Source organism: Abrus precatorius, unplaced genomic scaffold (genome assembly GCF_003935025.1).
Source record: "Abrus precatorius isolate BTA unplaced genomic scaffold, Abrus_2018 Scaffold7, whole genome shotgun sequence".
Classification (NCBI taxonomy): Eukaryota; Viridiplantae; Streptophyta; class Magnoliopsida; order Fabales; family Fabaceae; genus Abrus; species Abrus precatorius.
This window is the reverse complement of record NW_020874417.1, coordinates 25,661,959-25,806,137: the sequence shown is the minus strand read 5'-3', so window position 1 is coordinate 25,806,137 and position 144,179 is coordinate 25,661,959. Positions and strand designations below refer to the sequence as shown.

Below are 144,179 nucleotides of genomic sequence, written 5' to 3'. Positions count from 1 at the left end.
TGCTATGGGGGGACATTCAGGTTTCTTTGAAACCTATAAAAGAATCTCTGAAGTTGTGTATTGGGAAGGCATGAGGAAAGACATCCACCATCACGTAGCTACTTGTGAGACATGCCAAACGAATAAATATCAAGCTCTATCACCAACAGGACTTCTTCAACCACTGCTTATACCAACTCAAGTGTGGGCTGATATATCCATAGACTTCATTGAAAGGCTTCCCAAGGCTCAAGGCAAAAATGTCATCTTAGTAGTGGTTAATAGATTGACTAAATACGCTCATTTCATTGCACTTAGCCATCCCTTTACTGCCAAAGAGGTTGCTGAAATTTTTATCACGAAAGTAGTTAAATTGCACGGGTTCCCCTCTTATATTGTATCGGATCGTGACAAAATATTCTTAAGCCACTTTTGGTCAGAATTATTCAAGTTGGCTGGCACTAAACTCAAGTTTAGCTCTGCGTACCATCCCCAAACAGATGGTCAAACCGGTGCTTAGAGACTTATCTGAGGTGCCTCACTGGAACTAAACCTAAGCAGTGGCCTAAGTGGTTGAGTTGGGCTGAGTTCTGGTTTAACACCAACTACAACAGCTCTCCAAAATTGACTCCTTGCAAAGCATTGTATGGCTGCGACCCACCCTATCTTTTGAAAGGAGCCACTATTCCATCAACTATGGAAGAGGTGAACGTGATGACCTATGACAGGGGCAAAATGTTACATGATCTTAAAGGAAATTTGGTCAAAGTCTAGAATCAAATGAAGAAGTATGTTGACCGGTGCCCAATATCCTTAGCTATTGGCAATTGGGTGTATCTCAAGTTACAGCCATATAGGCTATGGTCATTGGCTCGAACAACGAATGAGAAGCTGAGTTTGCGTTTTTATGGTCCTTATCAGATTACCAAACAAATTGGAGCAGTTGCTTTTCAGTTAGCCCTTCCACTAGAGAGTAAAATCCACCCTGTGTTTCATGTTTCTTTACTCAAGAAGGCCCTCTCCCCCTAAGCAAACCCTCAACCTTTACCACCTATGTTGTCAGAAGAGTTGGAATTGCAGGTAACACCAACTGCTGTGAAAGCAGTATGTAACACTTCTCACAGGACTGTCAAAGTGCTTATTTAGTGGACTGACATATCAGAGTTTGAAGCCACTTAGGAACAAGTGGAAACCATCATGCAGCAATTTCCTTCTTTTCACATTGAGGACAAGGTTACTCTTTTGGGGGAGAGTATTGTTAGGCCTCTTATAAGTAAACACTATAAGAAGAGAGTCAAGACTTAGATTTTTTAATAGGATTGAATTATCTTAGTTATTTTAATTAGTGAGGGCAAGCGTGGGCAATCGTAACTGCCTCTAAGCAATTACGAGCAGAATAAAAATAGGAAAAAAGGTAGGAAGGAGAACAGACAGTTTTTGAGTGGATTTGGAAAGAGAGAGACCAGGCTCTCGAACATCTTGGAAGAAAGTCTTTTTACTCAATCCGTTTTGCTCAATTTTCTATGTAACTTAGTTTTTTTACTTAATCTGTTTTGCTCAATTTCTTATGTAACTTTTAATTTCCTATCAGTTCAATTGAATACGATTCAGTCTTTATTCTCACACCAGTTGGTGTCCATCAAAGTGCTATGGGGTTCTGGCTATAAATTGCATTGTCCAATTACAGGTGGGTGGATTGTTGGAGACTAGATGGGTTTTTCTGCTCGCAGTTCGGTTTGCAGTTTCACATGCATCGAATCATAATCTGGAATTTATATCTTGAATGGAGGTTTTAGGAAGTAGCATTTCGGTCAGTGAAGATAACGTATTGTATTGCTTACCAAATCATGTGCATGTTATGAGGAGTACAGAGTCGATTCTTTCTTTTAGTTTGATTTAAACATTAACATTGTCTTGAACGTTCACTATGTGCTAGTTTGCACTTAGCAGTATATCCGAAAAGCAGAGTTTATTGGAAACTCCCCCCAACCATTTTATTTTATGCTTGATATAATCCTAACTCTTACCTTATTCATCTGGTAAGAGAGAAAATAAATTATCGAGTAAATAATTTAATCATTTTGTTAAAATTATTTGACAAGATTTTTAATTTTTTAATTTATCTTATATTAGTAGGTCTATTTTTTTTTAATCTCTAAGCTACTCAGTAAGCGTAAATGTTTTATTTATTATACTTAGAATTTTTATATAGATAAAATGATATTAGTGAAAAAATAAAAATTAATATTATCTTGAATGTTTACGTAAACAAATACCTAAGAATAAATTTCTTCTTTCTCTAGGTAGATAAATCGAAATGCAAGTAGTATATTTTTCCCTATTGCCGCTGAATAGTTGCATGTATCACCAGGTATGTCCTATTGACAGGTCTAGTCCTGCAGAGTGAGCAGAGATAGGAATGGTTCCATTGTTTTCAGGCTACAGCAGTTCCTTATTTTAGTCCTCTGTTCCATGCAGCAATCAGGATGTGTAATATGTTACCAGATCTCAACACGTTTTTTGGTTGTTTGATGGGTTTTGTACATGATGTGAGGAATGCGTTGGGGCTTCTGCTTAGATTATCAGTATTCACTTTCGCTAATGCAACCACTGTATTATATTAGACGTGGGTTGTTCACGGGAGATGTACAACAAAATCTGTGTTAAATATGTCCAAGCAGGTGCCGACGAAAATACATAAATGGAAAGTGGTGAAGAAAACAGGTTTAAGAGGATAAAAACTTAAGTGTGGCCGACAATCTTCATAACTCTTGTCAAAGTGAAAATGAAAGCACGTCTAAGAATGTCCACATAAAAAAAGTAATCAGAAGCTTGATAGTAAAATAAAGTAAAAAAGAAAATATACAGCTTATTTAAATATTTATTAAATTATTTTTAAACGATAATTTATGTTAAAATAAGCTAATAACTTATATTGTATCAGTAAGTTTATTAAAAAATTAAAAAAATTGAAAAATTATAATTTATTTTTATAGATTGTTCATAATCATAAGTTATTAATAAACTTTCCTAAATAGTTCTTTAAAAATCAGAAAAAAAAAGTAATATTTAGTCAGGAATAAACCTCACTATCTTTCCATATTATGTTTTTCAACTTAAGCCTCGATGTGATGTGCATAGCATCTTATATATCTGTAGTTAAAAGAGGAGAGACTGAACTTTCAGAAATTCTAGCTCAGATATAGTTGACATCTTTTATATGAACGAGAAGGAGCCATAACTTTCTAAAAGTTGTAGATCGAATATGATGTATACAAGTATTGTCGAATAAAGAATCTAAAACAATTATATAAAATTAACAACGTATTATTATTATTTTAAAAATAAAATATTTGTTTGATATATATATTCATATACTTATAGATGATATATTAATATCTTATTGCTTTTATGTAACTTATACAGACTGTACAAGAAAAAAAAAATTATGCCTCCATGCAACTAATTGATGAAGTGTTTCCATCAAATTAAAACCATGCTATCATTTACAACCAAAACTATTATGTTGTTACATACTATTTTGCATGGATTTTTATTATTATGCAATTTTGAAACGTGTAACTAAATGATTATTTAAGAGTTTGGCAAAGATACTTATTATAAGGAATTAATAAATGGTATATTTTATTAAAAATCATGTTAAAATGTATTAAAAAGTATATTTTTAAACAAAATATATTTTTTTTAATTTCTTAATATCCCAATACCCAATTACATTGATTAAGAATTTTTCTTATTTTAACTAGCACTAGGTTCAGAGAGATTTTCACATAATAGGAAATTGATGGCATTGTCAATCAAATGTGATGGTGTTATCCACTCTAGCCTTTAACTCTAGAGAGTAGACAGCACAGAATAGAGACAAGAGGGGTCACTCTCTTGGTGGTCTCTGATTTCAAAGGAAACACTTGTCCTTGTCCTTCCCCTTCCCCTTAACGCAAAGAGTCTGCAAAACTAGTAATGTAGTTTAGTTTTCGGGAAACAAATAAAATTCACTCTCCATCACCAACCTCTTGTCAAGATGCATGCTTCTGCTCATGCTCATGGGCTCATCATCTCTCTCATTCTTTTGTCCATTTTATTAGCCAATGTGCATGTGAGTCTTCTCTCCTTTTCCTTAAAATACAAATGAATTTTGTCGAATTTATAGCTCAATTTTCATAATTAGGAGGCAAATGGGGGTGCAGTTTCCATGCGTATGATGATGAATGAGAGGAGGAGGAAGTTGGGAGTCTTTCAGATATGTGCACTATGCACCTGCTGTGGTGGAGCCAAAGGGCTCTGCTTGCCCTCTCCCTGTTGCTATGCCATCAATTGCAACATTCCCAATAGACCTTTTGGCTTCTGTTCCTTCACCCCTAGGACTTGTAATTGCTTTGAATGCCATCTTTAATTATTCTGTTGCAGCTTCTCTGGTGTCCATTCCGAATGTCAAGTCATGACTTTTGGGCTTAATCATAATTTTTCACCTTGGTCTGTGTATTATTCTCTCTTTTCTGAAGTCTTTCATGATACTAATACCAGCTCTTCTATGATGTTAAATTAATAAGGGATGAATATCGCACACCTGTATTGATAAATTTGTGAGGCTGAGGCCTTTGGTTGTAGGCTTTGGTTTAGAGAGTTGCATCTGAATCATGCATCTTGAGAAGTGTGTTTGGGAATCTTTCTGACCTCATATCAGCAACAACCCATGTGCTATTGTAAGGATAATTGAAGGATCCAATGATGGGTTGTGTCTGTTTTATCCTCTTACTTAAAAATTTTGGTAAGCTAGCTTGTTTATTTCATCTATGCTGATTTTTAAGACTCTGTATGGGGTCACTCTCTGCAGCACATACGATAAAGTAGTAACAATCTCTTAAGATTTTCTGTGAGGTCTCGTTAATGACTCTCTTAAAGATATCCGTGGGTGGATGTGGATCAATATGTAAATTCAACTATTTCTTAGTTCATTATTGGCTTTACAATTATAATTAAAATAAACTTTTATACTGTGTAATGATTAGAGGGCTACAAAATATTGTGTTAAGATCCTCAAATAAATAAACAATTAAGTTTCATTTTAACTTGTGGAAAACAAAATATATAAGGAAGGAAGCTCAGTTTAATATGTATTTGTTACTGACGTGTGGAATCAAGTAATCATCCAAATTGAAACATGAGCAGATAACATAAATACTAGAAAATTTAATAAAATCACTCATCATTAACTGTCTTCAAATGCACTTGGCATCAGTTTCTTTTCTCAAATAAAAATTAAAAAAAATGACTATAAAATGCTTACTCAAGAAAAACAAAATCAAGAGTCTACGTATCTAACTTCTCTCTCATCATATCTACCCCATTTTCATTTTATTTACCTTCAAAGCTGATCGAATAAAAGGGAAAAAAATTTCACTAAATGCACTAGCTTGTCAAGATAAAACTTTATTTCAGGGGTCCTGTTGTACTTGAGATCCTCTAAGCTTTCTCCGTACCCATGATCAACACTTGCTGTCAGATGCATTTGCTCCTCTTTACATAAATGACATGTCTTTTTTGGTACAAAATTTACATGTAACTTAGTCTATCACTCCAATTCCTGCACTGGCTATTGAAATGGATCGACCCAACATTCATCCTCCTCAACTGCCTTTTCCCAACGTTTTCTAAAAATGTCTAATTCCCGGTAAGAAAGTCTCCTCACCTGCATAGCCCCCAAAATAATGTTAGTAACAAGAAGAAAATTATATATAATTAAGATAAGGCAATACACTTATAAAATAGCAATCACTAATTGTTTGGCTGAAGTTTTTCTCATGCAAGAATCTCAAATACACTATCCCATATGTCATCTATCAATCTGAATCTAAATGGCCCAGGTTATTAGTCCTTGAATCCTTTCATTGAAGGTGACGAGGGTCTAATGAAAATTGCAATATTTGAGCGTAATATACTAAACCAGTCACTCAAGGGACTTTTCTATCCAACAAACAGAACGTAAGTATTAGCCCATCTAGAAACACAAGTTATTCAATGAATATGATTAGTACCAGACTATGATTCTGAATTGGGCTGGATGAGTAATTATGAAACAAGAAAATGGAACATTCAGTGACATAAATTCAGAAATCATAACAACCTAGTAACTTACATCAACTCTATGATCCTTTTCCTGAGATTGTACCTGCAAGTCACAGATAAGTCTCAGTTTTATGGCAGAAAGCAGATAGAATGAAACACACGTTTCAGATAAAAAGCATGCTAATGCTAACAAATTTTAATCTTAAAGAATTAAGGCACGCATTTCTTCTTAGTTAAACTCTTAAAAATGCCACTTTTCTCACCGTAGTATTATCTATGCCTCCAAGGGTGGGACGATTGTAGTGGATAATGTATTCAGCATCCACAACCCCAACATTTTTTAGTCGATCACCCTGTTCATCAGAAATAACAACAGAACAAAATTTAAATATAATTCCACGAATACTATTAGTGTTGTCCAATCAAAATTTACATTTCATCCAGATAATCATCACCAGTTTTAGTTACCTAGATGAAAACAATAGTTACCTTGATGAAATTTTGATTTTAATTGGAGAAATGTACCAACAACATCTATGATGTATTTAAAAACAGGAAATCGCGAAATTGAACCAAAAGGTAGCTTAACTTGCCTGAGCACAGTAGCCAAGTTGCATGTCTAGACCCCATGCATGGATCAAGTCACTCTATAAAACAAAACCATAGATGGTGAATAAATATGTAATCTTAACCTTTATAGAGAAATGCTTCTAGTAATGCTCCACAGCAGCATTAATCGGGGAGAGTGGTGTACCTGGATCATATACCAAACACAACGCCATGCAGCTCTTGAAAAAACAGGAGCCATCATTTCTATCCACCTGAAACAAATTAGTTCACCTTTCTTCAACTGCGTAAAATGAAGGGAAATCCACATTAAATTTGTTATTAGCACAAGATTTTCTTACCCGGTACAAGGAGGAGCAGTGCTGCTTGCATCACAGCCTTTTCCATCATTACTAGCTTTATATGTCCTTCTGCAAGCACAAAAACCAAAAGCAGGCACAACATATTCGTGAGTATAAGCATCTGCTTTAAGGAACACTTACCTGGTAACAACTATTATTCTAAGTAAAACATGTCTTTTCTCTCTTTCTTTTAATTTTTTCAATAAATGCTCATTAATACATATTGAGGTGATTTTAGCTCAGATTAGGTGTAATATGGGATTACAAGTTGGTAACTACCTAAACCATAAAACCATAAGCAAACCTTAGTTGCTATCAGAAACAGGCAAGGTAAGATGGACTTCCTTCAAAGTGTATCAATAATTCGGTCGTATATAATTAAGTCAAATTCCAAGGATTTGTGAGTCACATTATAGCAGAGTCTGTTCTAAAGAAGTACTTGTTGCAATAGTGAAAACTGCCAATGGTACGCCATGGTCTAACTAATGATATAATAGGACCAACATAGTGTTGAGAACATGAAAAAGGGTATACGGGTGAACCTGTGCACTTTGGACCTCCTCCCACGTGCAGTAATCTGATGATGCACTTCTGATTTCTTAGGATCCAATGCTGGTTGAGATATCTCCAGCCCTTCCTTTTTTATGATAGAAACGTACCTGAAAATCATTTAAGAAGAAATATGGTAAAAACCATATGAGGCAGGATATGAATATAAACTTTTTATTGCCCATTTGAATTGAATTTCAAGTGTATCAAACTATATAATTGTAACATGTAATTAACAAAAATTAAGAAGGTACATCATATTCTGAACATACTTATCTGGGTGGAAATGCTCAACTCCTAGGTCCTCATCCCAAAGGAAAATATAATCATATGCTGCAACTATGTCGGGGTGCAAGAAACGCTTCGCAAACCACCTAATCATTAAAAAAATGTCAAGGACAAAACATACTTGGGATAACTGGTTAATTAAAATATGGATCACCTAGTCACCTATACACATACCATTTGCCTTGACCGATTGCCGACACATGAATGACACGACTACTCCACTCATAATCCTTCCATCCGTCAACAACACCATCATAGTGAAAGAGCATCACAGTGAAATGACTTGCCAGAAACTGCGATGTAGTGTAGAAAGGAGGTCATCACCCATGGACAACATAGAGTAATTGCAATGAACAATTTGTACAAAACTCGTTAAAGCACCTTTTTGACCATTCTGTTCACAAGATCCTCCTGCTTTATCCCAACAGCCATCGCAAGAAAATAGGTTGATGATGCATTTACCTTAACCTATTCAAATTCAGGCAAGTTAGCGCACACACCAGAATCAGAGAAAAATAAACACGGCCATTTGTCAAGAGAAGATCAATTAAAGAGACCACATAGGCTACATCAATAACAACAACAACAACAACAAAAATAGTCCTATTTCACTGGGTAAGACTAGCTACATGAATCAGACAACAAATAACTTCCTACATTAATAAAAAAAAAATTATCTACAAGCAGAGGGTAAACTTACTTCTACTCTTTGTCTACCCTTCCTAGGCATGGGAGGATCCCACAAAGGTTTCATTTCCAAACTGGAAGTACTGGAGACTATGCCTGCAGGTAATGCCTCACTTCCATTAGGCCTGCACTGATTCTACTAAACAAGATAAACAAATATTAGCACGAAAGTTGAGCATATGAAACAGTATAAGATTAAGGAAAGCATGCACAGTCAGAGAATGAACCTTGCATTTATCAATTGTCACATTCTGATCTACGTGCACACTCTGGCTTAACAGTTTCTCCTGTATGAGATTTGGAAGAACATGAATTATAGTTTATCAAAGTCAAACTCATTGGTCTATCAATTTGAAAAAATTATTTTTCTATTTATAATATATACCTCTTTGTAGCCTTGTGAGAAGAACGAACTTATGAAAAATACAACAACACAAATTAAAGAAGCGGCTGGGAGGATCGCATAAAGACAAGATTTTCTACTCTTTGATTCAGCAGCCACAAATACCTGGTTCAACATAAGAGAATGTAAGGTTAGAAAAAAGCAATACACAATATTGTAATAGAATTGAAAAGCGTTGTAATTTCTTTTCCATAAAAATTGTGACTTCTTTTTCATTCTTAATTCCTTAGACAACAAAATAGAGACCGAAAAAATTGAAAGGAAAAAGAAGAGCATATTTCTGAAACGAAATAAGAACAGAAGAAAAGCATGAATTGAAGCAACAAACTAGAAAGATATGAAATAGAACAAAGGAACGAAAGGGTACTCGAGAAGGTGATTTCATGTCCGGCATTGAAAAGCAGAGAACAAAGGGCTATTGTGTTGTTTGTGCATCAAAATCAAAACCAAAGTTCAAAGAAAAAGTGTTTATTAGCAACAAGCAATTGGCAATTTTGAAAAAGAAAAATTTATGGAGAAGATGGTGATCGTGAATATGATAGTGATCGTATTGGTAATTCATTCAAATTCGTTTAAGGTATGGATAAGTACCATTCCTTTAATTTTCAGATCAGATAATATAGTTAGTTGACGTAAGGAGCGGGAACCGAACAACGCGGTGCCACAAACAAACAAAATATTATCAAACATAAAATTCATCAAATGTTCCTTTTCCTTTTTTTGTTTATAATGAAAAATTTAAGGTTGTTACAAATACAGATTGTCCTTAATAAAACACACACTCAGACAAACGACCCTTTCTCGGCCTTTTGTCTTGTGACTCAGACTCAGTCCACTTTCCACTGAATTTCTAATACCTATTCTTTGAGTGGAGTAAATAGCATTTCAAAATTAATTCAATGACGTAACCTTCATTAGTGTGAGTATTACGTAATATTAATTTCATTCAACTCAAAATATTATTTCTCTTGCTATATACAACTTCTCCCATTGGCACAATATCACGTGCTTAAATTTCAAGCCATTGACTAAAAAGTAAAACCACAATCTATAGCATTTAAGAAAGACAAGCACAAATGCATAATGGCCATATTTGTGTTTCTCTCCATTTGGTTTTTGACTTTTTCTTTTCTTTTCTTTTCTTTTTTTGCAGAATTATAGCTGCCCCTTCTTCATCCACCAAAGAAAATTGGCCTGTTCAAATTGATTTTATAATTACAATAAATTAAAAACAATACCGTGATTTTGGTAAATCAAATCATAAATGAGTCTTTGAAAACTCGAGATCTAGATGCAAAAGCTCAAGCAATTATAATTAATTTCACGATATATTGATTAATTTTTTATATTAAATTATAATCTTCGCTGTTATAAAGAAAATAATACTTCCTTATTAAAAATTACCATTTTATTATAATTTACTTAAACAGTTTTCAAAAAGCATTCGAAACAAAAGATCTCACATTTTTAAAATATTTTTTTTTAAAATAAATACAAGAAATTATATAACATAATAAGTTACAAAAAATATTTCTTAAAAAAATCGTTTAAGATAACTTTTAAAAATATTTTAATATATAAAATTAAATAACGGTATTTTTTTTCAATCTTTATTCTCACTGATCTTTTTCTAAATGTTATCTCATTTAATATACTATCACTTCCCTCTCTCCACACACCCTTTCGTTCATCTTGTTAATACTTTGACAGAAATAAAAAAATAAAATAATATTATAGTATTATGAAATATCATTGAACAATATTAATAAGATTTTTCCCAAAAATAATAAAAATTTAAAGATATTATTACAACATCGTACTATTTTAAAATATCGTAATGATAAAAAAATTTAACAAAAAAATTTAATAAAACTTAACAGACAGTAATATAACATTTTTTTTCTAGAAAAAGGACTTCACCGTCCAAAAACAAGAGGGACTCTACAAAGGGCCTAGAGATCCACCGGCCACTTTATAACATAATTTATTTCGTTATTATTTTACTTTTTAATTACAGCTAATTCGTTATTTTTTATTATTATTATTATTATTATTATTATTATTATTATGACTTTATCCTTTTTTAACAATAAATTGATTTAGTTTTTTATTATTATAATGGAAAATATTTACATAATTTTATTTTATATTAAAATCAAGTTTTTAGTATTAAAATTTTCTTATCCATTTACATTTCAAATTCACAAATTTTATCTATAATTATTTATTTCTGTCACAACTGCAGTCACGACGGGACGGCGATGACAAGAAGTCGCTACCAAAGTTTATTAAAGAAAACATTGAAAATTTTTTTTAATTAAAATAAAATATTCGAAACTAGATTTGGGCTCGGGAATCATTTACGTTTAAGGAAGGTATTAGCACCTTTCGACGTCCATTGGTTTAAAACAGATACCTTCCAATTAATTGTGCAAAATTTTATTTTAACTCTAAAAACATTTATTTCACTCGATAAGATTATGGACTTTAAAAAATGTAAATGTGTCGATAAGATTTCAAGCTTTAATAAAAAATTAAAGATACAGTTCGCTACTGAGCTTTGGTAGAACAATAAAGAAGTCAATCAAGGCCTACAAAATGAGGTATGTATAAGGCTCATAAGATGATTCAAACATGCAAGAGTATAAGATGAGAATAAAACATAGGCATGTGAGATAATAAGAAGCCTTGCGGGATCCAACTAGAATAAGAGTAAAGTTTATGAGATATATGAGGCATAAGTGATGGAATGATTATATGGACCTTTAAGAAAAATTGGTATGAGTGCCTCTGAAATATGAAGCATGAGACTTGTGAATTGCAACAAGCACAACATTCTTTGATGCACAAAATACATGAAGCTTATGATTAAGTACATGTATTGGCTTAGGCCTCAGGGATGTATGAACACGGGTACTTGTAAGATGAATGGGCAGTATAGCTTTTAAAACAAACTAACATAAAAGCCTACAAGGTAAAATAGGCATTATGCCTAAGATTACAATAGGCACTAAGTCCTTGGAGACGAAGCGCACATAGAGACTTATGAGAAAAACTTGCATGAGGGCTTCGTTGGTAAGCAAGTAAGAATAGACGCGCTAACCTATGAGGTACAATGAGCTTAGGAGTTCATATGCATAAAACCTATGTAGGCACGAAGGCTTGCACAATAGGCAAGAGATATATTTTTGAAAGCAACAAGTATGAAAGCCTACAAAGTGGGTAGGTAAAAGTCTATCGAAGGCCACAAGCATAGAGACCTATAAGAAAACACGTAGAAACCGATGAGATGAAATTACGTGAGGGATTAGTTGGTAAGTGAGGGAGGCCTGTAAGAAAAAGCGTGCTAACCTATGAGGTACAATAAGCTTACGCGTTCATAAACATAAAGGTCAAAGGAATGTAATAAGCATAGAACCTATATAGGCACGAAGGCTTACACGATAGACAAGAAATGGATTTTTGAAAGTAACAAGCATGAAAGCCTATAAGGTGGGTAGGTAAGAGTCTATTAGATGCCACGAGCATAGAGACCTATTAGATTAAGAAAGCACGAGAACCTATGAGGTCTATGTAGAAGCATAAAGTTTGTAAAATAGAGAAGGTCTAGATACCTATGGATTAAAGTAAGCATGAGGATTTAACATTAGAGCCTAACAAGTGCAGGCATGATGGCTTATGAGATACAACAAACATGAAGCTATGAGGTAAGTACGTGCAAAAGTTTATGAGATGTAACAAGCATGAAAGTCTATGAAAAAGCACGATATCTTATGAGACATAATAGGTATGAGGGCCTATGAGGTGAGTAGATGTGAGACATATTAAGTGGCGTAAACACCAAAACTATTAGAACAAGCACGCTAACCTATGATGTGTGCAATCTTAGGAGTGCATATGCACAAAAGCCTAATTAGGCATAGGTCCTAGGTATGTGCAAAAGGGCCTATAAGAGAAGGTATGGACTTATGAAAGTAGAAAGCATGAAAGCCTATAGAGTGTGTAAGTGCAAAAACTTGTAAGATGAAGAAGGCATGAGAACCTATGAGATAAAGCAAGTACAAGGGCTTTGAAATTAACTGACTTCAGAGTATGCAAGAGGAGATAGACTCATGGGCCTGTGGAATAAGATAGCCATAAGACCTATGAAATAGATAGGTATAGAAGTATGTGAGATGAAGAACGTACAAGAACCTATAAGAAGAAGCAAGTATAAGAGCTTGAGATTAATTGATATCAGAGCTAATAAGATAAGATAAGCACATGGAACCTATCCAAGATGAAGAATGTACCAAAATTTATGCAAAGAAGCATGCATAAAAGCTTGAGATTAACTGACATCAAAGCTCATAAAATGAGATAAGCTTATAAGCCTGTAAAATGAGATAGCCATGAGACCTATGAGATGAGTAGGTACAAAAGTATGTGAGATGAATAATACATGAGAATCAATTAGAAGAAGCAAGCACAAGCGCTTGAGATTAGTTGACATTGTAGCTCATGAGATGAGATAGGCTCATAGGCCCGTGAAGTGATATAATCATGGGATCTATGAAATGGATATGTATAGAAGTGTTTGTGATGAATAATACGTAAGAACCTACGAGAAGAAGCAAGTACAAAAGTTTAATATTAGTTAACATCAATGCACATGGGCCAGTGCAATGAGATAGTCTTGGGACCTATGAGATTGGTATGTATATAAGTGTGAGAAATGAAGAATGTACAAGAACTTATAAGAAAAAGAAAAAATAAAAGCTTGAGGTTAGTTGACATCAGAGCTCATAAGATGAGATAGATACATGGACTTGTGAAGTGAGATAGTCATAGGATCTATGAAATAGGTATATACAAAAGTGTATGAGAAGAAAAGTGCATAGGAACCTAATAGAAGAAGCAAGTACAGAAGCTTGGGATTAGTTAATATCAGAGCTAACAAGATAAGATAGACACATGGACCTGCAAAATGAGATAGGCTTGGGACCTATGAGATGGGTATGTACTGAAGTTTGTGATATAAAGCACAAGAACCTATAAGGAGAAGCAAGCACCACAGTTTGATATTAGTTGTCATCATTAATGCATGAACCTATGAAACATGATACCCATAGATTTATGAGATGGGTATGTAAAGAAATCTGTGAGATAAAGAATGCACAAAATTCTATGAGAAAAAGCAAACATAGGGGCTTGAGATTAGTTGTCATCATAGCTAATAAGATGAGATAGGCACATGAGGTCGTGAAATGGAAAAGCTGTGGGACCTATGAGATATGTAGGTACAGAAGTCTGTGAGATAGAGAATGCATAATAATTTATGAGAAGAAGCAAGTACCAGAGTTTTAAAATTAGTTAACATCAGAGCTTATAAGATGAGATAGACTTATAGACCCTTAAAATGAGATAGGCATGGGACTTATGGAATGGAGTAGGCAAATGGTCCTTCGTGGTGAATAAATATAGGCATAACAAGCTTAAGAGGCTTTGAGGTGAGTAGCAACTAGAGCTATTAAGAAGTAATAAGCACAAGATACTATGGAATGAAATAGACACAAAAACCTTTCAAAGGTTAAAAAAAGAGTTATGAGATGGAACCAATAAGACGATCTTTGAACTAGGAATAAATGGTGTCCTTAATAGGAAGTGAGCACAAGGACTTGAACAACAAGAAATCTTATGATGTGCAATAAGTGTGAGTTTATGAAATGAATGTTTATCATATGCAACAAGCATAATAAAGATAAAATTATGAATGGCTGAGAGATCAAGATTATCCAAGCACTATGAAAGACAATTCTAATTGAATTAATTGATGCATGATAATGTCAATGATGCAAGATGTCAAGATGATGTAAAATGTAAAGAATGTAAAATGAATATTAACAAATTATTTTTATTTTGAAATAGTTTGAAACATATCATCTTTACAAAGTCATGCACCGTATGAATCAAATATGAGAAATCAAGATTATGTTAGAAAATGATGCAAAACAAGGTATTTTCATTTTTCAAATAGTTTGAAGCCTATCATCCTTACAAAGTCACGCTCCTTATGAATCAAATATGAAGAAGGACTCATGATTTTTTTTTGCTTGACTTGTGACTAGATGATTGGCTAACGTGCTTTCGGATTAGCTTCTACTAATATTCTGTGAGCTAAAATGATGATATGCTTATGTTGTATTTATTGAGAACCCAATGAACTTTCTATGACTCAAGACAAATCAAAATAATTGCAATGTTCTTTTTTTTTTTTGTGGACACATGTTTACCTTTAATATATGTTTATCAAAATGTAAAATAAATTAATGGTAAAACAAAGAAAATCAACAATTTATTTAAGAGAGAGATGAAAAACATTGCAAAGAGGGTAATGTATAGCGGGTGAGAATGAAATGCATATAGTTTGAAGTGGATAGAATTAAAATGAATGACTACAATGATACTGGAGTAATGTTTTTTTGAACAATGCTAGTTGCACATGTTAATAATATTGACCACTCATTAACAAGCTTAGAAGTAGGTTAACCAAGCTTGAAGCCTTGTTAATTATCCAGTTTGAAGTCAAGCACTTCAATTGGCTCTCTTTTGCCTCAGTTTGCATTCATGTCATTTCATTCTTTTATCTCAAAATTATTAATTACCCCATTTTGAAAAGCTTGGAACATCATTTATCTCAATTTAGGGTTTGACACTTATCGATTGCCCCTATTTGAATATATCATGCCAATTGTCCCCGATTAAGGATTTCAACATATCCATTGATCCAATTTAAGCTTTTATCATGCTTTTCATTTATGATCCATTTCGGTAACTTTTTTTATTTCATGAAACCCTTTTTTTTACTTTTCTTTTTCTTTTTTCTTTTTGATAAATCTAGCAGTCAAGTCTCTCTTTTTTTCTTTTGCGCTGACTTTTGCCTAGGTTGCTCTTTTAAGTTTTCAACCTAGCGGACATCCTTTTTTTTTTATTTGCATTTAAGATCCTTTTTGGTAACCTTTTTTTGTTTTTATTTCATGAAACCTTTTTTTCTTTTTCTTTTTTGATATTTTTCAAATCTAACAATCGAATCTTTCCCTTTTTTTTCCATCCTTTTTTTTGTTTTTTTTTTTTTGCATCTTTATTTTTCTTTTTAAAGAGATCCTAACTATCATATCTAGGAGAAGTAAAGTCTAATGAGGAAATCCTTGTGGCATAATGTATTCAATCTTTTGATGTCCAAGTGGGGTCTAATTTATAAGTATGATCATATTTTTATTTTCAAACTTGTTTCCATTTGTACTCTTAAAAAGAAGGTTTTGTCATCTTTCGTAAGGAAAATTATTTTAATTCCACAAAAAGCTGCCCTATTGCACTTATTCTTCTTTGATTTCTTCTTTGATCCAAACCTTTTTTTTTTCTCCCAAAATATTGCCCCAATTGCAATCTAATATTTGTGACCGTTCATTACAACGATATTCATATATCAAGATAAAGCTTCCAAATATATGCATTTTTCGCATTTGCTTGAATAATAAGACAGTCAAAGTTACTTGATATGATACTACAATTATTGCATTATTTAGGATAAAAAGTATGGATAGTGAACTTAAAACGAAAGATAATAGGTAAGAAAATAAAGTTCAAAATGTACAAAAAGGAAACATGTTAGTTCAAATTCCAAAAAAAAAAAAAGGGATACCCTAAAGCCTTAGGTAAAGCATTAGAATTATTGCAAAATTATTTTGAAGAATTAAAAATCAAAGGAAGATTTATGGTTTCTCAATTGTTAAATTTTTATTTGGCAAACAAGCATAGAAAAATGTCTTCTTTAGGACATGACATTCCATCTTAGGACTCAGTTCAAATTAATGAAGTAAAGCTGAATAGGCATTGCCGAGATATCTAAAAAGAATCAATTTATTTTATTTCTTGAGAGATTGTTGTTGCTTTAAAATCTTGGTCATTTTTACCTTGGGTTGGTTGATATCCCTCTTCATCTCTTGGTTATGGTATTCTAACTCATTGATCATGTCCAATTAGGAACGTTCAATGTAAGAATGTAAGATTTGAAATTGATTTATATATATATATATTTACAAAAGATAGGAATTTGTGGTGAAAAGACTTATATGTTTATTTTTTATTTAAAGAAGTTCCCTAAATTCTAACACTAAAAGTATGCTTCCTCTTAGGTCAGAAAGTGGTCGACTCTCATTCTAAAGGAGCATTCACTCATCAGTAGATGAGGTCTATCTACTAGCAATGTGTAGAACATCATATATTTTCAATCAAAAGACTATTGTTCATCAATGGATATTGTTTAAATCAAACTCAATAATGAGTAAATATAATCTTGATATTTCTCATTTCCTAGTATAACATTGAAAAACTTTAAATATTTTTACTCTAAAAGTAATTTCTTTAAAAATAATTAGAAATAAGAAAAATGCAACTTAGTATGCTTCTAAAATGTAATATAAATATACATTATTTTGAAAAATGAACATATGGATAAATGCATGAATTATTTTTAAAAAAGTGAATGCATTAATGACTTTGAAATATGTGAATGGAGGGATCATCATTTTTTTTGTTTTACAAGTGAATGCATAAATAATTTTTTTTTTAGTATATGCGAATGATGGAATCATTTTTTTGTTTTACAAGTGAATGCATGAATCATTTTTTTTGTATATGCGAATGTAGAATTATTTTTTTATATGCGAATGCATGAATTATTTTTAAATGTGAATGCGTTTTTTTTGTATATGCGAATGTTTGGATCATTTTTTTTATGCGAATTCATGAATCATTTTTTTTTTGTATATGTGAACGCATGAATCATTTTTTATATGTGAATGCATTAATTTTTTTTTTATATATGAATGCATGAATCATTTTTATATGTGAATGAATGAATATATTTTTTTTGTATATACGAATTCATGAATATTTTATTTTTGTATGGATAAATTCTTTTTGTATATGCGAATGGATAAATATATTTTTTTGTATAGACGAATTCATGAATATTTTATTTTTGTATGAATCAATTTTTTTTGTATATGCGAATGCATGAATCATTTTTTTTTGTACAAAACGTGTACGACGAATAATTATGAATGATTTTAAACAAATGAAGGAACAGGATAAATTTTATAAAGAAAATATATTTTATTTTAATTTTTCTACATTTCTATGGTAAAAACTCTAATTTTTAGAGTTCACTATGTCCTTTTGTTAGTGCATGGTTTCATGGATAGATATAGATTCCTATGGTCTTGTATAGCTCCCAGATTGCCCCTATTAAATAATAAGGACCTAGCTCATGACTTAGTCATAAGTAGGGACGTGTCCTCTCAATATGAGTAAGTCAATGTACTAGTAACAATCTGAGTGGTAGCTCAACAACTACCAAGTGAGCATAAAGCCCCCCAATAATAGCTGTTAAGACACTTTCTACTCCTAGGCTCGCATAGGCTTGGGTATAAAGCCCAAATGTGTGTGAGATAAGTGTTAGTGATGTGTGTGTATAGAGCATACAAGTTTTTACCCTATTCATTATCTATCTAACATAGACTAACAAATACCGAAAAATGTACAAAAGTCATCTACCCTAAGATTCACAATGTAGCAAGAGAAATAATAGTAACAAGATATTTACAAAAATAAACTGAACAATAAATAAAATAAAAGGAATACACAAACAAAATGATGAGTGAAATAAAAAAAGATTAAAACTTTTCCACACTTAATTAGATTAGGTTTGACTCTTAAAAATATCCCCAGTGGAGTCGCCATCTGTCGCAACCGGTGACACGACGGGACGGCGATAACAAGGAGTCGCCACCAAAGTTTATTAAAGAAAACATTCAAATTTTTTTTAATTAAAATAAAATATTCGAAACCAGATTTGGGCTCGGGAGTCATTTACGTATAAGGAATGTATTAGCACCTTACGACGTCCGTTGGTTAAAACAGTTACCTTCTAATTAATTGTGCAAAATTTTATTTTAACTCTAAAAACATTTATTTCACTCTAAAAGAAACTAATTATTTTTTTTTTTTTTGCTATTTTCAAATTTGTTATTATTATATTTTTAGATTTATTTCTAATTTTAACTAATTTTTTGAGAGATTTTAATTTTATTTTTTTAAATGAGGAAATACAATAAAAATTATTTGAATTAAAGGAATGGATTATTTATAAAAATATTATTCTTTTTTTTATTTTTTGTATTAAAGAAATATATAGTAAAAAAACTTATCTTAACACTTTATTTTTTATTTTTTATTTTTTATTTTCTATTTTCTATTTTCTATTTTTTAAAATAAAATAAAATTTTCATTTTTTTTATTTTTATAAAAAAAATGTGCTAGAAATTAATCTTAGTTTAAAACAATTTTAAAAATATTTTGAACCTAAAAAAAAAAAAAATTAGACTCGATAGGTCAGGTTCTCACTCCTACGTATCCTCCGTGTGTAACGTAGGAATCAAAGCTACCACATAGTTCTTTTTCAAAAATTGTATTTTGGATAAGTTTTAAAGCTTTTCTGTCTTTTTTATTTTTTTGAAAAACTTGATTTTACTTTATTATGTTTTTTAAGTAAATCCACTCCTGCACAGGGTTCAAGTTAGCATACGGCTACTCAATAAACTCTTACGATCTAAGCAACGTTAAAGGTGAATCCTTCACTCTATCAAAATTACTTAGCCGTTGCGTGGATTCAAAAGACTCCGTTTTTTTTAATAATGAAAAATTGATGTACCTTTTAATGTGAAATTTTTGCACGCAAAAAAGAAACAAACGAGAGACATACAGAACAAATAAACAAATACAAGAGCAAAAAAAAATGATGAGGAATTAAGTTTTTTTTTAAGGTTAGAATATGCAAGGAAACTAGGGTTTTTAGAATTTATGAAAAGAAAGAATTTTTAAGATTTAGAAAAATTAAATTTTTATAATTTGCAAAATTGTTAAGGTTGAAAAAAATGGTTTGTGACCTTGCAAAAAATTGAATGATTTTGGGTTAGAAAAACAAATATTCTTTTTAGGGTTTGCAAAAAAAAAACATTAGTTAGAAAAAAATAGTTTATTGTTAGGATTTGCAAAAGGGTAATACTTAGATTTAGTTAAAAAAATTAATTTTTATGAATTTAGATTTTTTATTTTTTAGGGTTTGACTGAGTGAGAAGTAATTTAGGATTAGAAAAATTATTAGAATTTATAAAAAAATAAAAAAATGAAATTTTATTAAATTTTCTCTTTCTATTTATTTATTACACTTGCAAAAAAGGTTAAATCATGAAGAAGAAGAAGAGAGGAACGTATAAAAAAAATAAACAAAGAAGGAGAATATTTAATAAATATAGGAAGGATGAGAAATGAATAAAGAAGAAGGATTTTTATTAGATAAAAAGCGAAAAAAAATTTATTAGACAAAGAGAGGATAAGAAACAAACCAAAGAATAAAATGAAGAACACTTACTTAATGAAAGTTTTTCTTTTTCCTCTCATGGTTGGATCTCTCCTTCTTCAATTTGTTCTCTGTAAACGATCTCGAGACATGTTTTAAAATTTTTGCGCTGCTAGATAGAGTTATCTCAGATCTCATGTCCTTCTTTTACTCTTTGTTTCCTAGGCTCTCTCTAGAATTCTCTCTCAAAGAGGTCTCATAAAAGTAAAAAGTATCCACCTCCAAAGTCCCCTCCTTTGAAGACCTAAGCTTTCTATTTATAGGCATTTTCTAAAACCCTAGATCCTAATAAAGGCTCCCTTATTTTTCGATGATCAGTAATCAGTTTTTTTTTTCTTTTTTATCTATTTTCCTAAAAATCTACTAATTAATTTGACTATTTCTAAATCTGATTTACATTTAAAAATTAAAAATTTAAATTTAAATTTTAAATTAGTTTTTTTTATCTATTTTCTTAACTTCTTAAAAAAAGAAATTATTATATTTAAATTTTTATTTTAAAGTTTACCCGAATAAAATTGGGTATTCACAATTTCTTTTCTCATATCTTAATTCTTTACAGTATAAATTCATATTTCATTATATGTTGTTACTTAAATTAAGAAATATACCAAATATATACTAATGAATCCATTATCATCTGCCAATGAAAGCAAATTAACCTTTTATCTGTAATTATTTATTTTCTTATCTTTTTTCTTAATTATTTATGGTATAAAATTATATATTTTTATTTTTTATTTAAATTATTTAAAAATTCAGTCTAACTCACTCTTATAATATAACTTATAGAAGGACTAAGCATTTAGTTTGTGAAGTTTGCAAGACTAAACAAATTGAATAAATTTTTGCTATCACATGAGAAAATTAGACTTAATTTATTTCCAAAAATTAGTTCATAAAAAAATATTTGTTCAAGCTTTATAATAAGTATTTTGCTAATATTTTTAACAAATGAGATACATTTTAACATAAATTAATAATTATACATACCATAATGTACCTAATGATTAATCTATTATATATCATCTATTAATTAAGGCAAGTTATTATTTTTAATATTTTGTTTATCAAAATCACAAGTATCACAACTGGAAATAATTTTTTCAAGATTAATAGAATTATTATAGATAATAATTTTTAAAAATATTTAACATAATTATATTCATTAAAATTCAAAATCACTTGTTAAATTGAAATAACCTACATTTGAATAATAGTTTATTTTTTCAGACTTAAGATCTACATAAAATAGTTGAAGTAATTATAACTATCAATCATAATGCAATGCATTTCATAACATATTAGTTTAATCTTTTAAATACTTCCATAATATCTATTCTTATATAATAAATATAATATATTAAAATATCAACGAATAAAACACATACTTTTATTTACTCTTGCATTTTCATTGAAAGTTACCAATATTTTTCATAATTCATAATCATTTTTGTATTTATTTATTTAAGTAATTATTCAAATATTTATCTCCCATTTATTTTCTTAGTAAATATATTATTTATCTATATATATTAGACTAGAAACGTTTTAAAGTGATGTATTTTAAAAAAACAATATATATATATATATATTAATTTATTCTTTTTAAATTTAAAACTTAAATTATTATAGATAAATAGTATTTTTAAAAATATATTTTAATTGTGTTTATGTTTGTATTATATTTTTATGTGTGATATACAAAATTTTTATAATTTCATTTTAAAATTTGTACTTTTTAATTTTGAATAATGGTGGCATGACCCTTCTAATTGTTAACACGAAATCGTATTTCGCTTAATGTTTGTGGTTTCATTTGTCTCTTTCACTCTCAAATATGCTTCTTAATTTATTCGTTGATGATACATAAGGCCTGACTTGGTTTATGCTTGACTTGATATGATTTTTTTAATAAACAAACAAAGTCTTAACTTTTTTTAAAGTCTATTTAAGTAAGCAAACTAAACTTGAGCTATTTACAAAATCTGTTAAGTCTGACAGACTGGTCTATATATATATAATTTAAAAATAAAACTATTAAAATATGTTTAAGTAATAAAGTTATTTAATAATATATTTTTTATATTCTTAATTCTATTATTATTAAATTAATATATTATGTTATAATTTTTTAATTTATAATTATAATAAATAAAAATTATATACAAATTAAAAATATTTATACATGATTATATTTATTAAATAATAATTAATTTAATAATAAATTATTATATATATTACATTTAAATAAGTTAAAGAGTGATTAAGTTTTTGAACAAAAACAAAATGTAATCAAAATTAAATTAAATAAAATTAAAAAATAATATAATAATTTCATATTAATACATTTTTATATTATTAATTTTTTTATTATTAATATTTAATTATTATATTTAATTTTTTATAATAAATAAAAATTATTTAAATATGAATTATATTTTATTCAAAACTAAAATTTTATAAAAAATGATAGAAAAATAAAAAAATTAATATACAAATATATATATATATATATATATATAAATAGGACTATATAGTAAATAATATAAATAATATAATTTTAAATAAATTATATTTAATAATATATATTTTTTGTAACATACTAAGTGTTTTATTTTTATTAGTATAAATTTTTTAAGTAAAGTATCTATAAAAAAAAATTTAGATACCAGATTCACAGTGTATAGTCACATACCTAAATACAAATATGTCAAATTTTAAATAATTATTTTTGATAAATTTGACATAGATATAGATAGTTTTTTCTTAAAAGGTATAGTTTTTAATATATATTTAAAATTTAATAATTAATAAATATTTACATAAAAAATTATAAATAAAAAATTATATTAATAAATAATTATTTATCAATTTATATATTATATATAAATATATATTTTAATATATTATATCAGTAATATTTTTTATATAATATTAATATTATATTGTAGTTAATTTTACATATACTTGTTAATTTAAAATAAAAAATTAATGAAACAAATATAATTAAATATTTATATAATTAATTTTTAATTTAATAGTTATTGTCATATTATATTTTATATATATATATATATAATTTTTTTGATCATATAATCAAATATAATTAAATATAATTTATTTATATTTAAAATATAATTAAGTATATATTTTTTTATTAAGATAAAAGTTTAGAAATATATGTTATTGTAATTTAAATATAAATTTTATTGATTCTTACTATGTTACTTTTGTACATTCATAAATTTTATAATATAAATATTTTTTATCTACAATTTTTATAATGATAATATTTATTTAATTTTTTAAATATAATAATTTTCTTTTAGCTGATTCAATAAATTTTATGAGTGTTATTTTTTGTTATCAATTTTATATGTTTATTGTGATTTTATTTATTGAATATAAAATGTCTTTACACAAACAAAATATAATTATCATAAAAATTAATTAAAATCTTTAATACTTTAATAATTTTATAAAATTAAATTAAGAAAAATAAAAATATAAAAATTTTATGATATAAAAATATTTATAGTTAATGCTCAAATAATAATTTAAAAATTATCTATAAAATTATATAAAAATTGTTACAATTATTTAATAATTATCAGTAACGCATAAAAATTTAAAAAATATGTAAAATAATTTAATAATAAAATAATTATATTTTTATTAATATTATTTAATAACAACAATCATTATAAATATTAAGAAAAGATAAAATTTGTAGACCAATAAAATTGCTTCTTTTTTTTTGTAGCAGACTTTGTTAACAGACTTCAGGCCAGGTCAGACTGAAAATAAAGTCTTTAACAGGTAACAGGCTAGTCTCAAGCCTAATAATTATGTTATAGGCTGGGTCTGCTTAGAATAAAAGTCTAGTCTAACTTGTTTTCATCCCTTTGACACAGACTAATGAGTAAGTGAGAAACAGATGCGTTAGATACACACACACACACACACATATATATATATATATATATATATATATATATATATATATATTCTTTCATTCTTATTTTTCAAAATATCATTTTAAAAAATTAATATATTATTAGATAAAATAAATTTATAAGAATCAAACATCATTTATCAAAGAAAATACAATAAAAAAATATAAGTTATACATGTATCTTATCAATTATCACTTTAAAAAATAAACCTAAAATTACGTATTATATATAATTAACTTTCAACCTGATCTATTTTTCCCCAAAAATCAAATTTGAGATCAATAATTTAGTTGTACAAAAATTTGTATAATTATAACAATTGTTATTGAAGATAATATTTAAGAGTTGAGTAAATGAGTTTTAATAATGTACTTACTGTTGAGAGTTGTTTAAAAGATTGTTCGATAAAATAATATATACATAGTACTTTTACATGATGTATAAAATTAGTTAGAAATGTAAAATTATTTTTAGTGTATCATATAACATGTAACATTTACGGTACATTATACGAATCTTAGAATTTATCATTCCCACAAATTTAATGACAAGAGAGACATACCTTTGTCCATTAAGTCCAATGAGAGTAAATCTTTTGTTCCTTGTACTCAATCTATCTCTTTGCCAATTTTGGTACTTTCTTTCTCACACGTTTGATGGTTAACGATGAGAGACCTTCCTGGCAGAGACAGAACCCCTTTATATATTTTGTTCAACCTCCATCAAGTTGATAACAATAAGTAACTTCCCATAATAACCAATAAGCCCTTTTATAGGCCCATAATGATATTTCATATGAGTCACATTATTTAATTAATTAATTTATTTTCCCAACATTCTCCCACTTGACTCATGTGATGCCATAACATTTCATGATTTAATAATTACATAAATCATAATGCGCATTAAAAGACCTTGAATAAATTGGTTATGTCATTAATCATAATTAAAGATACAGAAATAATAAGAGTCATGGCGGTTACATGTCATTTAATCAACATGTTCCCTTCCATGTACTACTATATTATTCTTCTCTTTAATATGACTTTAAAATGAGAAGTCTATAATGGGTTCAAACATAAGGTCATTTTCATTAACAATAACATGATTTGTTTTCCACATCATAGTTTTCATGCATATACATAAAGGTAGAAAACAGAAATTTCAGAAACTTGTACTTTAATGAGCTCAGAATGTCAAATAGGCATTACTAATAACATTAATATTCAATATTCACTAGTAAACATAATGTCCATATTCTTTACATGGCCAGCAAATATCTTGGGCGGTAACCCTTTTGTTAAAGGGTCAGCTATCATAAGATCAATGCTAACATGTTCTATTGACACTCTATGTTTCTGAACTTCTTCTTTAACGGCTAAGTATTTCAATTCCATATGCTTAGCACCTTTGCAATACTTGTCATTTTTAGAAAAGAAGACAGCTGCAGAATTATCACAATAAATTTTCAGCGGCTTGACAATACTGTCAACTATTCCAAGTCCTGAAATAAAATTTCGCAACCAATTAGCCTTAACTGTGGCCTCAAAGCATGCCACAAATTCAGCCTCCATGGTGGATGCAACAATGACTGACTACTTCGCACTTTTCTATGAAATCGCTCCTCCGGCTAAAAGATACACATAACCAAATGTAGACTTTCTTGTATCCATACAACCAGCAAAGTCTGAATCTGTGTATCCAATCACCTCAAGATGATCAGATATCCTATAAGTAAGCATGTGATTCTTTGTTCCTTGCAAGTATCTTAAGACTTTCTTTGCAGCTTTCCAATGATCCAATCCTAGATTACTCTGGTATCTACCAAGCATACCAACTACAAAGCTAATATCTGGCCTCGTACAAGTTTGAGCATACATTAAACTCCCAACAACAGATGCATAAGGGATATTTTCCATCTATTTCCGTTCCAGATCATTCTTTGGACATTGTGTGAGACTAAATTTGTCTCCTTTTTGTATTGGAACGGGAGATGCTGAACACTTATCTATTCTGAATCTCTCTAAAACTTTGTCAATATATGCTTTCTAAGATAAGCCTAACATTCCTTGTGATCTATCACAGAATATTTCTATTCCTATCACATAGTCTGCCTCACCCATATCTTTCATTTCAAAGTTGTTAGAGAGAAACTTTTTAGTCTTACTTAATAGACCAAGATCATTAGTTGCAAGCAAAATGTCATCAACATACAGAATCAGAAATATAAATTTGCTCCTACTGACCTTCAGATATATACACCGATCAACAGTGTTTTCTTTAAATCCAAAAGACATAATAGTATCATTAAATTTAAGATACCATTGCTGGGAAGCCTGTTTAAGTCTGTATATTGATTTCTTAAGTTTACACACCATGTGTTCCTTTCCTTCTTCAATGAACCCCACTGGTTGGTCCATATAAACATCCTATTCTAAATTTCCATTCAGAAAGGCAGTTTTAACATCCATTTGATGCAACTCCAGATCATAATGAGCTACTAGAGCCATGAAAATTCTGAAAGAATCTTTCCTAGAAACTAGAGAAAAAGTTTCCTTGTAGTCAATGCCATCTTTTTGAGTAAAACCTTTGGCAACAAGTCGAGCCTTGTAACGTTCGATATTGCCATGAGAGTCACGTTTAAGACCCATTTATATCCAATATGGGTAATTGAAATAAAGTTCATCACTAATTTTAGAATTAAATAAAATTACAGACTTGATCACTTTGGTGATTAACAAATCTATCATACATTTAATCACAAAATTATAAGCATTCGTAAAACAATTCACATTTTTTATACATAATTTGCATTACTTTCAGAACAATTATATATATATATATATATATATATATATATATATATATATAAACATATAATGATGAAATCGAAACCGTGCCCAAAAGTTACACATTATGTAGGCAATTCTCTTTATCCACGTTCAGAAGACAGTATATACATATATATAAAGAATAGGCATCCAAATCCAATTGGCCAATATATATATAATAAACATTAAGTCCCGACGGCTTCCATTGGAACCTTCACTCTATTCCCTATGAAGACAAACTTCTCATTTGGGTTTATGGTTCGGGTTGAAAGGAATCCCTACATCATATTAGAAACATGAGTTGTACATCCAGAATCAATCCACCAAGTATTATGGAGAACTTCAGTTAAATTTGATTCAAAACATACATAAGCATTATGCTCACCTTTCTTTTCGAACCAAGCTTTACGTTTTGGACAATCCTTCTGGAAATGTCCAGACTTCCCACAAAAATGACATTTGTCATTTTTCTTCTGGATTTTAGTAGAGGACTCACCAATCTTTAATTGTCCACTTCCCTTTCCATGTTTCTTATCAGCTTTCTTTTTAGCTCCCTGATTATTCACATAATGAATGAAGTGATTTCCTTGATTCTTAAGTCTAGTTTCCTCTTGAACTAACATACTGTACAATTCATGCACATTCCATTTGTCTTTTATGGTATTATAGTTCATTTGGAAAGGACCATACTTAGACGGTAATGAGTTCAAAATGAACTGCATAAGGAAACTCTCATCCACTTCCATTCCAAGAGATTTAAGTCTTGCTGCAATATTTGTCATTTCAATGACATGTTGATACATAGTACGAGAACCATCAAACTTCATAGTGGTTAAAGTACTCATTAATATCCCAACAAGAGACTTATCAGCAGTTTGGGAGCGCTCTTCCACATTTTTCATAAATTGTGTTGCAACATCAGTTTTAGGAAGAACTGATTTGATGTTACTTGCTGCACTCATTCACATAAACATCAGGCTAAGTCTGTTCAACCTTTCCCAAGCCTTAAAATGGGCTTTCTCTTCATTACTACTAGTAGCCGTAATATCAGTAGGTTTTTCAACTTGAAGAGCCAAATCAAGATCCAAAACACCTAAGTGAAAGTTCGTTCCAATCAGAGAAATTCAACCTATTAAAGACCGGAACAGACGTAGCAAGCGAGTGTAAAGATACAGGAACAAATACTACAATTAACACATGCCTAACATTAACATTTTGAGTCATAAATTAAACATATAATACAAATTCAAACAACAAACAATCATTCTATGCATATCAATGTTCTCCTTTGGGTGATACATTAATACACAAAACATAATGATGCTAGTAATATTAACATTACTTGGTAAGATTTATGCATTAATTAGAAACACTTATTATCTTTGGATATATAAATAAAGCTAATAATGCATACTGATTACCAACGCTTATACCCATTAATTATAAGAACAACTAATCAACCTTTGGGTGATTCATAAATGTCTTATAAAATGAATTTTAATTAACCCATAAACAAATTATTTACAATTTAGCATCCATCTTATGGGTAATTGAAATGAAGTTCATCACTAATTTTATAATTAAATAAAATTACAGACTTGATCACTTTGGTGATTAACAAATCTATCATACATTTAATCCCAAAATTATAAGCATTCGTAAAATAATTCATATTTTTTATACATAATTTGCATTACTTTCAGAACAATTCTATATATATATATATATATAAAAAACATATAATGATGAAATCGAAAGTCGTGCCCAAAAGTTACACATTATGTAGGCAATTCTCTTTATCCATGTTCAGAAGGCAGTATATACATATATATAAAGAATAGGCATCCAAATCAAATTGACCAATGTATATATATATATATGAAACAAGCATACAATTACGCAATGTCAGACATGAACAATAATGCTTCTATATATTCAACATGAAATAACAATGCGAGAGTCAATCACGTCGCAGCGAAATTGTAATTCACAATGTCAAACACCAAATTGAAATCAAATTGAAATTGACATTCATGAGTATAGCGAAAAATAATGTAATGCGGTTCTTACCAAAATTTAATTTGAAATTTACATGACGAGAAGACATCCAACTACAGGGAAAGTATTCAGGATGTGATTTTATATGAATTTAATGTTTCTAATTGAAACACATAGCACAAATTCACTCATAGCATGGGCAACTAGGGTTCATAAAATTGGGAAAATTCATTTACGGAGAATCACAAATTCAATAATCTCTGCTCTAATACCACATGTAAAATTATTTATAGTGCATCATATAACATGTAACATTTACGGTACATCATACGGATCTTATAATTTATCATTCTCACAAATTCAATGACAAGAGAGACATACCTTTGTCCATTAAGTCCAATGAGAGTAAATCTTTTGTTCCTTGTACTCAATCTATCTCTTTGCCAATTTTGGTACTTTCTTTCTCACACGCTTGATGGTTAACAATGAGAAGCCTTCTTGGCAGAGACAGAACCCTTTTATATATTTTATTCAACCTCTATCAAGTTGATAACCGTAAGTAACTTCCCATAATAATCAATAAACCCTTTTATAGGCCCATGATGATATTTCATATGAGTCACATTATTTAATTAATTAATTTATTTTCCCAACAAGAAAGTCATAACAACATTATTTAGAGTTAATAAATAATTTTTTATAACCTATGGTACAACTTTTTTTAACTTGTTTTAATTATAAATTTTACTTTAATTCTTATAATATTTTTATGTGTAAGAAATAAAATAAAATTTATGTTATATATAAATATCATAATGAAAAAAATTATTACATATAAGAATTAAAATAAAAATAACAAGGATAGTTTAATTTTTTTTATTTGAGAAATTTTTTATAAACTTTTTATATAAAAAATAAAATAAAATATCACACAGTGATCACAATGATATTTAAATTTAATATAAATGACAAGTTAGAAAAATAAAAAAGCATATATTTTAGTTTCTAAATAAATTGTTTTTAAAACTCTGATTGCTAAGGCTTTTCGTATAAAGATAAAGGGATTTGACTGAAATTTTATTTATAATTCCAATTACAATTCATGTATATAAAAATGATTTTAAGAGAACATAACATGCACTACATACAGTTTATTTAAAATTAATAAATAAAAATAATAAAAATTTTGTTTGGTGCACATAAAAAAGGTATACATCAGCACCTGAAGTCATGAAGGCCAAGAATTCATTAGTATTTAAAAAAGAAAAAAGATTTAGTATTTGTGACACAAGAGATGGAAATAAGAGCGGGCTTGGTTTTTTAATATTCTTCCTTGCTGGATTGGCCCAGAGATAGAGATAAGGGTGGCCCATAGTCTTGTTCCATTCTCCGTCATTATCTTTTTTTTTTTTTTTATCTGATATAATTTAAATTCGACTTAAATTGTGCATTGAGTATGTATGTTATTCAAAATTTTTTACATGTATAAAAACTCAAAATCTTGATTAAATGGTATCAAGCCACCAACCTTCATTGGTTTTGTCATTATCTTTTTTTTTTCATTATTCAGTTTATTTTTATTTATATAACAACAAGATTTTAATTTTTTTTAATAAAAAATAGAATTAAAAGAATTTATTATAATTTGATCTTTTAATTTTATTTATCTTACTTTTGTTTCTTAAGCTTTTATAAACTAATCAATTTTCTTCATTTTAAATTAGTTAAATTTGGCTACTTTCATTAATTTATATTAATTTAAAAAGTTTAAATTATCATATTTTACTTAAAATATTTATAAATCAAATTAATTACATAATTTTAAACCTTTGTCGATTAAAAATTCATTAATCAAAATATGTAATTTTATATAAAAATAATTTCAGAATTTTAGAAAAATAAATGAAAAACAATATTTTCATAAATTTAAAAATGAAAATTCAATTTCATTAAAAATTTTAATAACATAAATTTATGAATTCAAACTAGTAAAAATAATTAAAACTACAGTTAAACCGTATATTTAAGTTGACATATATTTATTTATATTGCAAATAAGAATGTAAAGAAGGAGATTTTACCTAATTTGAGAATGTAATTGGTTTTCTTATTTTTTTTATCAACTATTAATTAAATTTTTTAAAAATATTTTATAATTTTAAAGTTAAAATATTCCAAAAATGACTTATTTTATATTATTTTTCTACAATAATAATTTTTAATATAAATACAGACTGATACTTTTACAATATTAATCAAACATTTAAATTTTTAAAAATTTATAAAAAAATATAATAATATATTTTTATTACAATTTTGAATATATTATCTCGTAATTTTTGGAAAAAAAAAACTTTTTATTTGCGAGTAATTAGCAAGATTCTGTTTTTAATTATAAAATAAAAGAGTTTATTGAATAATGTGGTGGAGTATAAACCCTCGAGTCGACAGTGAAGGGTGGAAGAAAAGAAGAGTGGAATTACACTGCAGAAGCAATAGCAAAGCCTTAACCGGGAGATATCAGAGAGAGGCTAAGGTACCTTTTTTTCTTCCTCTCCCGTCGTTTTATTTCGAAACGGATTAAATTTTAGGATCGCTTCGTGTTTTTACGAGTGGAATATTTCTGGTTACCGTATTGATAATTGGGAATAAGATTCGTTTATCTTTTCGGCGACGAGGAAAACAAAATTATGAAAAAAAAATAAATCATTGAGCTGAACCTGAGTTCATTTCTTTGTTCGCAGGTTGCTTCGTAGAAACTGGAATCATGTCTTGGTGCACCATTGAGTCCGATCCCGGTATGCTTAGTGAATGGTTTCTGTTTTCGACATGAATACGTGGTTAGAGTTGTGGCTAGGGTTAGGGCTCACAGTGTCTTTTTTATGTATAAATTTTGATGGTGCATTGTTTTAGACTTAAATTTTACTGTTTTTTTGGGACTCAGGTGTATTTACAGAACTTATTCAGCAAATGCAAGTGAAAGGCGTACAGGTATTTTTGTTGGATATATGTCTTTTTTTTTTTTTTCCGCTCATAGTTTTGACTTTTGAGCTTGGTGTAGGATGTTGATTTTTGTTTCTACTCTAGGACTTTTTGTTTCGCTAAGCATGCATTTTGGATAAAGAATTTAAAGGAAGTAATATATTTTATAAGTGGGTTTAAAATGATTTTGTTTAAAATTCCAGTTTGGATATCCAACAAACGAATTTTTAAAATTCGGAGTATTTTCATTGGGTAATTTTTGTAACTAATAAAAATGGATTTGAAGTTCCACCTTCAGAGAAGGGAATTTGAAAATTCTTTGTATGCTTCATACTAGGAAGCATGAAGAGTAGAAAATGAAATATTATAACATGAAAGGGGAAAGGGCTTCTCCTTCCCTCTACATCCCCGTAGGAATAGCTTTTACCTTGGTGAAGGTGTTTCTGTTCCTGACCATGTACTGAAGCCTGAACATATATTGGTTACTATTTCTTGCCACTCCAGAGCACTCTTTGGATCCAATCTTGGTCTGTCTCAACCTGACTTGAAAACTATCAGAGAAGTATTGATTTTAATTGTTCAACTGACAAATCTGCATATTTTTCAATTTAATGACCAAAGAAATTGTTTAATCTTGTCATTCAAAATAAATCTGGTAAATACCAGGGCCCAGCAAAATCATTTTTTTTTCATTCTGGTTTCAGTAAGAATTTTTTCTGTGCATGCTAACCTCATGCCTAGACATGTCTTGGCAGGTTGAGGAGCTGTATTCATTGGACCTTGACTCTCTCAACAGTCTTAGGTTGGTGTACTATCTCAGCTTGTCTTGAACTTCTAATGACAGTCATAGGTCATGACAATTAAAGTGTGAACAATTGCCTTCTCTCTGTTTTTGTGGGGATTTCATCCTCAATTTCAGGCCTGTTTATGGGTTGATTTTTCTTTTCAAATGGCGTCCAGGAGAAAAGGATGATCGTGTTGTAATCAAAGATCCCAACCCTAACTTGTTTTTTGCTAGCCAGGTTATTTTTTAATAATTAAAAGTCAATATCCTAATTTGCTTTTCACTTTATGTTTTTACTGATCTAGCAATCCATTTGTAGGTAATTAATAATGCTTGTGCAACCCAAGCGATCTTGTCTATTCTAATGAATTCACCAGATATTGACATCGGTCCAGAGTTGACTAAATTGAAAGAATTTACCAAGAACTTTCCTCCTGAACTCAAAGGTTTGGCTATCAATAATAGTGATGCCATACGTGCAGCACATAATAGCTTTGCAAGGCCAGAACCTTTTGTTCCTGAAGAGCAAAAGGTTGCTGGCAAAGATGATGATGTTTATCATTTTATAAGCTATCTACCTGTTGATGGGGTACTATACGAACTGGATGGATTAAAGGAGGGTCCTATCAGCCTTGGTCAGTGTTCTGGTGGGCAAGGTGATTTGGAATGGCTGAAGATGGTGCAGCCTGTGATCCAGGAGCGCATTGATAGGTATTCCCAAAGTGAGATAAGATTTAATCTCCTGGCAGTCATCAAGAACAGAAAAGAGATGTATACTGCTGAACTGAAGGAACTTCAGAAGAGGAGGGAGCGTATTTTGCAGCAGCTGGCAGCATCAAAGTCAGATAGACTGGTGGACAATAGCAATTTTGAGGTACTGAACAATTCTCTCTCTGAAGTAAATGCTGGGATTGAAGCTGCTACTGAGAAGATCTTAATGGAGGAAGAAAAATTCAAAAAGTGGAGAACAGAAAATATTCGTAGAAAACACAACTACATACCATTTTTGTTTAACTTTCTAAAGATTCTTGCTGAGAAGAAGCAGTTGAAGCCCCTCATTGAGAAGGCTAAGCAGAAAACAAGCAGCCCTAGGTGAAGAATGTTGTCAGTTTATAGAACCTTTTGTGTGGATTACCCCCCAGATATGGGTATTCCCATATGTATCACGTTGCACCTAGATGTTTTTTTAGCTGTCTATTTAGTATTGATGCACAAGCTTCTTCTGATCTGAGGTTTACTTTGTTTGGGAAAGATTCATGAGTTCTCTTTACTAGTGAATCTGGATTTAATAATATACTTTGCTAGGAGATGAATTTAATTAATCTTAAAAGCAATCGTTGCACCCCCCCCCCCTCCCTCTCTCCCCTTGGTTTCTCTTCCTGCAGGTGAAAGGAGAGAGCGTGAAATGTATACTGTTAACTCCTCGTTCATATAAGTTGAACAAAAGCTAGTGATATTAAGTACCTCTGAATAAATCGTGAAATGATTAAAAAAATTGTTTTGGAAAAGTTGATGACGACTCTGGGCTTACTGATTTTATTTCATGTGGGAATTATTGGGGGTCTAGTTTGGATACACTCGTAAGTAAGCACATAAGAGAAAATAAAATAAGGACATTAAATGAATAAAATTTACTCAGAGGTATGCTAGCATTAATTTACAGAGCACTGAATGGTCTGATCTCTTGATTCTCTTTAGAACAGAAGCAATGGACCCAGCATCTTTCTGTTTTTGGTTGCAGGCAACTCGATTGTTGATTCCCTTTTGGACGCATCATATCATCTCTTGTTATTTATGATCTGTTCCTGGCCAGCGTGGAACGTGCCTGATGCTTTTAGATTTACAAGCATATGTTTGAGTGAAACCATTTGATTTCAAGAAGAGAACGTACAAGAATTGTACGCCATTCTACGCTGTACCAACCTTGCTCTTTTATTAGCAGTATTTGGAATTTTGTGGTCGGTGTGTCTTCGAGTTTTTACTATGACTAAATTTATATTTTCACTAAAACTTGGCAATCCATAAGTATTTTTGAGAAAAAAAATACTTGATTTGATCATCATTGCTTCCAAAAATATTTATCCGTTGTCTTAAAAAAATAAAAAATTACATTTACTTTACTGAATGTAAAGAGAGTATCATGAACAATCCTAATAATATAAATAACAAATTTTAAAAGAAAGAGGCGTTGCTTTTTTTACAATAATTTATTTAAACGAGAATTTTAAAAAAATCGTAAGAGAATAACAAAAATGTTTCCGACAGTGAAAATGGAACGCGAATTAATCTCTTTGATTATGTTTAATATTTAATAGAAATTAAAACCACGAAGTTAACATTTGTTTATGGGAAGATAAAGAATTAAAAAGGCACGGTAAAGCAAAGGGAGTCCTTGCTAGTGTCTTGGTTCGGGACAGGAATCCAATTTCTCCTCCAGAGTATTGTGTTATATTGTATTGTATGGTATTGGCGCGGAGTGAAGAGTAAACCAGATCCTCAAACGTATCAGCAGTAATAGTTATAGGTATAATATATTTATATAGGTAGCGTGGTTAATCACTGATCAGATCAGCGTTGTGATCGTGGATCGAAAGAATGTTAAAATTCTTGAAAGAAGTGGTGGGTGGATCTGGAACGGGCCTCAAAGATCTCCCATACAACATCGGCGAACCTTACCCTTCTGCTTGGGGCTCTTGGCTTCATTGTCGCGGCACTTCCAAGGTAACTCACTCTTTCTTCTTCTTCTTATTGGTAAACACCTAATTCCCAACTACATAAAAACATTAATGTGTATGTCAATGTTAGCTTCAATTTGGAATTAGACCTTACTAATTTGACGTTAATATGGTTTTGGTTTCAGGATGATGGTTCTCCGGTGTCAATATTTTCTCTATCTGGGACCAATGCTCAGGACGGACATTTAGCTGCGGGTCGTAATGGTGTCAAGCGTTTACGCACTGTAGGTTTAATTTATTTCATGTTGCTGCGTGATTTCAACTTTTTTGGATTATTTTTCTTTTTAATGGTGCACTTTTTCAGGTTAGGCATCCAAATATTTTGTCGTTTCTTCACAGCACGGAGATTGAAACCTTTGATGCCGGTTCTCCTAAGGTTACAATTTATATTGTGACTGAACCTGTTATGCCGCTGTCGGACAAGATTAGGGAGTTGGGTCTCGAAGGTACACAAAGGTATCGGTGGAGTTCCTGCTTCATATCATGTATTTCTGCTGCTAAAGCATTCTATTTTAGTTCACTGGATTCAATAATTTATCTTGTAGTCTTTCATTGTACAATATTTCAATTGTAATGTTGTTTTATGGAAATTATGCAGCATGCTAAGTCAAGTATTGATTGGTTTATGAATCGAGTTGGTAGTATTCACTTGTTATATTTCACTCCTTATTGGGGTTGTAGGGATGAATATTATGCTTGGGGGCTGCATCAAATAGCAAAAGCTGTGAGCTTCTTAAATAACGATTGTAAACTTGTGAGTATACCCGAGCCAAAGATGATTTTATGCTCACCAGATGCTTTCTCAGTATTTTCTTGACTAACTTCGTATGTTTCAGGTTCATGGTAATGTTTGTTTGGCTAGTGTTGTTGTCACACAAACTTTGGACTGGAAACTCCATGCTTTTGATGTTCTATCCGAGTTTGATGGGAGTAGTGAAACTTCCTCTGGGCAAATGCTGGTAAGTTAGTGTTTGGAAATTGGGTGCAGTACCTTTTCTTGTCAGCTTTAGCGTTTCACATTGAATTTTTATTTTACCTTTTTTGTAAAGTTTGGATGTTAGCAACTCATCCTAGTAAAGTAATCCCTCTGCATACTTTAAAGTTTATTGGTATGACATTAAAAGGTCATGACTTTTTAACTCTCTGGCAGACTGAAGTGTGAATCTTGTTCTAAAGTTCTGCCATGCGTTGCTTCACTTCACTGGTCTTTTTTAGCATTTGAGCATCCATTTTTATAATGTGTCAATGGAAAAATTGAGTGACGTTTTATTGATGCTCTCTTGGAAGGGGTTTTCTTTCTTTTTTTTTGGGGGTGGGGGGGTGGGGGGGGGTGCATCTTGCAAGAATTTGATCAGGCCTTTTCATTGTTTATAAAAGTAAAAAATCTCAAATAGTGAAATCTAATCTATGTTCCTCATATTTTCCATTCAGCAATATGCATGGCTTGTTGGATCACAATACAAACCAATGGAGCTTGCAAAATCTGACTGGCCTGCAATTAAGAAGTCACCTCCATGGGCCATTGATTCTTGGGGCATGGGTATGTTATTTTCAGTTCCTATGATTAGGTGGAATGGAACAAAGGAATATTCTGGTATTGTTGCATTTTCACTTGCTTGTTGATGGTGACATTTAATGTCCTCTTATTGTCTGGCCTAGTCAATGTGATTGTATAATGTGAAACACAACTTATATTTTAGAACTGATTCTTGTTTATAAATGGTTGCTTCCATAAAAAGAAACAAATAAATTTTATAATTTGTTGAAATTACATTCTTTTTCTTACTACTGAAGATATAAAAACCAATATTGAAAATTGCCCAAAACATTGTTCACTTTTGCGAGTGTTGGTCCTTGAATTAGTATCGAAGTTTCTATGATAAAGTGATTAGGAATTCAACCCTTCACTGCCACCCCTTCTTCTAAATAAAGTTGAATTTCAGCATAGGTAGATTGAGCCTGTATGATATCTATGTTTCAGGCCCAAAGGGCTTATTTATGAGGAGGTATGTTAGTGATATAAAAACAAGTCTTGAACCATCACCTAACAACTTGAGCTTTTTGGAGAATTGTCCTTTACACTTGCTTACATAATGAAGTACAATGAATGAAAATCCATTTTGTTTTTGGGGCTTGGTTATGTTTCTACTTGCCCTTTTTGCTAAGAAGGGATCATAAATATCATGTTAGTTCTTAAGGAGAAAGGAAAGAGCTATAAATAAAATATCTTTAATCCTTAAAACTAGTAAGATGGTTGAAAAACAGTTAAGGTGATTTACAAATGTGCAAAGATGGTCACTCTAGACACTTGTGATAAAGGTTGATTGTATGGTTTTTAGTTCTATGAATAAGAGTAGAAAAAGGCTAAAAAGAACCCTGGAGGTAATCATTAAAAGTGAATTCATGATAAATAATATCTCTACAAATTTGATTTTTGACAGCTTAGTGGCATTGTATAATCCATGTAACTTACCTCACAGTCACATAGTAGGATAAATATTTGTTGTTGTTAAATCTACATTGCATAATGTTGCTGATAATGGCCAATCAATTGTATGTATTGTGGACTTTTTTTATATATTTTGTTTTACCTTTCTCTCATATAAATCTTCTTTAAGAATATGTTCACATATTAGAGGAATATTAATTTAAATTACGTTAATTTACACAGATTTTGTAGGTTCAAAGATTTAGCTTGTCCTTTTTTGTCTTTTTCTTTCCAAATAGACCTCTCTAATTCAATAAAAATTCTTATTTTATAGGTTGCCTAATCTATGAGCTATTTTCTGGTATAAAGTTGGGCAAAACGGAGGAGTTGCGCAACACTGCCTCCATTCCCAAGGTCAGACTGCTTAGGAATTTAATTTTGGTTTGTTTTTGTAGTTATTACTGCATATAAAAGATTAAGCAAGGTTTTACTCTGTCAGTTACTTTTATTTCTCATTCTAATGAAATATTCATACTTCATCTCTGTTATATCTTTTTTTCTTTGCCTCACAGTCTCTGCTTCCAGATTACCAGCGGCTACTGAGTTCCATGCCTTCTCGTAGATTAAATACAGCTAAGCTTATAGAAAACAGTGGTGAGTGATTCTTGATGTACTTACAGTTATCATTTATTGAATCTTTGTTAACTTATCATTGTGGTACTTTTACTGCTTCCTTTGAAGGATTCATGTTTTTCAGTTTATCTTATAAGCTATATAGGATCCAGTGTTTGTTATATCTAGGTAGTAGGTATTTGGGCTCATTGTTATTGCCTTTAGAATTGTCGTAGACTGTAGCTGAGAATAGCATGAGAATACATTGGTAATTTGTCGTATATTGACAATATGGTATTAGTTATAGCTAAATGGTTTTTGAGATGGATGCTTATTATAGTTTTTGGATGGAAAGATGTTTTGTGTTTAACTTAATGTGTTCCAGTAAAGCTTTGTAGTTTATCAGAATGCAGTTAAATCTGAAATGTGCTCTATAACTTTAACTTCCTGACTAGATTGTAGAAAGAGAATCAGAGAAATTTGGTGGCTTTTCTTGAAAAGAGGATTAATCACCGGAGGAAGGGGGGGGGGGTTGTATGCATAGGTGTTTTGTGTTTTTTAAAGTTAATTGATTTTAGCCTTTCCATATTTAAAAGGGAACTCTCTACTTCATGATCAGGTGAAAAATTCTCTACTCTGTGATCAGGTGAAAATAAGCAAAAATAAAATCTGGTTCAATAATCTATACCACATTCTAAATGTTTGCCTTTCTTGTTTTGAACTTTTGATAATTATCATTTTTGTAGTCCCGATGTAATTCATTAATCCTCTGTAACCCTTTCTGTGTATTTATTTTAAGTTTGTCGGTAATGAATGTGCAGAGTATTTTCAAAATAAGTTGGTAGACACAATACATTTCATGGAAATTCTTAGTTTGAAAGATAGTGTTGAGAAAGACACCTTCTTCCGCAAGCTACCAAATTTAGCAGAGCAGCTTCCTCGTCAGATTGTGTTGAAAAAGGTATGTCTCTTTTGAAATTCTGATTGTAAATTTTTAACATGATCCACGGTTTATCCCAATTGATTATGTCGGACAATTTTGGTTTTCACAGTTACTTCCTTTATTAGCTTCTGCACTTGAATTTGGTTCAGCTGCTGCGCCCGCTTTGACTGCAATATTGAAAATGGGTTCCTGGCTTTCAGCTGATGAGTTCCGTGTCAAGGTGTATGACAATTTCAATACCTTTATGATGCTCCTTTTCCATTTTTTTTTACTGTGCTTCATTCTATCTCCCTCTCTAATCAGGATTCATCTAATGCTTATGTTGGATTTCTATATATAATATATAGGTGCTTCCAACAATTGTTAAACTCTTTGCCTCCAATGATCGAGCTATTCGAGTTGCCCTTCTTCAACATATTGATCAATATGGGGAGTCATTATCAGCTCAAATTGTTGATGAGCAGGTATGTAGTCAGAACAAGATGGTTTAATATCTTCTTTTTATTTTTTTTTGTCATATAATATACAAAGATCTGTTAACAATGTGGATACTTTGCTTTATTGTTGACACTTATGATCAGGTTTACCCCCACGTTGCTACTGGGTTTGCTGATACATCTGCTTTTCTGAGGGAACTTACACTCAAGTCCATGCTAATTCTGGCTCCAAAAGTATGTCTATTTATTATGTTCATGTTTGCAAATTTTTCTTCCCTTTTGGTTTTACTTTAAAAATGGGAGATATTATTTGTCTAATTAGCACTGTGGACTTGTGAAATTTGTTATGACAGTTATATTGCTAGTACTGGCTTTTGGTGTTTGTTTGCGTGGTAGGTATAATGTACAGTTCATTTTTTAATTATATTGATTTAGGAAAGAATTCAACAAATTAATATTAGTGATTTACTGATTTGGGGCTAAGTTGTGACTAGATCTAACGTGATATTGTATGCCTTGGTATCTCAATGATCTTAATGGGTTGTTTGAGGGGAGGGATGGTGCTTTGAATGTTATCCATGTTTGGTAAGTTTAATATCTTGCCATGTTTAGTAGAGGTCAGAGCTTGAGAATTAGTGTCACGGAGAAGCTGTTATTGCTTCCTCGTAGAACTAGTTTGCTTTTTTAATATGTATTTGAATAAATGTTTTCTAACACTCAGATTTGGTTACTGAGTTTGCATAAATGATGTTTAATGCATATCAATGAGATATTTGATTGCTTTTGATTCTCAATAATAATACCAAATGGTCACTGAATTCTGATTGATTCTTATTTATTTATTTTTAAATTTGATATAAGAAGAAATTCATCAAGACAGAAAAATTTACAAAGTGGAGGATAAGGAGTCCTCCTAAACAAAAGAGAAAAATGGAAAAGTACATAGAAAAATAAAGTCAACAGAACAAAGCTACCCAATCCCTCAATATGTGTTACTGAACCCTGTTAAAAATGCAATGTGTTCAAAAACTCAGTTTCTTTATCTTTGTTGTTCCTTTTTTTCCTTTTCCCCCTCCCAATTTTTCTCTTCTATGTGATGAAGCTTTTGTGGTTAATTTTTTTATTTGCTAAGATGTTATTTGTCTTATAATTGCAGCTGTCTCAAAGGACCATCTCAGGGTCATTATTAAAGCATTTGTCAAAGTTACAGGTACTGCCTTGACCATTATTAATGTGTGTGGAATTAAAGATGACTTAGTGAAGAATACTTAAAATTTACTGATAACCTGACTGCCAATTTGAATCATTTTATTGAAATGGAGGCATTATAAGTTTTTTTGCGTAGTGGGGATGAGGCGGGGCTCTGGGTAATTAAAAATATAATTTTTCCTGGCATTTTGTTTTCTAAAATTTTAAAAATCTGCAATTTGTTTTGTAGGTTGACGAAGAACCAGCTATACGAACAAATACTACCATCTTATTGGGAAATATTGCAAACCACTTAAATGAAGGGGTATGATATGATATCTGCTCATTCAATAGTTTGCTGTACTTTATTTAATGTTAGTAGTGTATATTCTTTGGTTAATTGACTCCTCAGAGCTATTTTTTCAGACAAGAAAGAGAGTGTTGATTAATGCATTTACAGTCCGTGCTTTACGTGATACCTTTCCACCTGCTCGAGGAGCAGGTATTAGAATTGCTCCCATCTATCTATCAATCTTTTTCTTCAGTTTTGCAGTTGATGAATTATTCAAACAGTATCTTCTCACCATTTTAAGTTTTGATTTTTCAGGTATTATGGCCTTATGTGCCACTAGTTCCTACTATGACATCACAGAAATTGCAACTCGGATTCTTCCTAATGTTGTTGTACTCACAATTGATCCTGACAGGTTATATCCTGCTGAATGCTGATGGTTTACTATATCCTTATATTCCTGTTGCCATTTGTGGATAAGGAGTTCTCTAGTAAATTGATTTCCCACCACTCAATATTTTTTTGTGTTTGGTCTTCTTTTTTTTTTTTTGTTAAGAAAATAGTTGTATTGCTGCTTAATTCTTTTTTTTTTTTTTATGTTTTTAATTTTTGACTATAGAATCTTGAATACCGGATGTTCTTTTGTATGATTAGTTATATTTATATTTGTGTATGTGCCACTTTTGGGTGTTCTGCCAATTATGGATGTTTCTGATTTTTGAAGGCAGTGATTATATGTTATTCTTGTCATGGTTCAAACAGTGATGTTCGATCTAAGGCATTTCAAGCTGTTGATCAATTTTTGCAGATGGCGAAGCAATATTATGAAAAGGTATAGTCTGGAATTCTTTTTAGTAATATGGTTCTTAAATCTGGTTGTATATCTGTGAGAAGAACCTTGATGTAAGTTTAAAATTATATATATATATATATATATATATATATATATATATATATATATATATATATATATATATATATTTATTACAACTTCTGATTTCATATATTAAATCCACCCCCATATAATAAATTGTAATACAATCTCTTTGGAGCAGCTTAGAGGCTATGTTCGGATTGATGGAAAGGAATGAAATGATACTCAGTTCCATTATTTAGATGTTTAAAATAAGATGGAATGGAATGGAACTTGAAGTAATGCATGCCATTTGATCTAATACACCTCTTTTTCTTCCCCTCTGATTCAGGGGTATGGGATGGAACCAATCTTTTTTCAACCATCATAAAATATCCAAAAAATGGAATGGTAAAATTTTTGCATTCTATTCCCTTCCACACCTCTTCTATTCCAATCCACTCACCATTAGATATCAAAAAGTGTATTTTCCCTAAGAGTGTGTTTGGATGAGATATTTCAAGGGAGTAATTCATTTTTTGAAAGAATTTACAATTTTATGGGTTAAAATTTGTTGTTTGGATATTGAATTTTAAAGAATTTAAAATTCTAGGAATTTTAGGGGGATTTTTAATAGACTAAAATCAGAGAATTCTAAATCCTAACAAAAAAGTGAGAATTTGAAATTGTTTTATTCATTTATTGTGTTTCATTCATATTTTTATTTAATTATGGTTGATTAAATAATTTAAATTTCATATTTTCAATTAATTTTGTTAAATGTAGTGATAATTTTATTTTATTTTTAAGAATGTAAGTAATTTAATTACTCTATCCAAACAAAATATTTTAAAATAATAGAAATTTAAATGATGTAATTTAAATTTCTTAAAATTTTAAATTCTCTAAAAGTTTTTATTACCTCATCCAAACACAAACTTGAACTATAATTTTTTAACATTTTATAAATTCTAAATTCATTTTTTAATTACTAACTATAATTTTAAGAGGGCAAGCCTTAGTGCAATGGTAAGGTTATTGCCTTTTGATCTTAAGGTTATGATGAGATCAAGTCTTGGAAACAGCCTCTCTCTGGCACTGCGAACATCTACCCTCCTCAAACATAACTAGGTCACCCTTTGGTTTCTTTAAATCTATATTTTATTTTACCAAAACTAATTATGCATGTCTCCCTTATAATTTCAAACAATTTTCTTTTAATTAATGTTTTTTAGATTTTACCTAACTCTAGAAATAGTAGTGCAATATGTGACGTAGCTGGTTCCTTATTATCCTTTACATGCTATCTCCAATTATACTTTTTTACTAATAATGCTGTTTGGTAGATTCTTTTAATTAAAAAACACATTTATTATAACGACATTTTGTTGTGTGAAGAAAGCACGAGTCAATTATTCCACGTTTTGTGGGTTCTCCCTGGATGCCTTCATGTCATTATGTAAACTAAAAATATTTTGGATGATCTTCATGAGCATACAGCTGAAGAAGCTACATCCTTACCATATATGTACAGACTGACTAATCTTTTGCTTATGCACCATCATGGTCTTGATTGTAGTAGTACATTTTTTGCAATAGTAATGGAAGTATGACATCAAGGTTGAAACCATAGGAAATTTTGTGGGGTTTAACAAATGTTATCTGTATTGGACAAATATGAGAAAACCTAATATTAAAAAGTATGACTTACACAGTTCGGTGTTGCACCATATTAAAAAAAAAGCTCGTCTTATGTGGTGGGCCAATTTTCTTAGTTTTTTAGATCAGCTGGAAGTTTAAATAGTTGTCTTTAATAGTGACAGTTTCCCTCTTTAATGGTGATTTATGATACTGATTCATGCTCTTATCTATCTCTGTTATATAGACAAATACAGCAGAGGCTACTGAGGCTTCAGGCATGGGAATCTCATCAATTCCAGGAAATGCTAGTTTACTTGGGTAAGTTGGTCCAAATTTTGTGCGGCTAGGCAGTTCAATGTTAAGCAAAAAAGTTCTAGCAATAGGGTCTGCATGACTTTCTTTTAAGTAATTTAGAATCCATTATTTAAGAAGTTCCCCTTTCTTGTTCTAGATTAGTGTCAGTTAAAAATACAAAGTATGATAGCTAAATCTTGATTTCTTGTATAGCATAGAATAAATAGTAACAGTAATACAAATAGCTAAAAACTTTATTTAGGGGCCACATAAATTGGGAGTGGCCTGCTGAGGATTACAGATTGGTGGATTGTAATGCTAAACCGTAGAAGCTTGCAGTTTTAACTAACTAATTGGTAGAATGTGTACGCATGCATGCACGTGTCTTTGATACAATGATATACTACAGCAGAAATTGCCTTTTGTTTGGGACTTAGAGAGGGGTGTGATTGCTAGTGTACAATATATAAACTAGGTAAATGATTCTACCTTTTGTTGCACGCTACTATTGATAAGGTACTTAATCGAAAAAGTTAGTACCTGGGTGTAGTCTTGTCTATTACTTAAGGAGTTCTGCATAATATTTGTTTACCTGATTTTCTAGCAGAGCTTCAGTATTCTTTAATGGAGCTGTTTCTTCATATTTATCTCATCAGTTCTGACTTATCTCTCATTGCTGTGTAGATGGGCCATGAGCTCCTTGACTCTGAAGGGTAAACCTTCTGATCATCCTCCAGTTGCTTCTGTGAGTTCTAGTATGCCTGCTCCAACATCTTCTAATGCCAGCTCAGGTATGCCAAATGAGCAGTTTTTGTTATTTTAAATGTGATTTGATTAGTGCTATTTCCTCTGAATATGTGATTAAATCTTCCCCTCCCAATTTTGGCCTGCTTAGCATCAAGCTCTTGAGTAGCCTTTGTTTTCACAACTGAACATCTAAAAAGTGTATCATGATTCTCTAAATAACTTTAAATCCTAGTAATGCTTTTGTAACCAACTTCAGCCACTCACACATCACTGGAATAATGTCATCACCTTTGATGTTCATTTGAGAGGTAAATATGAAAGCAATTTTGAGAATGATGAGTGTATGTGTTAAGAGGGTGGAATCATCCTCTTGAATAACAAATTGCAAGAGAAAAGTTCTTGGTATACTTGTTCTCTCTCTTTCTCTTGTTTCTGAGAGAGCTTAGCAAAAAATTGAGCTGCAGCTCCTATTATGAGATGAGTCGGCAAAACTTGTGGCGCATATCACTCCTTTCTTGTTCATCTTTTTGTGCTTGGTCTGCTGCACCTTCTCCACATTTAAAGACAGATGCTTTTTCTTGTGGATGAAGGGGTTTAAGGTCATTGAAATCTATACCTGTCACATTCTTTTTTTGAAATGGCTTACGTACATGTTGGGGCCCAAAAAAGTCAAACTGATTATACCCAGGGGTGATTTTGTGTTATTATTATTTGAAGACAAATAAGGAGAAGAAAAGTGGAAACTGAGGGGGAAGGCATGACTGAAACTCTCATTCCTTATCTCCCTATCCACCTTTGAGGCAAAGCTATTCAATCTTCTCTCTTATTTGACCTTTTGATGCCTCGTTAATTTGTTCTGCTTCATTGCAGTGGCTTCCTTCTGGGCATATCTTTACAATTTAAGTTTATTTCACTTCTTTTTGGGTATTCTAGCTGTAGATACTCCTTCAACAGCACCTGTTCGTGTAAGCTCCACAACAGATTTTGCTGAACATCCCATTCCGACATCCCCAACATCAACAGATGGCTGGGGAGATCTAGAGAATGGAATTGACGAGGATCATGAAAATGACAAGGATGGATGGGATGATCTGGAACCACTTGAAGAAATAAAGCCAACTCCAGCTCTTGCTAACATTCAAGCAGCTCAAAGGCGGCCAGTTTCTCAACCTGTTTCACAGACAAAACAAGGTATTAATCATTCAACTATTAGTATTTTGGTTGGCATTTCCTCATTTCCATTGACTGCAAGTTCTGTTAATAATTTTCAAATGTCAGGTTGAAAGTTTATCTATGTACTAGCGTCTAAAAAATATATTGATTAACGACAATATCCTCACAAAGTGATTGATGTTAGTGTATGAACTAGTTCAGGTTTGCATTTAACGATTGGACTGGCATTTAGTGAATTAGTTTAGTTACCTTTTACTTAGAAATGAACTTTGAGATTTTGTTGTATGCTAGGATGGTATTAATATGAATATTAGTGAAAATATTACAGTTATTGTTTAGAGATGCTGCTGCCATTTTAGATAGCCTGTGATCTGCGCTTAAAACTTTAAAGTTGGACAATGTCCCTTAATTCAAAAGGAATATTCCCAACCCAAATTACTCAATAGTCAATTCATTTACTTATTTGGTGAATTTTATGTACTCGTACTAATTGGAAGGTTTATTTATTTTAGCCTCAAGTTCGCGTTCCAAAAGTACACCAAAGTTGAGCAAGGATGAAGATGATGATTTGTGGGGTTCCATAGCGGCTCCTGCTCCAAAAACTTCAAAACCTTTAAATTTAAAATCAACTGGAACTGATGATGATGATCTTTGGGCTGCCATTGCTGCTCCTGCACCCACTACTAAGGCCAAGCCCTTATCAGCTGGCCGAGGTCGCGGTGCCAAACCCGCCGCCCCAAAATTAGGTGCTCAGCGGATAAACCGGACATCATCCGGGATGTAAACCGGTTTGCTTCTTGGGGGAAATCAAAAGGAACAAGGAAATATTAAATCTGTACATTGCCTTATTTTTTTCTGGTGGCTGTTGATCATGTTAAAATACAGAAATCCATCTACAATATGAATTAGATTGGTGCTTTCCATTAGCATAATTGATTTTGTAATATTCTTTAAGTGTCGGGATTTTTCTTTGAAGGGAAATCTTAAGGGTAGCAATTATTTTAAGGCAACTAGTTATGGTACTCACTATATATTTTGGGGGTATGTTCATTTTGTTTTTGGGTGTCGAACGATTAACATTTTACATGCAATGTAATTAGTTTCATGTTTTGTTATAGTAAAGTATTTTTTTTTATTATTATTAACATCATTTTTAGGTATTGAACATTTACATTTTCATGCACTGTAATTAGTTTCGCATTGTTATAGGATGTGATTATTGGTACTTTCAAGTGTTTATTGATACTTATATTTAAGTGATTTTTTTAAAATGTTTTTTTCTCTTATAATTATATTAATAATAGATATTTTAATTACTTAAATAGGAGTGGTAATAATCACGAGAGGGACAATATAAATAGTTTATATTAAGTAACAATTTGAAACATCATTATAAAATTTAAAATTAAGTAATCAGTTTCAATTATAAAATTACTACACTACAAGATTTATAGAGTAAATAATCAAAATGGTAAAATGATTAGTGTTTCTTATATAAAATTTTAAAACAAAAAAGGATAAAAACAAAGTGATAATTGTACAAATAAAAATAAAAATAAAATGAAATTTATTTTCTAAAACTAAAGAGTTTCTTAGCATCCAGCGTGTACTGTGTTTACATGTTTATCCCATTTTCCATCACGTTAGTCATATGCAAAGTTGTTCATTCGGTTTTGATCTCGTGTCAGTGAATCGATAATTTTTTGAAAAATTTTCGAAAGAATGGTCACCTTGAAATTTGGATCGACGAGCCATTCCTTTTAACCCAAGGATTAATACACACACATTGTAATATATTATGCAATGAGTATAACGCATTTGTTCTAATATAAAAAGTATTTCATTAAATTAATAATAAAAGCATTATTATATATTAATTTAGTATGATTATTATATTTATTTTGACAAAATTAAATTGAATAGTTTATAAAAAAATCTATCTCTCAATATTTTTTTAATTATTTTCTAAAAATATTATTTTTTAAACAGTATAAATTATTTTTTATTTTATTTTTTATAAAAGAAAGAGGATGATCTTTTAAACACTTTAAATTTATTTTTTTCATTTATAATTAATATATTTATATTTTAAAGTTAACTTTATGACCATTTTAAAATTAAATATTAAATAATTTGTGAGTATTTCTTTATCTATTATCAATATGACTATCAATCAATTAAATATGATATAAATAAATTTTTTATAAAAATTAATTTTTTTACTGATATAATAATGTTATTAATTGGTAATATAAAATATTTATATATTAATATATTTTAATTATTTTTTATAAATTTTATTATAATTATCATAAATAAAAATAAATTTTATCAATTAGCACGGAAATTAAATGTAGTTTGCAATATTCTAAACATATAAATCCTTTTTCTATTGTAAGTTTTATGTTAGTCATCTGGACCATTCAATTTTTTATTATTATATCTAACGGGTGATATTCACTTGGTTTTGTTTGTGGGAAGTGTTGACACGGTGCATGTTAGATAAAACCTAGTTAAAAGAATATTTACGATTTGAGGAAAATAAACATAAAGAAATTGATGGTAGCAACTCCAACACGCAGGCATTGTTTGATGAAATCTGAAGCTGAAGTGAAAAGTTGGATGTTTTTAAATTTTGTAACTGGGAACCCTAAACCCTAAAAGCCTTTGACTCTGTTCAACCCTTCAATATGAGTGTGACCCAATTCGCCATGGTATGCTTTTTCGATTCTATTTTTTTCTCTCGATATACTTTATATGAGTCATGCTCTGATGAATTGCAATTTTGTGCGGTCATGCCCTTTCTCTTTCTAGGTTTACGTCGTTTTAGTCGCAGCTGATTGCATTGTTTAATCCAAAGTTACAAATTTCAGAACCCTAGGATAATGTTTTCGTATCAAGCTTGTTCATTTTTTTAATGTTAATTGAACGATTTTACTGAGGACTGTTTGCGTGATGAAATTCTATGGTTGGTGTCAATTAAATATCATGTTTGATGATTTTGCATTGCCTTTAAGTTATCAATTGGCATGGCACTGAGGAGCATCTCTTCTTTATAAGAACCAAAATTCCATGTGTTTAAAACTTTCAACTGATGTTTTTGTATTTCAGGTTGAGGAGTTGGCGTTTCTTGTCAAGGACAACCTTCCTTGCAAGCATTTAGTTCTTACGATGGAAGAAGTCTTGGTTAACTTTCTTCAGGATGATGACACTAGGTAATATTTATGAGACAGTTTTTGAGTGGCGTTTAACCTGAGTATAGTCCAAACTGTCACTATAGCTGGTGAAAGTTAAACGTTTAGTTTATGAAAGTATGAAACTAGTGATGTTGTACTTGTCTCAAGCGTGATTATAGGCAACTTTGATTACTCAATGGATCCATACACTTTGTATCAAAGGACATGGGAAGGATGGTTTTAAGCAAATTTATTTTTCTCCATTTTTTCTCTAATTAACCAAACATTTAAATTCTTGTGTACTCCCCATGTACTTGTGACCCCTAAAAGAAAAGAAAGCAGTGCAATATACTAGAAATTAGAAAACAAAATGTTGCAATCTAAAATGGTTTCAAATTCGATATAGAGATTTTTAGTTTTAGTTGAATAATTCTTATGTACAAAATAAAACAGTTCACTTATTATTGGTTCAAATACTATGATAAACATGTTAGCATCACAGTTTACTTATTAATGTAAATACTGTATAGTACATCTTACACAGTTTCAGTTGGAATTTAAATTTTCTTAAGGCTATTTAGCAGTTTGTAAAGTTGGGGCTTTTGGAGTGTGGCTCTTTGTTTTGTTGGTCATTTATAGCATTTGATTGTAGTTGGGTTCTGTGGCAGTTGGGTATATGCATGTTGTGTTAACTAGTTGTTTTAGAATGGTTGGAAGTGTTTTTCCCTGGTAGGATGCTATCATATAATATGCTTCTTAATATCTGTTTTTATTGACAATAGTTCGGATGGGATTTTGGAATTGGAGCCAATGAACTCTTATAACCGTCTTCTATTGCATCGCCTCGCTGAGATATTTGGGTATTTTCTCATGAGTTCTATTTTTTGCGAGTCAATTTCAAAGTTCCTTTATGATTTCATTTTGAACCTGTCTCTACTGTTCTTTACTTCTTTTATTTGATAACTTATAATTGGTGCCAGGTTTGCACATGAATCTGTTGGCGAAGGAGATGATCGCCACTTGATTTTGGAGAGATGTCCAGATACATCTATGTAAATGAACTTCCCTCTTTTTTATCTCCTGGCTTTTTTATATCAACCATAGATTATTTTATTTTATTAGTATTTCAGCAATTATTTCAAGGTTTCTTTACAGAATAACCTTTATATATTGATGGGTTGCAGACCTCCAATCCTTGTCAGTGATATCCTATGGAAGTATGATGAACCTCAATCTTTGATTACGACCCACCAAATATTAAGGAGAAAAGAGGCCCCTCCAGGTAATACCGTGCTTACTGATTCTTCTCTCTGCCACCTACCATAGTACATCATGCACAATATTCATCTTCCTACCTACCTGGTGAATCTTGCACTATAAAAGACAAGCATGTAAAACATGAAGTGAATGTGATGTACTATTGGTGGTATGCATGTTACACAAATTCATAAAAAAATTGCAAAAATAACTTAAAATGACAACTTGTGTATAACTAAATAAGTTCATGTGGAAAATAGTATTTTTCTTAATGACTTCTGAAATAGACTGGTGGTCTGTTTTTTGGGCCTTAATTTGTGTGTTGAATATTTTAGTCTTGCAGACAAATACAGCATCCTTTCCGCAGTCACTGGAGGAGAGAAAAGCTGCTTATTTAACTGCTCGTGAGCGAATTTTCTCTATGAATTTGGAAGAGGTAAAAGGGCCTGGGGAACAAAAGCCGCGAAGTGTGCCTGTGGTTGCCCGCAGAATGATTGCACATGCACTAGGTCAAAGAATGCACACAAAGAATCTGAATGGGTTGGCTAATGATAGTACAAGGGATAGTGTGCGCACAGATGAATTGAATGCTCAAGATACGAATAGTGAAGAGTACAATCTCCCGAAAGATTCTGAAGACTCTTTACCCCTAAGAAGGAACTCAAACAACAAAATTAGTAACACTAGCAGTTCAAATGCAGCCTCACTTAATAAAAGGAATGATCAAACACCCCTTGACAAAGATTTGCCACAATTCTCTCAAGACGGAAAACAGGGGCAAAGAGCAAGTAAAGACTACATGAAAAAGGAGCACTTAGGAGCTGCAAAGAGAATGTTTGCTCATGCTTTAGGAGTGCATTCTGTGAAGGATGGTTCTGTTCCTAAAAGTAAAAGTGGAGAAATAACGAAGAATTAGCAGAGAAGGTTGTGATATCTTCGAAGCAGAATGGTCTTCTGTTGCTTCAAATGGACCCTGGCAGGTGCTCCCAAGGTTTCAATCACAATCACAAAGATGAGTAATGAGCATGCTTTACTCAAAATTTCTGATACACAATTCTCAGGAGATTCATGCAAAAGACTGTCGTAGTTTCATGTTGGTTGCTTAGTGCTTCTCTGATTGTGCTGGAGTATCTTGATTAGCAGCCAAGTCAAAAGGCATCTTGAAAGTACTATCCAGAATCTTGTTGGACCTGTTTTCACTAATGGTGGTAGCTGACTGGACAGGTTATGGTGTTTGGCCCGTCATCTAAATGTTGTAAGATACAATGCAGTTCCAGTTTCATTCTAGTGTGTTTACTATATTGTCAGTGTCATGGAGTTGGCTTTCATTATGGCTGCTCCCAGGGAGTACATGATTTCCCTATCATGGAGAGTGTTATGTATATAATATTTATATTTAAAATCACAAATTTGTTGACTGTGTCATGTTTAAACTTCCTTTTTTTCCTTTCCCAGCTATGATGGCAATAACGTTATCTTTTACAGATTTTAAGGGGTAATGAATTATGTTTTTCTGCTGTATGTAACTCAGATGACCAAAAGCTCACCTAAGCATCCTCCAAGGATGTTAACGGGACTTGGAATCAGATCAGTGTTTATAAAGGATTTAAGAAGCAATTATTTTGAGAGAATACAATCTAGTTTCTATATTTTGTATTTAGCATTTTAATATTATTATATTTTAAAACACGGCCTTTTGCAAAATAACTTAAAATTCTTATTATTAATTGAACCGGTATTTGACCTCAATGTGTTGTGTAAGATTTAATTGATTACTTGTTAAATTTATTCTCTAGTTTCTATCATGTGATTTATTCCTTTTTTGGACGGTTGAATGATTTAAATAATGTTTTTTTAAAAATTAATTACCAAAATAAAGTAAGAAAGAAAAAAACTTATTTTTTGTCCGAGACAAATTTTTGTTATGTCAACTCATGTTTCATATAGAAGTCAGACAATTTTTTTTTTATTATTTAATCATTTTGTCTAGAAGAGGAATGAAATATTCGATAACTTGACACGTGTTAATAATTTTGTATAAAATTAGGACGAAACTACAAGATTTCAACACATGTTTAAATCTTGTTAAATTTGTCTCAATTTTGGACGAAATCTTGTTAAATTCGTCTACATTTGAGATAAAATTCCTTTTAACCTCTATTCAACATGTTGCTGCTGCATCCAAATATCTAGCAAAATTTGAGTATATAATGTATGCGGATGTGCAACCAAATTGAAGTGTAGAAGTGGTTTCTAAACTTTCGAAGGCTTAAAGAATATTAAGGTTAGTAAATTTTGGATATTTTTTTTGAGTTTTTTGTTATTGATAAATTATTAAAATTGTAATTTTTTAATTACTAAAATAAATAGAGGTAGTTAAAATTTATGAATATTTAGTAAATATATTTTTGTGTATGTTAATAATAATTTAAAATAATTATTTATATAAATAAGTATAATTATAATTATTTGTTATTTTTTTATAAATACAGGATGAATGATATTATTATTTTTATATATTGGAATGGAAAAATTGTTGAAAATGAAGGTGTGACATTTGAAGATAAAAAAAATGATAAAGATAAGAAGAGGAATAAGTTTTATAAATTAAAAAAAAAAATTATGACAAGTTGAGTCTTAGTAATAATCATTTCATATTTAGAATAATTTCTCGTTTTGTGGTTAATTCAAGCGTTAAACAATACACTGCATTGGATATATGTGATGATGAAGACATTGATTGTATGATTAGTGTGTATCAACAACAAAGTATTACAACTTTTATTGAATTATACGTGGATATTGCATTTGGTGAGAGTTCAAGAGTTGGGTCAAATATGTTGGACTTAAGCTTATCAATGTCACCGCCTAACCTTATGGAAATGAGGAATATAAATGTTACAGAAGGTATAAATTATACTATAATTTTAATTTTCTTCTTATTTTTAGTGACAATACATATTGAATAAGTGTATGTATTTTGAAGGATGTGCAGATTTATGTAGTTATGAAGATGAAGATGAAGTCAATGATGATGATGATATTGACGAAGGACATATTCCATTAGACAGTTCATCGGATATAGATGTAGATGGTGATTTTGAATCAAACTTAAATTTACAACCAAAAAATGTTAGAGGTAATATTTATAGAGTATATTGATTAAATTATTTTTTTAATGATGAATAATGTCTGTTTATATGTAGTTGTAGGTAAAATACCTTTTTGGAATATAAGTCCACATTACAATTATATTAATTGGAACCATCCAGACTAAGAAATTGAAGCAGAAGAAATTAGTGATGACATTTCATAGGTTATTGGAGATCCGTTACATGTGAGTTTATTATTTGACTCCAAAGAAGAAGTTAAAAATGCCTTAAAACAACATGCAATGAAAATACATCAGAGTTATTTTGTTGTTGAGTCAAAACCAACAAAGTTATATGTGAGGTATTTAAACTATAACAATAGTTGTCCATGGAGAATAAGAGCATTATTGCTTAAAAATTCAAGAAAGTGAAAAATAGCAAGGTGTGGAGGTAAGTATACATGTCTCAACCTAACAATATCTCAAGATCATACCAAGCTAGATTCAGAGTTGATTTGTTCATACATCATTGATAAGTTTTGCATAAAATCTTATTTCGTGAAGCCTTTTGACAATAAAGGACTTACCTCTTTTATTTCGTTGTTTTGTAGGTATAGTTAATCTTGAACTATCATTGCTTATAAGTTTAATTTAAGAAAGGAGGACAAGTCAATTTGGATATAAAATTTCATACAAGAAAACTTGGAAGACAAAATAAAAGGCGATTGTAAGAATATTTGGTCACTAAGATGAATCATATATTACATTACCAAGATTATTAGAGTACATACAATTTCATGTTCTATGGCCTGTTTATAAGATTGAAACGAAGTCGTTTGTTGTTGGGCATCAGGAGGAAAATAGATTTAGAGTATTTGAGTATTGTTTTAGTGTTTTCATCAATATAAGGAAGTATTCAACTTTTACAAACCTATTGTTCAGGTAGATGAAACATTTTTGTATTGTAAGTATCGTCACACATTGTTGATTGCAATGACACAAAATGAGAATAATTTTGTCCTATCACTTGCTTTTGCTATTGTTGAAGGAGAGACTCTGTCAGCATGGGAATGATTTTTGGTAATGATTTGTGTGCATGTAACAACAAAGACATGATTATGTTTAATATCTGTTAGGCATAAAAGTGTTTCAAACCCACATATTGAATGGCAACCTCCCAGTGCATATCATGTTTATTGCATTCGTTATATAGCAAGCAATTTCAATCATAGATTCAAGAATATTGATTTGAAAAAATAACTGACAAAATTAGGTAAATGACTTTTTTTTTCCTTTTATATTGATTTTAATTGTCAAGTAATGGTTGAATAATTGTTATTTGTAACATATATACCTTCGAAGAATGTATTCGAGGAGAAGTTGAGAAAATTTCGCAATAAATCACCAGAAATACAGAGGTGGATCGACAACATATCGAAGGACACTGTTAATATTTTTTTAATCAATAAAATATGAATTATAAAAAATTTAAAATACATAAAATAAAAGTTTAAATGCATGGTGCAGATTTTTCCGGCGAAGCACACTATTAATGGCAATGGACGACCTCAGTGACGGTTGCAATTTGTGTAGTGTGTGGCGTGTCTCCAGTGACCACCGTTCTCCCCTGTCGACGATGGCACATGTTGTTTCCCAACTTCTTCAACCTTCTGGTCCAAGAACAATGACAATCGGCAATGGAAATGGACTAAATCATGGTTCTACAATGGATTAAGAACAAAACGACCCTGCTAACTCAAAAATCGCTCAAACAAACAAGAATAAGTATTGTTGTGTGAATGAGAAAATGGCAATGACTTCCGTTTTCAAACCTGAGAGGGGAGAGGGAGAAGAGAATTTCGTGGGGCCCATTGTCTATGTTAACATGTGGACTAATAAGAGACTTTCATCTTTGATTTAGACGAAATCAGAGATGAAAGTCCCTTATTAGTCCACATGTCACCGAAGCGACAAAATAAATTTTAAATTATTTTGGCTTTTCATATTTTTTATATATTAAATAGTCAACATGTGTCAAAATTTCACTAATTTCGTCCCTTTTAGACGAATTAGATTAATTAAAAAAATAAAAAATAATTTTGTCTGATTTTTATATGAAACATAGGTTGACGTGACAAAAATTTACCCTAGAAGAAAATAAGCTTTTTTTTACTTTATTTTGGTAATTAATTTTTAAAAAAATATTATTTAAATCATTAAGCCTTCTGGACAGACATATTCCTTCCTAGTTATCCATAGTATTGCATGGAATATTTTTAAATTACGTAAAATATATATAAAAAAAACATTTAAAGAATATTTATATATATATATAGGGATAAGATCCATTGATACTAAAAGACTTACACAAATTTCAACCATATAAATCAAATAATCTAACAGTTTTGAAAAGTTATATTATTTAACTAAAGTAATAAAGTACAAAAATATAAAAAAAGATAACTCTTTAATTATTAAATTATTTAATTTGTACAGTTGAAATTTAATATCAGTCTTTTAGACTTACACCTAGTATCAATGGATCCTGTATTATATATATAACTTTAAATTGTGTGTGTAACAAAAGAAATAATGTAAAAAGAAAATGACATGTTATTTTATAGAGCTTAAATTTATTAATATTAGGCATCAAATTTGTCCATTTATACTATATAATAACTTTTAATACATTGTAATTTGTCCAAACGTTATTTTAAAAGATTTTATCAAGTAAATTAATTATATATAATTTTATAAAAAAATATTAAATATTTTATTTCATTACTTTATTTTAATTAATAATGTATTTTTAAAATATAAATAAATATTAAAATTTAGAAAACACATCTATAACTATTTAAATTATATGAAATTTAATATAAATTATTAAAAAGATAGTATAAAATCATTCAATAGTTAGATTGATCAATTTTATATTTTATAAAAAATTATTAAATTATGTAAATATTTAAATTTGACATCTATGTCAACAAAACATAACTGAATCTTTTATAAGGAATATTATACAAAGAAATATAACCACTCTTAAAATACAAAAAACTCTTATTTAATATATATAAGATGCGTTTGATGAACATTAAGGGGCAACATAAAAAGTTGAGTCACGATAGTTTACATGTTATTCAATGATTGATACACATGGATGATAGATTTAGAAGGCGCGTGCAAGCAGAAATGCTCTAGAAACACGAGAGAACTCGCCCGGTTCGTGACAGAGGAGGGCAGTTACAAACATAATTTAATACTCACATTGTTGAGAGTGAGCTGTGTAGGTAAATTACTCAACAGATTGGTATGGTGTACAAGGTGGGAACTTCGAAAGTATTAATTTCAACGTATAAAAAATTAAAAATACCAAAAGGGGGACAGGTATTCGCCCCAAAATATAGAACACTAGGCGTTGAATATAACTTGCAACTATTAATTAGCACCGCCTGGTTTATAATACAAGTGCCTTGCTCAACGTATCCAGCAACTCGCTAGGAGTACCAAGGGACTGTTTCAAAATCAGCCTTGTGTTTAAGAATAGTATGAAACAGATATGAGCCATGGCCAACACCAACTTGCTTGACAAACATTGTCCATCACATCTCAATGTCTTCAAGATCGGGGAGAGGAAACCGAAGAATTGCAGCAATGCCACTTATCTGTGCCAGTTCTGTCCTCCAATATAAATTGGCAAATTAAATTTAAAACCAACAGAAAATTAGATAAATGATTATGCAGATATTTCATTACTTCCATGCAGCTGCTCTAATGACAAAAAGAGGAAGGAAGAAGAACAAATAAAATCTTATAGTTTATATATTGCCGTCCTAATACTTCTACATTTTCAATTATTCACCATTCTCAGTTCATGGAGTTCAAAGATAATATCCCACACTCCACTCACCCAAAAATAAAGAATAGTGAAAGTAATAAAGCTTACGTTCTCCAGAGACATGCATGGATGAAAATACATGGACAGCGCCACCCGAATCCTTAATTGAGTTGACCAAGTTGACAAATTTTTGTCTTGCTGTTATATCTGAATTCCTATAACCAAAAGCAAGTAGTGAAGTCACAATTATCTATCACATCACAACATCAAAAAGAGCAATTTCAGGATCACATCCCAAATCCCAATCTAACAAATGTAAAGAAAGTGCAAAGATAGTTATACTATCGCCATGCTGTAATGGCTCAACCAAAATATACTTCAGTAAAACAAATTGTCAACGGTAGTTTACAAAGAAGCTTGATCTAAACTATTTCCAAAGATGGAATAATAATCAGATAGAACATTCCAGTATGCTGTCTTTGATTCAGAATATCTTAAGGCTATATCATACAAACCTGAAAAGGTCATCTGTAATGAGAAGAGTTTGCACAGCCAGTCGTTCATTGGCAACCTCAACATGTTTTATTCCATAACAAGCACGTGATGGATCCTGTTCTTCATCAGAGATATTCAATTAGGACTTCCTAGATTTCTACAAAATTCAAAATTTAGGTAAGCATATTTATATTTTGAAGTGACAATTAGTTTATGGGAGAAACATGTGATGCTTTTTTAATGCTAAGGTGGTACGTCCTTTGGGCTTTTTAATTCTCTTTTTGCAAAGAACTATACTATCAATACTTGATTGTGTACAAGAAAGAATACTAATTATAGTACAGACAGGACAATCGGTAGGTTTCCCACAATAAATCCTCTGGAAGATAATTTTTTGGCTTACCCAGTGTCCACCATGTAACATTCTTAACTCTCGGTTGTACTCAACCAACAAAAATCATTATATAACAAGCATAAAAGGGTTTCATCAGTCAGGTTCTTCTACTAGTATTTGAACATGTTGAGCCAAATCTTCTTATGGAAAGACCAACTTTATTTAGATTGGGAAAATTGTAAAGTTTCATGAAATAGCGTGCTATCACTCAAATATGTAGTTTCAGATAGGAGAAATTGATAATTGAATCCAATTTTTCAATACTCTCACATCCACAATGGTTTGAAATAAATAAATAAAAGAAAAAGGCCTGATTTGATATCTGTCATATACTACTGTAAATGTATCCTAATCTTAAAATAAAAGGTGTATCCATGTATCGTACTGGTGTCAGATCCAATGCCTATTCCTGTACAACTGTACCTGTATCCATGTATTAAGGGGCTAAACAATTATCACACACTGAAAGTAAACAATTACATGAGATTGAAGCAACTCCCCCGTGCTGGTGAGGGAAAAAAATTACCTCCATATAATTTTTAGATAATTATTTCCTTTGATAAGTTATTTGATTTTTTAAACACAATACAAAAAGTAGATTGAAAAACAAAAAGGAACTTCATGGAAGATATACTTCTCTTAGCTTTAACGAAAGTAAGCATCTAAAAGTCAATACAGCAATTCATCATGAAGATGACTTAAAGATCAATGCTGTTCTTATAGACACATGACTGAGAAAATAAAAGTTGTGCAAAGACCTTCCTGATCCACCGAAATTTAGCATCTTTCATCCTATAAAATTCTTAAAAATGAACTATTTTCATTGGAAAGAGGAATTCAAAATATGGATATGATATTCTAATCATAAACACAGGCAAGGAAAACAAGAGCATCTCAAAAATAGAACCTGACATTTGAAAGCATGTTGTAGAAATCCTTCAAAACTCGAACCTGAAGAAAATGAGAAAGAATAAAGCTTATTCCAGGACCAATAGAGAAAGAGTAAACAGGACAAGGAAATTATTCAGCATGGAAGTGATCAAATGGTAAAGTAAAAAATGTATACTGCTTCAGTTCTTATGGTACCTCTTGTGCAGCTTTAGTATCTTTTATCACACTCATGACATTTGGAGCATCAAGAACCTCCCTTAAACTATGCCTATAGATAATAAATACCAATGTTAAAGAGATACAATAAATCAAATATTACAGTACCCACAAGCAATTGAACTACAAAGTTAATCCTTAAAACAACAGTGTTTTAACCTATGTTTGCTGCCATGTTCTTTTTCTTCAGTATTCATATTATAAATAATGATGTCTTCAACATGCATGCAGATGAGACTTGGCATTCACTCAAAATCTTGTATATGGAGTATATATATTGACAAAGCACATTTTAGTCACCAGCCTCAAACAATATGGATAGAAATTTGTTAAAACAAGTGCTAACACACTTATACCAGCATATCACATCAGAATATTATGTAAGTCAAGCTACATCTAATTGACCTTCATGTGTTACTTAGTTCTAGTTACCTCAAAGCTTTCATAAAGTCCTAGAAAAGTAACAGCAGAGAAAACGCACATAAATATAGCAAGTAAGCAACCATACTTGTATCCTGAACTTGTATGCACAAGAATGATTTTTGACTTGTTTTCAATAATAGGTCGCAACTGTCTTCGTTCAGCCTCCAAAAATAAGTGATGATGAAACTGATCCTGAAACACAAATAGAGAAATAAAATATAAGTATAATAAGCACTTCTGTACCAAAATCTTGTCTACACTTACACATATTCAAATCATTACATATACATAAACAAAGACACACACAGTATTGAATTTGTAAATACTCACCAAGAACGAAGCACAAATAAAAGAAACAGGGAATAATTACATACCTTTGTAAATCCTGGACTTGCAATTACAGCACAGCGAACCACATTGAAATCTATATGTTTCAAGAAAGCCTAAAACAGATTTGTAGACTTCATTAAATTTGAGGGCTCTTTGAATTTGCAATATATCATTAGCATTAATTCTATAGATTTAATAAATGCCCTTTATTGAAAAAGAAGTTTTATAAAGCACAGTGATCCGGGTTTAAATTTTACAAATGGAATGAGTATAATTAATGAGAATAAATGCCAAACATAAGAAATCTAAGTTCTTGAGCTGAATATACCTGCAAAACATTATCGAAGAACCTATTCAAAGCCTACAAAAGGGAGGAGGATGTGTTAGAATCATATCAGTCGAGTTATTGAATTCATTCACTGACATGTTGTAACAGAGAGAGGACATACTTTCTCATAACCAGCAATAGCGGGCCCATGCTTGCGAGGAATTGAAGTTTCTATCCGCGAACGAGTAACAGTCATACTGTTAATCAAAAGATGCCACAGTTACATGGTGAAAAGTTAACTAGAATATCAGAAAGAGGAACAAGTATTCAATTTCCAGTATTTGTGGTTACCCACAGAAATCAAACAAATCCGACACCAACCAATTTTACTAGTATAGAGTCCTGATAAAATATCTTCTGTATACAGAGCTATTATAAGTAATGTATAAATAAACCTATTAAAATGAAAGTTAACCTTCTACCAACAAGGAGGATATGGGCTAGTCCTTCTTGCATCAACACTACAGCTAGATCAGCACTTGCACCAGGATCTGCAAAATATGCATGGAATTTTTATTCAACATATTGATAACTGAGATTACACCAACAATCATACTTCAAACTGACTGCATGAGGATGTTGACTTCCATTTATAAATATGAATATAATTCTATATGAAGCACTTATTTCACTTTTTCCAACAATTTCCCTAAAATACCTTAAATGGGTGCAGAATTTAAGACATCACATAAAGTAGGTTCAACATTTTGATCATTGGTATGTTTGTCCAATCTAATGTCAGGAAAAACGAATATACAAGCTAAAATTTTTACTGTTAAAGAAATATCTTCTAATCTTCATTCTTCAAATTAGCAGTTTCCAAAATTTCCACACAGATTATACTAAAATCAATTGCCACAAGTATTAATGTCTATTATAAAATTGGCAGATTCAGATAACTGAAAATATACCAGAGGCCTGCTGTAGTACCTCCAAAGCCAAAGAATCCCAAACATCCTACAAAAGGAAAAATGTAATCTTCAGCAATCACGATTCTTCAAAATAGGAAAAGAAAAACTATCACAAAGTGATTTTCTTATATATCCCTCCTCCCTTTTTTTATACATTCATCCTTCTAACCAAAATGGCATAGCCATAATGATATATCCAAACAAAAGTACTAGCTTACATTAAACAAAACAAAAGAACCAGTAACAGGAAGCATAGCGACTTAAGAGAATCACCTTTCTGAGCACAAAAGGTCGCTGTAGTTCAAGCTCTAAAGTATGGAATGCTCCTATCTGCAGCGAGTTACAAAAATTCAGCAGTAACACTTTCGAGTTAAAATCAGGGTAACAGTTACAGTTAACTACCTTGACATGTTCGTTCTCTAGAATGTTCTTTCCACGAACACGTAAAACAGAACCTTCTTTGTCATAATCCGCAACCTGAAATATATATAAAAACAAGAGATTAGACAAAACCGAAAAACTAAATTGAAATTCTACCGTTAGATGTGAGAAGCAAAGTACCTCTTCAACTTTAATTTCCAACTTGAGCTTAACTCGTTCCGCATCTCTTCCGCCATTAGCAGCTTCTCTAAGAACCTTCCTATTACAGTTAAAACAAGTACGAATGAGAAAATGAGAATCTGCGATGAAAGGAAGCAAGAAAAGAGAGAAAAAGTAGTACCTGACGGTTACGGCCATAACAGAGTCTCCGGGAGCAATCAAGTTATATGCAAACCATAGATCATCGGAATCCACTGCCACCATCTGCATAACAGAAACGTAAATACGGAAAAAGAAAATGAATCGAAGTATAGAGAATGGGAATTGCACCTTAACGCTACCAGGTCCATTGGGAACCAGGTCTTTCCGAACGATCCTCATATCTATTGCTACTGTTACCAACGCTTCTTCCTCTTCTTCAAAGTTAATATTGTAAGAATGACCGTTCCACGAGCAACCCCACACGTCACTCTACTGTCACCTAATCAACACCGTTCTCGGGCCCAACCGCCCAATGTTTAAACCGATGATCCATGGGCTCAGCCATAAAATAAAATGCAGCCCAAAAACGGTACCCTTTGATTAAAAATCAAGAATAAAAAATCTATAATCCCTGCGGCCTTGTAATAATAATCATAATAATAATCCCTTTGGCCAAAAAGATAGTATTTTACCGTCATAATATATTTTTTATTAAAAAATATTTAAAAAATTATTGAAATGAATTAAGTCAATAATGTCAAAAAAAATGTTGAGAAAAAATAGTATGCACAATATGCTATAGAGTAACACGCATTATATTTTTTAAAAAAAATATTATAAATTGACACATGATACATCATATTTTTTTAAATGTTAAAGTTTGAATTTTAATTTTAGTTTCTTTCATGACCACAATTTGTATTTAAATTTTAAATTTAACTTTTTTCTTGTATTGAACCAAATTAAAAACTAAATATTTGAATTTAAAGTTTACTTAATAGAAGAGGAACTAAATTTTAAAATTTAATTTTTAAACATTAGTTACAGGAAAATTTCAAATTTAATTAGCATATGAATAAAACTAAATTTAATTTTTGAATTCAAATTCAAATTTATGAGGAGAAAATTAAAATTAAAATTAAATTTTTTAATTTTATTCAAACTGAAAAGAAAATTTGAATTCAAATATCAATGTCAAGATACATTACGCTTCAAAATACGCATGTCAATTTTTAATTTATTTTTAGATGTCTTTCTATTAAAAATAATTTAGATTGTCCTATCTCATTTTTCAATCTTAATAAGGATTAAGCAGCGAAGTTTCTCATACCAAAATAAAGGTTATTTTTTTAGTATAAGTATAATTGATGATTTTATATCTTATTTTTTTAAGACCTAGTGAAAAATTTAAAATTTTAATTTTCTTAAGTTTGTGAGGGATGTTTTTACTAATTACAATGAAACTAGAAGTGTTAATCAAACCATAATTACTTTAATAACTAAAGAAGCTGCTATAATTAGGTTTGTCAATTTAAACCTATTTCCTTTCATAACTTTATTTATAAAGTTGTGTCTATAATTTTGGTAAATTGATAATATTATTATTCTTCAAGAAATAATTTACTCTTTTAATTACTTTAAGAGTAGGTGATTCATAAACTTGATTTGAAAAAGACATATGATAGACTCAATTAGAACTTTGTTAAAAAATTCATTGAAAAAGTTGGAGGTAAATGTTTTGCATTTTTTTTTTTATTTCTTTTTCTCTATAAATTTTAACTAGAATAATGGTTTTTTTGGAGTAGTTTTTGCCCTTAAATAAGTATTAGGTAGAGTGACCCTTTATCCCATATATTTTTGTAATATGTATGGAAATATTAGTTTATTGTATTCAACATAAATAAATTTAGATGAGAGGAAAACATTTTATTTTGATAAGAGAGGACTTAAATTATTTCATTTATTTTATTTTGATATTCTCATTTTGTTTACTAAAACATCTTTAAATCAAATCAAGATAATTCAATATGTGTTACAACATATTTGTGAAGTTTCTTGTCAATAAATAAATAATCTGTGATTTATTTTCAAGTAATTTGAATTTTAACTTTAGATGTAGTATTGGCTAATAGATTGATATTAAATTTTCTAATAATTTAGATTCCTACTTAGGAACACCTATTTTTCGTAAGAGGATTTCAAAAACATGTATTTTAGTTTGTTAGATAAAAGTAGGAAAAAAAATAATTGGAAGGCTAATTCTATTTCACTTGCTAATAAAGTGATCCTTACCTAATCTAGTATTATGAGTATCCCAAATCATATTATCCAGTTTCACCTTATCCCTATTGAGATTTTTTGAGAAAATTAATAAAATTTGTAAAATATTTATTTGGGTTCTTCTACTCAAAGGAAATATCATTTAATTGCTTAAGATAAAATTTGTTCTCCAAAATCAGAAAGGGGTTGAGATTTACAACAAGTTAATTGAGCTTAAATGGTAAAACTAGGTTGGAAATTTTTGAATAACTCTAAATCTCTATGAGTGCAGGTCTTGAAATAAAAATATTAAATTATAACTAATAATCTAATTGTTAAATAATTTTCGACAGAATTGTTTAGTTATATGCAACGACATCGTAAATGTTTTGAATATCATCCATAAAGGTTTGTTTTGGATTATTGGAGATGATTTAAAAGTTCAGCTTTGAAATGATTTTTGGATCCTTGGTATTATTGATCTTCCTCATCTATCTAAATATTCTTGAGGATCTAATTAATATATTTTTTTGTAGCTAATGGTAAGTGGAATTGGTGTAAAATTAAACCCTATCCATTTCAAAAGGTTTGTGACCATATTTCAAATATTATTCCTCCAAAATTTAATGTTGATTTTGACAGAACTAGCTAGTTTCCTTCATTTAATGGGAACATCCTATATCCCAAGTTAACCTTGTTGACTCAATTTTTTTAGTTAATTTGAAATTGGCATAAGCTTCAAAAGATTCAAATGTTTTTTTGGAAAGTTGTTCATGACAAATTATTCATTAATGAGAAAAGATTGAAAAGAAGTTTATCTAATAGTGACTTGTGTCTTGGATGTAATTCTGCCTATAAATCTATTATACATATTATTAGAGATTGTTATATCCAATGAATTATGGAACCCTTTAAATAAGAGTAAATGGTTAGAAATCTTTTTTTAGTCTTGGTTTGAGTAAATGATTGATGTTCAATCTGAAAAAAAAAAAATTTAATGGTATAAATAATTGGAATATTTTGTTTAAAGTGTCTATATAGAGATTATGAAATAATAGAAATGATTGAATTTTTAATAATAATTGTATTAATAGTCATTTCCTTTCTAGTCATATTTGGAGCTATGTGAATCATATTATATTACCTTTAATCATGTTCTTATTGCTAATCTTATTCACAAATGCTCAAAAGAGAAGAAACTATTGGCTAGAACCTTTCGCCTAAGGATAAGCTGAAGTGGAATGTTGATGAATATGTTGAAATGCAATTAAATAAGCTGCTTGCAGTGATTTGTTTATTTTTTAAAAAATGACCCTGATAATTTTACAACAGACTTTACTATCAAGTTAAGTTTTTGCTCTTCAATTTCAACATAATTATAGGCTCTTCTAATAAGATTTGTCAATTCAAGACTCTCAATTTTGATAATGTCTATAGTAGACATGGTAGATAAAATAATAATTAAGTAGATATGAACTTTTTACATAATAATAACTGGTATACATAATTAGATTGAGCAAACACGTGGAAACACTTGCATATTAACATAAGGAGATTTCAGGGTTTAGGAATTTAAGATATTATTTAATGAAAATGTAACAGTTTTTAAGGATGTCATGTCATAATGTCTTCATAATTTTTTTTTATTTTTAATGTAGTCCCTACAAGTTATATATTTATTTTACAAAGTAATCCTTTATCTAGCTGCTTTACTCCCAAGTCCAATAGTTCTACCAAACAAAATATGCTCAGGTGGCTTCAACATAACTTCTACTGGCTGGATCCAATTTCAGTTTATTCAAATAAAATAAAATAAAAATATACACAAGGTACTTTTTTTTCGTGTTCTAAAAAAAATTTTTTTTTTCTTGGGGTTACTTTCAGTTCGTATATATAAACCATATGTAAGATCCTAAGTCAAAATAATATATATATATATATATATATATATATATATTTATTTATTTATTTATTTATTTTTTATTTTAAAAAAAAAAAAGAATCTCCGATCTTCTCTTCCTATCACCGCAGGCGCTGCCGCAATCGGCGGCGGAAGGGAGAGAGAGATGGTGATTAAGATGGGGTGCAGTCATTGTAAGGGTTCCAACTAAGTAAGTAACTAGGGCATTCAGAGAAATACAATGCGCCACCGTTGTCGAACAAGGAAAACGCCATCGTCGACGGCGGTTTCTGAGTACAATAAATATTTGAAGGGGACAGAGTTGGAGATGAAAAGTACAAGGCATGCGGAAAAGTGCTCTGAAACAGAGGAAGAATTGAAGGGTTCAATATTGAAGAGAATGATTTATTTAATGAAGAACAAGTATGGAAGATTTGGCAGAACCTTTTGGAGGACTGTTGATTCTTGTTCGGACTTTTTTCGCCAATGAACATAAGGATTATATTGCAAAAATTACTAAGAGTAGTACTGAATACAAAGTTTCATGATTAAAAGATTTAAAAGTTAATTTGACATTAATAACAGAATCACTTAAATCCACATTAGCCCACGTTGCAGAGCAGAGGGTACTATATATATATATATATATATATATATATATATATATAATTTAGCTAATTAATGCTTTGATGCATATTTGAATGCTGCATGCAAAAGAAATTGAGGTGGCATACTCCTTACCCTGCAGCTGTCATTCCTCCTTTTGTAGCACGTATCATCAACATTCACATGTGAATGATGAATCAGACGCTCCATTTTACCAAAATACATCAATGAATTTGGCCATGCGACTGAGAGTAAGAGAGTGAAACTGAAGGTGAAGCACAGTAGCATATTAGCTCTTGGAGGTTAGTAGTTTCAAGCTTATTCATCTTACATCCAGCTTCCTGTTCTGTTTTCATTCCTCTCTGTCTATTCCTTGATTTTCATTATTTTCTTATCAGACAATTTCCACTCTATTCATTTTACCAAGTAGTGATGCTTTAGTAAGTTGTAACAGATGTACTAAATGGAGAAAGTGTCTTTATTTTGTTTCAACTTTCAATGATGTTGGCATACATAGGATAGAATGGAGTTGGAAGAAGCTGAAGATGAAGAAAGGGACACTAATCAATACTCGTATGAACCTAACGCTAAAAATGATAGCAAGGTGAGGTGGGGACTCATGCTGGGAAAACAGATCTTAGTGGCTGGTTTTGTAGCTTCTTCTGCACCACTGGTTCTTCCCCCTCTTGTTGTTGCTTCTGCTATTGGCCTTGCTGTTTCCATGCCTTATGCATTTTTCTTGGCCAGCCATGCTTGCACTCGTTGTTTGATGAGTAAGTTGCTCCCTAGGCCTATCCCTCATGTTTCTCCGCTGCTTCAAGAGGTGTATTTTCAGCCAGATATTGATATTATGTACTCAGACAAAGAGGAACAAGCCCATGCAGAAGAAACAAAGAGAGGAATTGAAATGGTTGATGTTCAAAATGTGACATCGAGGAATGACTCTGGTCTACGAGAAGAAGATGCCACTGATCTAGTCCAACACAATGGCTCTAAGAAAGATAGCAGTGGATTTTTCTGTGAGGAAGAGGAGGAGAAAGCATTGCCCCAAAAGCATAATGATGTGAAACTTGGAGCTAAGATAGATGGTGGAATGGAAGGACACTTAAGAGGAGAAAATTATGGGGTGCAATCAGTGAATGAGGACCATGGAGTTGTAACAATGAATGAAGGTCTTGATATTGGCAATGAAATTGAAGAACATAAGAGACCCTTTATGGTCACAACAAGTGTTGTTTTAGAGGAATTCCAGGATCAGGACATAGAGGAAGCTGAGTTACAAAGGGGCACAAAGGGGTTGTTAGAAAAAATTAGAGACGAGGGTAGAACGGATAGGACTCAAGAGAGAGGAGAATATGTAGAAGGAATATGTGGAGGAGGGACAAATGAGAGAGATAAAAAATTTGGTCCACTTGTTGAAGGTATGGAGGTAGCACAGGATGTGATGCTTCAGTCAAGAAATGATGAAAATAAGGATACTATTTGCAATGAAGTAGAATCAGGTGAACCTTTAAGAGGTTTGTTAGAAGGACAAGAAGTTGATAGTATAAGTGATTCACAAAGGTCAATGGCTGAACCTTTTGAACTGCAGGATGGAAGATGTTTCCCATATGAGACAATTCCAGCTGAACCAATTGGAGATTTGCCGATTGAAATGAAGGTTTATAGTATCTCAGCAAATGAGGACTCATCTGAGGTTACCATTGAAAAGGCTGATACACATATAATTGGTAAAGAGTGGCTGAAGCCTCTACCAGATGCCCCTACTATACTGCAAGAAGGGAAATTACATAATATTTCTGACTTTGTAAATCAAGATTCTCTGTATAATGAAATGATAGACCTGCCAGGTGCAGATGCTAGAGATATTGCTAATGAAAGTAAACTTGATTTGCTTGACGAAAAACGAATAGACCCTGATGAGTACACGTGCGCAGTTGATTTGCTTGAAGGTTAGACCATAGAAAATGTTTTCCATTTCTATTTACTGCTCCTAGAGCCCTAGAGGGCTAACATTTATTTTGAGCCCTGATATCTGAATTACTTTAAATGCTTGCAGAATCTTCAAATGTTGATGGACATACAGATTCTATGGAGGTTCTTGTTTCATCTGTAGAACAAGAGTCTGGGCCATCTGAATGTTCTTCTGGAAAACACATTATTTGCCATTCTCAAGAGGTCAAGGCGTAATTTATGTGTATTTTCAAAGTCTTTTTGTTACTATATGATGAAGTGAATATCTAAATAAGGAACATAGCGATTATTGTTAGTGTTTATGGTTCTTTGAATTCTAAAAAATTTTCTTATGGACTCGCCTTGGATGTTTATTGCATTCCGTGTGGAAATAATTACACCTAGTGCATGGTTAAACTTATTTTACAGTCTAGTGCGGGCCCATCAAATATCATCCATACTTTAGCAACAGCAAATAATATGAACCTAAAGTTAATTCAGACATAGTAGAGACTAGAGACATCTAAGTGCAGTCAGAGTGCTCAACAAGTAAAATACATAAAGTCATGTTTATGGTGTTAGGCGAAGTGCTACCCACCATGACTTTGTCCCTGAAATTTTTTTGTCTGCATTGCAAGGTGAATTAAGATATATAGATAAGCTTAAACTTTCTGGGCTATATTTTGTTATTATGACGCTACTTTCACTAGCTTTTGCAGGTTGTATTGGATGAGGAGAAGATATGGAAACAGATTCGTGTCGTTCGGAAGATAGTAGGATATGAAGGCACAACCCAAGCATCATTGGTTGATGAATTGAAGGCTCTCTACATCTTCGCTGGAATTGAGCCTCCCAGTTCTCTCAATGAGAACTCATGCAACACCTCTGAAATCAAGGAAAAACTCCACTTTCTCATGTCCATAGTTGGAATTAAGTTGAATGTGGCTTAGAGCGTGACACATCTGTATATTGTTTTCTGCATACTTCAGTAGCATTTGTTTTTTCTCTTTGGATTTCCTTATGTTAAAAATTGAATGCAAGTTGCGGAACATGATGGATTTTTCTTTTCCTTTTGCGCATATCGATTAATTTGTGATTCATTCGGAAATCAAGAATTTTTTTCTTCATGATTTATCATGCCGAGTGAAATGGTTAATGTGGATGATAAAACGCAATTAGTCATATGATTATGTCTATACATTCACATGTTCGTATATGATTATTGTATATTTAATTTATAAGTTAGTTAGCTTACAAGACGCATGGCTAAAAACCGCAAACAGAGCGTTACAAAAAGCTTAAAATAGCTGACATGGTAAAAAAAATGCAGAAACAATGAAGAGGGTCATCAAGAAAAGGATCTGATTCAAGTACCCTAGATTATACATATATTATACTTCTACAGGACCTATATTTGTTCTATCTACTCGTTCCGGTTACTTTTTCTTTTCTTTTCTTTCATTTTTCACTGTATGTTCATTTATATCTACTATTTCTGATATCAATTAGTCATAATAACACTTAAAATTCACGCACAGAAAGAAACACTAAGAAGAAGAGAATATGAGTGTGACTCAATAAGACTTCATTTTGAACACTCAGTAAGATTTCATTTTGATCAAATTGATTGCGATAGCCGTACACTAAAGTTGCCTTTTGTAGGCTACAATTTATAATATAATAATAGTAAATATTTCTTTAACTACGAAGAAAGCTAATACTACACCATGTGATTTATTTGCAGCTTTTTCAATTTGAGGATTTTCGTGAATAGTACCTACTTTACTGTTGCCTTCTAATAACCCAATGAAATTGTACAGCTTTGCCATAAGGTAATAATTAGTTAAATAAAAACTTGAGGTGCATATACTTGATTTACTGCTGAAATTGCCTTCCTTAGATCAAGTATGCATATTAATTACTTCGAGCATTTTTTTTAACTTAGTAAAATAAATTACATTTTAATGATTTAGTAAAAATATCTTCAATTTAATTTTTAATGAAATAATATTCGATCATTACTTCTTTCTGAGTTACTAGCTTTTAGAATTTATGAAACCAAATATTTATGTATTGAATTTTTGTATAATACAATTATTAACTTGTTATCACAAAATATCATTGTAAAAGTATTTGCTTCTAATGTATTTAAATGGATAGACATCAAAAGTTCTTAATAATTATAATCAAATTTCTCATTAAATTTGGAATATGACCCTACAATATTATATTTAGTTATCATCTTTCACTTTCAAATAAATTTGACCCAAAAATATTTTTTTTAATTAAGAACTTTGTTGTTTCTCACTCACTCAATTTTGTTTGGAAATTTTTTTATACTAATACTTTCTTTCAAGCTCACAATACTAGTATTGAAACTAACTAGCTTTAATAGTAATTTGATATCTATTAGTCGTAATAACACTCAAAACTCACGCACGCACAAAAAGAAACACTAAAAGTAAGAGAATATGAATGTGACTCATTGATTGCATTAATCGGACATTAGAATTACCTTTTATAGGCTACAATTTATAATATAATAATAATAAATGTTTCTTTAACCATGACTAAAGCTAAAACTACTCCATGTGATTTATTTGCAGCTTTTTTAATCTGAGGATTTTCGTAAAGTACCTATTTTAGTGTTGCCTTCTAATAATCCAACGAAATTGTATAGCTTTGCCATAAGGTAATAATTGGTCCAGTAAAAACTTACAGTATATATACTTGATTTGCTACTGACAATTCCTCTAGGGTGTGAAAATAGTTAGATTATTAACATCACTAAAAATTAACGTTATATCTGAGATAGTGTATAATTATTATGATATGTCACTGAATCAAATCTTTTTTGCATGCACAGGTAAGCTAGCATTAGAGAGGCAACAGCTGGTGTTGGACGCATTTTCTATTGTTTCGCTAATGGGACTTTCCTTATCGATCACTAAACTGCTTCGGTTTCTTTCAGTACACAATTCACGAAAACAAGGCAACAACTATCGCCTAAAGTTACCAATCAGCCTCCCAAAATCCAGTGCTCCAATTGGGAGGGTCACTACCAAAGTGGCATCATCAGGTTGCATGCCAATTTGCAGCATTCTGGTGAAGATATATCAAGAGCTTATTTATAGTTTCTACAATACACATGACAGTCTATGATAGAGTTCAAGGCCAGGTGACTAAATCCGGGTTTGGAATTTCCTCGAACAGTTGGTGTGCGGTTTTTATGTCAAGTGACTATACAACACATATGCATGAGCGAATTCCTAAGTAAGTATGAGTTTCAAATCCAAGTTTAAGGATGGAACAATGCAGTTGTTTCCCCAATCGCTTGCTTGCCGCGTCCTGCCTCTGTTATTTGTTTCTATTGCTGGTCTTCTTGTTGTTACTGTTGGATCTCGCGGGTGGAGGATAAGGAGGCCTTACACGGAACACTGGGTTTCTTTGTGCTCAAGGTTATCGTGCTTTGTAGTTGAGAAAGAGATAGTTGGGGTTTTTGTTCAGAAGGCATATCTTAATAGACATAACATGCAATATTTCTTTAATATTTATTTGTAAATATTAATTTTAAGTAATAAAATATTTAAAAATAAATAATATAACAATGATGTTTTTATCAGCATCTAATAAAAAAAAAGTCAATGATCAAAACTAAATCTTAATTTTTTAATATTTTAAAAATTAAATCTTAAAAAAATTATAAAAATTTATCACAAAACATATATTTACATGAACTAAAAATACAATTAAATTTAATATATAATATCAACATGAGTTTACAGTTTGTAATTAACTTTTTTTAATATTTTATAAAAAATATTTAATATAATTATATTTAATTTTTAATATTAATTTCTGCTATGCACTCTAAATAAGTTGCAGTTATCTTATTTAATATTAAAACGATTAAAAGTGTCATGACCAAAGATCTTGCAGAATGTCCTAGATTGTCATTTCTGTCAGTATAGAAAGAATAACGTTAAAACTAAAAACTGATTTTTCCCCCCCCCCCCCCCCCTCATAACATTAAATGCTTCTTTATATATATATATATAATACTTATATTTTTAGTTTTTTATTTTACTTTTATCCTGTGTTCATGGGAAAAAAATCTTTAAAAAATATACTGTTTTGAATAAACTTTTTTCATTAATTAAAATTTATTAAATGTCCACAAACATTATGTATATTTTATTTTTGATTTAATGAATCTTATTCATAATTTTATAATTTTTAAAAATTTAATTAATAATTAAAATTTTACTAAAAAAATGCATATATTCTTAATACTGCTCATGCTATTATGCATGTGAGCGTAATGGATCAGGACATTTATGTTAGGTGTTGAAAATTTTAAAGTTATTATATTTGTTATTTATTTAGAATAAAATTAAAATAAAATAATTAATTTTTTCATTAAAATTTTTAAATGTGTAATATGAAATATTTAAAGCTTCACTAAATTTAAAGTGCAAGGAGTATGAAGCATTATCAATTGTTTGTTAATTGTTACAACCATGGTGTTATATAAATTTATTCATCAACACCTCTTGGATAGTAAAAATTGACACCAAACCATTATAACTTTACTTTGATTGGGTTAAGATGTATCTATTTTTTATAATGACATGCCCAAAAGCATTTATCTATTTTAAATAATAATTTTAATTTTTTAATATAACTTAATTTTTTAACAAAAAATAATTAAAATAATTTATAACTAACATTTTTATACTTTACAATTCAAATGATTAATTAGATATCGCTGGTCACATGATTCAAAAAACTAATCTCAAAGACAAAAAAAAAATAGAAAAAAAATAAAAATATTGATTTAGTTCTTAAAGACTTGAAGTGAGTATTTTTAAAACATATTTTAATGATTAAAATTTATTTATTTATTTTCTCTCTTTAATTACTTTATACTAATTAAATGTTATATTATAATAAATTTGTTTTGTAGGAATTAAAGAATTGATTATACTTTATGGAAAGAGTTTGTTGATTAGATGGTTAATTTTCTAAACAATGAAAAATTTAATGCTTTACCTATTATGGTTATTCAATGATGTAAAATGAAAATATTTGATGGTATGATTCTTTATCTATATTGAATTGTGATAGTTATTATTATCAACAAACTATATTTTATGATTATTCAATTATGTTTATAATGGGATAAAGTTGTATATCAATCCTAACATAAAAGAGACTATTGATTACAAGAATAAATATGTTTTTTAATTATTTTTTATTTATAAAAGCATCATTATGTTTTGTATGATATTTTCTATTTTTGTTAACTTATAAGCTATCCAATTTATAGTATAAGATAAATATGAATGATGCAGGTATAAGTCAAGTATTAAGTCATGTCTGGGTACTATTTTATTTCAATAAAAGATGATTTGCTCCTAGTTTAAAGAATGACTATACATAAAATACCTGAAACAAATTATGTATGTTTTGTATTGAAATAATTAAATGAAATGCACCTAATTCTTTTTAAAACTATAAAAGTTATATTTTGAAGTTTCGCTTTGAAAAGGTTGAATTTGTTGTTATTCTTGTTTAAGTTATTAAAATTAAATATAAGAAATGATGACAATATGACTCATGTAACAAGTGTTTCAAGAAGTTAAAAGAAAATTGACATAAATTTGTTTGTGAAAATTGTCAGAGGTATATCATTTATACTCTTAGATATAAACATTACTATTTATAAACTATTCAATTTAAAACTAATTTAGTAAAATTTTTAGTAGATTTATTATTAATGATTTTTTTAGGTTTAAGCTGTAGGTTAATGCTATAGATTTTACTGGATCTGCATCTTTTATAATATTTAAAAATTTACTATCACAGTTAATTGAAAAGTCTGCAAAATAATTGAAAATAAAAATAACTTAAGTGGATTGTTTTGATATTAGTTTCATTTAATTTTTTATATTTGTTTTAATCTATATATTTTTAAATTATTAAAATTAACACATGATCTTTCTTAATATAATGTATAAAAATCTAACTTTAAGTTAAAATTAATAAATATTACAAAAAATATTAAAATTTAATTCTTTAAATATTTTATTTTTTATTAAAATTAATAATTTAAATTTATAGTAAAAAAGTAGACGTAAGAATAAAATTTATCATTTAAAATTAGTAATAATATTATTGTTTTACTATTTTGTATTTTGTCTATATATATATATATATATATATATATATATATATATATATGTATATATATGTATGCATGCATGCAAAGTATGCTAAAATTTTATGAATATCAAAAAGTGAGTAAATTAAATAATTTTCTTGATAATAATATTAATTAATTAAAATTTATACATATATACTTAATACTTGTCATAATAATATAATATACTTGTATTAGTAATAATATTATAGTTAAACTTCTCTCCTGTTTTTCTGTTTATGTGTTTGATATTGAAAAGAAAAAGTAATGAAAATTTTTATATGTAAATAATAATTATCTTTTTTATAGTTTGTATTTATGTTTTTGTATTTTTTATTTTTTAAGAAAATATCCAAAACTTAAATATTTTTATTTTTTAAAAAATTAATATTTTTAAATTTCTATTTCTAATTTTTATAGTTTTTAAAAATATTCTCACCTTAAATACTAACATTTTTTTAAAAGAATATTTTTTTATTCTAACTATATTATACTAAATATTTAATTTAACAAATAAAAATATAAATAATAAACTTCATTATGTGAGTTGCTAAACCTTCAAAATGATAGAATTCCAAAAAATAAAATTAAGAGAGTTTAAAAAAACTTTCTAATTTTTTTCTCTTCATATTTAATTAACCTTTAAACAAGAGTTCATATCACTAACTTCTTCCTTTTCTTTCTCTCCTCAACATGAAACCCAAATAAAAATTGACAAAGAATAAAATGAAAGATAACTATCATTTTAAGTGACGTATTTATAATTAATATTTCAATAAATATTTATTTAAAAATAATTATTTATGTAATAAATTTAACAATAAAATTTATTAAAATAAGTTTAAAATAACTTAATTTAATAAGTTATATAAAAAATATTATTAAAATAAGTTAAAAATAAAGTGAAGTTAAAATAAATTTTTAAAAATTATTATTAAAAATAATTCTATTATATATAATCATTTAAAAAATTATAATTTATATTTAATTATTAAAATATATATTTATTTTAAAATAAAATACATATACATTACACATGCTAATAACTAATTATTTATTAATAACATCATTTAATTTTAAATTTGTCACACTATCATAAAATAATGATAAAAAATTATTTTAAAATTTAAATATGTAAAAATAAATTTAATCAATTTTAACAAAAATTAATGATATATTTAAACTATACTTTTATTTAGTGGCTTAAATGTGTCTTTGATTTGTTGTATAATTGACATGTATATTTTAACAGTTTAATAAAAAAAATTTATTTCAATTCTGGTGGCTAGTTCAATAAGTCTCAACTAATAAAAATAAAATAAAATAAAAATATGATCCACTACTAAACATGTAGATGATAAATTAGTAAAAGATTGTTTAAGTTTAATAATATTAAAGAGAGACTTTTGACCGTCCATAATTAACATTATGTTATTTATTTAGTTTGACTTGACACAAATTAGAATCATAGTAAAAAAATAAATATTTTAAATATTTAAAAATCATGAACAACCAAAAATAAGGAAATATCACCTCATGACCATAATTTCATACAAACAATTTTAAAGATTTAAATTATATAAGAGTCTAAGGTCAAGACACTCACAATACAATAAAGGAATCATGTAAGGAAGCCACTGGTACAATGAAGGAATCATGCAAAATGTCACTTGTTAAGATGAGTAGAGAAGGATAAATAGATTATTAATGATTTTATATTTAATTGAAGTGGCTCCAAAAAATTATATTTATATTTATATTTAAGTATGTATACCTTATTAATTATTTGTAATAAATATCAATAAAAGTTTATAATTTTTTTAATAATATACTGACACTTTTACTTTTAACACAATGTGTTAAAATTTATTGAAAATTAAAAAAGTACAAGAAAAAATATTAATTAAGAGTATTTATAATTTTTAATAAATTTTAAATAATAAAAATATGTTATAAAAAGTGTATTAGAAAGTAAAAAAAGAAATTTTTTTTTACAAAAAAATTAAAAGAAGTGATAGATTATTGGATAGTCTAAATAAAAATTAATTATTATATTAAAAAATTTATTTTAAAAAATTATTTTTATAAAATTATACAAATTAATTTTTTAAATACTTTTATTATAATTATTTAATAAACTTTCTAACATATATTTTGGTGTTCTTTTTAACTTTTAGATTCCTCAACTAAGTATAAATATTTTATTTATTATATAAATAGTAGGATATTGATAAAAAATATATTAATTTATATTATTTTAAAAATTCATAAAAATAAATAAATAGTAATAAAATAAAATTTTATTTTTTGTATAAATAAAAATAAAATTAGCATATTATTTTATTGTACATTGCACATTCATTGCACAAATATTTAAATTTAAATAAATTATATAAATAAAAATGATTAATATTTTTATTATTAATAAAAAATATTCTATTATGTACATGTCACTAATTAAAGAGATACACTCTTATAATTGAAAAATAAATTATTAAAATTAACTATCTTTCTTAATATAATGTATAAAAATCTAACTTTAAGGTAAAATTAATAAATATTACAAAAAATATTAAAATTTAATTCTTTAAAAATATTTTATTTTTTTATTAAAAATAAGAATTTAAATTTATAGTAAAAAAGTAGATGAGTAAGAATAAGATTTATCATTTAAAATTAGTAATAATATTATTGTTTTACTATTTTGTTATATATATTTATGCAAAGTATGCTAAAATTTTATGAATGTCAAAAAGTGAGTAAATTAAATAATTTTTTTGATAATAATATTTATTAATTAATTTATACATATATACTTAATACTTGCCATAGTAGTATAATGTACTCGTATTAGTAATAATATTATAGGTAAATCTCTTTTTTATTTATGTGTTTAATATTGAAAAAAAGTAATAAAATTTTTTATATATAAATAACATAATTATCTTTTTTATATTTTGTATTCATGTTTTTATATATATTTTTATTTTTTTAAGAAAGTATTCAAAATTTAAATATATTTCTTTCTTTAAAAATTAATATTTTTAAAATTTCTATTTCTAATTTTTATAGTTTTTTAAAAAATTCTTACCTTAAACACTAATATTTTTGAATTTTTTTATTCTAACTTTAGACCATACTAAATATTTAATTTAGTAAATAAAAATATAAATAATAAACTTCACTATATGAGTTGCTAACCTTTAAAATGGGAGAACTCCAAAAAATAAGGTTAAGAGAGTTTAAAAAAGTTTCTAATTTTTTTTCATATTTAATTAACTTTTAAACAATAATTGATCCCTAACTTCTTGCTTTTCCTTTCCTCCTCAACATAAATCTAAATAAAAATTAAAAAAAATAAAATGAAAGATAACTATCATTTTAAGTGGCATATTTATAATTAATATTTAATTAAATATTTATTTAAAACTAATTATTTATGTAATAAATTTAACAATAAAATTTATTAAAATAAGTTAAAAACAACTTATAACTTTTATATATAGATTGTAAATTCAATTGCTATTTGATTGCTAAATAATATATATATATATATATATATATATATATATATATTATCTATAAAATATTTATTAAATTGGAGTGAGAATTAAAGTTGCTCGCCCCTTTTTATGCAATAAAGATCAAAGCGACAAATAAAAATAAAGATGACAGATAAACAATGAGTTCTTTACCAATCTAAATAAGAAACCAAACCATATATGTAAGATCTATTTTAGGGCCAAATTCTCATTTTGATTAGGCGTAGAATACCTTGTCTCATTTTTATAGAATTTTCAATAATGAAAATGGCGTTCTAACCATTTTCATTCTATCTTTTTCGTGATTTCTGCAACAGTGACAAGCCAGTAGCTACCAATTTTGTGAAACCCTTGTTACCTGTAAGTAATTTCATGAAAGTGTTGCCTCCATCATCATTTATATGGTTAATTTTAGTATTCTTAATTTTCTGTGTCTGAGATTCCACCTTCTCTTTCAGTTTGAAAATTTTTCCAATGATGTAAGGTCAACATATACTTTTATTTGTGGGCTTCAGTTGTCCTTTACTTATTTTAAGGTGGATGAGTGTCAACTATTTATTAAATAATAATTTTTATGGTTAATTATATGTTTTACATTAAAAAAAGAGGTATGCAGTTCCTCATCTTAGATTTTTATGATTTTTTTTTTTTGGTTTTATCAAACAAGTTTTATGGAAAAACTCGAATGAAAAAAGGTTAATAGAGAGTATTTTTAATGTGAATTTTAATTTGATATAATTTTTTTATCTTCATCTTTACGAGATCTTATGGATTTTTTTTTCCTTACTGTTAAACAGGATCACCTTCACATAGCTTGGAATAGTACTGTATCGGTAAGATCCGTCTCCATGTTAACTTATATTTCTTCAATTTTTCATTCAATGTAAATTGAACTTCACAAATCACAAATTAGTACCTTTTCATGGTATGAGCACAAACCTTGGAACTGATATGGTGTAATCTTCCTCTAGCTTCATATCATACAGATAAAGTTCGATTTCATAAATAAATTAATTAGGCGTTTTCTTATTTTACGTCACTCGTTTGTTATTTTTTGTCAGTTTTCAGATTTACGTAGCAGATTGAGTATATTTGTTTAAGCTTTTAAGAAAAGTGATTTTTAATGATATAAAAAATAATTAATTTTTTAAAGATTTTGTTTAAATAAGTTACTTTTTATTAAATTATATTTATAAAATATACTTTTACTTTTAAAAAATTCTCTAACATATTGTTTAGTTAAAGTGAAATAAAGAAGACAAAATGATATTTAATTTAATATATATTTAATCTATATAATAATAAACTTATTTATTTCACTTCCCCCTTTTACTCGCTCTCTCTCCTTATAAATTAAATAAAATATCCCTCTCCTCAATTAAAATATCTTTCAACTCCTTCCATTAAAATATCTCCTATTTTCTTTCTTCAATTTAAATAAACAGTGAGTCACTTCTCATTTAAAGCTGAGTATCACCCCTCATATCCTTAACTACCTGTGAAGTTCACTGGCTCACTTTTTTCTTGACCGATCTCATCATTCATTCATCGTATCATTCTTGCCACAGGTTCCTGTGATAACTGGTTAACTATCCACAGAGTCAAGTCAGCTATAATCGAACAAAACATATTAATGTTGATTCCCATTCACATAAACTACAACAATTGTACTTTATATTTAACAATAAATTACAATTATTCTTACCAAACTTCTTCCACCACTTTTCCTCTATCATCTTGCCTAGCTTGGCATGCTTAACATATACTTGCCAACTCGCAAGTGGGTTCGTGTTCTATCCCAACCATGTCATCGCAACTATGGTGATTCTTATACTATATATATGCCAAACACAGCTTTATGTTGAGGGTAGAAATACTAATTCCAATTCAGTACAACGAAAAAAGATGCAATTGATTTGGTCAGATGTAAATTGATGCTAGGGTAAAAAGTAAATGTAGTTCAAAACGCAAAGTATTGATATTTTATTTAACTTTTATTTTTTTTTAAATGATAAGACATGCAAAATAATAAAGAGAAATTTTAATCACTGTTAGCTTAAAGTTGATTATATTTATAAAATACTTAAATTTAAATTAATAATAAAGAAACTCTATTTTTTACTTTAAAAAATTAAATTCTTTTATTTTTACTGTACCAACAACACCCTTTTTAATTACATTGAGCTCAACTTCCAAAGATACAACATTTATATATAACATTTATAAATCCTATATAATAAGAATCTGTACTTCTAATAGATGATATTTATAAGCTGTCTTTTAAGATACTTCTTTATAGCACAATTATTATTTCTATAAGAATCTATATTTGTCGAAGAAGCTAGCACAAATTATACAAAATTTGTGAGGGAGATGTAATACATATGAATATTGAATCTTCATACATCGAAAAACATTATTAATTAACGTAACTTGTACTTTGTATAGTTTTTTTGGTTGTTAAATTTTTGCGCTTTAATAAGGAACCGTGATAATATAGTTCATAAATATCGACCTTCATTTCTGTCTCAATATGTGGCTAGCTATTCAGACTTTTAGATCTAATGAGTTTGAATTTGTAAAGTCAATAATATTTTTACATATTTCTAGTAAAATAATTTGTTGTTAGTTTTAAACATTGTTAAACAATAAACTCAAATTCTCTCTCTCTCTCTCTCTCTCTCTCTCTCTCTATATATATATATATATATATATATATATAATTTGATATTGTGAAGTGAATTACTGTTTAATATTATATATATGATTTTCTGCGCACATTTCAGGAAATTTCAGCTGTTCATTATGGCAAACGAAGGAACTAATGTGCGTGAGGTATTATCTTGTTAATATGTGTTAGATTAAAAATAATTTTGGACGAGTAAAGTATTTGGACATTTAACTTGAGTTATTATCATAATTTCAACAAATATTAATTCATATGTAATAATATTACTAGTGCTATTATGTGTCTGAGTAGATTGATTATATATCTTAGTCACCTTACTTTGCAAGTGGATTTTATCTCTTGTTCTGTTTTCACATCCAGCTTCAACCGTACGGAGGAAAATATGGTCCGAGGGCACGGGTAAGATGAGAATAATATGAATCATATATGAATTGGTTTATTCACATATAAAATATGTGGATAAATCTTTAAGATACTCTTTGAAATTATATGAATCATGTATTTTGATATTCGAAATTTTAATTTTTTATTTCTATCTAATTTATAAAGTCATTTATTTTAATTTTTAAATTATCATTTTACCTTCAAAATTTTAAATTAAAGTTGTTTTAAGAAAATTAAAATTAGATATTAAAATACATGATTTACACACAATTTTAAAGACTAATTGAGTACTATATGAAACTAAATTGTAAATATTTTGTTTTGGTAGGAGCTGGGGGTGAATCAAGCACCATTAACCCCCAATCGTTCCTTAGGTGGTACTAGTGGTTTTGGCCTTGATGAAGTAATCTCGAGCGCTAGTGCATCTTTGGCTGCAAGGTATTGATATAATCAGACACATATATGTAACATATATATGCGATATATAGCTGGTCACTATGCTGGTTTGATATTCCTAGCCCTAATTTATAGAAGTGGTAGGTCTCACCCTGTACTTGAAGTTGAAGCTGGGGACTCTATGATTATTGATCATCCTGTGCACCAACAGCAAGAAAAACCTTCAGCAGTAGCAATACCTCAGATCCCCCTTCCTTTTGCTGTAAGTATTTCCCAATCACATAGGTATACACATGCATAATTCAAATGCATGTTGTTAGTTCAATAATTTATATCTCTATCTATTTATATATGTGTGCCTTTGAATTCAAACAAGCATGGAGAATTAGAGAGGGTTTTCCAGGCTCCAAATCCTGAGCAGCCGGGTTTGTATAATATCTCTCAAGATGCTCCTCAGCCTGAACACTACTATCCGTAAGTTCCAGCTTCCTTGGATTTTACGCAATTAATAAGTTTGGTACATTAATTCTTGTGTACCATATTTATCTATGGATTAATTAACGTGACAATATAATGTTATAGGGGAGAAAAATACAAAGGCACGTATAATAGGAGTCGTGATTATTATTTGCATGTGTTAGTTCCATTAATTTGTTTTTATATCTCATGAATAATATTGTTACGTGAGTTAGTCATAAAAATGGATCTAATCCTTTATCTACAAGAGATTCATTGAAAGAGGAATAATAAGAATATAATTAGCTAATTAACTAGCTTTATTGGTGTGTGTGTGGAATTAAATTCAGGATCAGGAGTTCTATGGAAATGGGACCAAACTACGGAGGGTCCTTTGCTGTTGCTTCTCCGGTTACTCCACCGGTTGCTCCATGGGTTGCTCAAGGTTCTGTATTTGGTTTGGGTGGTGGTAGTTACCATCAGCTAACACCAAACTTGACACTGCCGCTGCAGGGGGAATCTTCTTCAAGAGTTCAGCTGCCTCCAATGCAGCAACCATATCCACAAGTACGTGTGAAATGAATCACATCCTAATTAAAGCAGGCCATATATAGCATCCTATATTATATTTGTAAAAGAGGATAAAGCGAATACTTGTTTGGTAATTCTTCTCACAGTATATATATGTTAATATGTATATATCATTCACGTTTTAATAATTAATCGCTTTTTGTCATTCAGAACCCACTTGGAGCTGCAATTGGTGCACCAGCACCCTGCTTTCCGGCGACAGAGTGGATCAACACTCCCAGTTATCAGCAGCCATATATGCAGTCATCCACTGGCCTGGGGTAATTAAAAAAATGAGTGTTCATCATATTGTATTTAGTATTTAGCATTTCTTTCTCTAACAAGAATCCGATCCTGACTTGCTTATTTAACCTTTAAATTAGCAATATATATATTTTGAAGTTAATCAGTTGCAATTTTTCATAAAAAAGGGCTACCCATGAGATGATACAGCCTGGAGGATTAAGTGGCTTTTACCCCGGCGGAAGCTCCTCGTATAATGAAACTCAATTCTCAAACATTCCGCAGGTACCCTTTCACTGCTATATAGATTTTCTAAAAAATTATTTTTTACTCTTTGCCGTTAGATTTTATGGGTTGTAGCAAATAATTTTAGCGGTAGCTATGGTAGCTAGATTGATTTCTTTCAGTGTTGGTGTCTACGTACGGTTTATTCATGTCCTGGTATCCATGTTAATTTTCACTTTGGGCTGGTGTTTTGGGAGAGGTATATATATTTGATTGAGAGTTGTTACCAAGTTTAGTTTAGTTTTTAACGAAATATATTTTTATTTCAAAAATTTTATGGGTGGATTTTTTTTACTAATTATATCTTCACACCTATTTTCTCTTATGTTCAGTTCATTATATATATTGAATATTCTGGTTTATGCTCTCAATAGAAGAATGGCAGTAACATATTTTTTAATATATATTTTTAATTAATTTACAAGATAATAATTTTAAAAATGTATTGTTAATATTTCCTTTCTTAAGGTGGGTGTTTTGTATTCAATTTTCTCGTCGGTTGTTCGGTTATCATGGTTCGTAGGGTGTTATATACATATTTATTATGGATATCGTGTTATCCACTGTGGAAGGGTGTTTAGTTTGGTTATCATGGTTCGTAGAGTGTTATATACATATTTATTATGGATATAGTGTTATCCACTGTGGAAGGTTGTTTAGGTATCCTTATATCTACACTCATTTGAGAGGCAGAAAGACTAATTTATCGTAGAAACATATTTGTGTTTTACTTACTTATGACTATTATTATGACCCCTCTGGATTCATATATACTATAAAAAATATTTGTTGAATGATCGGATATGTGCATGATATTTACCTCCAAACCAGCTTCATTATTGTCTTCACATGCAGTTGAATTACTGAATATCAATAAGTGCTTCTACTGTTTTTATTTTCCTTCATCCCCTTTCTCTTTTTATTCTTAACTGCAGGGACGGGCACTCGTGAGCAATGTTCATCCTTTTTCCAATCCGTATGAAATGGGAGACTCATCATCAAGGAATGCCAATGTACGTGTTGCGTAATGATATGATCTGGGTGTTTTTGGTGACAGTCACTTTCTATATATATATGTTGATGGGTCCTGCATGCTTCAAAAATGTAATAACTTCTTTCATTAATTTCTTTGAATATAGATGCAATTGGCCTTGCCAGGGAACACTCAATCAACTGAGCTTCAGCTGGGTAGCTTCCTTAATCCACCTGCTCCAGGCAGTCTAAACCCTTACACACTGAGGTAGAATTAATGATCTTAATTAATTATAATACATGGTCACATTTTCATATTCTTGTTAGTTATAACAAATTTTCTAACCTGTGCAACCTTTCACAGGATAAACCTCTATTCCTAAACCACTTAATCAATGAGAGAAGAGTAAAAAATAAATTTTTTAAAAAATTATATAAAATAATTAATACAAATTAATTAAGTGGTGCATTTATTAGGATTTATTCTCTACAAGGTTTTACACATTAAACAACTCCTAGTTATAATAAGGCTGGTATGTTTTCTACCTTATAGGACTATGAGAAGCTCAATTTATGATCCACTGTATGAACAATTGGGTATGCCTGTGGATCCCCATTTGAGAATGTTTCAAGCTGAGAGGCGTAGACAACAACAGCAGCAGCAGCAACAAGGTAAGTTTTTATTCTAATGCTAATTCTTATATGTCTGTGTGGTGCAAGGCCTTACTCGATCTATCTGTGTTATATATATTAATGTACGCAGGTAACCAGCAGGAGCAGCGTTGATCGAATGGAATGCTTCGTGTTCGCAGCAAAGCTGCCATATACTATATACTATATATATATATGAGTCGTGAATAACTAATAATCTAAGAACCCGGTTGGATTTCAATATGCTTTAATTGATTTCTCTGTTGGTACTTGGTCATCAAACTTTGGACATGGTACTCTGATGTATTTTTGGAGATTTTCATTGGTATCTTATATTAAAACTTGTAGACTTGATATGTGGTTTGATTTGCTTGATTGTTATATTTATCGAATACCATAACTGCGAGTGGGTTTAGACTTTTTAGTTTGCTGTGGTATATTCAATTTTAGTTTTTATTGCGTGGAAAGAGAAAATGGGAAGTGAGGAATTGCTGGTCGTATGGGTCACAACTCTCATAAACATGTCGGATGCTTCTATGGGAGAAAAAGTTGACAAGAACTTCAGATTTTGGAGAATATATTTGGTGAGTACTCTCTCTTGATTAAGACATGTTCATGAGCTTCAACTTATGCTCGACGAATCAAAGCCAAGTTAAAGGGATGACACTGAGTGTAGAGAGATTTTAACGGGTTCAGGTTTTTCTTTAAAACAAAAAATATTTTATTAAGAATCAAACCAAATTTGAGAACAACCTTCTCGTGTAGGTGAAACTAAACATATATATGTCACATAGAAAACCGAAATTAGTAAGCCCAAAATATGTTATTACTTCTTCATTCTATAAACGCTGAAACAACCAAAAATTATTTGCATCCCATCTACAAATTAACTAATCCAAAATCCAAAGGGTTCCGGTTTGTCAGCAGGAAAAAAAGGTTTGAAAATATTAGAATTAAAAAAAGTAGATCACTAGCATAAGTGACAAGTGTCCTAGCATGTTAGCATTTCTTAAAAACAAGACAATGTGAATGTCCAAGTGGATGAAAACAAATATTTTAGTTGAATATAGACCATAAATCTGATATTTAAAAAAACTTAGGAAACAATGCTTGTAAAATTAAGCTGAGTCACAACTTGAACTAGTTAAAAAGCTATGTATACACAAAAAAACAAAATTCGAATAAGATGAGTCCAGTTGGAGAGAATTAAAAAATCATGTCACAATAAATTATGATTTAAGAAGTGCGTCATATGAGTTATAGGTCCAGCCGAATTATATCACTTTTACCCTATCGAAGTTTTTTAATTGTAAGACTCTACTCTAACCTTTTTAAAGCATGTCAAGTTCTATTAAATTCATACATACTTAGAGAAAAATTAGATAGATCTTTAAAAAAGATGAAATGTTTAAATTAATTTTAACTTGTGTAAGACGTTTAATTTAGTTTATGGCGTGTTAATTTATTTTGCTTTATTTCTTGTTTATTTATTAAAATTTTATTTAAATTGACTAGATCAAAGCTTAAGCACTTAAAATTATTTCATATAAAATCATTCATCACTTGTATTCATCCAATATTTTGATGATATTTGAATGATACATTACACGATTAGTTAACTAGTTAAGGCACGACAAAAAATTAGACCAAATGGTATAAGTTGAAAACTTCAATATACTCTCGAATAAGATCTTTCTAAGAAATATTGTAAAAATGCTGGAAAAAAATAATGAATAATTTTTTAAAAAATTCACTATGGAAACATTAGTAATGCTATTAAACATTATATTAATCACATTAGATATTACACTAGATAGCTCTTTCAACATGTTATAAATGATTTACACTAGCAGCAAATTTGGCCAAAGAATAAATAATCAAGCAACACCGACAAAGGTCTTATATTTATATGATCATCAATCCAAAACTTATTATTCTATCATTAGATAATGTGCAGCATGTGTTAATAATTAAAATAGTTGCTGATTGAATTGCCTGACGAGCTGCGACCACTCAATCTCACCTCAGTTCTGCATCTTGCTTGGAGAATCCCCCCAATTGGTCTTCATGTAATATCTTCGATGACGTTCACGTGCTTTGATTCGATCCCCTTAAGTTTTTCTTTTTCTCACCATTGTACCAAACATATACAATTTTAAGAGTTGGATTTTTTTGGTAAGCTACTGTATATGATAATTACACGCCTTAATAACTTCATAATATATAACTATATAATAAGGATTTTTTTTCCTCAATTAAAAATATGCTGTAATCCCTCGAGTCTTTGTGAATCTTAGTATCTTAATTACATCCTTACTACATAAATTTGTGAGAAAAATGTACGGGATGTAAAAAAAAGTTAAATGCATTCTAATTGTCTTAACTGCACATAGAATAGGACGAACATGGGCAGTAGAAAAAAGAAAGAAACAAAGAATCCCACTTTATGATTGTTCTACAATATTACTGTTTACTGTACTCTTGTACATCCGGGTCAACGTTAGTGTGCACTGTATATCTAAAAAGCTAGACATTCACTTGCATATAAACCAATAGCTAGAAATTGATATTTGTACATAATTTATGTTTTCATTTTCAAAACGTAAAAGACCTCAAAGGTAATTAATTGAGGTATTAAATATCTATTTTTTCTTTAAGTAGGACTTAAAATTTCAGTCTGTGTAATAAAAAAAATCTTATTATAAAGGTTAGCCTTTTTATATATATTCATAATTTAAATAAAATTATCATAAAAGATACCTTTGGCCGTAGCCAATAAATAAAAATCATACATATTAAAAAATAATATCTTTTGTTGTAAAAAGTTGTCATATGACTATATGTTGTGGCGCACATGTTATGATATTAATTTCGATACTTTATTTTTTCATCATATTATTTATCGTATTATCTTAGTTATTTTTCTTCTCTCATTATTTTCATCTCCTTAGAGAAGTGTCGACACCCTAGAGGGAGGTTCAAACAATTTTTTTTCCTTACAATGTTATGGTACAGTTTGAGTAATTAAAAAGAAGTATTTCTTAAAGAAAGAAAATTGTTGGGAAATATTTAATCAAAATTCGCCTGTGTATACACACAATGCTGACCAGAGATGCTGGCTACTTCATTGCTTTTATGTGAAGGAAAAACTCATGGGAAAACACATGGTTGGTGCATAAAATCAACCAAATTAATTCCCAGATACCCAAGCTTTTATCCTTATTAATTATTCTAAAACTTGCTCCAAATCCTTATCGATCACATTATACAACAACAATATAATATATTGCTATGCTTTGGGACTAGCTGGCATTAGCAAGACACAAGTATAGTATTGGACCGATATGAAATTCCACACTACTAAATTTATTTGTCGTTTTGGTGGTCCTAGGAAGTGAAAAGGATGTGCTGGTCACCACAAAAAGAAACAACAAATAAACTTCAACTCATGCAATTTCACTCGGTGCCACTACAATGGGGCTTCTAACCGTTCGTGCACCACCATCTTCAATCCAAACAATGTCCCCAAAGGAGATGTTTTCTTTCTTGTACTTCGTGTACTTTACAACAATAGAGTAGCTTAGCTTCTCATTCTTATAACCAAATGCTAGCGTCCCAGGTGAAACTGTGACCACAGTGCCCTTGGGTTGCGTCACCTTGACTCTATATGTACTCGCACCATCTCCAACGTTAGTCACGGTCCTCCTAAACTTTTGAACCGCAGATCTTGTTTTGTTACTGTACAAAACTATAAACGAAGGGTAGTTAAGATCAGATGATGGGTTAGCACAGTTATAGGACTTTGATCTCGTAATAGTTAATATTTGGTTATGTGTGTAGCCCAAAGCGCAAAGGAGGTTAACATAGTCCTGAGGAGTGGCATCATATATTAAACCTGGATCAAGTGCTTTGTTAGGATCAATCTCACCAGCTCCCATTGCAAGAGGAGAAGCAAATTGAAAACTATTCCCATTATCTCTAATTGGATTTTGGGTATTATCAAGGGGATTGGCAGTGGTGACCATTGCAGACCTTATAGCAGCTGCACTCCAATCTGGGTGTGCTGCTTTTAACAGAGCAGCAACACCAGATGCATGAGGACATGACATGGATGTTCCAGACAAGAAATTGTAATCATTGGATAAAAACACATTTGTGCCAATTCTACCTGATGATCTACTTGGGACAAAAGCAGCTAGAACATTAGAGCCAGGTGCCATTACATCAGGCTTTAAGACCCCTGGGTAGCTTGGTGAAGGACCTCTTGAGGTGTAATAAGCCACAGCTGGTGCTGGCTTGATTCCAACAAATGTTTGTTGAAATTTGATGCTGGCAGTGGGAGTTTTGGCACTTTTTGCATAGTTGATCACGGATGGTGCATCGCTTGGGCTGATTACAATACTTGGAGAGAGCAAACGTCCTGTTTCAATTAGTTTTGGATCCTCAGAGATAAACACAGCCCCAACCACACTTGCCCCAGTGATAGCATTGATTTGGTCAAAGACAGAGATTGAGTCTGAGTGTGGGGCATCACATATAATAATCCCATTTGTGGCCACCTCGGTTAACAGCTTCACTGAGTTGCATGCTGATAGGGTCTTGTTGTAGAAAAGTGGAAGACCTTCCACTATAGCATTTGCCGCAAACAAGGTCCAACCCACAATTGTTTTGCCATTTCCTAATGTTAAACTGCCAAATGTACGGTCTATGGTGCCTGCTGCCACTGTTAAGACCCAAGGAATTCCATTGTGCAAGGCACCAAAAGCAGGACCTTCATTGCCTGCTGAAGATGAAACCAACACCCCTTTTTCCATTGCTGCAAAAGCAGCTATTGCTACTGGGTCCTCATAGAGTGGAACACTATCAAAACCCAAAGAGATGGAAATGACATCCACCCCATCGGCAATGGCTTGGTCCATTCCAGCAAGAACATCAGAGGCTTGGCGTCCCTCGTCCCAAAGGACCTTGTACATGGCAAGCCTAGCTCGTGGGGCAATACCCCTTGCTACCCCTTTGGCATAGCCAAAGAAAGAGGCACCATTGACATAGTTGCCAGCAACTGTGGAAGATGTGTGGCTCCCATGGCCTTGAGTGTCTCTTGCTGAGTTCATGCTGATTGTGGTGTTGGGTTTTGCTGCTTTCACACCCTTGTTGAAGTATCTAGCTCCAATCAGTTTGAAGTTACACATGGAAGTGTTGAAGTCTTGTCCTGGCTCGCACGTTCCTTTCCATTTGGATGGGATTTTCTTGGTCATGCCATCATCTTTGAAACTCTCACTTTCAGGCCAGATTCCGGAGTCAATAAGACCAACAATCACACCCTCCCCAAAATTGGAAGCATTCCATAGGCCATTGGGGGTATTGAGTGAGAGAAACTCAAAGGTGTGGGTGGTGTCTATGGTGGCAGACCTATCAGGATAAGCTGTGACAAAACCATTGGTTTTCTTTAGGGTCTCTAACTCATCCGATGAAAGCACTGCACTGAATCCATGCATAGCATCATCATAGGTGTACACTAATTTCTGTGATGGTTGCTTAGAAGGATGATCAGCTGTTGCTAAGTTTATGGAATGAATGGTGGAATCGTACCAATCATGATGGCTTGAATAGACCTGAGGCATAAAGGACTTGTCCATATGAACAATATATGTGGAGCTTTCAGCGTTGGTATGGGAAGCAAGTAAAAGACAAAGAATAACAAGGAACATCAATGGAAGCGGAACCACAAAGTGAGGCTCCATTAGTTATTTCAGGCCTAACAATGAGTTTATTTGACTTTTAACAAACAGACAGCTAGCTTATATAGCCTTTTCACGTCTTCGTAAGGCAGGATTGATGTTGACATATATAATTATGTCAAAATTATAATAATATTAACAAGCAGACAGCTAGCTTATATAGCCTTTTCAGATGTGATCGATGAAGGACGGTTACTGTGAAAAATTGTAAGGGTGAAAGGATCGAGATAGCTTATTGGAAGGAGTTTGACCATTTAAAAATATATAAAATAAGATTACTTTTTAACCGTATGTGTATATAAAAAATCATTAGAAAAGTTAGTTTATTTTAATGATCTTTACGGTTAGAAAGATATTACATTTATACTGTTGATTGGAAAATACTTGGTGAACAAAAATAATGTTAAGTTTTGATGATTGACACAACTTCATTAATCAACTCTTTCAATGTACCGATGAATCACGCACAGCCGTTTATGGTAGATAAAATAAAAGCGTATCCATATTATTATAAGCATATATTAACTGGCATTTTTAAGAAATATATATTTTCACATCTCAAGAGGGTGAACGCATTTTTAAGAGAAAGAAAGACAGTAATAAAATAAAAATAGAGAAAAACAGGAAAGTATATAAAAGTTAGTACGTAAAAAAAAATCAAAAGTAATTTAAAATTTAATGTGACACCGCACACTAGATTTAATAAAATGCAGCATGGTATCACACACTAAATTTAGTATGTGTTTTCACACGTCTCGCATTTAAAGTATATAGGGATAGTAACATCAACATGGGACCAATTTCTTAAGATACCGTGTGGTACTGAAATAGGGATGCTTTCAATAACACTTTTCATGCACGTAAGTAAATGTTGAGATCAAACGCAATATTACATAATGAAGAAATCTGAACTCCCTTTCACTTGAAATTATAAATTTACCAAATGGCTGTTCAAGTATCTAATTTCCATATTGATAAGAAAAGGATGTAAAATATTAAATAATTTAGACTCTTTACTTTTTTCTTTTTTTTATATATATACTATCGAATATAAAACTCTTATCTGGTACATAAACTATATATGTTATTCATTATTTGGAGATTAACTGTGTAAGCTGTCATTACACTTTATTTTCTCCGTAGGACCTCATATGTTCCATGCATGAAGGCCTAGTAAAAATCACTCCCCACACCATATATGACATTTTCTGTCATTCTTGTTAGTTACAAACGCATCCGTGTCATTAGGAAATTAATATATCGTCACCGTCTGTTCAATTAGAGCATTCTAAATAGAAGCGAAAATAAGCGACAACTACAGATCGTAGAGACATGCATTATTTGAAAGATCACGAGTCGAGCCATTAGTTAGCGACAAAGAATCATAAAGAAATATGTAGCTGTTTCTGTTGTCATACCCGACCATGCTTGTTGCTAGTTTATTATTAAGATTTATATATAAAATTCAATTAATACACTTTTTTTAAAATACTAACAAGTATGTTTAACATATAGTTTATGAAATTTAAAATATTTTTTTATAAAAATTATTAATAACACATTCTGCTATAATTTCTTACATAAATAACCTTATTTTATATAAAAAAATATTTTATTACTTCTTTAATTAGTGTTTTAAGAATACAAAGTACTAAATTTTTTCTACAGTGTTTTTCAGCAATTTATATAACAATAGTTCAAATCAATTTTTTAACATTACTCAGTTTATTAATAATCACGGTTAATTAACAATAACTTAAAAAAATTATGCTAATTTAATAAAAGATTTTCTTTCTACATTATCTTATCCTAATTCAATCTCTTGTTAGGTTCTTCTCCACAAACATCTCTCACTTTTCATTAACTTTTTTTTTTCTCAATTAATTTTGCATACCCCTCACTTCTAGAATCATTTTTCACTTGTAAATAATAAAGAGATTTGATGGCCTGTTAAAAGTTTTGATATAAAATAAATTATTAAAAAAAAGTAATAAGTCAAGTCAAACTCTTAAAAAAATTCATATTTAACCTTAATAAAAAATAAATAATAAGTTAGATTTAGGCTTTAAATTTATTAAATAAATTAAACTTACTTATATAAAGCTTAGTCTGATATAATTTATTCTTATCTTTATTTATTAGTATTTCTTATTTTTTACATTAGGAATATTGCGTGCTTTTAAAATTTTGATATAGTAACATAATTTAATATGTTTTCCGTGATGTAGTTCAAATTCTATAAGGATATATTTAATATGGCTTTTATTTGACACTTTAATATAGCAATATGGTTTAACATGCCTGCTTTCTAATATAAGTTAATCGTTTTTATAATTGAGAGCTTAAATATTTTATTAGTATTTTTTGTAGAAAAAATTAAAAATATGAATAAGTATATTTTTATTACCAGAAATATTTATTAAAAATTCATTTGTCCATGTTTTTGTAAATTAAAAATATTATGACTGTAGTTGTGTCTAAGGTTTGAGTTTAATTTTTATTTTTTTATCTCAAGTCTTTGAATATCTTTCTTGTTTATATAGTAAAATTTCTTCCATCTTATAGAAATTTACAAAATCAAGTTATTATATTAAAGTCACAGGTAAATGAATAAAATAAAAAAATATATAAATAAAATAAAAAATTCATATAATGATGAATTTCTGTTATTCAAAACTTTTAAGATCAGATACTTTCAAATTTAGTTATGTTTTAAATCTTATCGGTGATACTTTTCATTTGAATGATTTTATAGTATTATATATAAATTTTATTAATTTTTATATTTTTAACTTGGTCTTATTTATTACACTTTATCTGTCTAATGAAAAAAAATAAACAATTAACTAATATAACTAATTATTCTCTTACAAATTTTAAAGCTATAAAGTAGTTTACTTAAAGGTAAAAAGAGTTCTATGAACTTACGATATAACATGTTTTATTTTAATTGGAATATTATTATAGGTTTTATATTAAATTAAGGATTTTGATATATGACTGTTGGTTTGATATAAGTGTCTTAATATTATATTTTTTAATTTTTTATTTATTAATTAAAAATATAATATTTTAAGTAAATAATATTTAATACACATGTGAACTAAAAGTTAAACACAATTTTGCAATTATAAATTGTAAAAGAAAAAAAAGGACTTAATCAGGTTTAAACTATATACATTAAATTCAGGCTAATGAAAATTAGATCACATATTTTTTAAAATGCATGCATTGAGCTTTTCGGTAATTAGCCGGAGTCCCAAACTACAAGCAATTAATTGGAGTTTTTAAATTGCAAGCAATTAGTGAGGATTTCTAAACCATATATTGGTAATTAATTAGAATTTTAAAACTGCGGATAATTAATAAAGATTTATAAGTCGTGAGTAATCAAAGGAAGTTTATAAATCACAAATAATTAACAAAATTGATGAAAGTATTTGAACTCCACCTCCTTAAGGGCAGGCTGAAGAGTCAATTAATAGATTGACCCACTTAAAATTAATATAAAACAATACAAGTTTTAATAAAATTGATGAAAGTCTATAAAAGTTATTAGAATAATAATAAAATAATATTTTTAATAAATAGTTATATTTTATTTTTCTTAATCGTGATTCGGAGTAGAGTGATGGATATAGAATTTTTAACCTAATCCGGCATTTTAGGCATCAGGGGATAAACAAACCGGCTGGTTCGGCCAGATAGATCTAAACTATGGTGCCTTTTTCCGGCACCTGTCGTTTTCAAAATGGCATAAAATTGGATGCATTTTATTTAATTGCAAATCCGACAATTATTGAAATGTCTCATGATATATCATCATAATATATTTTATAACATTTAAAAAAATTGTTCTTTTGATTAATTTTTAAGAGTAAATTAAACTTATTTTTTTTATATAATTATTAAAACAGAATCTTATTTTTCTTCGGCTAACTTTTAAGAATAAACGATGAATTTGAATATTACGCTACTCAGAAATGTCTAATTCTACAAATTGTCTCATCCTTAGCGTGAAAAGAACATATTAAAATTAATGTTCTGCATGGATTAGAAATATTATTAAAAGTTTCTTATAACATTTGGGCTATACTCTTGCCGAATCCAATGCACCAAAAAACAAAACAAATGCCTCTCTCGTTCATTAAAATTATCAAAGATCTTTTTAATTAATCCAGTTAAGAGGCGTTGATTTACTTGGTATGGATGGAAGCATTGTTTGTAAAGTTTAGTTTTAGCCAGCATTTGCCTGTAAGTGTGAGGGGACTTTATTCTTGCAACTCATTTCAGTTCCAATATTATGTTTACAAGTAACCATTGCTTATACAAGGAATTGTTACTTTTATATGAATTTTTATTAAATCATCGATCTATAATGTTGTAATTACTTAACGATACAATTCCTTAACAGGAAAAAAAATAGCTTATAACATGCCAAAAGTATCTATTTTAAAGCTTTAATTAGCTCTCAGCAGCGAGATTCATGAAAAACTAGTTCATTGAAAGTTAACAACATTCCAAAAGCAAAAGAGATCATAATAGTGTCCCACACACATGGAGGAAAGACCCCTACCACGACGCCAAAAATTATTACGCGAGTTAAGCATGTGATGAAAGAATCAAGTCAAATTTTATTAGTCTATTTCAATTGTATTGTAACAAGCTCTTTCCACTAGCTTATCAATAACAGCTAACAAAGACCAGATTAACTCAGGAGGTAAACATGAGTCAAGTTCACCATGATAGCAAGTTTGAAAAGTTACGAATGACTAAATAAGTTAGAGGTAAGACTTGTATATGAAACCATGAAGAAGATTTGTAGAATTTTTTTGAATGTTTAGATGGAGTATATGAATTGAGATATAATATGGTTTAGTATATAGTATAAAATAGGTGGAAAAGGTCTAAAAGGTGATAAAAAAAGGTATGAAGATGGTCAAAGTGTCCAAATATTATGGAAAAGTGAAGTTGTGTGTTGTACATGAAATTTCACAAGTTGAGATATATACTAATGTTCCATTATTTGAGTATTATGTGAATGTTGGTGAGGTGCAAGTTGATGAGATGAATGTTGAAGGAGAAGTAACTTAAGAAAATATTGAAGTTAATGATAAGGTTGAGGTTAAAGTGGAACACAGAGATAAGGACCAACCAAGTATGTTGACAGCAACCAAAATGAGAAAAAATCTTCTACAAAAAGAGAAAGAAAAAAATCAGCAAAAAGAAAAAAATGAAGAAAAAAACAAGTAAAAGATCAGGAACAATTGATAAGAAAAAGAAAATAATTTTTGTTGACTTTTATATTGATTCTAATTCTGATGAGAATTTTGAAGTTAAATCTCAATTTGATATTAGTTCTAGTTTTGCTAATCTAAAGACATTTCTTGCAAGTAAGAATGCCTTTGATCTTGATGAAGATCATAATAGTGAAGACTTGGAGACTAATGTAGGATTTGATGAAAATAAAGATAGAAACAAATTTAATTTATTAAAAAATTCCATCAAAGATAATTGATTTCAAATGGGAGTTAGACACACTATTTGCATCCAGAGAAGACTTTTAAAAAGTTGTAAAGATGTATGTTTTTCACTCTTGTAAGGACTTTTAGATTCAAAAGAATGACAATGAGAAAGTGCGAGTGGTATGTAAAGGTAAATACAAGTAGATGATATTTTATACCAAGTTATCAAGAAAAGACACTTGACAATTGAGAAAAATTATTGATGAACATAAATGCAGTATGAAGTATAGGGTAAAGTTGTTAAATTTAGTTTGGTTAAAGTAAAAAATTATAAGATGGTGTAAAAAAATCTTAATATAAAGTTGAATGACATTAAAGAGAAAGTACAAAAGAAGTAGAATATTAGAGTTAGGAAGTAAAAAACATAGAGTTAGGAGAAAAGCAATAAACCTTGTTGATAAGTCTTTTAAAGAGCAATATAAAAGATTGTATGATTATTAGCATGTGATGTTAAGGTAAAATCTTGGTTCAATTATAAAGTTGACATTTGAGCAACTTAGTCATGCAATTCAAGAAGGTGCAAACTCCTTAAGACAATTTTTTTTCCCACTTTTCACAAACTTTATGCTTGTTTTCGTGTTTGCAAGGAGAGTTATTTGAAGTGCAAACTCATCATAAGATTGGATGTTTGTTTTCTAAAAGGACATTATGATGTGCTGATTTTGATTGCTCTAAGGAAGGATTCCAATGAGCAAATATTGTCAATAGTAGTTGCAATTGTAGAAGGAGAAAACAAAGACTCATGACAATGGTTTTTGCAGCTACTGGTTTCTGATTTAGGGGGTATGAGAGTGTGCAAGTCATTTACCTTTATGTCTAATCAATATAAGGTATGACCATTGCACCTTATGTTTCTTTTAATCATTTCATTTCAGTTTAGTTAACTTATGTGTAGGACACTGACTTGTATTTATGATTTTAAAAATTATTGTTAGCCATTAAGGAGTTGTTTCTAAAGTAGAACAAATGTTATATGTCAGACACTTGAATAGTAATTTTAGAAAAGTATATTCAAGTAAACAATTAAAAGAGTTTTTGTAGAAGGTAGCACATGTAACTTATCCACAATAATGAGGAAAACATATGAAATAAACGAGGAACATTAATGAAGAAGCATTCAAGCACCTCTTAAAGATTCCTCCAAGATATTGAAGTAAGTTAATATTTTCTTTCTAATTCAAAACTAATATGGTTGTAAAAAATATGTCTAAAACATTTAATAGTGTCATAATGGGACTTAGACAAAAGTTCATTGTTACAATTATGGAAAACACCATGGTGTATCTAATGGAAATGTGGGTTGAGAATAGAAAGAAGACAACATTGTTCACTACTGACATACTGCTAAATATTCAGAAAATGTTACAAAAAATGCAAGTTGAATCAAAATGGTGATTGCCAAGTTATTAGTTTTATCATACTTTAACTTTTTAATATGATTCATTTTAGTCCTCTAAGTTTTTTATATGGTTCATCCTCGAAGTTATTTATATGGTTCAACCTAGAACAGAGACACCAATAGTTTAGACTCAAAATTCAAGCAATTCTTAAGTTCTAATTAATAGTCAAATAGAGAGGAAGATGTGTACCTAAAAGCGTGAATGTACTTAAATGTATTTTGTAGAGATAATATATTTTGTGGAATTTATATTTTGTACTTTTTGTTAGACACTATATTTTGCGGGGCTTAAATTTTGTCTTGTTGTTTTATTCTTGTCATGACAGTCTATTTTGATAGTTTCTATTACTTCTAAACCTAAGAGAGGGGTGAATTAGGTTATAAAAATTCTTTAAATTGTAAAAGTGATCATCACCAATGAATTTTTTTTAACTACAATAGCTAATGGAAGGCATGTAATACAAGAATTATAAAGTTAATGAATTAATATCAGATGTGATACAAATTTTTAACCAAAAACATAGTTATGTAGTAAAATTATTCATACAAAAAACTATTGATAATACAAAACAGAGTTGATTAATAATTGATTACTAATTTTAGATATCAATTGTTGACTTGTTCTGTATCAAAGGAATTAAATTTTTAACAAACAAACTTGCTTGATAGTTGATTATTGATCTTAGCAATCAATTACTAAATTATTCTATATTGAGAAATTTAATTTTTAAATCAACAAAATAGATTGGTAATCAATTACACAATCTAGTAATTAATTGCCACGATAGTCTATGAAATAAAAATGAGTTAATTGAATATGTAAACCTTGATTTTTAATGGAGTTAAACAAAGATTTTAGCTTCCTAAATTTTAATCTTGAAAGCACTTAAATAAAAAACTCTTTTAAGATTATCATGTTTACAAATCAAATATAATATGCAAAGTAAAAAATTTATGCATACAAGTAATAAAGATCTTGATTTGTCTTCAGTAAAATCTTTTTGCTAAAGTAAATGAGAACCTCTTTTCACATATTTTAATCAATCTTCTTATTCTCACATCTATATTTTAACATAATACATATGGTAAGAAAATTATTTCATTTAAAATAGAACAATCCATATTCAATATAGAATAATAATAAAACTATGATTTAATCAAAGCACTATTTTATTGTGCATTTACAGAGATTACATTCCTAAAAACAATGATTTTATGCTAAACAACATAAAATATAACAATAGTAGCACTATGCTTTAATCAAGGCACTATCAAAATAGAGGCTTTAGAACTTTGGGAAGTTGTTGAAGAGGATTCTGAAGTTTTTCCGCTACCGCACGATCCTACCATAGCCCAAATAAAAAGTTACAAGAAGACATAATAGGCAAAGGCAAAATTATATCTTTTTCCTAGTGTTTCAACAACTATCTTCACCAGAATTATGACTTTAAAAATAACATGGATAATTTAGGATTATCTTAAAAAAGAATATAGAAAGGAATGAAAGAATTCGAGGCATGCAAGGTGTTGAATTTGATGAGGAAATTTGAACTATAAAGAATGAAAGAGTCTAAGATAATCAAAATATACTTAAACAAACTGTTTGACATAGTTAACAAGGTAAGATTACTAGGTACTTAGTTTCCTGATTCTAGATTTGTAAAAGAATTTCTAGTAACGGTGCTTGAAAAATTTGAGATTACAATCACCACCTTAAAGAATACCAATACTTGTCCAAAATCACACTAGTGGAACTTTTAAATACCTTATAAGCACAAGAGCAAAGGTGTGCAATGAGACAAGAATGTGCTATTAAGGGAGCCTTACATGTCATGCATCATGAAAGTGCAAGATACAACAAGAAAAATCTTATCCTCTATGTCATCATTGTGAAAAAAAATAGTCATCCTCCTTTCAAATGTTAAACGAGGCTTGATGTAAAATGCAATAAATGTAACCTAATGGGACATGAAGAAGTTATATGCAAAAATAAAAACTAATACCAAGATGATGAGGCTAAGACTGTTGATCAAGAGGAAGAAGATTATTTATTTGTTGCTACTTGCCTTTTATACTTAAAATCAAATGAAGGTTGGTTAATTGACAGTGGTTGCACTAACCACGTGACTAATAACCAAGAAACTCTTTAGAAATTTGATACCAACTAAGATGACTAAAGTCAAAATAGGTAATGGTAATTTCATCCCAATCAAAGGAAAGGAAACAATTGCAATAACAAATTATTCAACCACGAAGTTTGTTCATGCTGTTTTTTAAGTTCTTAAAATTAACCAAAATTTGTTAAGTGTTGGTCAACTAATTGAAGGAGGATTAAAAGTTATTTTTAAAGACAAACATTATTTGATTAAAGATGAAGTTGGTCAAGATATTCTCAAAGTAAAAATGTAATAATGCAAATGAAAGACATCTCAAGTTTATAAAGAAAGTGGTTAAATATTTCAAAGACACTTGTAACTCAAGCATCAACTTCAAGAAAAGTAAAAATTGCAAGTTAACTAATTTCTCTAGCAGTGATCGAAGTGACTCAATTAATTACTTTTCTTTTCTGTGGCAAAAGAAGATTTTATTTGATTTTAATTTAAAGTAGAAAGAGAACACAAGATTCTTGTTGACAATAAATCTAATTTCTTTAATGAATTTAGACTGCAGAAAGATATAATTTGTAGTTTAAAAAGCAAAGAAGAGTGTTAATAATATGCTTTTAAAACTACTGTAAGTTATTTTTTGTTATTTCAGTTGATTAGATTAGTATCATAATCAATAAGTAGTTTTGATATTTTAGGAATAATTTAGTTTGTTATCAAATCTTTCGGTTACATAATTAGTTATGTTTCTTTGACTTATTATAAATGTGTTGTTGCTGTTGAATAAAAGTTAAGTTCTTTCTCCATTCACTCTCCTCGCAATTCTGTACATTTCTTTTATTATTTATTTTATTTTACTTGTTTGTAATAAAACCAACAGTTCCAACAATAAAATATCAGTTGTACAACATAATTTACCTCATATTTTGAATGAGAATTTAAGAAACAATACTGAGAGTTACTTATGAAAAACTCTATCAAATGATCTATACCTCGTATTTTAAATATGTCAAAAATAATATATCTTGCACCTTTTTTAACATTTGTTAGACACAAACTCTTTGTCATTTTGGCTAAATTTTTAACTGCTATAATATAGGTATTCAAATAACCAAACAATAAATTTCTATGATAAATAGGCAACTTTTCTTCCAAACCAAAAGACATGTTTACTAATTTTATATATATATATATATATATATATATATATATATTATATTGTGAAGACTCAATTTTGTTCATTTAAAATAATTAATCTCACAAATTTAAATAAAAATTTTAGATGTGTATGTTAGTCTAAAATAAGAATAATATTTTCAATAGGATACGTAAAATATATAATTTTTTTAAAAAATGATGCAAAGTAAGGAAAATTAAAATATGATAATTAAAATACTCAAATGGGTGGGTTATATGTTTGGGGTGAGAGTTAAAAACGGATGGAGTTATTACAAAATGCATTGAGTTAAGAGATTTGTTTGCCCAAAGGGAATAATTTTCTGAGTTCAATGTGTGCTCATGGATTAACCTATCTGAGGTATTGATCAAGAAAAATGACCTTGGTTTGTGCGTTTTGCTCAAAGGGAAATGTACTATTTTACTGGCCTCACATTGATAGCTTATTACCATCTTGAGCTATACCTTGTCTTATAATTTGTTATGCATTTTTGTCTCATCTTGATAGTGAATTTTCTTGTGAACAATTATTGTGTCCCCTAATTATATCATAGCAAATGAAAGCAATATCTGAATCCTTTTAGAATTGTTGTTCTTAATTTAGTTTTGCATGAGGGATAAGCCCATAATCAATTAGTAAGATGAACATGAATAAAAGAAACTTTTGGCTTAGTGGGAGAAGTTTGATAGGTGAAGTTTGAATATTATCAAGAGAACTAATGCTAGACATCTTTTGAGTAAGTGAGAGTAAATTATTAGATATAATATTGCTTTAATAGTTGACATTTTTGCTATGTGAATACATTCTTTAGATTCATCATTGGATAATTGCTAAGTATAGAAGTACTTACAAGAGATTGAAGAGTATGAACTTATGTATAGGAGAGTTAACAACTTAGAGATTATGGGTATATATATATAGATTCAAATCTTTGAGAGTGTCATAGTAATCAACTTTGGGATATATCTTTATGATGACCGGAAGTTCCACATTTAGGAAGAATAAGAAATTAACTCTTATTGTATAAGCAAAATTTGTTGTTTGTTATGTTATTGACCCTTATATTATTTTGTTAATGAACTTGATGATAATATTTTATATTATGGTTTCTATTGTTAGACCATTGAAGACTTTTTACTATAACAGTGTTGTATTCTACACAATACTATTATTATTATTATTGGTTCTAAGCACTTAACATGGAAGTATTGACTGTTAAATCTTGTGAAGAAAAATGACATAGTTATTGAGTATATTGATATGTAATATAAGCTAGATGATTCTTCAACTAAGGAGTTAAGACATATTGTATATAAAAAGTATATATTGAGAACATAAAATTATGAATTCTTTTAATATACTTAGTCAGTGGAAGTTTATCTCTTATGTCACTTTCTTATCATGTTGGACCTTTTATTTTAAACACTTTTTATGTTTAGTTTACATGTATTTTATTTTATTTTGTGAAATTGATAATACATCTTTTATTATATATCTTTATATATATAAGCATATTTGTTATATCGATTGTCAAATATAAAACTCAGTGTTGTTAGAGTCATTGTGTTTGTGATTAATAATGTATTGAAGTTTAGGCATGATCAAATTTTAAACTCGGTATCATTAGGACCACTATACCGGTGGTTGATGCCATTTGGAGCTAAGGTATTATGAGCAAAAAAATTGAGCTCAGTGTCGTTAGAACCACTAGTGGTCGATGCTAGTTGGAGCTGAGGCATAAAGGTTCGTAATGACCTATATAATTTCTTTGACTTTTAAGCATTTGAGAGAAATTAAGTTCTGATGTGAAAAATGATAGTATGACTATTTGATCACATTAGCATGTCATTTTCTCGCTACACTCCACATTGATGACTAGTCGATAAAGTCGGCGATATTTGTAACCATAAAAGGAGTTACGTTAGTAAGAGATGCAATTGTTGCCATGATTCGATATTGCATGATTTTATTAGATTGAGTCTTAATTAAGTGTTTTATCTTAGGATCATATGTTTGTGGCCACAACATGTTATTAGCCTGAGAGTTATTTTTTCAAGTTTTCAAAAGTTATGAACTACACAATTGATTTTGCCCAAGTGAGAGAATATTAAAATTTTCTATAAAATTTATTATGAGCTACAATCAATTGTGGTTATTTTTATTTTGTTAAAAAGAGACTAATATTGTGATCCATTTGATGATACTTAAGCCTATTAATAATATGACCAATTACTCATGGGCTTTGGACACTTAATACTAATTTATGTAGGATATAGTGTGGGCCTAACCTTTAAGTCCATGATGAGAAGCACCTAGAGTTAATAAATATGGTGGCTAAGTCCCCTTTGCTGTCATAGAAATACATTTGACTGCTCTCTAGATTTTCCTCATTAAGAACCTAGGATTAGAAGAGCATGATTAGGTAAAAGAAGATCTTGATTTTTCACTCACAAAAGGGTTCACACTTCATGTAAGCCGTTTATGATACAATTCACAATGTCTACTCTAAGTAAGTGATTTTACCACCACTTCACAATTGGTATTCTAAATTCATATAATTAGGTTCAACTCAATTATTCCTATAATAACTTCGAATGACTCTTCAAGTGATGGGCTAAACCTTGTTCTCAACGTCTCTTAGCCTAGCAATAGATTTAGTTCTGGTCATTTGTCTGACGCTCTTTTCTTAGTCTCACCAACATGATGTTATCCTTGTTTTTTTTCGTATGAGAAATTGTCCAAGTTGAACAACAATCTCGTTAGCATTATCATAGGTGGTTGTGCTTGAGACCTTTCGTTGTAAAGTGTGCTTCTCCAATATAGTTAGCAAATGTTTTAGGATCAAAATGATATAAGGGGTTGAGTTTGTAAAACCTATGAAACACACTGAAATTTCTCTTTTCTTTCACTTAAGAAATTGAAAATTACCAAATTTATTACCACATATTTAACTGAAGAGACAGTCACCATATTTAAGAAATACTATTAAAAAATATATATATTATTTTAAGATCTTTATGATAAAGGAAACATCATTTAGAATGTACTCCTTTTAACCTTTGATATAATATAAAGAGAAAAAAATTATAACTAATGATAAAATATAAATATACTGTGTAGTGCTTAGCTAAATTGTTGAAATAAGAAAATTCTTACCCTGGTCCAGAGGAGCAGTTGCTACTACTTGACCCTGGTCCCTATGGTAATTTTTTATCAATAGAAGGAAGACAAACTCAAGCTAAGAACTTCTGGTGAAATCATGAAAGTGATTAGTCAGCTCAAAAATGATCACCGACATACTAAGGATGACCAAGTTATAAACAAGCTTTTAAGTTTAGCTATATTTTAAGCAAACTTTGTGATGTTAAGGGTTTAAGCACAAGAACACTTGTGAGAAGAGATGTCAGAAGCTTTATTAAATCAAGTTTGGACCTAATATTTCTTTATGAAAAGGCAATCAAATTTTATTGGTTTGCTAGGAGGCATTGCAGGCACCGAGTTACTTTGGTAGGCGTCAAAGTGTGGCACAAAGTCAAAGGGATAAGTGAGGTAGTGATTATCAATCTGCAGAAACTGACTATTACGTTTCTTCACAAGATGGTTTACTAAAATATTTTAATATTGCATGTTAAAGCCTATAAAAGGCATCCTTTTGTACAAGAGTTTCAAATCAAATTGGTATCAGAGCTAGTTAGATCTAGCATTAGTTTTGTGAATTTGTGAGAAGGTCAGTAAAAAAAAGAGTTTTTTTTTTTTTTTAAAATATTGAGTGTGTGAGGAACAAGAGAGTTCTCACTTTATCGAAATTTTTAGAATTTATTTGAGAGAGAAAAATGGGCACAAACTACAATATTGTTTGGTCAGGTTCCAAATTAGGTGGGAAACTAGATTACAATTATTGAGCATTGTTGATGTCTACCCATTTGAAAGCTCACAATATTTGAAACTTTATTTAACCAGGCTTACAACATGGAGTTGATGATGCTGCTCAAAGGAAGGACCAACTGACATTATCACAAATTCACCAAGGCGTAGATTACTCAATTTTTGGCAAAATAGCAAATGCCAAAACAAACAAAGAAGCGTGAGACATTTGAAGCTGTCATACAAAAGAGTAGAGAAAGCTCAGAAATCCAAACTGCAATCCATGCGTCGAGAATATGAAAGATATGAGATGTCCAGTTCAGAAACCGTGAAACAATATTTTTCACGAGTAACAGATTTTGTCAATAAGACTAGGGTGTATGGATAAGACATCCCTAAGAGCAAGGTGGTGGAGAAAATTTTATACACCATGCCAATAAAGTTCGATCATGTGGTGACTACAATAATTGAGTCCCACGACACAGACATCATGACAGTTGCAGAATTACAAGGCAGTATTGAAAGCCATGTAAGCAAAATCTTAGAGAAGACAAAAAAATCAAATGAGGAAGCCTTAAAGAGTCATGTGAATTTCAATAATGTAGTAGAATCAAGCCAAAGTGCAGAAAGTAAAGGTTGTGATAATTTCAACAATGAAGGAAGAGGAAATTTCAGAAGTAGAGGTCATGAAAATTTCAGAGGAAGAGGTAATGGTAGCTTCAATCGGTGGAGAGACAAAAATTTTAGATCAACTAATCAAGGAAAATGTGGAGATAATTTTGGACGTGCCAATCAAGGAAGAGAAAGAGGTGGTTATCAAGAAAGAAGTAATTCTAATTGCTTCCAATGTGGAAAGTTCGGACACAAAGCTGCTGATTGTAGATTTCGACAACAAACAAATGTGGCAGAAAATCAAAATCAAAATATTGGTGAGAGTTCTTCCAACCCACAAAGTTTATTTCTAGCCACTAATAATTCTGCAAAAAACAAAAAAATTTGGTACTTGGATACTGGATGCAGCAAACACATGTGTGGTAAAAAAGAGTTATTTTCTTTCCTGGATGAAATAGTTAACTCAACCATAAAATTTAGGAATAACACAAATATTCCAATATTGGGAAAAGGCCAAATTACTATTAGATTGAAGGATGGATCTCAAAATTACATTTCTGATGTTTTCTATGCCCCTGGTCTCCATCATAACCTGTTGAGCATTACCAAGGTAAAGATGACTCCCATCGCTTATTCCCTTTGAAAATTCAACATGAAAAATTTCTATGTTTGAGTTCTATCATATCAAATGATGATTGGTTGTGGCATATGCGGTTTGAACATTTTCACTTTTCTGGATTAAATTATCTGTCAAAAAAGGAATATGTTTTTGGTTTGCCTATTATAAATGGTCCCTATAGTGTATATGAGACTTGCTAATTGGGAAAGAAGCACAGAGAATCCTTTCCAACTGGAAAATCCTGGAAAGCAAGAAAGCCACTGGAGATTGTGCATTCAGATTTATATATGATTGAGATATCAACTAATTGCGGTAGCATGTATTTCATTACTTTTATTGATGACTTTAGTAGAAAAGCTTGGGTGTATTTTTTGAAACAAAAATCAGAAGTTTGTGATGCCTTTAAGTCATTTAAGGCATTTGTGGAGAAACAAAGTGATTGCAAAATTAAAGCATTAAAGACAGATAGAGGCCAAGAATATCTCGCTTGAGCAGATCTTTTTTATCAACACAGAATTTAGCATTAACTGACAACCAGATACACTCCCCAACAAAATAGAGTAACAGAAAGGAAGAACAGGACAATCATGGACATGGTAAGATGCATGTTAAAGGCAAAACAATTGCCTAGAGAATTTTGAACTGAAGCAGTTTCTATTGCTGTGTATATTTTGAACAGGTGTCCAACAAAGAGTGTTTATGATAAAACACTAGAAGAAGCTTGGAATGGAAGGAAGCCCTCAAGTCGGCATCTCAGAGTTTTTGGGTGCATAGCATATGCCTATGTACCAGATCAACTGAGAAAGAAGCTTGATGACAAAGGAGAGAAGTGCATCTTCATCGGTTATAGCACCAACTCAAAGGCGTACAAGCTTTACAATCCAGTGACAAAAAAGGTAATTATCAGCAGAGATGTAACCTTTGATGAAGAAGGAATGTGGAATTGGTCTTCTAAAGCCCAGAGAAAGCCTTTAGGAATTCCAGAAAACTATGAAGAGGAGAATGATGATGTAGATGCAACACATGATGAGTCAGAAACATTAAGTAGACCACAGAGGCAAAGGAGACTACCAGCCAAATTGGAGGATTACGCTGTGGGTAATGAAATTGACCCATCTGATGAAGAAATTATCAATTTTGCCTTATTTACAGATTATGAGCTTGTAACATTTAAAGAAGCTTCAAATAATCAACATTGGAGAAAAGTAATGGATGAAGAAATCCATGCTATTGAAAAGAATCAAACATGGGAGCTGACAGACTTACCAACAGACAAAAAACCAATTAGAGTAAAGTGGTTATACAAAACTAAGTACAAACCTAGTGGAAAAATTGACCGCTTCAAATTAAGGTTAGTAGCAAAAGGGTACAAACAAAAGCGAAGTATTGATTTTTTTGAGGTATTTGCTCCTGTAGTGAGATTAGATACAATTCGTATGCTTATCTCTCTATTAGCTCAAAATAATTATCAAATGGATGTTAAGTCTACTTTTCTGAATGACACTTTGGAAGAAAAAGTATATGTTGAGCAGCCTGCAGGATATGAAGTTGAGGGAAAAAAAGATAAAGTCTATAGATTGAAGAAGGCATTGTATGGCTTGAAGCAGGCACCGAGGGCGTGGTATAAAAAGATTGATTTTTACTTTATGCATAATGGTTTCTAAAGATGCCCGTTTGAGCATACTCTTTATATAAAAAATGTTGAACCTGGAGATTTCCTTATTGTATGCTTGTATGTTGATGATTTAATTTTTTACTAGCAATAATCTCAAGATGATGGCAAAATCCAGGGAGGCTATGACAAGACATTTTGAAATGATAGATTTGGGCCTAATGTCCTATTTTCTAGGCATTGAGGTCATTTAGCAAGAAGGAGGAATTTTCATTTCTCAAAGGAAATATGCTGATGATATCCTGAAGAAGTTCAAGATGAATAATTCAAAACCAGTTTCCACACCAATTGAAGAAAAATTGAAGCTGACAAGAGAAGTTGAAGGTAAGAGAATTGAACCAACTTACTACAAGAGCTCGATTGGAAGCCTAAGATATTTGACTACTACTAGACCAGATATTGTCTTTGAAGTAAGACTGCTCAGTAGATTCATGGAAGAGCCATGTGCATGTCATGTACAGGGAGCAAAAAGAATTCTCAGATATATCAAAGGTACTCTAACCGAAGGAATTTTTTATGCTAACAATAATGATGTAAAACTTGTTGGATACAAAGATAGTGATTAAGCAGGAGATGTGGAGACAAGAAAAAGCACGTTAGGGTATGCATTTCATCTTGGTAGCGGTGTAATATCATGATCTTCAAAGAAACAACCAGTTGTAACTTTCTAAATGGCCGAAGCAGAATACATAGTAGTAGCTAGCTGTGCAACTCAGACAGTGTGGCTGAGAAGAATTTTGGAAGTGATGCATCAGAAGCAAAATGTCCCTACCAAGATATTTTGTGATAATAAGTCTGCAATTACGCTATGCAAAAATCTAATTTTTCATGGACGATCCAATTATATAGATATTCAATTTCACAAAATTCGAGAGTTAATAGCTGTGAAAGAAGTGAAAATTAATTATTGTCACATTGAAAATCAAATTGCAGGTACTTTTAGTAAGCCATTAAAGGTTAAATTGTTTTACAAATTGAAGAAAATGCTTAATATAATAAAAGCTTGATTTAAGGGAAGCACTGTCAGAAACTTTATTAAATCAAGTTTGAACTAGATATTTCTTTATGAAAAGGCAATCAAATTTTATTGATTTGCTAAGAGGCATTGCAGGCACCAAATTACTTTGGTAGGCATTCAGAGTATGACACAAAGTCAAAGGGATAGATAAGGCAATAATTTGTTTCTTCACAAGATGGTTTACTAAAATATTTTAATATTGCATGTTGAAGCCTATAAAAGACATTCTTCTATACGAGAATTTTGAATCGATTTGAGAATTGAGATATTTAGCGTTCTTCCTCTCATTTTCTCGCTGTGCGTGTGTTTGTGTCAAAAAATATTTCTGGGTATACTTATAATGGCTCACTGGTATCAAGAGACAAATTACCAATCTCAAACAACGATTAATCTATATGCAAAGGAACGCGTACTCATGAATAACATGTAAGATGAATACCGTCTGCTCCGTGACGGCTCTTATTTGGAATATGATTTATCATCTGCGAATAGGTCACTCAGTAACTTTCTACTATGAAGCAAGAAGGTTCAGCAAACTTATGGGCATTGTGCCTACTTTTGTATAGTAAGTACAATGGTTCAACATTCAAGTAACACTAACAACATAGAATTATTGTATAGTAACTTGCTAACTGGCTCTATCCAACATCCAACTTTTAACACTGAGGCAATTTGCCTACTCTTCTTGTCATTTCACTTATCAAATATCCAAACTCGGGGCAAACAATGGATCATTAGTAACCTTTAGTCTATATATACATCTAGAAATGAGTCTGTGGGCCTTTGTTCTCCTCTCAAATCGGGTTATCTTCAGTAAAAATGCTCTTTGAAAGTGAAAGCACAAAGGCGACGTAAGCTTTAAAGAGAATACTCGCGGTGGATCTGAGGTCGGAAATTTCAATTTTGCAAAAGACAATGTGCAACTGGGGTTTTCCCTTGTCAAACCAACTTATCTTACAAAACTGGTTTCTTTATCATCACATCAACAAAAATTGAGACACCCAAGAGTTGTGGTACGAGATAAAGTACGTTGAAAATATGAGTCATTGTACGCAAATGATAAATTGTACCTTATCTGCTATTTTGCTTTCTTTCTGCTACTGTTCGTCCTCCCTCTTTTTTGCGCTTCGCTTTTCATTTCTAAACAACGGTATTGTGTATAGAAGGAATTAGTCCTTTCCGTTAAAAATTTACATGACATTGTCATCGAATATTTTTTATACTCATCTCATTCTTATTATAAAATTTGACAAAATCCAACCTCCTTAATATTATATAAAAAAATTAACACAAAATGTTTACACAGAGATAATCAATTGTTGTTATATAGGCGTATTGACCCATCTGCAATATTTTCGCTTTATTGTAAGAATGGTAACAATCTGTTTCCTATCCTGTAGCATTTTGTTATCTTTTGTTATCGGATTATATATTTATAGGCTATTTTTGTATCACTTCAAACACAAAAATAACAAAGAAAAACAGACTTTGTCAAATCTCTTTAGTTTAGAGAATCAGGCTCTTTAAGTATATCTTCCCCCGTAATTGGTGCTCATGAGTGAGGACATAGATACAAGGAGGACATAAACTGACATGAAAATCCTGGAATGGATCCAAACAACACACATTATTCATAGAGTGGCAACAATTTGGGAAGCTTCAAAAAATGAACAACAATTGAAGAACTACGTCGTACTAATATGAGCAAAACAGAAACAGCGATTTAATTTAGGGGATTAGTCTTGGGCCTTATTTCGATTCCTTGAACAACAATGCCACCCTTCCAATCACCACTCTTGATCTCATAAACACCCATTTCCAAGTCCTTGTCCTCTCCTCCTTCGTTGAAGAACTCTCCCAATTCCACCTCCAACCACCCATCTCCTCTCTGCTTCGGATACTCAAGATCAACATTACTATTACTATTATTATTTTCCATAACAGGTGCTGCTTGCGCCTCAACCATAAACCGTGCACGATTGAATACACGGCGAGGAACAATCTGATACCTTAGCCTCCGTTCTCTTTCAGGATCCAAGAAAACGGTTCGCTTGCAAGTATCACTTTCACCAATTCCAACACACACTTCAACTGATTGGTATTCGAAGCCGTAGGTTCCAGCACGGCTTGGCTTAAACACAAGGTATGCCCCATACAACGTTGTTGGGGACAGCATGCCAGTGTTCATCCAGGCCCTAATTTCCAACCAACACACACTCACAAGTTCAGCCACCTCAGAAAACCTGCAATTCAAATCTAATTAATTGATCAATAAAATAATTGAGATGTCAAATAAAATTAATTAACATTCAAACTAATTACCTGGCCTCTGGAAGAGAAATCCATTTCCAATACCTTGGAGTGTCTCCCCATACAATGAAAAGGCTCCTCGCCGATAACATGTAGCATTTTTTCCCGTATACTTTATCCAGTTGAAAACTCTGTATCATTCCATTTTTTTGAAACAATTAACCTTGTTACAAAAAAGACTGGACTGATTTAATTTGAAATATTCAGTTTAATGAGCGATGGATCTAAGTATTAGAAATAGTTAGGTGGTGAAAAAATAACATTTATAAAAAGGGTAGCATATATTATGATAAAAAGTATTGAAAGAGAAAGTAGGCACCTTTTTACCGTCGTCTATGAGGAGGGGCTTTTGGGAGAGATAGAGATAGAGGTCCTTCTTAGAATGGATAGATAAGGAGGAAAAGTGGGAAACGATGGTGCTGCAATCGGAGGGTAAGAATTTATCCCAGACAGCGTCAGATTCAGCGGCGGATCTGAAGGTGGATGAAACCAAGGAGAGTCTGCAGACTTCACGAGGAGTTATGAAGGAAAGAACATTTGCTATGCACCCTTCGGGTAGATTGTTCAAGCCCACACCTTCTTCTACCATCGTGTGATAACAAACACAATCGCAAGTTTGGTTCTTTGGGGCTTGTGTTTAAGGGGGGGTTGTCTCCTTATGTATGTATATAGGAGTGAGAGAGAGAGAGAGAGAGAGAAGGATTCGTTGAGAAAGGGAAGCTTAGCGGTTAAGCGTCTGCTGTCATGCATATTTGCCACACAAATCTGTACAAACAAAGTAAGTAAGGTTGTGTAAAACGATCTTTATCTTTTTCGGATTCGTACATGTGTACACGTCGTGTCAATCATCTCTTATTTTCTCATTTCAATAATAACAAATAGATGGCCCCAATAAATAAATCTTTTTATAACCTTTTTGCTGTAGCATTTTATACTATGTGCACACTTCTTGTTTAATTATAGGTCTAACCATTATTTTTTAAATTGTAATTTTTTTAAGTTTTTCTTTTTGTACTAATTAATGAAGTTTCTCTACATCAGTACGTAATTTCACTATTTTCTTTATTCTCGTTTGTTCTGACATATTATCCCCTCAAGTTGAGTTTTAATTTTTATTTACCGTACAATTTTTTTTAATTTAATTTTAAGTGTGTATATATATAATTTTTATATTACTTTAAAAATTAAGAGAATAATACTCTATTATATAAATTTTAAAAAATATATCTTTTTAAATTTATGAGTACAATAAACATTATTTTTTAAACTGTAAAAAATATTTATTAATTAAATATCTATTACATAAAATAATATTTATTTTTTAAAATGAAAATTATATTTTATTAATTTCCGAGTATAATAACGAATATTATCTTTTTAAAATGTAAAAGATTTATTAATCAAATATCTATTAAATTAAGTCAAAAGGCTATGGGTCGTGTGTTTGTCTCACGATTTCTTTCTCCATACAAAATTATTATGTTAATCACTTAAATCAACTTTTAAAATTAATACTAATATATAAAAGAACATAACTTATGCATTATAAAAATATTTTTAAACTTAAGTAAAATTTATAAACAAAAATTAAAGAAAATGATACATACGTTCGTTACCAATAGTAAATATTTTCATTTTATCAAGTAAAAATGATAAAATAATACTTCTCAAATTAAATAAAAAATTATGAAAACAAATGATTCGAAACAAAACACAATATAGTGGGCATCAAAATAAGACTGAAATATAATAAAATTATAATAATTTTAAAATTTAATCTATCTTAGAAAGTCTCTTTAATTTAATATATCTAAATTCAAAATATAATATTTAAATAAAATTAAAATTAAAATTAAGTAATAATATTTTAAAAGATTGATACTTAATTAAAAAGAAGTTACGTATATTAATAGTTAATATGCATATTCGAGTTTATAATACGGGAACGAATCATACACTTATGTTTAATTAACCACAAGACATCTTTTCAATTGCACATACAACAAATCTTGCCGCTCTTTACTGAATGTGGTGTCCTACAATCTTTCTATTCCCGAAACCTGTCAACTTAAGGTGTAAGTAAAAGACTCGGGGAATCTAAATTCAAACAAAATTTCTCCATTATTTTTAACTATTTAAATTTTAATTTTAAAAACTGTTACCCATTTTTAGAGGGGGTGAAGGAGAAATGATGCCGTCGATTTGGATGTTCATCCACCAGAGGTTGACAACCACCATACAAATAGTTACCCCACTAATCAAGTCATAAGAATTACCACAAGCAATATAACTTATGCATATACTTCATGAAGAGAGTAATAGTTTGGCAAATAAAAAAATCAAAATGTGTTCAAAGGTTAAAGCTTCAAATCTGCAAGCAGTATTCTGCCATCTCAAACGCAAGACCCAAACATATATAGTTGTGAGAATTAAACTGCACAAGAAGTTTTAGTTGCTTAATTGAGTTCCTTAGGCCTAATTTCTAATCCTTCCAGAAAGAACCCGCTCTTCCAATTACCACCTCTATTCTCCATGACAGTCATCTCCACTTCATCTTCTAGGCCTGTATTGAAGAACTCCCCCATCTCAATCTCCAACCACCCATCGCTTCTCTCATTTGGACGTTGCAGTCCCACAACTCCGTTGTTTGGCCTACCTTCTAAGTTAGGATCCAAACAGACACTTTTGGTATTACTCTGGCCACCATGGATACTCACTGATAACTCCACAGGACGATTATGAAATCCACGGGCATTGTTCATCTTGAAAACAAGATAAGCAGCATACTGAGTATTTGGTGACAAGGCAATTGCGTTTATCACCCCGCGAATTTCAAGCCAGCACACATCAATAAGTTCAGCAACTTCAGGGAACCTGTTCAAAATATGCAAGGATAGGCATTGATGTGTGTCACAGAAAGACTAAACGTCCACAGTCAGTACAGTAGTTATTGAAACAAGAAGCAAAGAAAAATGCTGAGTGATTCATTTATTCATAGAGTATTTCTGCAGGTGTAGATACAAACTGTGATCTAAAATAACTCTTACAGTCAGTTCTGATTAAAGAACAACAACGAGAAAGCCTCATGCCTTTATTCGACTAAGCAAACTACGTGGATCACATTACTCCATTGAACTACATAAAAATCAATTTTTTTAAAAATATTATTTTTCACGAAATTCCTTTCAATAATTTTCTCTAAAATCTCTAGTGGACAAAAAAATCATGTCATCCAATCTACACAATATAAGTGCGGACAAGTTAACATAAATTGGAATCTGTAACTAATGGTAGCTAACTTATCAACAGGTTAGTTATTAAGTTAAATTGGGTGGTGATAGGTAACACTAACACTTGCCATCAAGATGGAAGGAAAATTTAGTAAATTCCCATGTTGGACAAGGTTAAAGGAAACCATGAAACTGAGATGGCAATTAAGTCTCGAGAATGGAAGCACAGATTAGTAAACAAGTGTAGATCTAACAGAATGTTAACTAAAAAAGTGAAAAACCTGGAATCTGGCAGGGATGTCCAGTTCCAATACTCAGTGGTATCACCCCAAATAATGAGGAGAGCTCTGGCAGCAAGCATGTAACACTTCTTCCCACTCTTTTTGTCCAATTGAAAGCTCTGCATTCACAAATGATATCACCCACATAATTGCTCGTTCTCTTTCAAGTTTCAAGATTTAACAAGCTATTGATAGTTACCTTTTTACCCTGATCGATGATGATAGGGTTATCGGAGAGAGCGAGGTAGAGGACTTTCTTGGAAGGGTTGTTGGGAACGAAAGAGGATTGGGAAATGATAGTGCGGTAATCGGAAGGGAGAAAACGATCCCACACGGCATCGGAATCAGCGGCGGCACGGAAAATCTTGGAAACGAGAGAAAGCCTGCACGCGTCGAGGGGCGTGGTGCGAGAGAGGATCGCAGCGATGCATCCTTCCGGCAACTCCTCAAACCCCATTCTTTTCTTTTCTTTTCTTTTCCTTTCTCGATCACTTCACTTCTGAATCTCTCACACACGCCGCTTTTACAGAACGAAGTTTTGAGCAGACGCTGACACGTATTCATTTATGTATATATAGAAATTATAAAATTTATCTGAATTTTTCCTAATTTTTATCATATTACACAAATAATAAATGTATATGATAATTTTTTTTATTAAAAATAATATAATTTAATGTAATTTAATATATTATTAATATTAAATATTATAAATTTTTATAAAAATTATGAATATATATTTTATTTTATATAATATTATATTAATTAAAAAATTAATTTATACACATGGTATAATGTGATTGGTCTAAATAACATGTTTTGTATAAAAAAAAAGTTCTCACGTATAATAATAATAATTTTTTAATTTTTTTATATTTTAACATTTTTTTATAAGTTTAATTTAGAAGGAAGGAGACATCATAATTTATATGATTATTGTAAATAATTTTTAATATAATTTAATTTTTTTAGCTATTTAAATAATTTTTTACTCAATTAAATAATTTATTTTTTAAATTTTATTATTATTATTATCATTATTTATTTCCGTTTTCATTTAACATTTGGTTCACACTTTAAAATTAAGTTAAAGTATATTAAAAAAAAAACTTTTAGAACTACGTGAGTCTATATCAAAACAAACGCCACATGTAACATTTGTCAAACCAAACGGCTGCTTTTATTAAAAAAAAAAATAGAACAATTTCTCAAAATAAGTAAAAATAAAATTATTCATTTTTATCTATAGTCAGTTTTATCACATCACTTCAAATATTATATTTATAAAAGAAATAATAAATATTATTTTTATATAAATTGATAGTTATTTTTTAATAAATGTTATTTATGCCATGAATGATACTTTTTATTATTATTAGAAAAGATAAATATCATTTTAAAAACAATATTTAAGTGACGTGAAAAAATATTATGAAAAAATTATTTATTTATTTATTTATTTTTAATTTTTTTTGACAAAAAAACCCATAAATAACACATACAACATTAACAAATGTTGTCGTGCAATATTAGTTTCTCCACTCATGACACAATTATAGTTATATACGAGTTTTTTTTGTTTTTTTAATAATAAATTGTTTTTATCTGTATAAAGTAGTATTTTTTAATTAATCTTATAAAAAATTGTTGACTAAACGATGAAAAATCAACTTATAAAATGTTACATCATATTTTTTTAATATTTTATTATTTAAAAGTAATATTTATAAATATTTTTAAAAAATTTATATTATTTTTAAAATAATTAGTTAATTAATTAAAATTATAGTTTATCATCCTCTGTCTCCACCATCAAACTCATTCATGCTGGAATCTCTCTCTCACTCTCATAGTTATGCTTAAAAATCAAGTCCAATTTACTACTAACACTCTCAAGCAATTTTTTTTTTAATTTTAAGCAAAAATCAATTTTTTTAGCTTATTTTGTTTAAGTAAATTTTGTAGCTTAAACAAAAATTACTGTTTTACTATTAATTTTTTTGTTGCTTAAATAAAAATGCATTATCGCCGTTCCGGCCAAACTGTAAAAAAATTGTCTCGCCCACAACTGTTGCCAAATCGCCACCCTCAATCCGGTCCTGATCCTTCACCTTTGATAGTGTAGTGTTACGAGGAATTTCAAGCCATCCAGGGCTAACCTTGTAATTTAGGAGTTTGGATATCCTCTTCAAGTGAACAAATAACTAATGATAAGTGTATAAATAATTCCATATCATTGTTAAAATAAATATGTTAAATATTTTAATATAGTTCTCAATGAAATTTTGCTATTTAATTCAATTTGATACAACATCACGGAAACGCATTTCTAAAGTTATTGTCGTTATGCTTAACAAATAAAAAAATAACAAATCACGATAGCTTGGTTTGACATTTTTCACAGAAAGAATATCCATGTTCTAAACTCAATTACTTTAAGAGGGAGGGAGAGAATCATTTTAAATGCACCTGTTAATGAAAAAGCACAAATTTTCTGTCAACCATTTTTTTATCGAACACCTTGCCAGCACCTCCCAACCCACCCAAAAACCTCAAGTAAATAGCATCGGAAATGTAATTGCATGATTCGGTATTACTCAAAAGCTTGATTTCAATATTTTGACGTGCTATCGTTTAGGTAACGACTTTCATCATTCTCTACATGTTCTTCTTACTCTATTTGCTATTCTTCCATTGCCTTGATTTCAATCACACATTTGTTGGTTCCTTGCCCTGCAGGAAGCAGCTACAGAAACTCATGAATGTCAAGTCAATAAATACCACTTACAATGGACCACACAAAAATTGTATTGCAGTCAATACCAAGGAAGACAAATGGGGATGGGATCAAAGAGCAACAACGGTGTCTGCCGACCGATTAACTTTGACTAGGATTTAATTGTAGATATTAAAAGTAAAATTATTTGTTAAAATTAAAAAACAAGGACTTATAAAAATAAATATTAATAAAATCAAATAAGATCATGAATTCACTTGAAATTTATTTATTTAGCCATATAAACATGGCACTCTAACAACTGCCCAACTAGTTAACCGTTCCGACATACTTAGGCCTAAATTCTATTCCTTCAAGAAAGAAACCGTGCTTCCACATATTACTTGTTGTTTCCCTGATACTGAAATGCAGTTCATCATGTTCTATGCCTGAATTGAAGAACTCTCCCATCTCAATCTCAAACCACCCATCTCTCCTCACACGAGGGCGTTCCAGTCCCCGAAATCTCTCATCCAGTTCGTAGTCATCTAAGTTGGGGTCCAAACAAACATTCTTGGAGTAGCTATGGCCTCCCAAAATACCCAGTGATAGGGTCACAGGATGGTTGTGAAATCCTTCGGCATCAATCATCTTGAACACAAGATAAACAGCATAGCGAGTGTTTGGGGACAAGGCGCTTGTGCTCATCGTCCCACCAAGTTTTAACCAGCACACAGCAATAAGTCTAGCAACTTCTTGGAACCTGGTCAACACAACAATTGTATTTCACAGAGAGATTGAGCAGAAAAAGACAAAAACATATAATATCAATGAATTAGTAAAACAATGACCTGGACTCTGCCAGGTTTGTCCACTTCCAATATTGGGGAGTACCACCCCATACAATGTGCAGTTCTCTAGCGGAAAGCATGTAACACTTCTTCCCACTCCGTTTGTCCAATTGCAAGCTCTTCAATGTTTCAGCCACACATGACACAACCCATATATGATTTCAGAAATTAATCATTATTTTTGGATAATAGAAAGTCACGATTTTTGCCAGAGAGTTGAGTTTAATCATTAAAAAATAATCAAATTTATTACATTAAAATTATAAACATATAAATGATCAACAAACTAGATCGTCGACTTACGTTTGACTTACGAAGCAGATAATTGATGAACAAAGATAAATGGTATATGTGTACCTTTCTACCCTGATGGGTGATGATGGGACGATCACAAAGAGCAAAAAAGAGAGCCTTCTTAGAGGAAGAGGAAGAGGAAGAGGAAATGTTAGAGGTGAAATCGGGGTTGGAGGGAAGAAAACGTTCCCATACAGTGTTGGATTCAGCAGCAGAATAAAAGGTCTTGGAAACAAGGGAGAGCCTACACACATCCATAGGAGTGGTGTCGAAGGACAGTATTTTTGCGATGCATCCTTCGGGTAACCCTTCCAACTCCGTCTCCTTCTTTCCTTTGATTTTCGTTTCCTTCCCAATTCCGTGTCTGATGAATGCAAAGTTGAAGCTTCTGTATATATATAGGTTGTCTCATTTCTTCCTACCTTCCTCAATATAAATAAATCATGAGGAGGAATATATTATTGTTTTTAAGTAAATATTTTATATATATCATCCTTTTTCATCTTTCTTTATTATGTTATTTATTTTATCTCACATTCTTTTATTTTCTTAAATCTCTCTTAATTATAAAATCGTTGCATAAAAATGTTTTAGGGGTAAAATTTATCTTCAAATATTGTCCCCGCTTGAGGTCTCTTCTTCAATTATTTATTTAGTTTTGTTATTTAAACATAAAAAAATCAGTATTATGTAAAATGTTGCATATAATCAATTTTATTTTTTATTTTTCATATTAATATATCTTGAAAAATATATTAAATTGAAGGAAGGCAACTTTTTATTGTCTCCTAACATTTTTGTTATTGAATATCATTTTACGTACGAAACTACTTGGAAGGCTGCAGAACGCGGACGATGTTACCCATTCACTAGTTATGGATTGAACCCTTCACGTACGCTCACGCGGTTGTGCAAATAGAAAAAAGAAATAAAATTTGTGGAACAAAAAAAAAGAAATATAATTTAAAGCATAAAAATTGTTAAAAATTTAAATTTTGTTATTTTTTTATTATATAAATAATAGTTTTATATAATATATTTTTTATATAAAATTAAATATAAATTTTTTTTTACTGAGAATATTATGAAAAATAGTTTTTATATACTAATCTTAGCTTCTTGGAATTCTTGTTGACTCAAAAGAAAGATAAAAAAATTATTTATGTACCATTCTAGGAATAATTTTAGTTATTTCTTTTAAATTTAAAGTATATTTTTGGATGAAAAAAATATAAAGGTTGAACATATAATTTCAAAATTTTTAGTTTGATGTAAAATTTAGTTTTTTAAAATTAATTAATTAATTATTTTTAAAATTCAGTAAATTTAATTTTTCATGTCATTTTTATTTTTTATTTAAAATATCATAATTAATTCAGAATAAAAACTCTCACAATTTTCTCTCTTCAAATCATAATCGTCTCTCGTGTTATAAAATTTTCAATTTTTATTATTTTTAATTTTAAACTTGTAAAATTATTTCATCATCTAAGTCTATTACAAAAAGATTAAAATAACATATAATCTGAACTAAAAAAAAAGTACAATTAACTAAGAGTGTTTAGTGTATGATTTTTTCTTATTATTGAGAATTTTGTTTCTTACAATTAATAAAACTATGTCTGGTATATCTTAAATATTACTGAAATTTTTATATGATATTTTTTAAAAATATTTTTATATTGTATTTTATTTAAATATTATTTTTTAAAATATTAATATTTTCAAAAATAGTTTTTAATATTTATATTTTAATTCATGAATTTTATTAATAGTGCTAACTAAATTTTTTTTATTTAAAAGTTAAAATTATAAATTTAAAATAAAATAAAATAATATAAAAATTTAAAATATGAGAAGTGTATGCATATATGAATTTTTTTTTTATAAAAAAATTACCTAGTTAATGATAATGACAACTAGAGTGATCAATAAAATTATAAAATTTTAACTGTGAAATTTTAAATAATGTCACGGTTAAAAACATGCAAATTACCGATAAATTTTTTAAAGATTATCGATAGATTTTGGATTTACAAACATAATTACAAATGAGTTAAATTTATTTGTTATTTACTCATTGGTAAATTAATATAGATGAATTTTCAAAGAAAAAACTCTCATTTTAGTCTTTCAAATATTAAAAATATCATGTTAGTCTTTGACTTTCATCTCCGTCGCAAACATCGTTAACAAACAATGACAAAATGATGATATCACATTAAGTGTCATGTCAGAAGCTCAATTGGCAAAAACGACATTGTTTTAAATAAGTGGAGAAGTCAACGCGGCCAAACAGTTGGCAAAAACAATATCGTTCTAGAAAATCTGATTGCCACTCCTCGTTCATGGCGCAAGTTCTTTGACCTCTCTGCCCTCTCATGCTACCATAATACTTTTCATTCTCTTTCTCAACCTCCTCTGGCATCCCTTCTCCATAATTATCTTCCTCATCCTCCTCATTACCTGGTTCTACCTCTACTTCTCTCACAATTGCCCCGTTGTCATTCTCAACCAAACCTTTGATGACTGTACCATCTTCTTCATTTTGAGCCTCATCATTGTTGTGTGCTCGTCTCCACCCACGTGAGCATTAATGTATTGGTCCCATTGATTATGGGTGTTGTCGTTGTTGGGTTGCATCTTGCGTTTAGGATTTTAGGTTTTGTTTCTCAAAAATGAAAGTTCATTGCTTTCTGTTGTGGGAAGTTAATCTTCGAGAACAAATTATACCCTGATTTGATTTTATTTAACAAGTTTGGTTCCTTTTTGTTGTGTGAGGTGTTTTCACTTCTGGGCACTAGTTTATCATCGAGTTAGTTTTAGATTTTCTAATTTGGGAATTCTAATTATGAACAAGAGAGAGTTCAAACTCAAAGGTAGGTCTTTTGTGTTGAAGGGTAGTCCTAATAGTGATGACTATGAGTATGTGAATTTTTGGGTGTTCATTGAATTTTACATGTTTCTTGACGTTTAAGCTGCCAATCCTGCCACATTGGTTTATTTAGTTTGGATTGGGGTTGTAACGGGGTGTTTGTATTGAAGCATTGATTGAAATTGAATTAGAAATTTGAAATTGGATGTGTTTTGTCTAGATAGACACGAGAGTTTTTTGCGGAAGAGGATCCATTTAAGTAGTGACTGACAATGACATTGTTAGGACACTTTTTAATTTCTTGGAACAATGTCATTTTTGCCGACTATTTATTAACTTCTCCACTCCTTTAAAACGACGTTATTTTTGCCAATTAAGCTTCTAACATGTCACTTAACGTGAAACATATCAGCATTTTATTATTGTTTGTTAGCGGTGCTTGGGTTTAGGGACAAAAATGCCTAACAAAGATAAAAGTCAGGAACTAATGTGACATTTTAAATATTTCAAGGGTTAAAATGTTGGACACTAACTATTCTAAGGACTAAAATAAGGATTTAGTCAATTTTCAAATCTATTTGTAAATTACTGATAGATTTTATGACTATAATGTTACAAACATTTTTTTCCATTTGTAATTTACAAATAGAATTTTTCATTTGTAATATTCAATTATTATTTTGTGTTTACTTGTATGATTATTCTTCACTATTCTTAATTATTATAATAATTTGAAAACATAAAAGAATTATAAAATCAAAATTTAAAAAGTTATTTAAAAAATGTTAAATTAAAATGTCATCATAATTCAAGAAGTAAACATCTAAAGTAATAATGTATAAAATAAAATAACAATATCTATCATAAGTATTAGGCATTATCATCGTTGAGAGCAACACCATCATCATTAATAGAGGAGGAGGAGGATGAATGTCACATTAACCCAAATACAGGTGGTGCTGGAACTGGTAGAAGAGGAGGAAGATGTGTGGAGTTATTCATTCTCATAAGTGTGAAGTATGCATGCATCTGTTGCATGTAACACCCAGAATTTTCAGTGTGATGTGACATGATGGTGGAATTGTGAGAAAAGTAATTATAATACGAGAATCAGAATATATGAGTAGATGTGATTGCAATACAAGTATTGTAGTATGACTAGAGGGTGTACTCATAATATATCTATTGTAATACATCGAGTTATGTGGTCAAGACTCATGTATTATGACACGTTGCCCTGTGAAAAAGAATGAAAAATGTTGGTAGTGAGTTCAGATAGCTACTAAGATATACTAGGGGTATAGAGTCCGGAGAAGATTTGAAAAATCTTAGGAAAATGAGGGTGATGAATGCTCCATGTGAACAAGTGCACAATGATTTGCAAAGAGTGAAGGCATTCACAGGCCACACACTTATTTTTTGACAGGTCTCTTAACTATACTTTTGTTAAAAAGGGCCGAGACAGCACACATGTATCCGTGTTGCTGGGGCGGGCTAACCAGCGGCTATCTAAGCTATCAAGTCCTTAAGGGATCCTAGGGGCATTGAATGAGAGTGAAATTGACGTGAAAGTGCAATATATATGAAGTAGTGTAGAAGTTGTATGACTATAATATATGCATTGTAACATATCGGTTAATGTTGTTATGATATATGTGTTATAATACATTGACGGGTGCGATTAGGACACATGTGTTATAATACATGTATTATGATGTATGAATTAGTAGAAAGATGCATGTTATGAACGTTTGCAAATATGATCAATTGTCTGTTTTGTGTATACTCTTTTGTGATAGTGAATTATATGACTTGAGTGTCAGTGTTAATTCAATCCATGTTAGAAAGTATTTTTAGCATTTTATATATATATATATATATATATATATATATATATGATTATTTTGCTTATGTTAAATAAGAGATTTAGTGTTTATAAAAAAAAAAAAAAAGAGATTTAGTGGGGTGAGAGATACTCATCCTTACTAACATTTTCAGGTAATGAAAGTGAAGAGATAAAGATGTCTGATTTATCCTATGATCATAATCCAAGGGTATTGGAAGGAAGATTGCTCTGTAGGAACTGAGATAATTTCAAAAATTGTATTGTTTTATCTAATTATATTTCATGTTGACCAAAGTTTGTAAATGATTTCAATGTTAGATTTTAGAACTTAAATCCTTGAACAAATTTTTGTTGTAAAGAATTTTTTGGAAATGTTCTTAGTGGAAACTCTAAATTTGTATGTATTCAATATAAACCAAATAATTTGCTAGATGTAAACTTAAGTTTTATTTATTACCTTTAAAGTTTCATATCATTCCCGTGTAAATCCTAAACGTTTTGGAATTTTATGAAACTTTCATAAGAAGAAAGTGTAAATTTTGTTTTTGTGCGATTCCCAAGTCCGCGAATAAGAACAAAATATTTTTTTATTATTTATTCGCTATAAATTTATTTATTTTGAATGAAGAAATTGAGGGTGTTATATTGCATCTGCATACACCTCCTTCTGCTTTCTCCCTCGATGCCACCTTTTTCTATATCTTCTCCATTTTATTGGTTCACTTCTTCTTCTATGTACTCCTTGGTCTTCCACATCTCCTCATTTTGTTTTTGGAGCTCTTTATTAAGGAGATGGACTTGAGTGCGGACCATGTCATCTACATCTTTAGGTGCAAAAGAGGGGCATCTCCAATAACAGATGCAGGGGACATTAAGTTCACAAAGTGGCTCCCCATGCCATAAATGCGACATTTATAAAGGTCAACCACCGTATCAAATTACATAGTGTCTTCATAAGCAGACTTTGGGTTCTCAGTAAATGTACTATTTAGTCTTTGAACATAGTGTAATTATATGTTAGGCTCAAGAAATATTTTTAAATATTTAATAAAAAATATAATGTTAGTAATTATGCTTAATATGTAGCTTAGGATCGTGCATTAACTCACTGAGTGTGTGTCTTTTTGAACACCTCTCCATGTGTAGGTGGTTTGTTGAACACTTCAACAATTTCAATTAATAAACCTCTCAAATTTAATTGATAAATTAAATAACATAAAATTTAAGCAAATTTGGAAATCACTAAATAATATGCAGTGATCTCCTTTTATTGGATGCCCTGTTTGTTTTGTTCTTTACAGAGAGATTTTTAAACTCATTTGTATGCCAATACTCCTACAAGGCATGAAGAAATTGGAGTACTATCCAATCTACAGATGATAGATAGGTCTTGATACACCTTAATGTATATTTGTCTTAGTCACTTTGCAGTTCTATTCTTTTAGGCCTTGAAAATTATCTTCTCTTCTTGAGAGAAATGGAGAAGCTGCTCTATATAAATAGAAATTAATTGATACAGGTACAAGAATTAGAGATCTAACAAGACTTAAAATAAATTAATTGACTTTTATTACCTTCCAATCTTTGAACCATTCCATCTTAGTATCCTTAGGTACCTTAGAAAAATTGGTATAAGGCGCGCCATACATCTTTTTAATGGTATCCGTTGGTGAATACCCTTCTGCAGTGGATACCAACTGAATACACAATAAAATAACACAATCATGATAACATTCACATCAAATAAAGTTTTGTGCTATATTTTGTAAATAACTTACTAAGTTGATTCATCTCATCCACATCAATAATGTCTAGGTTTGTGACTGTTGCCCATAGGAAGTTGTAATAATAATAGATCTCTCGCTTGTGCATTGTGTTAAGAGGAAAAATGAGGCAGATTTAGTCAACGTGTAGACTATGAAACTCGTTGGACTAGAAGGGGAGGAGGCATATATCCAGGGGTTGGATACCATGATGAACTAGTCCTGCCCCTAACCAGGAAGGTTTGCATGTAACTAGTGTGGAGGTGGAAGAGCGAGTAGTTGATGGAGAAGTGTTGCCATGAGCAGGACACTGATTAACACTTTTTTTACCTTTACTTACCAGACCTTAATCAAACCTAAATACAAGCACACATATATTGTATGAACATATTTTATTTTACACTATACAGATTTCTAATATGAATTTTGACATAATTTTTCGTAATGTATGAACATTTCCTTACGTATGTTAACACCTAATACAAAAATAAGCATTTTCTTCACACATAATCTATATATTATATAAAAATATATTAATAAATAAATCATAAACATAAACATCACAATCCTAAAACTATTCTAGAGCACATTTTTTTATAACTCAACAAAATGCATATTCTATAATATCTGTAATCACAATTAGTCCCACGATAAATAATAATTAATTTTAGAGAAGGACCTCTACGCCCATCTCCCTAATCTTATAACTTTATCTTAGAAATCATAAGTCTTTATTTTATATTAAAATTTTAAAAACTAAAATGATTAAAAGTTAGAGTATTGTATTAGGAACACAATAATGAAATTTATTTTCTAAATGAATGTTCTAACCACTAACAATGGGCAAAGAATTGAAGATGGCAAGGAGAGAAATAAGGAGATGAGAGAGAGACAAGAAAAACTGGAAAGTGAGAAAGAAGAAGGGAATGTGTGGTTTTGATCTATTTTGCATTATTACAGACATATTTTTTTGTCTATAATTGCTTTAATAAACTGTAATGTTTTTAAATCTTAGTTACAAATAAATTTTTTTGTATGTAACTCTATTAAATGCAGTTGTAGACAAAAAAATGTCTATAAAAAACTATATGAAATGTAAAAAATATGTTTTAAAATATAGACAAATTTTTTTGTCTGTAATTCTTAATTTTTTTGTCTTAGTTTTAAATTACAGATAAACTTTTTTGTTTGTAATTTCTATCTGTGATATATGCCAAATAACGAAAAAAAAATTAAAAATAAATTTACAGATGAATTTTTTTTTAAAATATAAAAAATAATTTTTTTCAATATACTATCTATAAATTTGTCTATAATACAAACTGAAAAAATTTATCTATAAAATCTATTTATAATTTACATGTTTCTAGTATTGAGTTTAAATATAATAAAATGTTAAAAATAGAGGTAAGAAAATATAGAGAAAAAAAAATAAATTGCATATGTGAAGAACTGCATATCAATACGCAAAAAATCTTATATGAAATCTTACTTTGCTCATTTTCTTATTTATATTTATTCTTTTTACCTTAAGTTTGAGGATGGACTAAAATAAATGTTGACTAATATTGAAAAAAAATTACATCGAAATCTTTATTAAAATAAAAAGTAATTTATAAAATTATGTAACTTATCCACCAACTCACTATTTTTTTTTATGAGCCACAGACAGAAGAATTTATCGTGGACAACTACTTCAATAAATAAAGACCAAATAGAGAAATAAAATAAATTAAAATTTAATAACATGGAAAAGTATAATCATATTTTTATTGAGAAAACTTTTTATCTTTGCGAGAATTTTATATTCTTATCTCACAATATGGTTGTCTTAAAAAACTTAATTAAAAAATTATTTTAAGAATGATAGTTTTTTCATAGTATTTTTGAAAAAATATCTATGTTAATTATGAGAATTTAATATTTGATGGTTATTAAAAATTTAAAAGAAACCTAAAACCTAACACCCCTAAAGATAAAAGAAAAATGATATACTTAGTCGTAGAAATAACGAGACGTTGCGAAAGATAACTACTGACCATAACCTTAACTGATGTAAAAACGACCTTTAATTAACGAAAGGGAAACAAAGGAAACGGCTGGATGCCATCCATGCAGGGCTAGGAATGCCACATTTTTTGGAATGAATCTAAAACGACATGCATCTCATGATTAAGTCCTCTCATATCTCCCCCTTTTCTCTCCCACAATTCTGAGGAATTTAATCTCTTCTTTTTTGCATGCCTCCATGCATGGCTTCATTCTTTTCTCTTCTTTTCATCTTTTCTTCTTAAACTCTTTTTCATTCTTTTAGGCTCTGTCTCCCTGTCACGGGGGTCCTTCAATGCCATTTGGAGGACCCTCGTCCTTTATTGTTTCTTATTCTTCTTTGTCGATTAATTAATATAACCAAGGGCAAACTTCGTGCACACTAGAGAGAGAGAAAGAGAAAGACATCATTTTGGCATTCTCATTTTTGGATGAAAATATAGTTTCTAATAAATATTGTTCATAAATTTCTTCCACCACATACACATATATTTGATTTGTATACATCTCGTGGAAGGTTGGAAGCATGAATTGCTTCCCGTGTTGTGGCCCTCAAAAAAGTAAGAGCAGCATAAGCAGGAGTGAGCATGGTTCTCCACCACCACCGGAAACATTTGCAACAAAAACACCACCAGGTATAAGTTCCCAAATATATACATAAATTTTGGAAATTATTATTATTTTAACCAAAACATTAATTAGTTGGTTCTGCGGCATTTATTTTGATCAAACTATATAATTTATGCCAAAAAATTGTCAAGATGAAGATTGATTGATTGATTGATTGATTTGATTTATGTATGACTCGTTTCCATAATTTAAAACATCGCATGTACGTGGTTGCGTTTGACATGCAGATATTAAGAAACCAAAACCAGAGGAGGCAAACCAAGTTGAGACTCCAAATATCCAAGCTCAGAATTTCACTTTCCGTGAGCTAGCAACTGCAACAAAGAATTTCCGTCAGGATTGTTTGATCAGTGAAACGGGATTTGGTAGAGTATACAAAGGGATAATACCTGCCACAGGCCAGGTCATAAACCTTTCAGTTTTTTCATTTAAAGTGCAGAAAAAAAATATAAATTCAACAGTTTGTATCTATGTTTTTTTTATATTCACTTTGTTTTCTTTGGATCTTTCCAGGTTGTGGCCGTGAAGCAAATCGACCGAAATGGGATCCAATGCACTAGTAAGGAATTTCTGGCTGAGGTTGCAACGCTAAGTAACTTGCACCAAGAAAATCTGGTGAATCTCATTGGTTATTGTGCTGATGGAGATCAACGTCTTTTGGTGTTTGAGTTATTTCAAGGGCGTACTCTAGAGAACCGTCTTTTCGGTAGTTCCGTTTCCTTATTTATAATCTTATTTCACCGAGTTTTGAAAATGTTTGAGAGAAATAGGAATAGAAAAGTGAAAAATTATAGATGTAATTAGTAATTATTTCGCTCTTGGGTTGGGGGTATTTATAAATTAAATCTATAGCATATACACATGTGCATTTACCTTGTTCTCTGTTAGTTTTGGTGAGAGTTTCAATCTTAAAATATAGGACTTGTGTGGTTGTGGCAGAGAATAAAGAGGGGGAGGCTCCACTAAATTGGTTTGACAGAATGAAAATAGCAGCTGGTGCTTCTAAAGGACTAGAGTACTTGCACAACAGTGCCAATCCTGCAGTTATATTCCGGGACTTGAAAGCAACCCACATCATACTGGACAATGATATCATTGTAAAACTATGTGATTTTGGATTGGCCAGGCTTTCTGGTGCAGACAAGATGAACCATGCACCTCCAAGAGTTATGGGTACCTATGGTTACTGTGCTCCAGAGTATGTAAGAACAGGTCAATTTACCGTGAAATCAGACGTATACAGCTTCGGAGTTGTCTTGCTAGAGCTCATAACTGGAAGACGAGCCATTGACACGACAAGATCAAATGACGAACAAAATCTAGTTTCATGGGTAAAATATACAAATTTCAAATTTCTTTTCGATGTTGTTTGTGACTTATATGAGAATGTTGATAGTAGTTATAAGCTAATATCTTTTGGATGTCCAGTAGATATATGATTTTGATATATCGATTTCTATCTGTTGTTAGGCACAACCCTTGTTCAGGGACCCCAAAAGATATCCAGATATGGCAGATCCAATTCTTAATAAACAGTTCCCAGAAAAGGATCTCAATCAAGTTGTTGCAATAGCAGCCATGTGTTTACAGGAGGAAGCAGAAGCTCGACCTTTGATCAGTGATGTTGTAACTGCACTCAGTTTTCTTTCCACGGCTCCTACAGAAGTTATTCCACCCTCTCTTCCCCCTGCCACCTCTATCTCTAAGGAGAGTGCTGCCGGTGATAGTGAAAGTGAAAGTGATACAGAATCTGGCAAGGGGAGCCGCAGGAGTGTTGCAGCCAGTGCAAAGAACAGAAAGAGTGATGTAGATAATGAAGATGATTATTATAAGAATGATGACCAACACGGTTCAGATAGCCAACTTCAACCAGCGGTTTCCTCTAAAACAAGCCGCAAAAGCAACTCCAGATCAAGGAAAGAAAAGCTTAGTTCAGATTCAGGAGATGGAAGCATTTCTTCCAGCAGCAAAAGCAGTAGGAAATCACATGGTGCTGTTGGTGATCTAAGCCACAAGAACAGCAGAAAATCTTCTATCAAAGATTTAAGCCAGAAGAGCAGTAAAAAATCTTCTATCAAAGATTTAAGCCAAAAGAGCAGCAAGAAATCTTCTATCAAAGATTTAAGCCAGAAGAGCAGCAGAAAATCTTCCATCAAAGAATCAGGCCACAAGAGCAGTAGAAAATCTTCTGTCAGGGTTTTAAGCCACAAGAGTAGCATGGAATCGGAGGAAGGAAGCATTTCCTCAAGCTGCCGTAGCAGCAGTGTGGTGTCAGAGGATGAAAGTGTTATGTCAGAGCATAGCAGCAGGATTCTATCACACGGAAACATGTCTTTTGGCCATGTCAGTAGTGTTCACTCAGACCACAGCAGCAGCAAAAGGACCGAACAAGACAGCATACATTTAGACCATGCAACCAGCTTGGGATCTGATGCGGGAAGTGGTCACCCTTTTGACCGAATTAGCAGCAGTGGATCAGATTAAGCAAGTGTTCATTCACGATATGAAGTTATCAACCTGTGGTTGCCCCTTGTGATCGTGAACAGACATGCTTGTACTTCGACATGTTCCTTTGTATATTTTTGTGTCAAACTTTGGTTGTTTGTGCAACCCTTCATTTGAGCTATACATGATAACCATATATATGTGTATGTGTGATTCTACTCAGAACTGAGACTTGAAAATTAAGCATCCTCTATATTTAATTGTTTTGGTTAGTATGCGTCATGTATATTTATTGTTTACCTACCTTTGTTTCGAGAACTTGAATGAATATCTCCGTAAATTTCCATTATAACTGTGGCCATTATTGGAAGAGTGATCCCTATTTGTTTTATATCGGAATTGCATGTTATCAATGTTGTTATATGTGCGTGTGACAACTAATGCTAATTAAGAGTCTAAGACAGCTGTTCGAGTTTGTTATCAACTAAAGTGAATATATCCGTCATGTTACATAGCAAAATAAATGGATGAATATATATTGGTATAGAATATTGGCACGGAAAAAAAAAGGATGTTGAAATTTGAGAAAACTCACTTTTCCCACATCGAGTTGCTACTTGTTATTTTGTTCAAGCTATAGATGGACTTGTGTTCTAGCAATATAAACAGACCCAATATTGAAATTACCTGTTTGACTGATTAATATTTCCATAATGAAGTTATAGCAGGTAGGGATACTTTTAAGAGTTGCCAACATCGAAAGTCTAACGTAACATATCTTTTGGACGGTCATGGAGTTGAGATCAAAGGATAGGCAGCTACACAAAACACTGCTGAGCCAAATAATGTATAGCCTATATACTTTATGACAAGGTTGTCGCATATAACGTGACATGCAACTTTGGTTGTTACTACCGATTTATAAATTTCACATTAAAAAGGCAAATGGCTCCAGGACCAGGTCTTGTTGCTTCACGCTGTGAAACAGATAGGTATTGTATAAAATTGCAGCACCGCTTACTTGGTATACCTTTTGCAAGACATAATGGAATGTTTTGTTGAAAGGATCAAAACTCAAAAGGTTCACCGAGTTAAATAGGGGTGTTCAATAGATGAGTTTTTGTGCAAGTGCAAGAGATAAAGAAACTACATTCGCACCAAAAGCAAACAGACAGAAGAGCGTTGCCACTTGTCCAACTCTGCCTTGGCGCCCTATGTATCATCCCAACGACCAGGTCGCTCTCCGCGTTTAAAACTTGTTTTTACTCTTGGTCCATTCTATGTAATCATCGTACTGTTAAAACAACAAACAAGAAAATGAACACTCTGACGGCATATTCTATGACCAAAGAATGTACCGTAAGGCTATTCATTTGCTATTTTAAGAGAATACTTTGTACTTATGTAAAGTACTTCATTAAAGAAAGTCATCATCATTACTTCTCCTTTCTCAGCATTAGTACTTGCACCTTGAAGAATGGGGGGTGAGGTAATACTAGTTGCCGTTGATGCCAGTATAGAAATAAGCAATGATTATGCACTGAACTGGGCATTACAAAATGTTATTAAGGCTGAAGACATCTTAATACTGCTTGCTGTTCTTCCTTCCTGTGGAAGTCCTACACCAACTTTATCCCAAAGGCTTCATTCTCTATCATGTTATTTTCTTGCTTGTAAGTTTTCACCATTCTACTATCCTTCAGTTTCTTTTTCTTTATCTAGCTTTTGGCCGGGTAAGAGTATGGTGCTTTGACAGGCGGTTCGGGGCACATTGAAGGGAGAAGAACTTTTGATCAAGTTGGCCAAAGTAAAAGGGTTATCTCCCGCAAAATAAACTATGTATATGCCAATAAGATGCAGAAGTTATGGTTAGCCAACAATCTGATGCAGGTATTATGTTTAAGACTTCTATTTCTTCACCATACAGCCTAAAGTTTGATGGGTTCTTCTCAATTTCTAACTATTGTGTTGTCCTAGGTGCATTTCGAAGTGAAAGTTATTGTTGATGCTGGCCTTGGCTCAGTAGCCACAAAAGCCAAAGAACTGAAAGCTTCGTGGGTGATACTTGATAGGTACTCTGTCACTTGCTTTTTATCTTATTATTATTCACAGATTTGGTATTTGAAGGCATTAATGAGTAAACAATATGCCAACAATAACACATTTTTAAAATTGTAGATTCCTGAATAAGGAAGTTGCTCAGTGCATAAAACAGCTGAACTGCAATGTTGTACTCATGGATCATGCTATTCCTAGAATCCTTAAAACGGTAAACCCATTGGCAGGAGAAAACTTAAATACGGGTAGGAGCCAAAGTAAGGCAACAGAAACAGACATGATTCATGTGATTCCTAATATCTTGGATTACGGAAGTGCAACAACTCCAAGCACTTCTGATATTAGAAGTTCCACTTTGGGAACTAATTCTTTCTCGTTGCCCAGTACAGAAAAAGAATACCACCGCAAAACCAACCCTTGCACTATCAATGATTCTCATTCTTTTCTTCATCTAAACTCCGAATACTTCAGTGAAGATTTTAAGTACCTGGAAGACAACCCTTCACCTTTAGATAACAAATACGTTCATTTAAATAAGATTTTGAGTGGCGGTATTGATGAATTGAATCACAAATCAGCCACTAGTCCCCTTCAGGAAGAAGCAGAGAACTGCAATGACATTTTAAGGACTAAAATCTGTAAGAGATTCCATTCCATGATCTATAGTCATTGAATTATCAAAAATAGAAATATATTCAATGTATAAAGTTAATTTCTTGGGCATTCATGAATCTTGAAACAGCTGAGAGAAAGCATAATTTTGAAAGAACAGACATTTTAACTAGAAGATTAACGGACTCACCAGGCAAATGGCATGGACCAAATAGCACAATTCAGCCAAAAAGATCAACCACTAGAAGAGACTCCATGACTTCTTACAAGCATGAATCATTGTCTTCCCTTTCTTTTGCTACATCTGACAGCAACTCAATGGCCATGTCACTTTCCATAAAAAATCATTCAGCTCTTTGCTCCATCTGCAAACATAAGATCCCTATTTTCAGAAGTGTGCCAAGGAGGTTTACCTACAGAGAGATAGAAAATGCAACAGGTCGATTCTCAGACAGTTACATGATGGCAGATGGTGGGTATAGTTGCGTGTATAGAGGGGAATTGCCAGATGGACAGGTCATTGCAGTGAAGCAGTACAAGAAACTCAAGTCATTTTCAGCATCAGAATTCTGTTTAGAAGTTGAAAAACTTAGCTGTGCTCAGCACAGGAATCTGCTTATTTTAATGGGCTATTGCATCGACACGGAATGGCTTCTAATATACGAATTTGCTTGCAATGGTTCTTTAGACAAGCACCTATACGGTAGGATTGAAATTGGTGTCAAAGATATTATTAATAACATTTATATGCAGTTATGAACATATGCAAATGTTGCATTCCAATGCTTGTAGGAACAGAAACAAACCAGGTGATGGCTTGGCATGATAGAATGAAAGTTGCGGTAGGCACTGCAAGAGGCTTGAGATACCTCCATGAAGATTGCCGAGCAGGTTGCATTGTACATGGAGACTTAAGACCGAGTAACATTCTCCTCACTCATGACTTTGAGCCCATGGTTAGAGCTTATTCATTTTTATGTTTCATTTTAGGATTTGGACAATCTAAATGTAGAAATCAGTATGAGTATTGATTCAGTAGAGAATAAATGATCCTAATAATTACGTGTCATTTGATGAAGATTGGAGATTTTGGTCTTGCAAGATGGCAAATTAATCCGCAATTAGCTAAGGAGAGTACACATCTAATTGGTACAGTTGGGTACGAAACTCCATCTAATGACAAGATTTTCAGTCAATGTAATATGAGCATGTCATATTATAATAACTTTTTTGTATTATATTTATGTAGTTACTTGTCTCCTGAATACATACAAACCGGCCAAGTCTCAGAGAAAGTTGATGTCTATGCATTTGGAGTTATTTTGTTGGAGCTTCTAAGTGGCTTTAACGCCAGAGAGTTCTCAGGAAAAACAGGCAAACAATCGCTATCAGAATGGGTGAGTTTCCTCCTCTGATAACAAAGACAAAGGATATTTACAATTTAAGCTACTTAGCATAACTTTGCTTGGCCTTGAATGTTTCAGAGTAATACCATGCTTGAGAAGAATAAACCAAATGAGTTAATAGATTCTAGATTGAATAATAACTATGTGGAAAAAGAAGCAGAGTCCATGATGCATGCAGCTTATTTATGCGTTTCACCTCATCCAGCACAACGACCAAGAATGTCCCAGGTTCTAATATTCTTAGCCAAATTTTAGCATATATATTCTGAAAATTCTCCTAACATCATTGTAATTTTTCACCTGCAAGTTTGTAACTACTTATAAGGCATTGTTTAATTGACAGGTATTGAAAATACTAGAAGGAGATATACCCATTGACGGTGCTTCCATGTATCGAAGTTCTAAAATATCTGACAATGGATCAGTTGGATCAATCAAACGTACAAAGGATCATAGAAAGCTTAGTCAAAGTAATAAGACAAATTTGCACGTAAAAAAGACCTTAGATAGCACTTCTAATATAAAGGGGTGCTCTAATCAAATTGGAGAGAATGGCATCACATGGGAATCTGAATCTGTTACCAATCTAGATTATGAAAGCTACTTAAGAGGATCCTTAGCCAAATATGTTCAAAACTTCAGTTGACATAATGGGACTGTAAAATATTCTTTTGTAAGCAAGCATTTTATATCGAATAATAATATTCTCATAAAAATAATATTTTTCATTTTTCTTATAATATTTTATCTAACATTTTTTATTATATTATTTATCTTATTTTACACGTCTTTCTTCTCTGTTTACCTCATTCTTTAGTATAAATGTTATTGTAAAAAACATACTTTGAAATAATATTACACTTGTGTAGTTAAATTCATTTTTAAAAGAGGAGTGATTTTTTAAAATTTTCGCTCCCATTAATAGTCGGATGGATGCTGCAAGTTGATGGATTTTGTTATTCTCAAGAAATGACACATCCAAATATTTTATGTATGACATGTTTGAAATGTTTAATTTGAGACAAACAAAATTTCAATTTCAACCCTTTTATTTTTTTTAAAATTTCAAGCACATAAAGTGTCATGTTTGTCCAATTTCAATCGTTTTCCGACCTGTGGTTGCAAGAAAGCACCTAGTCATTGAAAATTGCCGAATGTTATATGTCAGTAAAAGAAATTAAGAGAATGATGCCATTTCAAATGTTTTCAGAAAAGAAAAACATGCAACAATAAAATTAAACCAAACATTTATCCTTACTTCAGCACTTTTTGTAGATGAAGGGAAATTTTGCATAGAAAAAAGGGGAAAAATCTGCTGAAAATAGTTGCATTAAAATGTGTTTCAAAATTATAAAGCGTAAGAATTGAATTCAAGCAATAAATCACACATGCAATTTTATTGATAGAATTATATTAGAAATAACAGTAAAATATATTGGCAACTTTTTTTATTTTTATTTCTTAATTAACACCTCACACTTGATAGCATTCACTGTATAAACAAAAATGAAATGATTTACTAATATCAATTATCAATTTAAAACAACAATGAGCTTTACTGCTACTAGTTTCTTTCTTTTTCATCTCTCTTTATTGGCTTTACTTCGGATTTTAAAAAGAAGACTGCTAACAGCTATTAGAAAATCATTATATTAAAAAGTCTTAAGTTGATTTATCATTTTTCAATATCAACCTCATCACCTTCGCAAAACATCGAATTTATTTGAAAACGAAAAATGGAATTTATTCAGCTAAGGTGTTGTATTTACAGTTGTAGGATACAAGTAGGATCCACTGTATCCTCACCATCACCAATCTATTTTATGTTTTCAATATCCCTGGCATTAATTATTAACAACTTATCATTAATTAACATTATATAATTAACAAATGGTTAAAGTTTGGTTGTTTTAAAGTCAGTAAAAATTATTTAAATATAAATAAATTTTAAATTTTAAACCTAATTAAAATATGTATTAAAATTAACTTTAATTATTGATAAGAAGTATAGAAATGATTTAAAAAAATACTAACTCAGGGTCATAAAGATATGTTTAAAAAATAAAAGTAAATTGTTTTATTAAAAAAATGTGATAATGCACTCTTAACATAATTTTAATAATTTTTTATTTATTAATTTCTTAGTTAACATCTTAAGAACGTTAGTTAATAAGACTATTAATTTATAGCAATAAAAAATATATATATATTATTTGTATTTATTTATCTAGAGAAAAAATTATACTTATAAAAAAATTTGATCATTTTATTTATATTATTTAGTTTCTTTCTTAATGTATCCTTTATTTATTTTATCACATAATCTCTTTTTGACCTTTACATTATTTAAACTATATAAATATTTTATATATTGTAATTTAAACTTTCATCTAAACAAATAGTATTAATAATAAACATAAATAACAAATGTTTTCTTTAATAAAAAAAAAAGTTATTTTAGAAAGGGTATTTGGCAGTCCGTTGAATCTGGGTTAAAGGATGAGATTGGCCAACTTTTTCTTCTTATTTGACAAGTTTAAAACATAAAAACATATAAATGTGTGTATTTTTATATTTATTTCATTTTCTTTTTCTTTCATCATTCTTCTCTTTTATCCAATTCCCGTGAACCTCAACAGTGAAAGTTTGGGAGCAGCTATAAGTATTCAGATTCCAAGTATTTCAGATGGAAATTGTTTTGTAAAATATTTACACTTGGACAAAGAAAGAAATAAAAAAAAAAGTGTTAAATACGAAAAGTTATATAATATAACGAAGAAAAAGAGAGAGAAATATTGAATATAAAATTGTATAAAATAAAAACGATTTCCAAATGAGTCATACTTTGGTACAGTAACAAATACCCCACCTTTATGCAACAGTAACTGACGGCCCAATTGTAACCATTAGACATTAGACATGGACGTGAGATTGAGGGGTACCCATCCCATACTGTACTTGGCTGCCACTCGTTGAACATCATCATCAACTCATTCACGCTATAAATTAATACACTTCTTCTCCTACCACCATTCACACTCTATCATTATCATATATTTTACTTTACTTTTCACTTTTCACACTAAACTGCCTCGGCTTTTATTGGGAAGGAATGGATGTAATTAAGCTTCTTTTGTTGGGTTCATAGCTAGGGAATAGGGATATATTATTTAAGTTAATTCATGCATGTGTTTGATGATGATATATAGGAATGGGAGAGATGCGCAACGATTCCAGCGTTTGGCAACTGGGATTTCGCCAATGAGCTCCCAATCACTCGCTATTTCGAGTGTGCCAGACACACCGGTTTACCCCGTTACAGTTCTTCCTCAGCCGAAATTGCTTGTGCCAATCATCATCGTCATCACCTTCCACTACGTAATCATCATAAACAGGTTTCCTTAATTTCATCCTCAAATTCATGCAGCATCATCATCATCATCATCATCATTCAAATTTGTTAAAATTACGCAATTATATGTACTTCATGGTATAGGAGAAGAGGAACAAGGAAAGACGGTGCCAGCATGTTAATGATAGCAAAGGAAATGCTTACGACGTAAGGGAACATACCAAGAAGCCAATTAGAGTGAGCAAGCAGCAGCAACAAAACGACACCGTTGCACCACTTCCCAAACCAGTAGTTGACGAAGATCTCTATAAGATCCCTCCTGAACTCCTCCACGCAGCCAACAAAAGGGTGCCTCACCTGACCCAACTTTTCTATCTTCTACTCTTTTATATACCATATTTGTGTTATTACTAATTTAATTTTTTGGCATAATTAATTTGTGAATTTGTAGAAGAAAATGCTGGGTTTCATTTCCAAGTGTCTTGTGTGTGATGAGCAATGCTAAGCTGCAACTCCTATCCATCCTAAGCTTGGTTTCATTTTTATTGGCCGTAGTTCTTCCTTCAAGTCAAGTCAGTTTACGATATATTCTGATACTGTTTGTAAGCATTATGTGATAGACTCAATGTCCGAATGTCTTTCCTTAGAATAATGATGCATATATGTAAACCTGTGAGGTGGGGATAAGGATAAGAGGCTTGGAAAAGGAAAGAAAAAGAAACTTGATGGTTGACATAATAAGAAAAATAAAAGAAAAGAAAAGATAAAGAAGATGGTATAAGAAAATAGAAGTATATAATTGACGTTAATAGTCAAGGCACCTATTGGTGGCGGTGAAGTTTCCTGTTTCTTTTTTTGGAATCAATCATTTGGCAGTCTGCATTCATGCATTGACTACTCATCAATCCACTGTCACTCTCAAGGACAATAGAACTTTTGTTTGCCAAAGAATAGGGATGGATGTTTTCATTTTACTTGAAACGAAGTAATGTGTCATAATTGAAAAAATAAAGTTCAAATTTAGAGATGACGGGTGATATAAATCGTTATTCTATTCCTATTTTTGCCGGACAAAATTTTGTTGCTCACTTCCATTTTCTTTTGCTGATAATCACTAAATGAACATTTTTTTATCTCTGACATCTCTGACACACTGATAATAACGAACACAAATGCAACCTGTCATCGCTGGAAATTGGTTATCTATAAACTTGAGTTCGATGTCAAATAAGGTAAATGAAGAATAAGACCACAACTGCAATTTCTTGTAGAGAATAAAACTTGTTGAAAAAGAAGAAAACTATGACACCATACATTCATTGATGTGGCCTATTGCTAGTGAAGCTACAGCCACATGCAAGAAATTCATTTGCAAAGAGGGATTTATAATTTCCTAGCGGACAAATTTGAGCAGGTCAAGAACAATGTTGGCTATCGTCTTGGCCCTTGGAGTCCCAGACACTGCAAGATTAGAGAGTGAATGGTGTTCTTCTTCCTCGGCATTAATTTCTAGCAACTTTAAAGGATGGTGTTTACAGATGCTATGGAGAATTGAAATAGAGTATTCCTTGATGAGTGACCCCGGGTTCTCCCTTAACAGATCGAGTAATAAGGGAACAGCCTCATTACCAACCAATGCATCAACAGCACTTAAATGGCCAGCGAGAAGTGCAAGTAGAGACATCATCTGTTTAACTTGGATGTTGTTTATGATCTTGTCAATAATAATTTCCACTATCCCTTCTTCTACACTCCACTCTTTAACTACATCTTCCAAACATAGGTTGAATAAAGCCGAAGCAGCATTTTTTGATGCTGATTCATTTTCACTATCTAACAGCCGCACCAAATGGTCCAAAGCGTCAGATGTTCCAAACATGAGCCTATTGGGTTGATCGGATGACAACAAGAAAATGGTAAAAGCTGCATTGCTTCTTGCTCTGATGCTTCCTGATCTCACTGAATCAGTGAGCAAGGAAGTGATCTTCTTATCCTTTACAAATATTTTTCTGTTGTCTTCAAGAATTGAAGCATTTAGAACGGTTGTGACCAAGTCCTCGTGGATTTGAGGGTGAACACAATGAATGCCACCTGATAATGGACTGAGCAAGAGATGAATCACTTCTTCGTTCCCAAAGAGTTCTCGAAATGGTGGGACTCGCTCTGTTAGCTGGCGAAGCTCTTTTGCAGCTTTTAACTGTTGAGGTTCAGAGAGTGACAACTGGTAAAGCGAAGAATGCAAGCGGTGCTTGTGGTCTTCAGTTAGTTTTGCATAATCACTGTCTTCTATCGCAACTCCATTCTCTTCACACCACTTCGAAATCAAGCATTGGGCTGAATTGTTGGGAGCAAGGGTACAGTCAGAAATGATTCGCTTTGTCTGATCGAAAAGTCTGTTCACATCATCCGTCCACTTCTCAATCGATTTCCGATCATAAGTCTGCACCATCCAAATAATTCATTTAGTTCTACGACAACGAGGACCACCTTTCCATATCAAGACAATCTTTCTAACATGTTTTGTAATGAATAATTTTCAATTTTTCTATCTTTTATTTCTGTAAATTCTCTTAATTATGCTAACAAGTGCTCTTAAGTTACTATTTGAAGAATCAAAATATATTTTTTTTATAAGAAAATATAATAAATATAACTCCTCTGACGATTTTGAATACAATCTATGTTAAAAGAATGAAAGATGAAGAGGGTTAGACTAAAGATACAAGCGTAAAGAAAAAGATAACTGTGATATGTATCTTAAAAGAAAGAATGATCAAGAGGGTGAGTGAGAGAGAATGGAGAAACCTCATTGTTGATCAAGAAAACAGGATCTGTGATTAAGCGACCAGAGAGGGAACATTGAAACTCTGGGGGAACAGTCAAGTTGCCCAAGATGGAGGAGTACTTAAAATCCTTGAGAGTCTTAAGAGCTTGGATTGCATCGTCGAAGGCTAATAGTGAGGTGCCATCGTCCTCCACGATGCTATTCATCAATTCCCGCAACTTCGCCTTCAATCTTGTTCTGTTGTCCTCGGCGCCCATTCCCTTTTCTTCAGAGTTAAAGAGCGTTGATGAATCTTGATAACAGAATTACGAAGACTAGGTGTTGCATGTAGAGCATAATGTTTGGGAAAAAGACAAATATCGTTCCAGTTATAACGGCGCTGTGTAAAAAAAAAAGAAGAAAAAAAAAAAGAAAAAAGAAGCCTGATTAAGACATATTTTACCTATTTTGGTAAAAAAAAAAAAAGTGTAAGGAAAAGGTTCAATACTCTTGTATAACTGAAGTTAGTGATCATCACAATTTTTGTGAAGTTTTTTTTAAACATAAGAGAATTAAAAAAAAACACTAGTTTTAAGTTGAAAAAAGATGATTTCTCAACAAGTTTTGATAAAGATAGTAAAAGGAATTTTTGCCAAAAGGGTAACATATTGAGGATCACTATTAGAAATACTAGATAGATTTTTTTTTTCTTGAATTTAGAGATGATAATTAAAAAAATTGAATTTTTTTAAAATTTTTTAAGTAAATTAGTCTATAATACGGATAGAAAAAAATTATCTATAAAATTTGTCAATAAACATTTATTATAGAAAAAAATTATAGGCAACTAAAAGAGATTAGTCCAAGTAACAAGAGGTTTGATATCGCTTAAACAAGGTCCTAAGTTTGAGTATTTATGTAATGTATGCAAAAAAAAATTTAATAATTTAAAAATAAGACAAAAAATAAGAATTGTCGATAGAATCCCTCTTTAATAATGTGTAGTTATAGATAGAAAAATCTATCTATAATGTGCACCATTTTTCTCTGTCTCTCTCTCATCTTTCTCTATCATCTTCAATTTTTTGTCTATTGTTGATGGTTGGAGCATTCATTTTGAAAACAAATTGTATCATTGTATTCTTAGTACGATTCTCTAACTTTTAATTAATGTAGTTTTTTTTATTTTTTATGTAGAATAAAGACTTGTGATTTTTAAGATAGAGTTGTAGAACTAAAGATTGCATGACTAGGAGATATGCATAGAGGTCCTTCCCGAATTGTTTGTACTATTTGTTGTAGATTATTTGTGTTTGCAGAGATTATAGAATATGCATGTTGTAAAATTATAAGAGATGCAATTTCAAATAATTTTATATTGAAATTTGTATGTTTAGGGTTTATTTATCAATATATTTTACGATTAAAACTTGATCTTCTTTGTTGTTTAAGCTATCTGCACACTAGCTTGTTGTAGGCTCTTGAAACATGTTTGATTAAATAAAGATATTAATTTTTATATAAAACACATTTCCTTAGCATGATGGGTGCAAAGGAAAAATATAGGGGAAAAGTTGGATGGGATGATTGGCATATGATTTTAATTTGACCTTATTTTGATTATTATATTACATTCACTAGACAAACAAAACTAACCGAATTTTACTATTTTCATAAAAGTATCTGCTTTTAATCATGCTTTGTGTTGGTTTAAGTAAGCAATTGAGTTGCATGATTTATGAAAAGGAGAAACTAAGGTTCTTTTGTATCTTTTGAAGTATTGGCAACTTCATAATCGCATGGATTAAGTAAATGGTTAAAAAGGGAAGAAAAAAATAGATTGGTATCCAGTGACAAGAAGTCCTTCAAATGAAGATCAAGTGGTGCATCTACAATCAATTTGAATAATACACCAAATTTTTGCCACTTTTGTTTGGCCCTTTGTTGAATTCAATTTACTAAAATGAGTTTTACTAAGGTAAGCATGTAGTGAATACTTTTATTCCAGATGAATCCAAGTAAGATAAAATATGATATTAAAAATTATAATTTTACTAATTTAATATACATAATTAAATATTCATACATTATGAGAGATTCTACTGAAATTTACATTAGAAATTCATGTAATGTAAAATAAAAGATATTCATACACTATTTTGTACTTGTATTAGATTTGATTCATGTATGGTAGGTAAATGTAAGAAATGTGTTACTTAGTGTTCTGCTTGTGGCAGTACTTCTCCATCAATCACTCCCACTTTTACCTCCACACCAGCTGCAGTGTAGACCTCCCAAGATAGAGAACAAGAGCGATTCATCATGGTGCTCAACTCTAGGTATGTATCTCATGCCCCTCCAGTATAATTAGTTTCACAGTCTGCACTGTTGACTACATATGCCATATTATCTCCCTCTACACTACGCATAGGCAAGGAATCCATTATTGTTACATCTTCCTATGGACAATAATCACAAATCCAGACACCATTGAGACTGCTTCTTGGTTTAAGATGGGATGGATCCTCTTGGTAAGTTATTAACAAAATATGGCATAAAACTTTATTTGATGTGAATGTTATCATAATTTTGTTATTTTATTGTGTGTTTAGTTGATATTCACCACAAAAGGGTATCGACCAAGTAACGGATACCATTAAAAAGATGTTAAGATGTTGATGCGCCTTATATACCAATTTTGCTAAGGTGCCTAAGAATACAAAGATGGAGTGGTTCAAAGATTAAAATGTAAAAAAAGTCAATTAATTTATTTTAAGTCTGATTAGATCTCTAATTCTTTTACATGTATTAATTAATTTTAATTTATGTAGAGCAACTTCTCCACTCCTCTTAGAATGAGAAGATGATTTTCAAAACCTAGAAAAGTTGCACTGTAGAGCAACTAAAATAGATGTACATTGAGGTCTGTCCGGACCCGTTATTTGCAGATTGGATAGTAGCCTTCTTCCTTCATGCCTTGCAAGAGTATTGGCAAAGAAATGAGTTTCAAAATCTCTCTATAAGGAACAAGAAAAATAAGGCATATAATAAAGGGAGATCAGTGCATATTGGTTGATTTATGCCTTTTGCTGGCACTAAGGCCAACTTGGTTAGTAATTTTTAATTTTTTTAAATTTTATGATATTTAATCTATCAATTGAATTTGAAAGGTTTATTAATTGGAATTGCAGGAAAAGTTGTTGAAGAAACTATATACGCATGGAGAGGTGTTTAAAGAGACACATTTGCAAAAGAGACAAAACTTAGTAAGTTAATGCACAATCTCAGGATTTCAAGCTACATATGTAAGTATAATTACTAACATTATATTTTTTATTAAAGATTTGAAAAATATTTCTCAAAGTTAATATAATAGTTATTTCTACTAAATTGTAGGATGATTATGTTCAAAGGCTAGAAGCTTTATCTATTGAGAACTCAAAGCATGTTGATGAGGATGTTATGTAGTCAGAGATAGTGGGAAACTTTTATAAAGGCAACATTTATGGCATGAGGACTTATTATGCAGACTCAATATCTCCTATATCTGTTACTAGAGATGCCCTTTCTTTTGCGCTTGAAGAGGCGGAAGACATGGTCTGCACTCAAGTCGATACCCTAAATGAAGAACTCTATAAACAAAATAATATGTGGAAGACCAAGGAAAGTACATGGAAGAAGAAGTGGGCCAAGAAAATTGAGAAGAATATAGAGAAAAAGGTGGCA

At 30.5% G+C, this 144,179-nt stretch overlaps 12 protein-coding genes across 17 annotated transcripts; 5 read left to right on the top strand and 7 right to left on the bottom strand.

Moving 5' to 3' along the window:
* Positions 1-5,173: 5,173 nt before the first annotated feature.
* On the bottom strand, positions 5,174-9,372 carry LOC113872859. The gene is made up of 14 exons (XM_027510712.1): positions 9,269-9,372; positions 8,884-9,006; positions 8,726-8,785; positions 8,512-8,634; positions 8,193-8,279; positions 7,986-8,104; positions 7,796-7,897; positions 7,517-7,633; positions 6,975-7,043; positions 6,821-6,887; positions 6,660-6,713; positions 6,330-6,419; positions 6,137-6,169; positions 5,174-5,689 (listed from the first exon to the last, which is right to left on the bottom strand). Exons 1-14 carry the CDS (start codon positions 9,293-9,295, stop codon positions 5,594-5,596), a joined length of 1,167 nt encoding a protein of 388 aa, XP_027366513.1. The 5' UTR covers positions 9,296-9,372; the 3' UTR covers positions 5,174-5,593.
* A 22,211-nt stretch (positions 9,373-31,583) lies between these two features.
* Positions 31,584-34,247, top strand: LOC113872419 (ubiquitin carboxyl-terminal hydrolase 2-like). Of its 2 annotated transcripts, none has more exons than XM_027509959.1 (6): positions 31,584-31,686; positions 31,895-31,948; positions 32,095-32,141; positions 32,888-32,934; positions 33,052-33,154; positions 33,236-34,247. In XM_027509959.1, the coding sequence occupies exons 2-6, from the start codon at positions 31,918-31,920 to the stop codon at positions 34,010-34,012; spliced, it is 1,005 nt and encodes a 334-aa protein (XP_027365760.1). In that variant the 5' UTR covers positions 31,584-31,686; positions 31,895-31,917; the 3' UTR covers positions 34,013-34,247. The 2 variants fall into 2 exon arrangements, with proteins under 2 accessions (XP_027365760.1, XP_027365762.1); XM_027509961.1 differs by having other exon boundaries at positions 31,596-31,685; positions 31,891-31,948; positions 33,236-34,145.
* An 857-nt stretch (positions 34,248-35,104) lies between these two features.
* Positions 35,105-47,401, top strand: LOC113870913 (N-terminal kinase-like protein). Its single transcript, XM_027507458.1, has 21 exons — positions 35,105-35,637; positions 35,777-35,875; positions 35,956-36,107; positions 36,333-36,405; positions 36,488-36,610; positions 37,083-37,191; positions 38,414-38,493; positions 38,652-38,733; positions 39,513-39,652; positions 39,744-39,854; positions 39,982-40,098; positions 40,216-40,305; positions 41,228-41,281; positions 41,510-41,584; positions 41,686-41,761; positions 41,867-41,966; positions 42,314-42,383; positions 44,290-44,363; positions 45,024-45,130; positions 46,020-46,277; positions 46,772-47,401. The coding sequence occupies exons 1-21, from the start codon at positions 35,512-35,514 to the stop codon at positions 47,041-47,043; spliced, it is 2,388 nt and encodes a 795-aa protein (XP_027363259.1). The 5' UTR covers positions 35,105-35,511; the 3' UTR covers positions 47,044-47,401.
* Positions 47,402-48,802: 1,401 nt separating this feature from the next.
* LOC113872799 (R3H domain-containing protein 1-like) lies at positions 48,803-52,289 on the top strand. Its single transcript, XM_027510623.1, has 6 exons — positions 48,803-48,973; positions 49,371-49,474; positions 50,218-50,295; positions 50,416-50,487; positions 50,620-50,717; positions 51,028-52,289. Exons 1-6 carry the CDS (start codon positions 48,950-48,952, stop codon positions 51,606-51,608), a joined length of 957 nt encoding a protein of 318 aa, XP_027366424.1. The 5' UTR covers positions 48,803-48,949; the 3' UTR covers positions 51,609-52,289.
* A 4,570-nt stretch (positions 52,290-56,859) lies between these two features.
* LOC113871200 (protein PELOTA 1) lies at positions 56,860-62,635 on the bottom strand. Of its 3 annotated transcripts, none has more exons than XM_027508118.1 (16): positions 62,483-62,635; positions 62,334-62,416; positions 62,174-62,252; positions 62,015-62,089; positions 61,886-61,942; positions 61,613-61,658; positions 61,117-61,192; positions 60,823-60,898; positions 60,702-60,734; positions 60,418-60,486; positions 60,129-60,235; positions 59,600-59,672; positions 59,426-59,464; positions 58,140-58,234; positions 57,733-57,839; positions 56,860-57,462 (listed from the first exon to the last, which is right to left on the bottom strand). In XM_027508118.1, exons 1-16 carry the CDS (start codon positions 62,531-62,533, stop codon positions 57,389-57,391), a joined length of 1,140 nt encoding a protein of 379 aa, XP_027363919.1. In that variant the 5' UTR covers positions 62,534-62,635; the 3' UTR covers positions 56,860-57,388. The 3 variants fall into 3 exon arrangements, with proteins under 3 accessions (XP_027363919.1, XP_027363921.1, XP_027363922.1); XM_027508120.1 differs by having other exon boundaries at positions 57,097-57,462; positions 62,174-62,240; positions 62,483-62,589; XM_027508121.1 differs by having other exon boundaries at positions 57,097-57,462; positions 62,334-62,406; positions 62,483-62,542.
* An 18,264-nt stretch (positions 62,636-80,899) lies between these two features.
* LOC113872305 (putative F-box protein PP2-B12) lies at positions 80,900-112,051 on the bottom strand. Of its 3 annotated transcripts, XM_027509754.1 has the most exons (6): positions 111,601-111,937; positions 111,294-111,412; positions 110,884-111,214; positions 102,348-102,372; positions 87,171-87,178; positions 80,900-80,909 (listed from the first exon to the last, which is right to left on the bottom strand). In XM_027509754.1, the coding sequence occupies exons 1-4, from the start codon at positions 111,868-111,870 to the stop codon at positions 102,364-102,366; spliced, it is 729 nt and encodes a 242-aa protein (XP_027365555.1). In that variant the 5' UTR covers positions 111,871-111,937; the 3' UTR covers positions 80,900-80,909; positions 87,171-87,178; positions 102,348-102,363. The 3 variants fall into 3 exon arrangements, with proteins under 3 accessions (XP_027365555.1, XP_027365553.1, XP_027365554.1); XM_027509752.1 differs by lacking the exons at positions 80,900-80,909; positions 87,171-87,178; positions 102,348-102,372 and having other exon boundaries at positions 110,465-111,214; positions 111,601-112,051; XM_027509753.1 differs by lacking the exons at positions 80,900-80,909; positions 87,171-87,178; positions 102,348-102,372 and having other exon boundaries at positions 110,563-111,214; positions 111,327-111,412; positions 111,601-111,940.
* On the bottom strand, positions 88,689-90,983 carry LOC113871670 (subtilisin-like protease SBT1.9). The gene has a single exon (XM_027508769.1). It carries the CDS (start codon positions 90,981-90,983, stop codon positions 88,689-88,691), a length of 2,295 nt encoding a protein of 764 aa, XP_027364570.1.
* Positions 112,052-113,557: 1,506 nt separating the features above from the next.
* Positions 113,558-115,281, bottom strand: LOC113872842 (putative F-box protein PP2-B12). The gene is made up of 3 exons (XM_027510690.1): positions 114,992-115,281; positions 114,793-114,911; positions 113,558-114,155 (listed from the first exon to the last, which is right to left on the bottom strand). Exons 1-3 carry the CDS (start codon positions 115,247-115,249, stop codon positions 113,738-113,740), a joined length of 795 nt encoding a protein of 264 aa, XP_027366491.1. The 5' UTR covers positions 115,250-115,281; the 3' UTR covers positions 113,558-113,737.
* Positions 115,282-117,744: 2,463 nt separating this feature from the next.
* Positions 117,745-119,013, bottom strand: LOC113873281 (F-box protein At2g02240-like). Its single transcript, XM_027511333.1, has 3 exons — positions 118,717-119,013; positions 118,360-118,478; positions 117,745-118,271 (listed from the first exon to the last, which is right to left on the bottom strand). The coding sequence occupies exons 1-3, from the start codon at positions 118,909-118,911 to the stop codon at positions 117,839-117,841; spliced, it is 747 nt and encodes a 248-aa protein (XP_027367134.1). The 5' UTR covers positions 118,912-119,013; the 3' UTR covers positions 117,745-117,838.
* An 8,699-nt stretch (positions 119,014-127,712) lies between these two features.
* LOC113871669 (probable serine/threonine-protein kinase PBL25) lies at positions 127,713-130,300 on the top strand. The gene is made up of 5 exons (XM_027508768.1): positions 127,713-127,821; positions 128,044-128,219; positions 128,330-128,522; positions 128,756-129,147; positions 129,287-130,300. The coding sequence occupies exons 1-5, from the start codon at positions 127,713-127,715 to the stop codon at positions 130,298-130,300; spliced, it is 1,884 nt and encodes a 627-aa protein (XP_027364569.1).
* Positions 130,301-131,738: 1,438 nt separating this feature from the next.
* LOC113871668 (inactive protein kinase SELMODRAFT_444075-like) lies at positions 131,739-138,194 on the top strand. The gene is made up of 13 exons (XM_027508767.1): positions 131,739-131,934; positions 132,018-132,151; positions 132,239-132,333; positions 132,440-132,957; positions 133,062-133,634; positions 133,724-133,887; positions 134,011-134,090; positions 134,181-134,328; positions 134,416-134,565; positions 134,681-134,827; positions 137,547-137,732; positions 137,834-138,037; positions 138,141-138,194. The coding sequence occupies exons 1-13, from the start codon at positions 131,739-131,741 to the stop codon at positions 138,192-138,194; spliced, it is 2,649 nt and encodes an 882-aa protein (XP_027364568.1).
* An 888-nt stretch (positions 138,195-139,082) lies between these two features.
* Positions 139,083-140,731, bottom strand: LOC113871667 (U-box domain-containing protein 9-like). The gene is made up of 2 exons (XM_027508765.1): positions 140,495-140,731; positions 139,083-140,129 (listed from the first exon to the last, which is right to left on the bottom strand). The coding sequence occupies exons 1-2, from the start codon at positions 140,729-140,731 to the stop codon at positions 139,083-139,085; spliced, it is 1,284 nt and encodes a 427-aa protein (XP_027364566.1).
* Between the last annotated feature and the right edge of the window lie 3,448 nt (positions 140,732-144,179).

Excerpts from the sequence above, each read along its gene's own strand:
- LOC113872859 (XM_027510712.1), bottom strand. The coding sequence starts at position 9,295 with ATGCCGGACATGAAATCACCTTCTCGA. Across the intron at positions 8,280-8,511 it reads AGGGTAGACAAAGAGTAGAA|GTTAAGGTAAATGCATCATC; the intron begins GTAAGTTTACCC and ends GAATTTGAATAG. Across the intron at positions 6,170-6,329 it reads GAGGCATAGATAATACTACG|GTACAATCTCAGGAAAAGGA; the intron begins GTGAGAAAAGTG and ends TGTGACTTGCAG.
- LOC113872419 (XM_027509959.1), top strand. The coding sequence starts at position 31,918 with ATGTCTTGGTGCACCATTGAGTCCGATCCCG. Across the intron at positions 31,949-32,094 it reads CACCATTGAGTCCGATCCCG|GTGTATTTACAGAACTTATT; the intron begins GTATGCTTAGTG and ends TTTGGGACTCAG. Across the intron at positions 32,142-32,887 it reads TGCAAGTGAAAGGCGTACAG|GTTGAGGAGCTGTATTCATT; the intron begins GTATTTTTGTTG and ends ATGTCTTGGCAG.
- LOC113870913 (XM_027507458.1), top strand. The coding sequence starts at position 35,512 with ATGTTAAAATTCTTGAAAGAAGTGGTGGGTGGATCTGGAACGGGCCTC. Across the intron at positions 35,876-35,955 it reads GTGTCAAGCGTTTACGCACT|GTTAGGCATCCAAATATTTT; the intron begins GTAGGTTTAATT and ends GCACTTTTTCAG. Across the intron at positions 36,406-36,487 it reads TAAATAACGATTGTAAACTT|GTTCATGGTAATGTTTGTTT; the intron begins GTGAGTATACCC and ends CGTATGTTTCAG.
- LOC113872799 (XM_027510623.1), top strand. The coding sequence starts at position 48,950 with ATGAGTGTGACCCAATTCGCCATG. Across the intron at positions 48,974-49,370 it reads GTGTGACCCAATTCGCCATG|GTTGAGGAGTTGGCGTTTCT; the intron begins GTATGCTTTTTC and ends TTTGTATTTCAG. Across the intron at positions 50,488-50,619 it reads AGATGTCCAGATACATCTAT|ACCTCCAATCCTTGTCAGTG; the intron begins GTAAATGAACTT and ends GATGGGTTGCAG.
- LOC113871200 (XM_027508118.1), bottom strand. The coding sequence starts at position 62,533 with ATGAGGATCGTTCGGAAAGACCTGGTTCCCAATGGACCTGGTAGCGTT. Across the intron at positions 62,090-62,173 it reads TGGAAATTAAAGTTGAAGAG|GTTGCGGATTATGACAAAGA; the intron begins GTACTTTGCTTC and ends TATATATTTCAG. Across the intron at positions 59,465-59,599 it reads ATACTAAAGCTGCACAAGAG|GTTCGAGTTTTGAAGGATTT; the intron begins GTACCATAAGAA and ends CATTTTCTTCAG.
- LOC113871670 (XM_027508769.1), bottom strand. The coding sequence starts at position 90,983 with ATGGAGCCTCACTTTGTGGTTCCGCTTCCATTGATGTTCCTTGTTATT.
- LOC113872305 (XM_027509752.1), bottom strand. The coding sequence starts at position 111,870 with ATGGTAGAAGAAGGTGTGGGCTTGAACAATCTACCCGAAGGGTGCATA. Across the intron at positions 111,413-111,600 it reads TCATAGACGACGGTAAAAAG|AGTTTTCAACTGGATAAAGT; the intron begins GTGCCTACTTTC and ends GGAATGATACAG. Across the intron at positions 111,215-111,293 it reads ATTTCTCTTCCAGAGGCCAG|GTTTTCTGAGGTGGCTGAAC; the intron begins GTAATTAGTTTG and ends TTTGAATTGCAG.
- LOC113872842 (XM_027510690.1), bottom strand. The coding sequence starts at position 115,249 with ATGGGGTTTGAGGAGTTGCCGGAAGGATGCATCGCTGCGATCCTCTCT. Across the intron at positions 114,912-114,991 it reads TCATCGATCAGGGTAAAAAG|AGCTTTCAATTGGACAAAAA; the intron begins GTAACTATCAAT and ends TTGTGAATGCAG. Across the intron at positions 114,156-114,792 it reads ACATCCCTGCCAGATTCCAG|GTTCCCTGAAGTTGCTGAAC; the intron begins GTTTTTCACTTT and ends TATTTTGAACAG.
- LOC113873281 (XM_027511333.1), bottom strand. The coding sequence starts at position 118,911 with ATGGATGTGTGTAGGCTCTCCCTTGTTTCCAAGACCTTTTATTCTGCT. Across the intron at positions 118,479-118,716 it reads TCACCCATCAGGGTAGAAAG|AGCTTGCAATTGGACAAACG; the intron begins GTACACATATAC and ends GAAACATTGAAG. Across the intron at positions 118,272-118,359 it reads ACAAACCTGGCAGAGTCCAG|GTTCCAAGAAGTTGCTAGAC; the intron begins GTCATTGTTTTA and ends TGTGTTGACCAG.
- LOC113871669 (XM_027508768.1), top strand. The coding sequence starts at position 127,713 with ATGAATTGCTTCCCGTGTTGTGGCCCTCAAAAAAGTAAGAGCAGCATA. Across the intron at positions 128,220-128,329 it reads TAATACCTGCCACAGGCCAG|GTTGTGGCCGTGAAGCAAAT; the intron begins GTCATAAACCTT and ends GGATCTTTCCAG. Across the intron at positions 129,148-129,286 it reads AACAAAATCTAGTTTCATGG|GCACAACCCTTGTTCAGGGA; the intron begins GTAAAATATACA and ends ATCTGTTGTTAG.
- LOC113871668 (XM_027508767.1), top strand. The coding sequence starts at position 131,739 with ATGGGGGGTGAGGTAATACTAGTTGCCGTTGATGCCAGTATAGAAATA. Across the intron at positions 132,152-132,238 it reads TAGCCAACAATCTGATGCAG|GTGCATTTCGAAGTGAAAGT; the intron begins GTATTATGTTTA and ends GTGTTGTCCTAG. Across the intron at positions 134,566-134,680 it reads AACGACCAAGAATGTCCCAG|GTATTGAAAATACTAGAAGG; the intron begins GTTCTAATATTC and ends TTTAATTGACAG.
- LOC113871667 (XM_027508765.1), bottom strand. The coding sequence starts at position 140,731 with ATGGGCGCCGAGGACAACAGAACAAGATTGAAGGCGAAGTTGCGGGAA. Across the intron at positions 140,130-140,494 it reads TTTTCTTGATCAACAATGAG|ACTTATGATCGGAAATCGAT; the intron begins GTTTCTCCATTC and ends TGGATGGTGCAG.